At 42.0% G+C, this 137,887-nt stretch overlaps 12 protein-coding genes across 20 annotated transcripts; 4 read left to right on the forward strand and 8 right to left on the reverse strand.

Annotated features, from left to right (window-relative positions):
- Positions 1-1,776: 1,776 nt before the first annotated feature.
- Positions 1,777-31,732, forward strand: slc1a7a (solute carrier family 1 member 7a). Its single transcript, XM_062403491.1, has 11 exons — positions 1,777-2,248; positions 9,771-9,850; positions 19,076-19,291; positions 22,706-22,748; positions 23,042-23,273; positions 23,554-23,653; positions 23,774-24,007; positions 24,844-25,038; positions 29,012-29,146; positions 29,385-29,484; positions 30,324-31,732. The coding sequence occupies exons 1-11, from the start codon at positions 2,108-2,110 to the stop codon at positions 30,588-30,590; spliced, it is 1,743 nt and encodes a 580-aa protein (XP_062259475.1). The 5' UTR covers positions 1,777-2,107; the 3' UTR covers positions 30,591-31,732.
- A 2,663-nt stretch (positions 31,733-34,395) lies between these two features.
- scp2a (sterol carrier protein 2a) lies at positions 34,396-51,754 on the reverse strand. The gene is made up of 16 exons (XM_062404244.1): positions 51,610-51,754; positions 50,408-50,465; positions 50,227-50,298; positions 49,793-49,924; positions 49,503-49,567; positions 48,584-48,710; positions 48,388-48,451; positions 47,829-47,915; positions 47,565-47,715; positions 47,189-47,336; positions 46,340-46,447; positions 41,863-42,016; positions 40,450-40,546; positions 37,967-38,096; positions 35,898-35,977; positions 34,396-35,037 (listed from the first exon to the last, which is right to left on the reverse strand). Exons 1-16 carry the CDS (start codon positions 51,661-51,663, stop codon positions 34,942-34,944), a joined length of 1,623 nt encoding a protein of 540 aa, XP_062260228.1. The 5' UTR covers positions 51,664-51,754; the 3' UTR covers positions 34,396-34,941.
- Positions 51,755-52,656: 902 nt separating this feature from the next.
- Positions 52,657-55,567, reverse strand: czib (CXXC motif containing zinc binding protein). Its single transcript, XM_062405196.1, has 8 exons — positions 55,418-55,567; positions 55,243-55,326; positions 54,760-54,816; positions 54,576-54,657; positions 54,463-54,494; positions 53,617-53,694; positions 53,200-53,265; positions 52,657-52,968 (listed from the first exon to the last, which is right to left on the reverse strand). Exons 1-8 carry the CDS (start codon positions 55,421-55,423, stop codon positions 52,891-52,893), a joined length of 483 nt encoding a protein of 160 aa, XP_062261180.1. The 5' UTR covers positions 55,424-55,567; the 3' UTR covers positions 52,657-52,890.
- A 1,123-nt stretch (positions 55,568-56,690) lies between these two features.
- Positions 56,691-62,318, reverse strand: uck2b (uridine-cytidine kinase 2b). Of its 2 annotated transcripts, none has more exons than XM_062403730.1 (7): positions 62,178-62,318; positions 59,320-59,479; positions 58,350-58,446; positions 58,078-58,220; positions 57,765-57,862; positions 57,429-57,477; positions 56,691-57,189 (listed from the first exon to the last, which is right to left on the reverse strand). In XM_062403730.1, exons 2-7 carry the CDS (start codon positions 59,456-59,458, stop codon positions 57,053-57,055), a joined length of 663 nt encoding a protein of 220 aa, XP_062259714.1. In that variant the 5' UTR covers positions 59,459-59,479; positions 62,178-62,318; the 3' UTR covers positions 56,691-57,052. The 2 variants fall into 2 exon arrangements, with proteins under 2 accessions (XP_062259714.1, XP_062259713.1); XM_062403729.1 differs by lacking the exon at positions 62,178-62,318 and adding an exon at positions 61,556-61,716.
- Positions 62,302-68,834, forward strand: aldh9a1b (aldehyde dehydrogenase 9 family, member A1b). The gene is made up of 11 exons (XM_062403728.1): positions 62,302-62,482; positions 63,709-63,854; positions 64,080-64,209; positions 64,603-64,737; positions 65,472-65,668; positions 65,924-66,064; positions 66,314-66,502; positions 66,583-66,670; positions 66,832-66,973; positions 67,530-67,642; positions 67,980-68,834. Exons 1-11 carry the CDS (start codon positions 62,302-62,304, stop codon positions 68,072-68,074), a joined length of 1,557 nt encoding a protein of 518 aa, XP_062259712.1. The 3' UTR covers positions 68,075-68,834.
- Positions 68,777-71,573, reverse strand: zte38 (zebrafish testis-expressed 38). Its single transcript, XM_062403733.1, has 12 exons — positions 71,523-71,573; positions 71,201-71,345; positions 70,435-70,498; positions 70,264-70,300; positions 70,134-70,154; positions 70,029-70,055; positions 69,877-69,944; positions 69,638-69,786; positions 69,310-69,542; positions 69,152-69,200; positions 69,030-69,070; positions 68,777-68,910 (listed from the first exon to the last, which is right to left on the reverse strand). The coding sequence occupies exons 1-12, from the start codon at positions 71,571-71,573 to the stop codon at positions 68,863-68,865; spliced, it is 933 nt and encodes a 310-aa protein (XP_062259717.1). The 3' UTR covers positions 68,777-68,862.
- Positions 71,574-72,497: 924 nt separating this feature from the next.
- On the reverse strand, positions 72,498-76,082 carry prdx1 (peroxiredoxin 1). Its single transcript, XM_062403731.1, has 6 exons — positions 75,941-76,082; positions 74,403-74,519; positions 74,045-74,198; positions 73,821-73,943; positions 73,510-73,640; positions 72,498-73,001 (listed from the first exon to the last, which is right to left on the reverse strand). The coding sequence occupies exons 2-6, from the start codon at positions 74,506-74,508 to the stop codon at positions 72,916-72,918; spliced, it is 600 nt and encodes a 199-aa protein (XP_062259715.1). The 5' UTR covers positions 74,509-74,519; positions 75,941-76,082; the 3' UTR covers positions 72,498-72,915.
- Positions 76,083-79,567: 3,485 nt separating this feature from the next.
- On the forward strand, positions 79,568-85,647 carry LOC133967983 (histone-binding protein N1/N2-like). The gene is made up of 14 exons (XM_062403734.1): positions 79,568-79,695; positions 79,806-79,916; positions 80,497-80,577; positions 81,450-81,556; positions 81,663-81,986; positions 82,078-82,172; positions 82,270-82,370; positions 82,481-82,554; positions 83,008-83,196; positions 83,989-84,161; positions 84,438-84,509; positions 84,643-84,735; positions 84,835-84,956; positions 85,466-85,647. Exons 2-14 carry the CDS (start codon positions 79,816-79,818, stop codon positions 85,470-85,472), a joined length of 1,539 nt encoding a protein of 512 aa, XP_062259718.1. The 5' UTR covers positions 79,568-79,695; positions 79,806-79,815; the 3' UTR covers positions 85,473-85,647.
- A 1,726-nt stretch (positions 85,648-87,373) lies between these two features.
- Positions 87,374-99,090, reverse strand: gpbp1l1 (GC-rich promoter binding protein 1-like 1). 5 transcript variants are annotated; one of them, XM_062403736.1, is made up of 12 exons: positions 99,008-99,090; positions 95,570-96,925; positions 94,928-95,042; positions 92,922-93,051; positions 91,241-91,569; positions 90,729-90,804; positions 90,430-90,626; positions 89,677-89,820; positions 88,881-89,036; positions 88,336-88,460; positions 88,150-88,252; positions 87,374-88,001 (listed from the first exon to the last, which is right to left on the reverse strand). In XM_062403736.1, exons 3-12 carry the CDS (start codon positions 94,985-94,987, stop codon positions 87,831-87,833), a joined length of 1,491 nt encoding a protein of 496 aa, XP_062259720.1. In that variant the 5' UTR covers positions 94,988-95,042; positions 95,570-96,925; positions 99,008-99,090; the 3' UTR covers positions 87,374-87,830. The 5 variants fall into 5 exon arrangements, with proteins under 5 accessions (XP_062259720.1, XP_062259721.1, XP_062259719.1 ...); XM_062403737.1 differs by lacking the exon at positions 99,008-99,090 and adding an exon at positions 98,801-98,938; XM_062403735.1 differs by lacking the exon at positions 99,008-99,090 and adding an exon at positions 98,763-98,904.
- Positions 98,999-100,603, forward strand: LOC133967985 (transmembrane protein 69-like). Of its 3 annotated transcripts, none has more exons than XM_062403742.1 (3): positions 98,999-99,120; positions 99,675-99,720; positions 99,842-100,603. In XM_062403742.1, exons 2-3 carry the CDS (start codon positions 99,682-99,684, stop codon positions 100,547-100,549), a joined length of 747 nt encoding a protein of 248 aa, XP_062259726.1. In that variant the 5' UTR covers positions 98,999-99,120; positions 99,675-99,681; the 3' UTR covers positions 100,550-100,603. The 3 variants fall into 3 exon arrangements, with proteins under 3 accessions (XP_062259726.1, XP_062259725.1, XP_062259724.1); XM_062403741.1 differs by lacking the exon at positions 98,999-99,120 and adding an exon at positions 99,232-99,443; XM_062403740.1 differs by lacking the exon at positions 98,999-99,120 and adding an exon at positions 99,234-99,587.
- A 1,119-nt stretch (positions 100,604-101,722) lies between these two features.
- On the reverse strand, positions 101,723-106,732 carry ipp (intracisternal A particle-promoted polypeptide). The gene is made up of 10 exons (XM_062403743.1): positions 106,666-106,732; positions 105,818-106,280; positions 105,510-105,721; positions 105,078-105,297; positions 104,788-104,943; positions 104,514-104,681; positions 104,288-104,425; positions 103,384-103,506; positions 102,965-103,185; positions 101,723-102,876 (listed from the first exon to the last, which is right to left on the reverse strand). Exons 2-10 carry the CDS (start codon positions 106,179-106,181, stop codon positions 102,652-102,654), a joined length of 1,827 nt encoding a protein of 608 aa, XP_062259727.1. The 5' UTR covers positions 106,182-106,280; positions 106,666-106,732; the 3' UTR covers positions 101,723-102,651.
- A 6,053-nt stretch (positions 106,733-112,785) lies between these two features.
- Positions 112,786-118,916, reverse strand: LOC133968784 (phosphatidylinositol 3-kinase regulatory subunit gamma-like). 2 transcript variants are annotated; one of them, XM_062404986.1, is made up of 10 exons: positions 118,557-118,916; positions 116,335-116,446; positions 116,109-116,207; positions 115,840-116,020; positions 115,573-115,689; positions 115,313-115,455; positions 115,025-115,201; positions 114,817-114,891; positions 114,532-114,702; positions 112,786-114,436 (listed from the first exon to the last, which is right to left on the reverse strand). In XM_062404986.1, exons 1-10 carry the CDS (start codon positions 118,609-118,611, stop codon positions 114,163-114,165), a joined length of 1,404 nt encoding a protein of 467 aa, XP_062260970.1. In that variant the 5' UTR covers positions 118,612-118,916; the 3' UTR covers positions 112,786-114,162. The 2 variants fall into 2 exon arrangements, with proteins under 2 accessions (XP_062260970.1, XP_062260969.1); XM_062404985.1 differs by having other exon boundaries at positions 115,313-115,476.
- Positions 118,917-137,887: the final 18,971 nt, after the last annotated feature.

Below are 137,887 nucleotides of genomic sequence, written 5' to 3' on the forward strand. Positions count from 1 at the left end.
GGTGGTCGGTCAGAATTAAGCAAGGGTAAAAAAAAGGAAGCTTGGTCATTAACAGGAATCACGGCCTCGCTGACAGAGGAACTGAATTAAGTTGAATGAGCAACAAGGAGGAAACATGACTAATGACACGGGTTAAAAAGACAGGTGAAACTAACAAGGGGCTGGGCAGATCACGAACAAAGGAGGGATAACCAGATAAAGAGAGAGAGAGACACACAAGGACAAGGCTTCAAAGTAAAACATGCAATATTTAATTTTACGATTCAAATGAAAGGAAAAACAAATCCCCCCAAAAAACGCAAGGAAAACCATAAGGTACAAGGTCATAACACAACAAGAAGTCTAACAAAAGAAGCACAAAGAAATCGGTCTGCAAAAGTCCCAGATGTAAAACAGACTTCTAGCCCTAACCCTAGTATCACCGAAATGAATGTACAATCACAATGACTGAACGGTGTTTCTTGCTTAAACCGTATGACCGTATCACCTCAGTACACTGCCCACAATGCCTGTTGCACTACCATCATTAAAGCCACAGAATAGATATTCATAAGCATGAAACATTTGTTCTGCATTTGGAATCTCCTCAGAGAATGGACTAAATTACACGACATTCTGGAGAAACCTCTACCAGACAGAGATGTGTCTTTATTTACCTCTGCTAAGGAGGATCTGTTTTCGTCTGCATTTAGTTTATTAGCTGGATTCTGCAAAACAACTGGACGGATCATCTCGTCATCTTTCAAAATTCTCCTCGATTTCTCGAAGAAGAATTCATTCATCTTAATGAAAAATATCAGGAATGCTTATTGAACTAATATTGATCAGTGCGTGCAATTTGGTGCAGATACAAATAAAAAAATCCAGGTCTAGTGAATCTGAATGTGTTTTTTGTTTGTTTGTTGGTTAGCAAGGTTAAACTAAAATGTCTGAGCCCATTTTGTAGAGGGACGGGACCCAAGGACAAATCCTTCAAATTTAGAGACATTGTGAGACAGGGCAGTTTTTTTGACATTTTTATTGATTTCCCAGAGAATGATTAATGGATCTAGAGGAAGGCACATTTAGGGGACTGATATGATTGTGGGAAATGTGGCGCAATTTGGTTGGATTTAAGTAGACTCAATGGCCTTGGCGATAGTATGCGCTCTACTTTCTAGTTTCAGTAATATTTCCATTCATGCACATTCACGTTTCTTTCTTTCCTCCATATCACAATGAAGTAATGATCCATTTTTAAATCATAGAATCAATTCAGGAAAGGTAGGAGTGATATTATCTGAGATCTACATTGTTAGCAAATTGATTGCATGTTTTTTTGTTCCCCTCTTGTGAACGTGAAATTTAACCTTCAGTTGTGTCTTTATCCTGTGCACTGTTTCTCTGTGAAACACAAAAAAGGCACCAGGACTGCGAGGCCATGTTTTTTGTTTGGTCCTCTTCTTTTGCCTCATGTCACTTTTGTCAGAATTGTCAATTATTTTTGTTTTTTTGGGACTGGAAACAATCCACTGTCCAATTGTTCAGAGAGCTCTCTAATCCAGCCTTAGATCTGAGTCCTGCGGCATGGCCTAATAGGATCTTAGTATTAACCCTGAGGACAATACCACCAGCTGTCGCAGAGCCCCCTGTTGGCCACCAGGAGGAATGTGTGGGGGAGGCAGGGGAGTCAGGGAGGGAGGTGACTGACAGAGACAGAGATCAAGAGAGTGACAGTGTGATTCCTTTAGTCCCGTGGAATAACCAACGAGGCAGGACAGCGGGGGAACAGAGAAACTCCTGAAGTGCTTTCTATCCGGACGACTTCCTCTTTAATTTGACTTTTCACCCCCTCCATTAATCAAATCCCAACTTTTTTATTTCTTCCCTTTTTTCTTTCTTGGTTGTTGCTTCTTTCACATCACTTCGCTGCATCTGTCTATCCTGCTTCGCCTGCTGCATCCACGGTCCTGCCACTTCCTCCTGTGCGGCGGCTGTTGGCTCCGTGGCTGGCTCTACATGGCTGAATAGGTGGTAAAAGGGTTGGTCTTCTCTGTGGGGGGGGGGGGGTTGCGACGTTGCAATCAGGACCAGGACAAGCAGCAGGAGGAGGAGGTATTGGAGGAGGATGGCGGTGGCTCTGGACGAAGTGTGGGGGCGGGTGAAGAATGTCTGCAAGCAGAACGGGCTTCTCATCCTGTCTGTGCTGGCCGTGGTCATTGGCTGCCTGCTGGGCTTCTTCCTCAGAGGCAAACAGCTCTCCGAGCAGGTCAGTTGGTTAAAAAAGACCCATCCCTTCACATATTACCCACCTATCCATACACCTGCCCACCCGCCCACCCACCCACCCATAAGCCTTCTCTCACCCATGCAAGTATCTGAGTGTGACCCCCCCCCCCCCCCACGTCTTCTCCTTAAATGCCTAGATGTATTCAGACACCACAACTCCTAATACAAGAGATTACCCAATTACCTGTTCCCTGCATCTGCATCTGCACCTTTACCTCCACTTCATTTGCTACACACTTCAAACAATTATTCACCACAATCTCTGTAAGAGCATTGTATTGACTCGCATTCAATCCATGGAGACTTAGGTGACCAACCATGTTGGGCTGTTAGTCCCAAGGTGGAATAAAAGTCCCCACAACGAAGTACGCACAAATTCATTTTAAATTAAATTAAAAAAATGATAAACTGCAAAAATACAGGTTTCATGATGAACAGTTGATTTTGCTTCAGATGGATGCAAAAAGGAAAGGAAAGATGTTCAGTTTCCTCTCAGTGAATGATGTGAGGCTCTTTACCTTCACCACTCGCACTTGAACTGCAAGAGAGTTTCAGAAATACAGCGTATATAAGCCTCCAGGGTGCGTCCTCTACAAGGTGCTCACAGTAATTGCACAAGACATCGACAAAAGCAAGGAAATGGCTTGAATTTTGTATTTTCCATGTATTTTGGCCTCTTCATTTAAAAATGTAAAACAGATACTCATCCTTCACTGAGGTTGCCTGTAGCCTCTCAGCTGGACTCAGAGTATCAATGTAAAATGGGCAGCCAGTGGGGAGATTAGTTGACAATCACTCATGGAGTCAACAACATACCATCGGTCCTCACTTATATAATTCACACATGACTGAGAGGGAAGTGGAATTAAATTGTTGGAATTCAGGAAAATGCTGTGAGGGAGCTGATGAATATAGAGATAACAATTCTACAGGCAGCTACATTGTTATAACTGTAACTGATTGGGTTAAGAAAGGTCCAAATTGTAGGAAAATAAATGAATAAAAAAGAGATTGTTGTAATAATTGTTCCACTAATTCAAAATATGCCTTGACTGCTGAGAAAGCGTGTGTCACACTAAATTTGTCATAATCTGGGAGTGCATGTGTGCTTTTGCATGTAAGTGTATGTGTATGGCTATTTCCAGGTAATGTTTGTGCATGTGTTGGCAATTAATTTCTAAAAAGAGTTGAGTGAACAATTTTTTAAAAGGAGTTAATGTCCATGTCCTGTTGACCGACAGCTGCTGATGGTGCTCACAGTGCAGTGTCTGCAATGTGAACAAAAGGCCAAACCACTTTACCCTCCCACATGGTCTGGTGAAGAAAGTTAATATGGCTAATACTTGTTCGGAAGCATATTCTCTGTGGTTATTAGTGCTTGGATAAGTGCTTGAAAATGGATGTTCATTTCCTACATTTTCTTTAATTTCCCTCGATTTGAGGTCACACTGGAGCCACATGGCCTGAGTTCATCCCAAAGACCAAGCAAATTGTCTAACCTCATATTGTCCTGTCCAGCCAAAATCCAATATTAAAGCAGAATGCAAGATATTGAATTATTATTATTATTTTATCGTGATCGACTCTCGAAATGTGTCTCAAACACAGACTTCGTATAAAGATCGACGATGTCCAAATGAAGCCAAATTATCCCATATACGAACGCTGCCAATGTGCGGTGATGACATTTTTTGGAGCCTGATTCTGCTCAGTAGCGATCGGGGAATGGAGCTGTGGTATTGAGGGCGCACTGGTTTAACCAATTGCTGTAAATCTACAAGTTATAATCCACTTTATAGCGTCCAATAAAACCAAGCTTACTGGAAAAATTTGGACTCGGACAAAAGGGAAAAAGGTATTCGACATGTACCTTTTTTAGTTTTCTCTGTCATCTACACTTACATGAAGTTTATGAGCCATACTGCAGCCATACTGCAGCCAGCCACCAGGGGGCGATCAAAAAGCTTTAGCCTCACTTTTGGGGGGCAGTCATGTCGGCCATCTTTAGATGCAGTCTATGGTCTCAAACGATGCCGTGTTGGAATTTAGAATTTTTGGAATCGGGTTTGGAAAGTTCTTAACCGGTGTTTTAATTTGATGTGAAAGTATCTTGCCGCAAAACAAATGCTCTGCCGGCCCAGCCTCCCCCTGCTTATCCTAGCAAGGGTGTTGCTTCAACAGTCTGTGGCTGATGCCCAGCAAACGTGGCCCCTCCACAGACAAGCAGCACAACTGAAGAAAGTTTTCCTGTGTAAACCTATTGTGCTGCTAGCTGCCGTGCACAGGGTTTCATGCAGACCTGATAAATGATCCGTCGCTGTTCCTCTGTCGGTTGTTTCAGTTTGGGAGCCGCTGGGTGAGATGCTTCAGTTGATAAATGTGTCCTTTAAAAAAACTTACTTCAGGGTTGTGCTCACTTCCTGCTGCTGGCATCATAAGTATAGCAAAACTCATCTTGAAGTTACTCATTGACTGTCTCTGAAGGATTTGGATCATACCCTTTGCATAGGAGTGGTCGAGCTTCTTCTGTTGTATTTCAGGATCAACGTACACATTTAACCGTCTAAGGACAGGCTTCTTCTTTACTGAAATATGTTTCCATTCCCATTTGTAACCCACCAGATTCCTTACGTGTTCTCTCCTCTGAGACGTCCATGCTGCGAGCATCACATGATCAGCAACTAGTCCATGTTCAACCCATGCTAAATACATCGTCGCAGAGCAGTAGAGTCTACTCGTCCTGGACAAGTTTACTCAGGTCTACATTTTCCAAGGCCAATAAGAAGAATCTTCAACTTCCACTTGATTTTATTGTATTTTAAACATCACACATTATGTAATACATACAAGTACATACCTTGACAAAGCTAAATAATTAGTCGTTAAGGTGGCGAAACTTTAAGTTGCTCTAGTGTTTTTGTTTTAGCCGGTGACTGAGGTTTGAAATAAGTGAAAACAAATACTAGGATAACGTAGCTTGGGAAGATTGTGTTTTTTTAAGAAAAAAAAAAGCTTTGTTTCTGTGTGCCTGTCACAGACATCAGAAATTAGGGTCCGGCTGAACCAACCTGGTGGAAAGAAAAAAAATCCATTTGCCACTGGACATGCCGCACTCCAGAGCAATCTGACCCTGAGGTGAAACACTCGTGATGAGGGAAAGATGTCAACAACACTGAGTGGCTCTAAGTTGTTGTTTTTGTCATCGATCACAAATAAAGAGGATTTAAAACCTTTGGAAGGAGCAAAAGAATGACATTGTATGTGGAAGCACACTGTTGCTCCATCTTGTCGCGATGGACAAAGGAAATGGATTATATGTAGCATTCATGAAATGTGTTTGTCTTTAGAAACTGCTCCTACAAATTAGAAAAAAAAAAACAATGATACCGTAAAAAAATGTTATTGGTATCATACCAACCACAATGACACGTGCCCACCCACCATACTTGCAACCTTGCATTCCTCTTCTAATTCAGCTTTCGTTTTTATCTTCACGATACGCTTCCGTCCGCTGTGGCCGTGACAAAATCCTTCTGTGATAATTCCTGCTACTCATATGCTCTTTGTGCTTGAATGGAAAGAACGTCATCATCAATGGAGCTCTGATACTGTGATTGACCAGGTCAAAGGGTAAATGAACAGCAGAGCTTCCATTTAATCCAGTGGAGCTGGAAAGATTAATATGTGTCTGGCCCAGTGCCGGCCCTAATGACGTTGGTGGGTTGCAGTCGAAAAAGCAACTAAATTTTGTCTTAAATTTGCAGATGTGAATTTTTGTATTACAAAATCGTATTCATCTTCAATATGATGTGACTATGATCTCACCAATCACAGCCTGACCTATAATTATTCATAGATCTGAGTGTTAACAAAACTTTGTCAATATATGGTAAATGTTTCAATGCAGGGAAATGGTCACAGTAACAGTGTTATAAAGACAGACAGTGGAAACATTTTACTATGAGCTAAGGATGGAGGCAAAGTTTGCAACATCTCACAGTTGGGAAAAATGTATCAAAGGCCCATGACTCACAGAGAGACCTGTTTGTCCTTCGTGCACACACACACAAGCATGCACATCGATGCTATGTTCAAGGAAGGAAATACACAACAAAACATAGAAATGTATTTCCACCTCACACAGACACAGTCAGTCATTTAGCCTAAAAGCACACTCTCTGCAGGAGCAGAAAGCTTTTATTGTTCCATCATCTGACAGATGCGCTGTACTTAGAGTGATTTTTTCCTGTTATTTGTTCCATTGGCTTTTCCCCTATTGTGGCTCACTCGCATTATGATAAAGTAGAAAGTCAGAAAGAAGTGATGTTACCAGACCACTGCAGTCCGTTCCACTTTCTGACAGTTGTCAGGTTGTGGGGGGCTGGGGCTCGGGGGAGAGGAGAGCAGGTCATTCACTAATCAGAGGGTCAAGGATTCGATCCCTGGCTGCTCTGATCAAAATGTCGAAGTGTCCTTTGGCAAGACACTGAACCCACAATGGACCATGACTGCTCTGCCAAGCGTCAGTTGAAGGAGCTATTAAAATACACTGTGTGTGTGTATGTGTTTGTGTGTGTGTGTGTGTATTACACACAACAAAACACATTACAGAAACGCGCTGCAATTACAGCAGACAACAGCGGAAGTGTTCCAGGGGACTAACAAAAGTGATGGACACGTCCAGTTGTTGTTGCTGCAGCAGTTTGGAGTTGTTAAAGTCGGTGTCCGTCTGATATTGGAAAATGAGCTAAACTGTAATGCTTTTGGTTTATTTTAACATTGTGATCGGATGATTCATTGAGCTCTCTGGGCCACCGTATATTGTAGACAATCGCTAAAAAAATGCAGCTTGTTTTGAAGTACATTGTGTGATGTTGCTGCCACGAGAAAGAATGCATGGAATTGTCAATCATTGGTCCCACTGTGTTCATTTAAAGCAGCCATGGCAGTTCTTCTTCTACTCAGTCCATGATCCATCAAATGTATATCGTTCAAATTCCTCCTAAAAATCCACTTGCAGAGTCTGGAAATTTCATCTGGATGGAACATTGTTGAGCAAATGAGTCATTTCAGCGGGGATGTGACATACCACACAGCTGTGAACTGTATGAGTACACGTCACCAACAAGCCTTTGTTATGGAGAATTACAGTATAATAAAATGCAGCTGTGCATGTAAGCGTGCGACTGATTTTCTGAGGAATTATGTAAATGTAATGATGCATTTTCGGCTAAGTGCTCATATGGTTAACCACTGTTGACAATGTGATTAAGTGGTACAGTTGTTAAACAATATTTTACATTATGTTTACTTCTATAGCCCACATAGGTGCCCTAGTAACGGACGTAACAACACGTTCATCTCTGTCATTGATTAGATATTTTTGCCGTCTACCACTGTTCAGTACTCATGCACTTATGCTGTGCATTTAAAGGGGACATATTATGCCCATTTCACCACAGTTGATATGGTTCCTTGGGGTCTTAATGAAATGTCTGTAACATTTTTTGGTAAAAATACCCCAAGGATCATTTAAAACAGGACCTTTTTACTCTATCTAAAACAGACCTCCTCAGATCAAGCTGTTTTGAGGGCCCCGCCCCCCTCTCAACCCGCCCCCATCTTACCCCACCCCCTTTCACCCCTCTCATCCCTCCCCCTTCTCACCCCTCCCCCCTCTCATGGAGGTGTAGGACATTCGTTTGAATGTGTTCTCACTACAGAATGCATTCAACATCTATAGGGCAGTTTATGGGCCTTTATGTCCAAGAGGAATAGAGCAGTAAGTTTTGTTTTTTTTATGCATGAGATATCAGTCATTTCTGCAATAAAATTATGACTGAGGAATAAAATACATAAATTACTCTTCTCTGTGTATTACTTTGCTAACTGCTCATCTTACACGTGTCAATTGTTGACATGTTACATATCAAACATTAAAAGCACACAACTGCTTCTATAAACTTTTATTGTCAGAAAGATTACCACAGAGCTTTTTAAACATACCAAGTATAATGAAAACATTGATTACAAAAATACAATTTGTGCCATCAGAAGCCATACTGTAAAAAAAGGAACACTTTATATTTGTGTGTCACCTTTTATTCTCTAAATACAATGTAAACTTTGCTCAGCCGTTACAGGTATTTGGCGTACAGAAGCTTTGTGAGCTGGTGTTGAGGCCCTCTGGGCCGGAGATTCAGGGTGGTCCTGCCCTCCTGCGTTGTGCTCCAGATACGCAGAGTGTTCCCTGATGCTCAGGGAAGTTATGCAGGGTTCAGACCTGCCCTTGATTGAAACTCGACACATAGCTGGCTATAACTTCCTGCTTGTCAGGTTTCTCCACACAAAATGTCTAAAAGAAGCAAATACCAGAATTATTTAAAAAAAATACTTACATTTCCCTCGTCTTCAGTATTGCGATGGAAAGATGGCACCGACCCCTCTTTCAATAACAACCTTTTCGAGAATCCGTTGTTATATTGGCCCAGGTTGAATAAACAGTCCGATTCAAAGTGGTGGCAGGAACGTTGCCATCATATATGAACTCTATCCATCTCAATCTTGTGTCTTCTGAAGCTGGAGTCACATGAAGACATGTTTGCAGCCGACCACCGATTCATGCTGCTGTTAGCTTATCCAAGTGTTTCCAAGGCTTGCAAGAATGAAATGACCGAGCTTCTATAAAGTGGGAGGGTCCATCTAGGGGTGGGTCGAGTGGTAGTGGGGGAGTGCATAGAGCTATGGGGGAATGTACTAAATGGGTATTTTTCGACTATGACGTCTATTTCGGTCGAAATTCCATTGGACGCACTTTAGCACATAGTTTCTGAAATAGAGGAACCACAACAAATCGCGGGAGTGATTTTTTTCCAGAGTTTTTGGGACGGTAGACATGCCAGATACCCAAAGTAATGTGTAGAAGCACTACAAAAGTGGAATTTTCATAATATTTCCCCTTTAAATTATTTTACAGTGTAGCACACACATTATATCCACCTCCAAACGAACACACAAAAATGATAACTTGAACGTGGTGATAGGCTACCTGGATCAAAACCATCAAGTAGTTTGCCAGCTAGCCTGAAGGCACTATTTGAATAAATTGAGGACTTTTCTTTTCAGTCTGTGAAAAGGAGAGAGAACTCCTCTTCCTGTCCTCTGGGAGAGGCAAAGCAGCAAAGAACCACTAGATTAATCACTACAGCAGCAGACAGTCAGTGACAGACTGAGGGGTTCTGGTGGATTTATAGCTTTTCTAATGTTTATTCAGTTTCTTATGTGAAGAAAAAAAATGTAAGAGTAATTTTATACTGAAAAGCCCTTTTACAATAGGTTCTCTGTTTCCTTTTCCTATTATAATTTTTTAGAGCTGCAACAGTCACAGATTTCGCCATTTTGCAATTAGGAAGACCTTTCATTACACTGCCTTAACATCCTGTAATTACCTTGTAAAGTGTATTTGTGTGCTCTAATGTGTGTTTTCCTCTTTTCCCTCGCAGGAGGTGAAGTACTTTCAGTTTCCCGGAGAGCTGCTGATGAGGATGTTGAAAATGTTGATTTTGCCCCTTGTGGTTTCCAGGTAAGAAACTTAGCATCACACACACACACACACACACACACACACACACACACACACACACCCTCCTCCCCCTCCGCACACACAGAGCTAGTTTTTGCAGCATCATTTTGCTCTGACAGTGGTTAATATTACTTTAGAAAATGTGCCATCTCAGAAATGTTTTCTCTGAGCAGATGAATTCTGAAATTTGACCAGGGGACTATGTGGATGTTCCTCTGAGGAAACAGGGACTGCATCAGAATGAGCTTTTTAAATTTGCTTTGTGCCCTACATCAGAGAGAATTGATTGTCTGTCCTCACACATCAACATTCTGCAATATATCTATATAGGTAGCAATGCGCCTCTCCGATTTTTGTATTATGGCTGCATCTGCATCATGCACCTTTTTCTGAGACGTGGCTTCTCTCTTTTTCTTGTTAAACCCTCTCTGACCTGCCAAACCATCAGCTGCAGCAAACATCAGCCTTGAGTCAAATTGTTCATAGAAATATTATAGTATTCATAGACTGAAAACACAAGTTTGTTTTAAATGTTCAATAAAATGTATATTTGTCTCAGGTTCAGGCTCTTCTTATTGGAGAAGACCTACAAGACATGTAGGAAATGACAGTTTATGTGTACAGTGCCTTTCAACTACAAGAAGGCAATTCAAAAGGTCATATTGTAGAAAAGCATAGAGTCATAGAAAGGCTTTGAAACGAAATAGAGAGAAAAAAAAAGAAAATGGATTTAAGATAGACTGTTTAAATAAGTCTTTCATTTGAATAAAACAAATTTAACAGTACAATAGGGTTAACAGTCCCAAATCTGGTGTCATTAAGTTATTTTAAAGTAGCAAACAGAAAAGGTTTGCATCTTATTCAAAAACAATACAAAAAGAGTATGTTCCCGTAAGAGGTATCGGATTAAGGACTTTCTTTTTAATGGGAAATTTAGTTTTTAAAATCAAATTTATTTTCAGCGCAACGCGGCTTTTCTCGTGCATAACCTTCAGGATCTGTTCCTCTGGCTCTGCATGGTGATTACTGTAGATTAAAAGTCAGACCTAGATGAGACTGCACCCAATTACCCTGTCTTTTTTTTAACATAAAGGATTAAAGAGTAATGTTTATATGGAAGTAAACTCATTGCCCTTTTATAGCTTTGGATGTTTACGCTCTGATGCGCACACACACGATGCCAGATTCTCCTCCAGTTGGACTATTTTAGGCCCAAAGCTCTCAATGGCCCGCACGAGGTCAACCATGTCCAACGCACAAAAGAACTCCCAAAACAAATCATGCAAACGCACCGGTTCCATGCAGGCTGCTTTGTGCAATAAGCTACTTACAATCTATGCAACAGCAAAGACTGGATGAGAAGTTAATCCTCCCTGCCGCTCTCTGCCTCTGTCTGCCTCCCTCTCTCTCTACATCACTCTATCTGTCAGTGTTTCCTGGGGCTTTCTCTCATGTGTATTCTCCGGTCTTTTTACAACACAGTTTCAGCGCGTCGCAAACGGCAGTAAGATCATGCGTTTGTGTATTTATGACGTACATGCTCCATTCCCCCAGTTCTACAGATTCAGAACTTCAGTCTGCGGCAAACGTGAGGCACGTGAGGAAAACAGACCTTAATAACATCTAATCTGAAACAGTGCATGCAGGTCATGGGAACGTAAAGGCACTCAGGGCAAACAACCAACGCTCTGACCATGGGCTCCTGCGGCTGGGGCTGTTGAGTCTGCAGCACACTCAATCGTCCGGGTGCCTGCCTGTGATTCAGTGAAGGCACAGATAGTACTTTGAAATCAGCAGGTTTGGTCTGTCCAACAAAAGACACAGCTCCAGTCTTGGGTGATGTTCTGCTTTCCTCTTTCTCTGATGACAGCAGAGTGTATCTGGATCAGGATGCAGAGACCGGCTGGTCCATGGCGCATGGTACAGTGGGGCTTATCTAGGGGTGAATATCTGTCCCAGCCCTATAGCTTGCCCGTTTCAATCTTTCCTCCCTCCCAGGGCCATCTGCGCACCGGCCAACGGGCAAACCAGATTATCCCATGAACGCGTCATGCAGAATCAATGGCCGCTCTGCTTACTGCCTCCTTATGTTCCATGTAACTTTTATTTTTGAGATTGTAATTAACATGGAAAAGTAAATAGAGGAAAAAAAATTCATTGAGTTTATTTGCTGAATCTAGTTTAAGACCGCCTGGACAATTTCATAAATCCCTTTGAAGCTCTTTTTAATGATATGCAGCATCTGCAAAAACATATCGTCAATCCAAACCATGTTCAGAATGTTAACGGTCATAGTTTGCTCTGCTAATTTATTGCGAAGGTTGGAAGAAATTACCTCCAGCTGGCATGTGGGTTTTGTTTTGTGGAAATGTGAAGTGACTGTAGGCGTTTGTTTCTCAGAGAGTCACTGTAATGTATCGTGATTAATCTGCAGTGGGTCTCTTCTTTACGGCTATTATTCCCATCTTTATAAACAGGCGGAAATGTTTTTTCTATGGTGCAGGGGACATTTTTCAATTAAAAACAATCACCATTATATTTTAATCTGTTCTCATTGGAGAAGCTAATACAGTATTTCCTATAATTTCATCTTAATGGGTCCCCTTGCTTTGATTTTCTTATCATCCCCTCCGATTTGGGATTTCAGATGTGCTGTATCCCTGCTGGATCCAGCGCTCACACGACAGCAAGGTGATCGATCACGTGGTTTCCTGGTTATTTCTTTGAGACATCACACATGCAGCACACAACAGTATTGTGTTTCAGTATTGCTGAAGTGGGTGTTGTCATGTGTGAGAAGGGTTCAGTTTGCGGCCTGGTCACAGTGAGTTTTAATATACATGAATATGAACATGAATAGAGAATTTGCTTGGAGCAATAAATTAAATCCTGGCAAAGTTCCACTTGGCTGAAGTGGTTCCCTCTACAAAAAGTCAGTGAGATTATTGTTTTATTAAGTTTATGAAACTTACATATCAGAAAGATATTATACCCAAATGAACACCACCTATTTTGTTATTAAATACACTTCCTGGTGTGACCAGCCCGGAGTGTCTATGTTTTTTCGATCTAAAACCGCAACTGTGTGATGCAAGGTCCATGACAGAATTTCTTTTCTAAATTGAATTCATTAAGGTTTAAATCTTTAGCACTCTGCAGTAAGTGTGTTATTTCTACCAACATATGATTCGAAACAGATGCTACAGTCCTCTACTAGCGGTTGAGTTAATAACACAGGGACATATATAACACATGCAGGATTTTGTGTCATGCTGGTGTTTTGTTCTTCATTAAATGACAGCTGGTTTTGTTTCTCTGTAGACTGTACATAGAAACAGTGTGCTTAGTGTTATTGGGTTGCTCGGCAGGTCAGGCAGAGGAGTTTGATCAACGAAAGATTAATAGAGTATTGTTTTTATAATATCCTCATACAAGGAGATCGCTAGATACACAGCGGTGTGAGGACTTTCCTTCCTGACTGAGACTGATGTTAATGAAGAGCAGAAACCTCTTGTCAGAAATCATTGTTCTTTTCAATCCTTAAATTCTTTCTTGAAATGTCATTTTTCCCTGCTTCTCTACAAAACTGTTGGAACAGTTCATAATTAATAAAGTGCATTATATCATCAACCTGCCCAGACCTTAATTTGCACTGGTTGCACTCAAAGTCGTTCTTGTTAGCAGGGTGTCAAGTGTGTCCTTGAGACCTGTGTGTAAATGATGGTGTCCACGGAGCACACACAATTAAATTGATAAGTCAGACAACTTTATATTGATCTGCGATTTCATCACTCCCCCTGACGTGACAGATATAAAGGCATTGAGCAAATATTTATAACCTCCCCTGTCGGAGCTACAGGTGGATGCTGGATTGGTGGAGGGGCTGAATCAGCTGGCAGCAGTAATCCAGCAAGAGAATGGATGGGAAATGTTTGCAGCTGGAATAGACCTTCTTCATGAATTATAGAGGCTTGTGGACAGAGAGGCGTGTCACATGACTAGAGCAGCGCAGCTCCAGTTGGTTTGTCTGAGCTATAGCTATTTGACTCAAACTGACATTTGCCATAGAAAACAAATCCACAGAATGAATGCTAGGTTATTAGCTCAGGTTATTCATAAGATTCACAGACTCAAAGAGGATTGACTGTAGAATATGATGATTTTATTTATCGTCTACTCTATGTTGTGGCTGGTGCATTTTTGGCTTGTACTCTTTGTCAGAGCTGTCGTGAGCTTCTGGGTTGAAACTGTTTTTTGAGTGTTACATTATAGACCACAGACACTCCTGCAACATCCTATTGTGAGAGTGCCATCAACCAGAGCATCGCCGGTGTCTATTCTGATCTGATAAAACAAAAGCCACAGTGGCTTTGTGGATGTCATGGACAACCCTCCTCCAAGGAGCCTTTGCCTTCTCTTTTACATCGTGGGATTACTGTAATGCTCTTGCGTTCCTTGCGAAGGCAAGCACTGAGGACTGTAAGCCCCACATGGCCCAAAACCTTGTGGCAGATCTGCTCTACATGTTATCGAATCCTCACAATTAAAGCAGTGACCCATGGCAGGTGACACTCTAATCCCACCTTGACTCAGACATCAGAGAGCAAAGGGAGGAGATCTCAGTGTGGATACTGGTGTTCAGTTTAGAGTCCAGTCATTCAGTCCGAGGGGTCACAAGGTGTTTAAAGTGACAGAGAAGATGCTACTCGTGACGGCCATGACGTTTAATGAGGGGTCACAAGTATGGCTTTATTGAAAAGCTGCTTAATCTTTATAACATTGGATGACATGATTGAATGTGTTTAAAAGGAGGAAGCCTGCAGTGACGTGCCCTGGAAGTATTATCACTTAAGTCTGCAGTTGCCTCAGATCTCTGGAGCGTTGCAGTGTTTTCAGCTCACTGTTTCTGTTTTCTGGCACATAACTTCAAAGGCAATCCCATCACTCTCTCCAAGGAATTTTTGCCATAGCAGGCTATTGTTTTATGGAAAAGGTCTAAATATTTACAGTTCTCTACCTGACCTCCACCAAACAGCAGGAGGACAAAGGAGCATTAGGCAGCTAGGTTTTTCAGGGTGGGGGAGACCAAAAACAGAGCAAAAATAGAGTAGAAATACATCCAACTGCTGTTACAAAAGTATCTGATCATACATCGTAATCTAAGCAGTTAAAATGTAATGTCAGTGATTTTGTCCGAGTTTAAGGAATGAGCTTCCACTGGTTACATAATAAAATTACGACACTGTGTGAAGGATGCAACTGTTAACAAGGAATTTATGCATAATGAAATACAGAACACAAAACTACCAACAGTGCTTAACAAATGAGAAATATTTACATTTTTAGTAAATGAGTAGGTGGTTTGAATAATAAAGCAAAGGTTTGTCGGTTTAATAAAGTTGTCAATTAAATGTAATAAGTAAGTGGCTCCATATTGTAAAAACTACTTACTATTAAGTAAAATTTTTGTTTTTCATCATTCATCTCTGAAGATTTTTATTTTTGTTAGTTTCCATCAAAAATACAAAATGTGACTGTGATGTTATCATCAGATATTTATGTACAGAGTTGGGAAGAGGAGGAGGTCAAGAGGTAAATCCCTGACATAGCAGATTATAATTGTTTCCTCTCTTTGATCTCTTAGCTGCAGTTTGTAGTTTCCAAAACCGCTGCGATAGGGGAAAAAATTATTAATGTGAACTCTGCACCAAACATCTGGACACACAGCGCAGCACAATCCAGTTGAAACCGTTTCCCTGCCATTACCCAGAAGATTGATGTTTTGTTGTTGCGCCGTGAATCCACCTCCGCTTTGATTTCTACTTATAACGTCCTGATTTTCCTGCCGGAGATCATCCATTTATTATTCACACAAGCTGCAAATCTCTCTGTTATTGTAGCTCCGGTCACATCTCTCCATCACTGTCAGTTAATTACCTAAGATTTCTTTGTGATTAGACAGAAAACCACATTGTTGAAGGTATAATTATAACCTTAGCCTATTTACTGCAGTCTGTTATGACTGTGATAAGGTTTGTTGGCATCACATTCTGGCTATAGCAAGCTCATTACATTTTTTCCACCTCTCTATCGTGATCTCATTCATACAAACTAATACCTTTTATCTAAGAGCTTCACATGCCAGAGGTAGCAATTTGTTAATTGCATTCAAAAGGAAAAATGTGTGGTCATTCAGGAGTTTAGTAGAGCACAGTCTGAGTTAAAGCAATTCACCTCAAAACACTTCACTTTCCTTCATTTGTTAAAACTAACAATAATATCATTATAAAGATTGCACATAATCATTTAGAGATTCGTGAATTCAACATGACAGTGAAGCCGAGGGAACAATCCAGCTGCAGCGATATCTGCGGTTATGAAAGAACAGCATCTTCCTTGAAGACTCAAAGAAAACAAAGATCGAGGCCGGTGCTTGAAGGAAGTGAGAAAAGGCAAAACTGGAGTAAGAAGTGATAGGAATCTATGAATAGAGAGATTGCTTGACTTGTTGAAAAGGCAGCATCAGCCAATGCGCATGGAGAGAAAAGAAAGCAGTCGGGAGTGATGACGTTTGTCATGTCCTCTTCCTGAATGTCCTGTTAGTGTAGGGTCAACTGTAAATCATCGTCCCTGCAGCAGAAGATTCAGTTGGTCAGATGCCTGCAAACCTTGAGCTGCACCTCATCTACTATGAATCTGAGAGAGAGGCATGGTCATAGCAGTGACTGCATGTAACAGCTGTGACACAGTGAGGTGGCCTATAGGAAGATAAATGGTGCCACACTGACGCTGGAAAGCTTGTCATCTAAGAGAGTTAGGCAATATAAGTGGGTTATAACACACCACATCTCTAAGTGTCCTCTAACGTGAGACTGTGAAGCGTTTAAAATCCTCCAACCTGCCTCAGTACACTCGAGAGTTTTGATGCTACTGCGTTATTTCGTAGCTTTTGTTGGCTTAAGTGACTGCTGGTGTTTAGCAAAAGAAATTGTCCGTTGATGAGGTTTTGTCAACTTTTAAACTGTAATGCTATGAAAAGAACGCCTCGACCATGATTTCCTCTTGAGAATGTTTCCAAAACGACACTCTGCGCTGTCAGTTGGGAGGTTGGAGAGTTCGTCAGCTTGAAATGGCGCCTCGTGTGGCTGAGCGGGGGGTCTCCAGCTGGTCCAGTGTTGCAGCACTAAGTTCCTAACAATAACTGCCACAACAGCACAGCTTTGATTTTTATTCAACTTAATTTTAAGAAATATCAACAAAAATGATCTTAATTCAATGACTTTTTATTAGTATTATTAATTATCTCAAGAGACACCCAGCAGTTCCCACAATGAGCCAACACTTTGTGAGGAGAGAGAGAAAATTCTCTTCAAGCCCCCTGCCAATGGAGCCGGTCTGGCTTAAACTTCACTTCAAACTCTGCGTTGTGTCTGTTAATGTTGTGGGGACAAAATGAGGACGACTCTTGCCTTGTCAGCTTGGGGCTATTATCGGCTAGAGCTCTCATATCAGTACAGCCACTTCACAAAACCAGGTTTCACACGTACACACCTCTGGTGGCCAAGCTGATGGTGAACCAGTCTGAAGTAGTGTGAATCCGGGTCACGCAACAAGATTAAATTTAACAAACTAAAAGCTCCCCAAACTAATATACACATGACAACAGGAGATTAACAAAATGTTAACAAACAAATGTGGCGACAGCGGAGAGCTAGTTCTGACAGGCAATCTGACATATATGGTGACATATATCATGTGACATACCTCACTCTCCACAACCATCTGTAATACAGCTTATCAGGTAATCTATTTAACCAGAGAGACATTTCCCATCAACCCCTCTTGCTTGCTGCTGCAGTATTGCAACCAGTTGCTTCAGCCCCTCCACCACCCCAGCATCCACCTGTAGCTTCCAATAGGGGGTTACTAGTATTTGCTCATCACTCCCATCATTCCTGTGTAATCATATGGGGGAGTGATTAAGTTGAAGCCAAGACGCCAATCTGTTGTAATAAATACATAACATGATCGAACGTGAGTTGTTTGACTGAAAGGGACTTCATGTGAAATATAAAAACATTAGTATTAGATTACACCGACATCTTTACATTTTTTCTGCCAAATACTTTAACATCATACCTGCTCTTGTTGTCGTAATGTCTCCGGCTCCAGTCGAGCAGCTGCGGTTTTATACTTTGTTACGTATACATTCCCAACACACTTATGTTGTTCTCTCAGGCTACAGTCCAAACCAAGTGGCATTATTTGACTCTGTACCAAGTCATTTTTGTGAAAACATATTATGTACCCGGCAGAAATGGTACTCTGGCCTCCTCCCTCAGCCCAAAGACATTGAGGTTGGGGTAAGGTGTACTGAGACTCCAAATTGGCCGTAGTTGTGAATGTGAGTGTGAATGATTGTTTGTCCCTGTAAGACGCTGGCGACCTGTCCAGGGTGTGTCAGCTGGGACTGGCTCCTGCTCCCCCCCGTGACCCTCAAAGGATAAGTGGTATAGATAATGGATGAATAGACCTTGTCTGCACGTATCTTCAAATTCCTGTTGCTCCTGACACTTTCATACTTCCTCACACTGTCAGATGTGTAGTCACACACAGTGTTATATGGATGGTCTGCTGCCACACACATCAATCACACATTCCCACAAACGCACCCTCAGAATCTTGTGACCCCTCATCTTTTAAAACTGACAGGCTGACACTCTCTCCTCCTCCTCCTCCTCACTCTCCTTCGTGGCCATCTCATCAACATCTTCCCACAAACCACAGCTATGGCATGTTTTTATTTTTCCAATTCTTCTACACAAGCTGCAAACAGTGTGAAGCTTTTCATTTTTTGAAAAGCGATACGTCTCCATCACGGCGCAGTGAAAATGAATGCCTATACAACAGCGCCATTCAAGGTTTTCCCCATTTAAATGCAAATTGCACTCATCGGCTGATAATGTTTATGATTACCCAGGTTTATTCCTCTCCCTCATAGAAAGGGGAAGGTTTGCAAAGCTCTGTGTGGCTCCACAGACGAGAGGAGAGGAGGAGCGTGTAGCAGAGAAAGCCCACTTCAAAAGACATACCAACATTTTGTATTTCCACATTTACAGGGAAAAATTAAGATATCCTGCATAGACTGAAGCAAGGATAATGCTATTTCTAACATGAGCTTTCCTTTCTGTCTGTCCGTCTGTGTCTCAACTTTCTATTGGTCAGTTTGATGTCTGGTCTCGCCGCCCTGGACGCTAAGTGCTCCAGCCGCCTGGGCATCATGACCATCTCCTACTACCTCTGGACCACCTTCGTTGCCGTGGTAGTGGGCATCGTCATGGTGTACATCATCCACCCGGGTGGCGCTGCCCAGAAGGAGGCCTCGGAGGAGAGCAAGAAGCCGATGACCAGCTCTGCTGACGCCCTGCTGGATCTCATTCGGTAAGAGGTCGTCCCCTTTCTCCTCCATCGCTCACTCAGTGTCAGTTCGCTCAGATGAAACTCATCATTATCATGGAAGAGTGAGTGAGAGGTGCATGATCGATGTCACGACACTGCCTTCACACACAGAAGAGACAAAGGGCCAAAGATAGACATGTACATGACATGAATTTATACACAAACATTCCTGAGAATCTATTGTACCGGAATGTTTGTCCAAGACTGACTATTAAATATAACAAGCACCAGACAGCATCACTGGTTTTATGAAAACCCTAGTGGTTTATGTGTTATTCTCTTTAAGAGAACAAGAGGGAAAGACATTGAAAAAGCATTTTCTTCAAAAATATTGGAGAGTTTAACCTCTTCAGCACTATAAGAAGCCATGTGGGAAGGAATCATCACTGTTTGGTTCAAGCTCATCTCATGTGGGTATGTACAACCCAAGATATAAGGTTATGAGAAGGCATTAATTGGCTATAAAGGATCGCAAGTCTTAAAGCTTAGAACAGTGATCTATAGAAATATCCTGTCATAAAGCCGGTGGGAATGGGATCAGGCTCTGTTGTTGTTATGTGATTCTCTATATTATTGTAGATATTTTTACTGAAATCAACCACAGGGAAATTATATATGTTTAAAAAAAAAAAAAGAACAAAACCAAAATGAAACCAAAAAGATAATAGAAAGATGAAAGATAATATTTTATTTGTGTTTGAGGTGAATTTGCAAAGGAAATCTCCAATATTGACTGCAGTACTCGTGGCAGCAGACTAAGTGGGGAAACTCTTTACAAGCACTGAGACTAAATATAATTTTCTGCTTCACACCTTGGTAACGACTGAGAGAGAGAGAGACGTGCAAACTTTGTGAGGATTACAATTGATTGCGTGCACGACACCTTGTCATCACACCTGCCTATTAATACCTGCGATTGTTCATTTCTAGCTCTGCGTGCGCTCTCATGTGCTCGAGGTCAGAGCGTAAAGCCTGGAGCCTCGTGTACCAGTGGGTTATCGTGCTAAGCTAATTAGCGCTGCTGAGATACCTGGCTGCGTTCGAGGCATAGATTAGAGGTGAGTCTAGGACAGAGGCAAGGTGGGAAACATGACAATGAGGTAGAGAGCCACTGTGTCAGTGTGACAGTCGGTCAGTGGGCTATAGGCAGCAGAGAGCTACTGAGGCATCCACATCCACGCACTGTAAACTACAGAAAACTCAAAACTGTGTGTTTTTCATCAAAAAATATTTCAGACTTTCACATTTAAAAGCAATATTTTGATAAAGTATCTTTTCGAATCTGGTTTCAATTGTTAACATTTCAGTGTTTCAATAACAGAATCCAAACATGGTGGATTTTTTTTTTTTTTTCTAATGACTCACTTTTAATCAAAATGTACAAAAAAGGATAATAAAACTTTCTCAGTCCATGAAATGGCACTACGTCCTTATCACGTGGCAATGGTGAAGTGTCTTCGTATGTGTCTGTGTGTATGTGTGTGTGTGTTTGTGTGTGTGTCACAGAGCACAGCTGTGCTTTGGATTTAGCTCGCAAAGCTTCTTTACAGCCTTCATCTATCATGCATACTATGTTGGTCCTCTCACAAACGGGCCGGGCTGCCTGCGGCCGTGTGTTTACGTGTGCAAGTGTGTGATAAGTATGTATAATGAGCCCAGTGTGTATGAATATGTGCATACATGGATTTATTAGGCCCAAAGGGTTCAGAGTGGTTCATTAGCCTGCTTTGCCGTCTTAGACCCAGGACAGGCTGCTGAATGGCTAAGTGGTCAAATCCGTGCAGAATACTCACCGCGACCCTGTGACCGGCACCATAATGTGGTCCCACACTCTCTCTGACTCGTGTATGTCATAATGTTTAATGCATGAGCTGAAAAATGCAGTATGTCCTTTAATCCTTCTGCATCTGTAATGTGCTGTCTGAATTGCGGAATGACACACAATTATTCAGCAGCCTGCAGTTCGGCTATAGGGCTGGACGATATGGCCAAAGGTTATGTTGAGATCAAATGTTCAACATAATTGGAAAATTAGTCAATAAAGCTTGAAGTCCTCAAAAGGCACTTCTTGCAAGAAGTTATTATCAATCAGTCATATTTTGTACCACAAAGGGAGGGGGCTGCATTGCCCTCCTGTTTATTTGTATTATTTAATCAATCCATTGAAAGTATTGATTACACATTCAAATATATATTTAAAATTGATAATAAAACAATAAATAGATTCCTCAATTTCCCTCAACTGATTTAATGGGATTGTGTTGATTAAATGTCTTCAAGGGAGAGTCAAAAATAATCAGGTTCCACTGTCTAAAGTAGTTTGTTTTCAATATTTCATTACATTGATTTATGAATTAATTATTACTGGTACACAATTTTTTAATTATCATAAAAAGCTTTAAAATATGTGTCTTGGGATTCAAGGACACTTCAGCATGTGGACGTGAGCCACATAGTCCTATTCATAGAATTCTATGAATAATAATTATAGAATCTATGAAAGGATAATTCATTAATGTGAACTTGTATTTCATATCGCTGACCTTCTCCACCACCATCTCCACAGTCAATACGTAGCTGTGCTGTAGTCCTCAGACTTCATTTGAAAAATCACTGAACTGTGGGAGATTTTAATAACAGAGATTCCAGTATAAATCTCCATCTACCAACTCATCTGATCAAATAATGTCCATAGTGTACAGGGATGCAGGGCTATGGAACCATGTCCCAGCTCAGACTGGGTAAAGAGCAGAGAACAATCAGTTAATCAGTCATATTCACAACGACATATGAGCACTTAAGTACAGAGGGAACTGTGCATGTCATTGGAATATGGGAAAATCAATTCAATTACACATATTAAATGAATGCATGTGACAAACCTGTTTTAAAAAAGGGAACTTAACTTTCAGGGGTAGAGGCAGGAGGTAGATTTGTTGAAGTTGCTGATATCTTGCAGATTGACTCTTTCTGAGGATGAACACATCGCATTTGGTGCATGGCTTCACACTGATTTGTTTCAAAGCCACTTTAAAACCAAGGGACACAGGAAAGAATCCTTATTGACAATGAATGATGCTTTCCAAAAAAGACATGTTGTGTTGTCCTCTCATTCATTATTGTGAACCTGCACTAAGCATTTTTCTATCCTGTCTTGTGTGATTAATTTTCCTTTTCTTTTTGTCCCTAATAATAAATGCAAAGTGTCCCTGGGTCTCTTGAAAGTCACTTTATAAATTGATGTTACAATTATTATTATTATAAGTATTTGCACTACATCTCTTTCTGTGGTTGAAGGAAACATTTGTGCTTTACTTTGAAATAACACGTTACTTTTGTGGTGACTGATGCCATACACTGAAGGACTTACATGTTTCCTACACTTCTCCTCCACAGCAACATGTTTCCAGCCAATCTCGTTCAAGCTACATTTCAACAGGTAAGCTGAAGTGATGAAGGCAAAGACACTCACTTTTTAAGGGGGGGGGGGGGGTACCAATGGTGTTGAGGCAGCAATATTTCTGACTTTCTCCTCTACTCTGCAACTCTTCGTGTTCGATGAATATCAAAGTGCAATCAAATAGGAAGGTAAAAATGTGCCCACCTTTACCAGTAAATACCATTCTGACAGCATGTGGATGTTGGTAGTATAAAGGGACACACTGAGGGAATCTGCTGCTTTGCACATCTAGGTTCCGTGTCATGTTCATTCTGACGTTTTTGTTTTTAAAGTATCGAACACAGAGAGTCCCAGAACTCATCCCCAAACCAACGTTGGCTCAGCTCCTGGATGAGACCACCACGCGCAGGATCTACATCTACGGCATCCAGGATGACAACGGCACCGACATTCAGAACTTCTCCCTGGACCTCACACCGCCACCTGACGTCATCATGAAAACCTCCCCCGGTACCAGTGAAGGCATGAATGTGCTGGGGATAGTTATTTTCTCTGCAACCATGGGTAGGTAGCTGGCACGGGGCTCACATGCACACACACACCTTCACACACATAACATACTACTACTTACTTGCATGATTGAAGTCTCTGCACACACACACCTTTGCATAATTAATAGAGAACTATTTTATATTTATTCCCCTGAGGGAGGCAGAGAAAAAAGATATTACACAATTCGCATTTGCTTACATTTGCTAAATGCGATATTGTTGATACATAATTGAATATATGAATAAATTAATATAACATTGTGTACTACATTGTGTTTTTTTTTTTTATCCAGGAATAATGTTGGGGAGAATGGGACCTAATGGAAGCGCTCTGGTCAACTTCTGCCAGAGTTTAAATGAGGCAGTTTTGAAGATTGTTGCCATAGTCATCTGGTAAGAGTTGTTATCATGAGAGTGAACAGCACCAAAATAAAGTAACAATTATTTACAATTAATAACTGTAGTGATGATCAATTAGCTCTTCTCTCCTCTCCTCTCTTCTTTCCTTCCCAGGTATTTCCCATTCGGTATTGTGTTCCTGGTTGCCGGAAAGATCTTGGAGATGGACGACCCTTCAGCCATGGGGAAGAAGCTGGGCTTTTACGCCATTACCGTGGTAATGGGCTTGGTGCTGCATGGGCTCTTCATCCTCCCAGCCATGTACTTCTTCATCACTAAAAAGAGCCCCATTGTTTACATCAGAGGCATCCTACAGGCTCTGCTTATCTCCTTAGCAACCTCATCCAGGTAAAAGACGACACTGGATTTATCTTTATATTCATTTAAAAATTCAGGGGGAAGGAATCTGATTTGCTTTATTTATTCATGAACCAACAAGTAATGGAGAATAAACCCACTTAATCAAGTTCCCATCATATTTAATATGTATAAGATAATTATGAGATTAATAATTTACCACTAAGTATCTAGACAGTGGCAGCCCTTATTCGAATTTGTCTGACCACAGTTTCATAGGGAACCAAAACCTTTTTCAACACTCCCATTTGGCCTGTGTACTCGTCACTCAGAGTCAGATGCCAGGAGACTGACATTCGTCCATGTGCATCCACCCTGCCACTATAGTTTAAAAACATCTGCTCCACAATGTACTGGTCCTCCACACAATAACTTTTGTGGAGGTTGTTTGTGTTGTCTGTTTTCCACCTCAATGTGGTATTTTATGCTTGGATTGGAGATTTGTAGAATAGTATTTTCAACAACAGAGCACATTGTAGCCATTCAAAGGGATGAGCAGCATTACTCATAGTTAGTCCACATCGTCTTCATATATTTTCAAATACTAGCAATTGTCCTCCATCAAAATGACATGAATCTACTGAACTCATACATTGAGAAAAAGCATTTACACCAAGCAGATGCAGATTTAAAGCATTCGGATATGGCACTGCTTTGTCACATTGGCTCAAACAAGAGCTACTTGTAACAAATGGGTTTTGTGACTGTGTTGCATGATTGACATCCTTTCATATAAAGTTGATAAACGCAGCTCCTTACAGGAGGTATTTCCTAGATTGCTCTGATTGTCTGAGAGGAGCTGTCTTCATTATCTTTTCCCCTCGCAGCTCTGCAACTCTGCCTATCACCTTCAAGTGCCTCCTGGAGAACAACCACATCGACAGGCGCATCATCCGCTTCGTGCTGCCCGTCGGTGCCACCATCAACATGGACGGCACTGCTCTCTACGAGGCCGTGGCAGCCATCTTCATCGCCCAAGTGAATAATTATGAGCTTGACTTTGGGCAGATCATCACAATCAGGTAAGAGCAGCTAATTTTAGCCTGAGGCAGGCACCAACAAAATTGTGACTTATTACCTGTTTAAATGTCAGCAGCTCAGGGAGGTTGAACAATATGAAGGATATTCTCTGAGCTCTTGAGTCAAATGAAAAGCTGTTTCTACCACTTTATGGATTTTATTGGATGTCTTAATTAAAGGAAATCAAATAAAAGCGCACAATTAAGGGGAATGCAACTAATATTACAGATATTAAAAGAGATATACCATGTAGGAAAAAGATTCATCTGGCTTTTCCCTTGGGAGATTTCCAAGCCTGTGTCTAGAGTGGTTTGACCTTCAATAGAAACTATATGTCAGCGTATAAGGCATCTAAGACTCCCCTGTACAGGTTCTGAGCATCTTTTATTCAACTGTCTCTTGTCAATGCCTCCTCCTTCATTCAAGGTTTCCATAAGATGAATTCAACCACAGTAATATATATAACACTAAAATTGGTAGATAAGCTTAAAATAAAAAATATCATCAGCCCTTTGATTTCCTTTGCCCCTATGAACCATAAAGTCACTCCAAGAGAGCAGACCCCTTGAATTCAACCAATCTGCCTCAAATTACACACACATGGATATTAGTTCCCCTAATGTGCCAGATTCTTTTCATCAAGACCCATGAATTCCAATGGGAAACTGGGAAATTATTGAAAAACGCTGTCTTGCAACGTTAAAGAAAATATATTTTTTTAAACTGGATCCTGCACTAAATATGAATGGATGCTTCCCTGACCTAAGCTACATATTTCCCCCAAGTTCGTCGAAAAGTTCAGTATTTTTGGTGCAATCTTTTTTACAGACCATCAAAGAAACCCAAATATTTGGGCAGGGGTTAAACCATAACCTCCTTGGCGAAGGTAATAATGGACAGACGTTGCAACAAGGCAATTTATAGCACCACAGTTATTCAGCAAATTAGCTCAGATAAATATAATTTGTATGATTCAGCAAACCCTGGAGATAGTTGGGATTTCTGGCAGCTTTTATTTTTTAGGGGTCTGAGTTATTTTGGCATTTTGGAAAACATACTTACTCATGACCTGTATAGAGATATTTGATAACCTTAACTTCACTTAAAAATGTCAATTTAAAAAATGTTTGGGGTATTTGCTGGAATAACTTCCATTACTTCCATCTACTCTGGTTGCCAGGCAACTGAACCTTTTATTAGCAAGTTTCAGACATACTGATGGGTGGATTTACATTTTGAGTGATTTGAGTGCAACATATGAATTATCCAACGTCACTCATTTGGTTTAATTCTGATTAATAAAAAAAATATGAAGAGATTTACTCGATACACATATATGTAAATGTCACACAGATTACGACTCATATGAGCTTCTTAGTCTGATCTGATTTCTGCTAAATCAGTCTGGAAGCCCCAGGGAGACAGACAGACTCATAGACCAACACAAAAACAAACAGACCCCCTCCGGCCAGTACCACCACCCTATGACTTTCAGCACCAGGTGAACAAGTCCAACCAGAAAAAAATTCCTGTTCCTCCTCTAATTTGATGACATTTCCTACTGTGATAACATTAAGCAGACCTCTCCCCATGGCTGCGGTCTGTGCCCATTCCCTCATAATCCCTTGGCTGTAAGACCCATATGACCTGTATTACTCATCTCCCTTGTCACGCCAGAATTATAATAATTTTTCCCTCTCTGGATCCTGTTCCCGTGCTGTTTGGCTGCTGACCAGGAAGCTGTTCCATCTGCATGCTCAAACCAAGCCCAACTTCCCTCCTCATCTGTCATTCCTACAAGCTAGAGGTGCACAGCCTTAGCACCCTTAAGACTGAGGACTTTCATGAGGCCTCCAAAATATTTGTTGCATGGCCACAAGGACACTGTACTTTGGCAACAATAATAATGATCTAACTTTCATCGGTGGGGGGAATGTGTTGGGCAAGTTGGCTTTATTCCCTGGCAGTTGGCAGCTCAGGCTTATTTGTTCCTCCAATGCTAGGTCATTCAGAAATGACATCCAGAGTAAAAAAAAACTATGCCTAACAAATGTGCAGATGGTGATCTTCCCCTCATGGGAGCAGCCGACACCAACAACATTGTTTATATCAAGATATTTTTTCTGCCATTGTCCCCTCACCAACCCCATCCCCATCCCCGAACAGTCTGTCAAAGCTAGTGTCACTAGTCACAGAAGGCCTGGCAAGCTTTGGACTTTTCCTCATGCAGAAATAGTGTCTATGGGGCTGTCTGTTATGTTTGTGATAGGCTGGACCCAAATGCAGATTTAGGTAGGAATGAAACAAGGCGGGCAACATCTTGGAAGGACGCTGGTAGCTGAATAAATCCCAACTCCAAAAAAGGCAAAAACAAAAACTGGGAGAAAATGCAGAACTAAAGATATGTACATGAACAGAACTGGAGACATCACAAGAATCGGAACAGACAAAGTGACAAAGGGAAAACCCGACACTACAAAATGGCGAACTCACTGTAAAGTGGATTGTATTGAGGGATTACAATAAAGGGAGGCAGAGATAGTTGAACACACACTGTGACACAGGTCAAAACAGGAAGGGAAGTGACCGTCAAAATAATATATGAACCAAGAAAACATACACATGGCATCGTTTCCAGATACACGATAATTTATTTATTGTATTCTGAGCAAACTGATGGTGGGTGTTGCAGTAAAACCCCTGCAGCTGTAAGTTTCACTCGCTGAGTTGTTCTGCCTCAAATTCCATCTCCGCTTAACCCAGCCTCTTTCTCTCATTTGCTTCATCAACAGCATCCTTCCAGGGTACTGTTATTTTTTCAAAGTAGAAGACACGCAGGGTTTAACAGAGTACCAGGTCCGGTTTCAGGGTCGTGGTGACATTGTGTGATGGGACTATAATGGTAAGCCTTTAAGATTCTCTGGCTTGCTCCAATGGGCCCCTCCTGCCTGGTCAGTGGAGTAGGCCCTCTCAGTCCCAGCACTCTCTCGGACAAAAGGCTGGAAACTGCTCGATGTTTTGAAGGGCAAGACATTGGTAGCAGTTCTCTTTGTTACAAAAAATACCACTTTTTCAAAGGTTCTAACTTTAAAATTAGTCAGAGAGAGAGAGAGAGCTTTCAGCCAATGTGCCTATGCTATCTACAGCAGACAGTTTCGGCTATAGCAACAGTTTTTATTCCTCTGGCTAGAAATGTGGAGTGTGGTTTACTTCCCTTCTCTGTGGATTCAAAGATCTGTGTGACGTGTGCAGTTGTAGAAAGCTTGACAGGCTGTTAGAGGAGCCTATTAGAGAAAGGTCAATGACCACCTATATGCAGCAGATTACTTCAACACTTCCTGTCATTCTGATTTTGAACTCAAGTAATCACCACTATTGATTTGTTAATCAAACAAATTAACAAATCAACCAAACTACAGACAGACAGGGGCAGAAGAAGAACCTCTTCGGTGGAGATAATTTATAATACAATAACAGCTAGTGGCCGGAGGTCTTATCTTTTTGGTTTTCCTTTTCTGTTCATGGACCCCATGTGCGTATGTCTTGTAAACATATTTCAGAGCCTCAGGGGAATTTCTGGGACTTTCAGGGAATTCTTTCAAATTTGGCACAAGCTTTCAATTAGACTCAAAGATGAATTATAGAACTTGGTTGACAAAGCTCAAGATCACTGTGGCCTGACGAAACTTGTTTTTGGTCTCTATATATGACCCATTATATATTTGCCATTGGTAATTTCTTCAAATTATGACCAGTGGTCACATGTAAGTCTGGATAATAATGTATGTAGGAATTGCACTGGTCTGCAAAAATCACAGGGCTGTAATCTAAGTTGACCTATTTCAGTCATTTAATTCTACCCCTCACAAACTAGTCTGTACTTTCCCTCACAACTTCTGTGAGAACCGAAAAGAAAGACTTTTCCTGAAGATTACAAAACGAAAAAAAACTCTGCTCTTCTGTCTGTTCTCCCAGCATCACTGCCACTGCAGCCAGTATCGGTGCAGCAGGAATCCCACAGGCAGGACTCGTAACCATGGTGATCGTGCTGACCTCCGTGGGTCTGCCCACTGATGACATCACTCTCATCATTGCTGTTGACTGGGCCTTGTAAGTAAGGGTTTGTCTTTTTCACAGAGAAAAGCATACAATCAAAATCACCATGTTTGGGAAATGACATGCTGCGTGTCCTGATGTTTATGCTACTCAGTAGAAGGCAACACTTGAATTATTGAAAATACACACAATTAGACCAGGCACATTACTTCATGCATCTGGAATACTATACTGTGAGCTTCTATGCTGCATAAACCTTCACTGACAACATGGTTTTGGTTTTATCATATAGGGATCGATTCAGGACCATGGTCAACGTGATGGGTGACGCCCTGGCCACCGGCATCATGGCTCATATCTGCAGAAAAGATTTTGTCAAAGAGGGGGAGCAGGTGAGAGCATCATGGTCAAATTAATGGACACTGCAGGAGTCTGCACTTTGCACATCATTTTATAACTCACAATTTCATCATTGACGATCCAGGTTGTCTCGACCTTTGCATAGAACAAGCTGTACTATTTACTCTTTGAAAAGGAGAGGGAGAAGTGGTGTGTGGGGCTAATATAGAGTTTATTTAAGATATATAGTTAAATATTTTGCATGTGTGTAGAAGGTCAATTGGGTTTTAGGTGGTGGAGGAGGTTTGGCATTTCAGAAAATACCTTTAATTCCTTTTTTGCCAAGAGTTAGTATGAATAGTGGACAAAAAAATGTGTAAACAACAAAAGTTACTAAATTACAAATTTCATTAATTTGGAACGACTACTACACGCTGACGTCAGACAAGTCTTTAGCGTGCTCCGTCAATTGAAATATGAAACAAAAAGTAACTTTATGAAATGTTACAAAGACATGAACCATGGTTTGAACTTGCTAGTGTGAAAAACGACCTTAACAAGAATGACACTCAGTGGAGCACATACCACAGCCTATACCCAACAGTCCCTTTAAGTTCAATCTATCTGCACCAAATTGAACACACTCATAGAAATCAGTCTCCTAAACATGATTGATTGTTTTCATAAAGATCCGTAAATGATTCTCTGGGAAATGAAGGAAATCTCACAATGTTAATGAAAGTGTGGGGGAGGGCGGGGGAGTCCTTCCACCAAGTTTTTGTGGAAATCAGTTTTGTTGTTTTTGTGTAATCTTGCAAACAATCAAGCAAAAAAACATAAGCTCCTTTGTATTTAAGAGCATCCTCTTCCTCTTCCTCATCCCATCCACCAGGTGCCTCTGATCTGCGAGACCAAACCCATGATCAGCATCCAGCAGATGATGACCTACCAGAACCAGAAGAACGGCTGCTACCAGCCGGCCCCGCCGGGCAGCAGGCAGGACCACTTTGCCCCGGACGTGGCCCGCCTGATGCAGCTGGAGGAGGGCGTTCGGCCGGCAGAGAAGAAGAAGCAAGGCCACTCCTCCCTTCGCAAGAGAGAGCACAGGGACAAGGAACACTGTTCAATTGATATGAACGGCCTGGAGACTAATGTATAAAAAGAAGCCGCCCTCCCGACAGCCACTGGCACATCCGCAGCTGCAGGACCAGCAGGAGAGGAAGAACAGATCCAGGAACTGAGTGACTGAAGTTCACACACTTCTCTCTTCTGAGGACGGACAGCGGCCAAGAAACTACTTTTTTTTTCTACATAACCTAAATGATGACCCACATTTGACTGTGTATGTTTGTGAGTGTACATATTTATCAGATGTATTATTATACAGCGGCAGTGAGAGCGTGCTGTGGCTGACAAACCGTTTCACTTCCAGATCTGTGAGTCTCCCTTGCAGGGAAGTGAAAACGGACTCAATAACACAATAACTCATGACAGATCAAATTAAAGGAGTCTGTCTCTCCTTTAGCATTTCATTGGGTTTTTATTGTATTTTCTGAAAATCGAAATGCTTGGTGTGTGTTTTTCCAGTTGATTCACTAACTCAAGAAAGCGCACAACAGAAAGACAAAATGGGACTATGGAAGATGATTGAACTGTAACAAGAACCCATTCATTTGAACGCAAATATGCAATAGTTTCACATTTAAGAAACATATTTCTCAGATTTATGGGGAAGAAAAAAAATTGAATTTTCTCGGCGACACCTTTCCTAACACTTGTCTTCTCTGCCTTGTTGCCCTGAGTCTGAGTGGGCACTCGGCCTCATACCTGCAGTACTGTACGACAATCGCCACACAGCGGGGCGGAAGCAAGGACCGAGATCACAATGAAAATGAAGACGAGTGTTTGTCCTCGTGTTGAAGTCCTGTCAAGTTGTCTTTGCACCCACGTTGTATTCCCTCTTTGCCTTAAACGACCAAAGGAGAAGCACGTGGGACCAGGGCGTCCACTCCGACACGCGCCAGGGATAGGTGAGACAAACGCGATACGGCAATAACAGCTCGCACTCTGAACTCTGTCCATATGTATGTGATATAATGCTATACATGTGTGTATTTCAAAAGTTGACAAAAAAAAGGTGTACTGTAGATCTTACTACCATGTCAGTATGTTTCAAAAGCTGCCATTCTGTATTTGTATAAAGAAACGTTTCACTGTAGTCAAACATTTATAAAAGAGTTCCAGCTCTGTAAAGAAGAAAACATTGAGAGATTGAAAAATATATCAAAAATATACAAGTAGTATTCTGTTTGGAGTATTCTTTTTAAAATGGTACTGCGATTTGGGTGAAATGCAATGCAATTTTGGGCAGTAAAATAAATAACTCCATTGGCAAAGGCCCAACAGTTATTTGGATCAGCACCAAATTGCAAACTGTCATAAACATCAGTCCCCTCAACATTTCAGATTTTTTTTTATCAAGATTCATTAGTTATTATCACGAATTTTGGCAAAATCTCCGCTCTCACAATGTAAAAGAAATCCGTCCCCTGACCAGATCCGCAGCATAAGCTCTGATTTATTGTATCTACTCACTTAACTTGAAGGTCAACACTACATACATGTCGTATTCAATAATGGACACATGGTACCCTCTGTCCTTCTATAAAGGCCATAAAGGGAAAAATATTGACAAGATAGGATTTTAAATCACCAAGTGAAAAGTGTTTGGCAGAGGAGTAGGATCCACGTGTACTCTTTTTATGCAGTTCGATTCAGTTTTATTTGTATCTCGTCAAATCACATCTTCTATAACCTTGAGGCCCTATGCAGAGGAAGGCAGAGACCTTACGTCGTTACAGAGAAAATCCTAACAGCTGCAACAATACACGGGCTCTCAATGACGGAGAAAGAGGGAAAAGGATTCTCGAGCCGAACCGGACAAAGGTGGTCCTAGAGGTTGTGCTGTCACCTCTGACCTTTGGGTTATTCAAACACTACAGAGCAAACAAAACAAACACAATATTCGGTCTTCTCAAAAATGTTTCCCTCGCCGAAAGTGTCACTTGAAAAAAACTCTTGCCATGGGAAAAAGAATAACCTCGCTTAATCATTCTGCACCTCAACAACAAGTTTCATGGATTTCAGTTGAGTGGTTTCAACCTTGGTGGAGTTAATTAACGTAACTAGAAGATCTTTTACATTTTTGCCGACATGTAGAACAATGAAGCTCGTTTCCACTTCAGCCTGAAGTCCTTCTTCATGGAGCGGCAATAATAAATGTATGGGGGACAAAATGACGAGGTTAAATTCCTACAGCCTGTGTGTTTACTGAGCTCCAACCACCAGAGGCATTTAGTCAGACACAAAACACACACACACACGTGAATAATTAAGTTGTGAAAAGGTAACTTGCTGTCTCAAGTCTATGGTGTCAAGGTCAAAGACAGAATGTGTCAATGTATCGCAATTTAAATTCACTTTCACGTCTCCCGTGGGTTCAGCTGTTAGAATCCAGCTCTGTACACTTGTTTACTGAATTGATGTCTGTATGAAAGACGCCAGACTTCAGAGCTGCCGCCACTTCTAACTTCCAGAGGATGAATTTTAACTCATGCATGGAAATGATTCCCTGAGCGTTAGAGATGGGCCTGTGCAGAACTGAAGGGGCCCATTCAAACAGAGTTTCTAATATTTAAATATAAACTTCTGTGACTTTGAGCCAAGGCTTCTTATTCGAGCGCCGGCTGAGCGTCTTAAGTTGACTCCAGGCGAATGAAGCCTGAAAATACTCAGCTAACGCCACCACTCCACTTCCCCTCATCCCACCCTACGCACTGCGCCTGCTACTGTGTATCCCCTAAAGTCCCATTAGCCCACTGCAAATGGTCAGTGAGAAGGGGCAGGCGGCCGTGAGCCCCTGTGCAGCCGCTGGATCCTTTTCCATTTGGCTAGGCCCGTCCACCTGGCAGAGGGACAGGAAGGGAAAGGTGGGGGTGGAGGGGGATGAACGAGATGCAATTAGTGACGCAGGCTGGTTCTTGTAAAAGGTAGGAAGTTAGTGTGTGGGTGGGGGGGCTAAAGTGAGGTAGGTCCAGGGATCCAGTCGAAAAATAAAAGGGACAAATGGAGGGGAAATTGGAGGAGGAGGGAAGTGGGACACAGAGGGAGAAATAATGGAAAACTGAAATCCCTTTCTCTGACCAGGGGAGACTGAGCTGGAGCTACAGGCCGGCTACTGAATACAGATGACTAACACTTTTAAAACATTTGTATGACGCTTGTATGTGCAGCCAAGCTTTAGCTGAAATTCATTGAAAATAAACTACGATTTGCTTTAATACAAACCAATTTAAACTGTTTGAGTCTCTAAAATGTTCAGTCAGCAGGATAATAATGCTGGGTCTTTTAGGTTAGTTGTGGGCGGCTATAGATCAGTAGCTGGAGTCAGGCCCACCAATAACCAGCAGGTCTTGGGTTTGAAAACATCCCTGTTACAGTGAAAAGCAACCTGACACGCAAATGGAAAGGATTTATTATCGAGTCATCGACATTCAGCATCACGGCTCTGACCTCCTCATTCTCCACGAGGAAATAATCCATGAATAAATCAGACAGCAGGGAGCGAGGATAATAACTGACCCACTGTGTGATTGTTGTTTTGTTGCAGTGTTGCTGCTCTTTGCTCAGACACAACAGCTGTAACAAATTATAGTGGTGACATGTTGCCCCCATCGCAAGCTGCCTCATCTCATCCAGTTCTAATTTTTATTAGACTACTAAAACCATTTATACCAACAAAAAGTCCATCCCAGTGATATAGATTATTGGCTTAACCATTTTATTATGACACTAAAATGAGAAAAATCTGAATAACACACCATTACAAACATTTGTAAAGCTTAAAGTCTTTAGTTATCTAGACAAGTGATCTGCAATATGTCAATAATGAATGAACACAAAGATAGTGAAAATGTATTTAATTATTTATATTATTGACAAGGCCGACTTTGAAAGGGACAAACATACCAGAAGAAGTTATTTTCAAGGAATTGTAAGTATATATACACACACACATATTTCATTGATTTATATGCTCTATAGAAAATCTATGAAAATGTCAAAAATCAAGTAAAAAATGCCTTTAAACCACAGGTTAGATTTTATACACAGAAGTCAGAGGCACATGCAGTCAAACAGTGAAGCTAAACTCATTTTTCATATAAAGAAGCAGCTCCTGCAGACTCAATATGTCGTCATTCACATCAGATTTAAAGGTGATGGGCCTAGATGCAACAATGATTATAGTAGCTATTCATTCATTCATTAATTCATTCTCAACGCACTATGCAAGGATGTCAAATTAGAAGCTGGAGTTGGAACTTAAATAACATAATGAGTTATGTTATATTATGGGAGGTTGTTTAGCAGCTAAATTACAGTTTCAGAAGGAGAAATCAATAATTAATTTTTCATTGGAGCTTTTAAGGATAACAAGCTGACTCTGGGTCTCACAGTTTGGCCTGGCCTGGTTTAATCTGCAGGCTCTGCAGCTTCAGAGCCATCCCCATGTTTCCAGTGATCTTCAGCTTCCCTTCAAAGAAAGCCTGAGGAAACAGGAAGGAAAAAGGTTTCAAACAAGACTCAACATGGGAAATACTTAAATATCGTCACAAATAAACAGGCCTGGTTGGGATTGTTAGGTTAAGTTCACCCGGATATCGGAAAGATATCCTGGGAATGTTGAACTCGCTTTATAGTACAGGCCACAGACCTCTGGTCGAGAGATTTACTTGCAAAGGGAAGCAAACAAACCAATCACAGGATTTAATTTGAGAAATGCAAGATGATTTGCAGAAATTGAAAACAAAAATCTTCCTAATCGTGAATTGTTATAAAGCAGCCCCAACGAACTGCAGTTTGTGTTTTCAGTGTAGATTATATTTATACAAGATCATAACCCTAACCCAAATTACAGGTGTGAAAGTGACCTGAACTGTAATTAATCTAAAGTCATAGAAATAGATTATTATTTTTCATAATAAATTTAAGACATTTTATACATTTAACATTACTACAGCCGTGGCTGCTCGAAACCTACGTGTTTGGAATGATTTGCTTGGCCTGCGGTAATCTTGGTTGCAGTTTTTTTTCTCATACTGTGAAAGTGCCCTATGGTAATTGAGCCGCAGCGAGTAACAAAGGACTGAAAGACTCAGTCCACAGAACCCTGAAGCTGCATCCACACTGCTGCTCAAAGAGCTGTTCACCTGTGTATTCAAAGTGAATTAATACTGAACCTAACATTGTATATCCTTGGGTCCTTAACAATACACATGTTGGAAGCTTATGAGATGAACAGTTCCGGAGACATTCGTTCCACATACAGACATTTCTGGAAGTCGTAGATAGAAATCATGGATTTAAAAAAACATATGTATAGTTTCTTAATTATACTGATACATACACTTTGTGGGTTCAGCTTTCCTGTCATCAAATCCGGAAGATCCTTGTCACACATGGACAAGGAGCAGTCTGCCTTTTTATCTAAGACAAAAAAAAGAAGCATGAACTTATTTGTTTTCCGGAAAATTAACACAATATATCAGAACCCAAAGGAGACAAAACCATGTAGAAAGTACTTGAGAGTACACATGGCCTTTGGATGACGCTGTCCATTAGTGCGAAACATGTTTTATATTGTAAGCCAAATGCAGTCTTTGAGAGGGAAACATTCAGAAAGCTTTATGACTAATGTTTTCATGTATTCTAGTCTAAATGTCAGCTGCTGTTAATGTCACTTGGAGGGGCCCTAAATGTAGTCCATTAACCACATATTCAAGCTTTTGAACATGAATAAAGCTTAAGATATAGTGAGGTAACCAAAAGCGTCACAACAGGGGGATCGAAGCAGGCCATGACAACAGCTGATAATGTTATAAATCAGCAATGAACATTTTTAAAGAACCCCCTTAAATTCTATGACCGGTTATATACAGTAGACTGCAATGACATCGAGGCAGGAAACCCCCTAACAAAGACGGAAGCCACTAGCTTTTTGACAAAAACGTAATTTTAGGCTACATCAGTATTACCAGGTTTTCATTTGAAAATGTAGCAACTCTGCTACGGATACATCAGGCATCCACACTCTGTGGAGTTTTAGAGCAGCTAAAATGGAGAAGTTTAGAAACCCTGCTGATCAAATGTTAGCTTGAAGCTGAGATGTTTGAAAACGATGGAGGTAGAAACTCCCAACCGCTGACCGGGTGTTTTGGGACACACCATGGCCTTCACTGGCCTAGGTGTGTTAGAATGAATGGGGATTTAAATTTACATGGAAAATTGTTTAGTTCTGTTTCAAACTAAAACATAGTAGCATGGACGTAGCCTCAGATGTTTGGCTGAATATGAGAATAAGGGGTTGAGTTTGGTCTGATCCTGTGTCACATCTTGTGTCAATGATGTTATAGAAAGAAAAAAACATTTCCCCATCATCATAAAAAGATGCATGATGTCAGCCTCAGGCCTTAAACAAATACAATTACAATTACATTAATTATTGGTACTGTTCTGATTATTATTGATCTTACACGTACCATGTTTGCTGTAAATTAATCTAGTATATCAGCACAAATGAAAAGAAGAAGAATTTTTTTGCCAATTTGCTTCTTAGCTCGATTCAATAGGTCCAAACAAGGCTTGTTGCACTGTGCTCATGCTACCGTCCATAAGGTTTTACAGACCATGCAGACAGTCGAGCTTCATAGCTGGAGTTGTACAGAGCAGTTGCATTTAATGCAGTTCCCTCTCTCTCATGGGAGAACTTGTCTTTCACTCTTTAGTCCATCACTCGGAATCTGTTTCATGTGAGACTGACATTTGTGCACGTGCATCCCCCCCCGATATAACGTTGTCCTTCCTGACACATACCACATCTGTCCACCAGGTTTCATGGTAATCTGTCCAGTAGTTTTTATGTAATCCTGCTAACTAACAGACAGACAAACAAATGAAAACGGAGGTAAATATGTGGTGCTAGGAACTGTCAGTGTTTGTGTGTGTGTTGTGAATTGAGTTTAATTTAGTGAGTTCTATATTTTGATGTGTTAATCAGCAATTTCATCAAATCCATCAAATAAGCCATTTAAAGTTCTTGTTAAAACTTCATGTTTGAAATACCCTTAGTTTACTGGAACTGCAGCGGTCTTATACAAAACCAGAAAAGCAAATCTCTAGCATCGGAATCCATAACAATTAAATCCGATCCTTTGATTGTTCATCCTGCTGCTGAGAGGCAACGGGCTGAGCGAGTCTCACTTCTTTCCTCGGTCGTACTGACATTGATTTCACAGCATGTATTAAAAGCTGCATCACTGAGGAATCCCACTGCTCTTCAGTGAAGTGACAGAACACAATGCATGCATCACCCCAGAGACAGAAAAGTGGGGGAATGAGGACAAAGAAACACATTTTTATAAGCCACAACAATCAACAATCAAATCTGAAATCACACATCTCCATACAGACACGTACCTGGGTCATTGGTGACCGAACCTTTCCCGCTTTTCACATCGACGACCCAAGTCGCCTCCTTCCCGTCAGGTCCATCCCTCACTTTGAATGCAAACACACCCCCGATCTTCTTGACAAGCTGCTCTCCCTCCTGCAGGAATAGAGACGTTCCATTAAATCGTTATTGTGACATTATTGGTGGATGTAGTCAAGGCATCCATTGTCATGTGAGGCCTTAAGTCTCTGGAAATAATCTTCTCTGTGAAATGTTCTCTGCTGCTAATATACAGGGTAAACTACAACAAAATGAAAGCGCTGCTGTGACTGAAACAGGGGAAGTTTAAACATCATACAAAGCAAACACGGTTCACAACGCCTGAGCCACAAAGAAAGGAGTCTCTTCATTATTCAGGCTGTTTGACAGAACGTGTGACGTCTCATCCAAGGACATTTTGATTGCATCTTGTGTTTCCTTCATTGTGAAGACTGCGAGCTTCAGCATTGGAAAGTTTATATGGACTGGCTAACCATGCAGTAAATAGATTTTTGTCCACCCACATTATCACCTCCATGCAAAAGTTAATGGAGCCTCAACATTGCTGACCCTATGGTATCTATCCATTATCTACACCGCTTATCCTTTGAGGGTGGGGGGGACTGGAGCGGCCCAGCTGCCATTGGGTAAGAGGCGGGGAACAACCCGGACAGGTCGGCAAAACATCACAGGGTCAATTTTCAGTTCTAATTGAGCTGAACTGCATGTCCTTGGACTGTGGGAGGAGGCCGAGTACACAGAGAAAACCCACGCAGACACAGCGAGAACATGCAGCCTCCTCACAGAAAGGTTGGTCGTGAACCCAGAACCTTTTCAATGAGAGGCTTCAGCGCTCACCTGGTGACATCTCAACACTGTGTTCTTATTGCATTGTGGTATGTTTGTGCAGAGGACGTGCAGGGAAACACACTCAGAAGAACTTCATATATCTTTACGGCATAGAATAAATGCCATATTGTAGAAAATAAAAAACAATTTGAGAATTATGTCACAATATTACAAGAACAAAGTTGAAATTGTGAAGAAAGTTTAAGAACTACTCAGCCAGAGTTCCACTTCTTCAGGCTCCGAAGTCTGAATTTCTTGAATAACTACGAAAGCTCTTTGACTATCAGATGTAACCGATGATGACCTCACAATCGACCACTACCAAACATTTCCTCCTCCACAGAAGAGGCAACTTCCTCCAAGTCTGCGTGGTTCTCTCTTCAGAAATGGGTCCTGATACGAATGATTATGTGCTGCTTTTATGTAAAGTATTTTCTTCTTTGTGAAACATAAACAAAAGTACAATTTATAAAGACGCTGCACGTTCCTCATTTCAATGCAGACGACAGACTGATCCTCTGATATCCCACCTCTAACATGACACGTACTGTTTGATTGACATATTACTCTTGTAAAACATTTGTAATATAACAGCTTTATTCTTACAAAAACATGTATTTTCTAATCCTTTTTTTTTTTTTTGTTAAAGCTCATTTCAGGGGTCAAACTCAGAAAAGAACGTCTCAAAAAAGCAGAGCCACACACCTATACAGTATCTGTTCTGGAGAAATGTGACCAACAGGGGAGAGTGAACCCTCATGTGCAGCAGTGAAATCCATCGCCCTACGGCAACTGACATCACAACTAGCCATTCCCACGCATCATCAAGGTGTCCTCAGCTGCTCATCTCTGCAGCCCGAGGGTTTGGAACAAGATGAGGAGTGAACGCCCAAGGCAACCGTATCCGACAATGCCGTCAGAGGCTCAACCATAAATAAATGTGTTTACCTGGGAGAAAATCTGTTCCTTACATGTAAAAGAGAACAGCCTCAATACTTGTTAAATTATATATTTTGGATGTCTATGTATAAATGCAAATAATGTTTTATTCACCAATAGTGACATAGGCTCTAAGAACAATATCCACTTATAAACAGCTAACATGTGTTTGTCTTGCCTTTCAATTTTAGAGCTGTCACTCCTTCCTGTACCGCCAAAATAAAATGTAAATGATATTGTGTTATATTTGTTGAGAGGTGCTTCACAAATGAAATCTAAATTACTGTTTTATTGTTTAGCTGTATATGTTAATATGTATATTTATAAAATAATGGACAATGCTCACAACAGTGGGATCTTGCTAGCTATGAATTTCACTGTACATTTAATGGCATAAAGATTGCACAGTTCAGTCGGTGTGACGCTGTCTGTTGCTTTAGTGGATCAAAGCAACTGACGACCATAAACTGCACACTGCACAGGTTCATTTATGATTTGTAGCCTATACTTTTCTTTGATGGTCATGGTCCCATTTGCCAAGTACATTGAAAGCAAGAAACTGGAACCAAAACAACTCTTAGATATGGCAGCATTTAATTAGAATGCACTTTATATGAGATCAAATAGAGTAGCTACATGTAAGAGTGAGGGTAATGTGTATTTCTGAGAGAAGCTGTAATACCTCAAGTAAATGTTTCTCAATCTCTTTGAAGATAGGGTAGGATTTAAAACCCTCCAGACCGCTGCTTGCGCTGGTGGCCATCGCACCAACGTGGGTCCTGTGGGGAAGAAAAGAAAGACACAAACTGTCAACAAAATAACCTCCAGCTCACTGAGGTTTCATAAAGATTCAATTAAACGTGAGGCTGTGCAGTATTTCAGAAAAAACAGAAAGGAAACAGAGGGGATGAAGAGGTGTGCATTGTCAGTACAACACAAGGTCAAATAATGAGAAGAGCTGGAAACTGTAATACTTGAAGAAAACTGTGCAACTGTGGGTTAATACAGGACACACAACAAAACAGGTTGTATTAAAACACACATATGTTTCTCAAGGCCTTTGCACATCAACGGCAAATAAAAGGAACCACATTCCAATTCAATCAGAGGCGAATTTTGACGGCTCACTGCGTCAATTTCTAAGAGAATATATTTGCATTACATCGCAATACATGCTGTGCTACCTCATAATAGTTTTGCAAACATTAAGTGTGAGGTGATGTAGTTACAAGGATTACAAAAAAAATATCAAGTTCGAATCAACATCAAGTGATGATGATCTGGTGCTTCTTTAACTTTATTAAAAAAAGTTAAAGATGCTGACTGGTGTCCAGTAGCTGTTTGCAGCATTGAGCCAGTTCACACTTAAAATGAACTAGTTCAAGTTCAGAGGGTTAGTTAAAGTTATTTTTTATTGGGATGATTTAGGTGTCAGTAGTCCTGTCTGTGAGCGCCACGTCTGGTGTTGTACTGAGCACAAGGAGACAGCAGAGAGGATGAGGAAACAGAAACTCCAGCTCTGTACAAACCACCTGCAGCTTCTGCTCTGCCCATGAAGCAGCTGATCTCTGAGCAGCTGTGACCAGAGAAACTCTGTGTTTTCACTGTTTCCACTGTTCTACAAAGTCACTGATCGTCGCTTCACGGTGACGAGCTCAGGACTTTCCTTAACTAACCCTCTGAACTTGAACTAGTTCATTTTAAGTGTGAACTGGCTCAACGCTGCAAACAGCTACCGGACACCAGTCAGCATTGAGAGGCAGAAGTAGTAGGGCTGGATCATTCTTGCATGAGACTGCAGTTAGGCCCGCCTTTCTCATTAGTATAAGGACACTGAAATCATAAAATAAATAAATCAGGGGGAAAAAAAATTGCAAATATGTTTAAGACGTTTATTTAGACATTTCTGTTGTTATTTCTGTATTTATTTATTTATTTCTGTGTTAATTAATTTATTTCCTTTTTTATGTATTTATTTATTTATACATTTATTTATTTATACTGAAGTCATGTATGGTCCTCCATAACGAACAGTTGATCGCTCAATAAATACAATGCTACACAAACTGAACGAAGAAACAAGCGTCCTGCTCACCCGGCCTCCTGTGGGAATCCCATCCTGTAGAGAGCAACGACGACAGCTCCTCCTAAGCCAATGTTGTGCTGCAGGGCCACTTTGGCCCCGGGGACCTGCCTCTTGTCAGCCTGCCCTCGGAGCTGCCAGCAGAGCTCGGCGCACTGGGCCAGACCTGAGAGAGCGGGGGGGTGGACAGAAGGACAGAGGGTGAGGGTTAGAGTGCCATTGTGTCATCATGATGGATGTGGTAATTAAATCAGATTAAAATAGTATAATGTAATGCTGATGAAGATGCAAACTGCCTGATCACTGCCACATGCGATTCACTGAAGTACATTAAAGTGCCTCTACAATCTGTACAGCATTTGACGAATCTCATTGTATCCTGAAAAGGATTCTTTTCTATTCTCTTCATTGACCACTGCTGTTTTGAGATCCCCGTAAATTATGTGAATTGATTGGGACTTTGAAATAGAGTTCCAGGAAAGAAAACCTATAATTTAAAAAGGGTAAACTACTGCAGAGGGTTCTTGTGTAAAAGTAGGTAAGATGCATGGGTAAGGGTTGTATTTTAAAAGGGACGCTCATTGTGGTTCCATTCCTGGTTTTGAGAGCTTTTCAGCACACAGCTCATTTGCTCCCACAGCACATCCCGAGCCACATCAGCATTCATGTGGAGTTTCGGGTCTGACAGCCTAATAAATGTAAGTCCAATCCTCACTATTCTTCTTATCCTGTTGTGAGATCCCTGGAGACTATTTGTCTTTTTAGCTGCTGCAGGTTCCACAATGTTCTTGTAAGCTTGTTGCTTGGAACGGGACAGGAGACGTTTCTGTGGGATAAAGTCAAAAGCTCCAGAAAAAGCTTGTAAGGAAATTTGCAATATTTTAATCACAGAGCTGAGTTTTCAAGAATTTGAACCCAGCAGTCAAAGGTTAGGGTAACGCACCATGTAAAAATAAAACAACAGAAAAAAAGGATACCACAGTGATCAGTAACACAAACCAGATACTACTGATGAATGAATGTATTTTTGTTATTTATTACCTCGATCAAGAAGGTTATGTCTTTTAGTTTGTTTGTTGGTCAAATGGATGTAACGCAAAAATAATTTTCAGAAGACTTGCTGGAAGAATGGGGGCTTGGGCCAAGAAAGAAGCCATCAAATTCTGGTGAGGCTCCACACAAAAGGGATGAATCCAGGAATTTCCGTATATTGCAAGTTCAAGCAATTATTTTATTCTTTTGAACATTTTCACTAATCTTATGGGGGATTAAAAATCGTATACCTTATAATATAAGTTGCACTGACGCATCCATTAATAAAGAGCCTCTATTTATAGCACTTCTCTACTCCAACATACCATCATTACCATTCTTGGAGGAGTCAGTGATCAAACCCCCAACCAGCTAATTAGCAGACGACCTACTTTACGTCCTGAGTCACAGCCTCCGGTGTCCTCTATGACATCGTGTTCAATCTTAGAGTAATGAGCACAAGTGCAATGAGGGAGCCCTACGTGGCTGTGATTGAAACATGTATATGCAAGTCAATTACACTGTTGACCCTGAAAAAGGGGGATGTGTTGTGAAAACAAACTGGTCTCTCTTATTAGTCAGGGGGCCTTGATACAAAAAGGTTTCTTATGGTTTGACCTTCACTAACAAACCTTTTATGAACATTCATTGTTTTTCCTGAGGACACTGATTTCCTGTTTACTGTGGTGGGAAGCGTAAACAGAAAAAGTGCTCAAGTAAAACTATTGTTGCTTTAAATATATTACAATAACACAAGTAGAAGTAAAAGCTTCATCAGAACGCATTGCATTCAAACAGGATATTAAGAGGTAATAACAATGTAAAGTGCACATTGAGTGTACTTAATAAAGTGACATATTCAAAACTAGGCAATTATCAAAATACATTATGTTGTGTTAAGCACTGTTTGCTTTTATACATTAACTCGCAGATTTAAAATGGTCAACTGATTAACAAGACAGGAAGATGCGGACAATTTAATGGACTAGAAGTATTTTTTTTCCATCATAAATGTTACTAGTTAGGAGTAAGAATTATTTCGCAAAACATCAACTCTCAGAAGTAAAATTTACTGGCAAAACTACTCAAGTACATGTAATGCGTCTCTACCTCTTCCTTCCTGGACAAAAGGTTTATTTGAAAAATATCTACAAAGAGGCTGTTGAAAACAAACACAGACTTCTGGCCCACAGGTTTGAGTGGCAGGTAAAACATCTTCTGTCAAATAAAACTGAGATGATCTTTAGAAAAATATGTCAATGCTGAGTACGGTTTTAATCCCTTAATATGTCCGACTGACCAGGTTAAGCAAGGCAGCATTCAGCAAGTGTAAAACACAATACCCTCCAGGGTGACAAGTTGACTCCTAATCTGACAACTCACTCCCTAATCTCACCAGGGTCAGCTGCTGCGTTAGTGTTATAGCCAAGCGTTTCTTCCCATCTGCTTAATGAGCTTTTGCATTCCTCCATTATCCCAATAAGCTAAAGGACTTAACAGGAAATAACTCATCATGGAGGGTCTATCACATTGTGCGACCCCCATCCTAATTTTCTTCACGGGGACTTTGTTTGTGTACGAGGAGTTTAGTCTAAATGCCAACAGAAAGGTTTACTGTCCAGTTCACCAGGCAATTAATCAAAAGTCAAAAAGAGCCTCTCGAAACCACCTCAGACATAATTTATACGCACAATAAAAAAGAACACACGCCTTTCAGTAAAAGGCCTCTGGTAAATTCCTCTACAGAGAACCCATTGCCTATTCTCTTTCATGGTGACAGGGGATGATCACAAGGGTAAGCCATGTTGTAATTCACCAAATAGGGCAAGCTGCCCATCAGTGGTGCCTCAAGGTCCCTGCATATCATGTCAAGACATAAATATCCAATCAGCCTGACAGTGCTCACGCAACCCACCGGTGAGATCCCTGCAAGGGTCAGTCAACTAGGTGTCGATAGCGCTGCTCATGGCCTTCCCGAGGGAAGAGGGGGCAGCTTTACGAGCAACACCAAGGATCAGACGGAGCTTAGCTGACTGGGGCACTTGCACACCCGCAGTGTGACCCAGGAGACAGAGGGAGTATTGATGATGCGCTCTGGCAAAAGTAATGAGGAAGAGGGATAGATGGTTCGAGATTTTTAGGCCTGATTGAAGAACGGCAAAGAAGAGGAGAGAGAGAAAAAAACCACAATGAATAAATTGAACAAATCTGTATCAAAATGAAGCAAAAAGAGGTGTTTGCCATTCATCACGGTATCACTGTCAAGAGGTGTGTGTGCGAGGGAGATGACGGACATTATTACAGAGGCAGGGTAAGCATGCTCCTCTGTTTTCTCAGTCTCCCCATACCATGGTTTAATATGTTGAGAGATTACAGGGGAGGCCGGCCAAAGCCACAGCCGGCTGCCTTCTCACATGCAGGCTCAGGGTCGCCCTTATCCAGTTACAACCCAGCCGGCCATCTCTAGGAGACACATGCCACCTGGTGGTCGCTGTGGCAAACACCTCTCACAATGACTTTTGACTTTTTTGTAGCTTTCAACAAATTCAATTATAATGAATGAAATTTAAGAGCTATGTCAAGTACGACAGATGTAAAGGAAGATCCGAGTCCCAGGATTACTTGAACTCCCCCATAACTGAAGATAAGGGGAAGAAGCCGAGTAGAGAATAACTCTCGATACGCCGTTTTTTACTCACAAAACCTCAGACAGCGACAGGAAGTAGCATTACGAGTTATCAAGACATATTCAAAAATAAATATTTTTTTAAACGTATTTATTTTTGAATTTTAAAGACCTTGTGGAAACCCTGATAAAAAAACTTTGGCTGAGTCTGAAATCGCTCACCACTCATTATATAGTCACCATTTTGAAAGGCTGTCGGAATGTTTAGTGAAAATATTTATAGGCTGTGGTGGACTCTTTGTATCCCACAATGCATTGTGAAAAGTAGTGTACAACTGACCAAGCAATATCTACCATTGTGGATTGTGGCCACACTGCATGAAAGAAAAGGGGCCAACAGATTAGAACAGAGAGAACTTGTGTCATGTCTGAATAAAAATAAATAAAAAACTAAACAGAAGTGACATAATAGAAGGGCAGCAGCAAACAGAAAAGCCTTGATTGAAAAGAACTGAAAGTTGTAACAGACACTAAGTATTTTCTATTTATTAATGTGAGAAAATAGGCCCTAACGATGACATACTTACCGATGCATAGAAAATGACCAGAGTAGTGTCAGAAAGCGTAAAGTCATCTACATTGAGCACCCAATACAATGAGTAGGGAGGAGTGAGTGAGGAATCTCAACCTCTATCTAATGTACTGTGCTGTAACCCTGTGTGTAGCTCCAAACCAGTTACAAATTAGCACCGGACTGGACTATGCCTTCTGTCCCATAGTATTCAACAAGTGGCTTTCATTAAGAGTCAGAAAGTCAGAGGCTCAACATACCTGTGGCCCCCAGAGGATGTCCTTTAGAGATGAGTCCCCCACTGGGGTTGACCACAACCTTGCCACCGTACGTGTTGTCCCCTCTGTCAATCATCTCTCCGGCTTTTCCTGGAGAGAATTTGAAACACAAAAGAGCACAACTTGACAATTCAGAGTGATGGATAATCACTAGTTTGACATTACGATGAAGTTAAATGAGCAGTTCAAAAACACTGATGTTACTTTATTTATCCCAGATGTGTCGGGGACGTTAGAGTTCTATCAACTTGTAGAAGCCCACTTTCCGTTTGCCTCCAGCTCTCTCTGTCAGCAATAATATACACTGGTCATAAAGATGATCAGACAATGTCACTGCTGGGAATGAAGGCTTCTACTGCCCGTTGTAGGGATCAGGCTCGATTCAGATACTTGGTGAATCATTTTTGAAAAGATATTTTAAGGGCTCTCACATGTACAACTGTCCTCATAGTGTCTGGATGGTTTTAGAAAAAACTTTGGGATTACTGGGTCACGTCCATCAGTGTGACACCAGGCACTAGGTCTGGTTGATTGGTTTATCAACACACCATTGTCCAGACATTTGCCTGAACATTTAGACCGAGTCTGCTCTAAACCAACTGACACTGTCACAGAAGGTATTGTGATAGTTATATTTTGTTAAAAACGGATGACCAATAAGTCAAGTGCAAATTACTTTTCAATTTTTTGTATTTCTCTTTGTACCTTTTGCGTCTGTCGCATGTTATAAGCATATTAGGGGGCCAGGCGGAGAAAGTCTCACTGGGAGATGTGCTTCACACGTACAGGTTAAGAAGAAACTGCAGAGGATTTAAAAAGCTGTAGTCGTACCTTCTGCACACAGACCCAGGGCTTCGTATGTGATGAGCTCATTGGCTGAGAAGCAGTCGTGAAGCTCGACCACATCGACGTCACTGGGCTTCAGACCTGTGGCCTTGTAACATCTTTCAGCTGCTATCCGAGACATGTCGTACCCCACCTGCATGGGAAAAAACAAAACAAATGCTTGTGTTCAGGAACTCATTTAAGGAAACAAGTCCATCATAATAACGCTACCCGCTATGACCCATGAATGTGCAGGATATTATTTAAATTTAAAGAACATAAACGTTTTCTATTGTTAAACTTACCTTTTACTGGGAGGAGTATTACAAATAAAGGAATGTGTGCTATGAATTCTGAGTGAACCCCTTCCCCGTTTTCATACCATCTTGATGCAGCTGTTTTCGTCAAACGTGGAGGAGAGGTCAGTCGTCATCTCTTGGGCCAAGATCTCCACTGCCTGCTTCTCCAGATGATGTTCCCTGACAAAGGCCTCGCTGGCTAAAACTGCTGCTCCGGCGCCATCTGAAGTCGGGCTGACAAGAGCAAGAGGTCGATGTAGGAAAAGAGACAAATATACACATTACACACACTTGATTCAGAGTTCAGACATTTTCTTTATTTAACACAAACTCTGTGGGACTCTTACCAACACTGAAGCAGGGTGAGGTAGTCAAACACCTTCCTGGAGTTTATCACCTGCTCTAAACTGTATTCCTCCTGGAACTGGGAATACCTGCAGGAATAATGCACACACATAGACATCCTATTTATGCAGTATTTATCATTTATCCAATTGCTTCCTTCTGAAACTTGTAATGTTAACAATACAGCGAACCAGATGATTAGTAGAAATACTCACAGTGTCAACTTCTACATTGTTGATGTCATTGGTTTTTCTAATGTACTGCATATTCTCCTACTTTCTTTTCACATGTTATTCTACAGTACAGTTAAGATCATCAACCACTAGAATTGAATCAGTACAGATATAGAGTAATTACATATAGAACTAAATATAAAATGTAAGTATTTTGTACCATTCTTTCAATTACTTCTTCTTTCTTTCTATGCAAGTGTACTAATAGCAATGTAAAACTTTGAAGATTCCTCACATCTGTGCACATACTTGGCCAACAAAGCAGATTCTGATTCTGAAATAGAAATGTATCAGTATTATGTTTTTCCAAATTCGTAAAGTTTCTTACGGGTTCCTGGTGGAATGCTCGTGGTTCTTCCAGGCAACTTTAGCAAAGTGTTCTGGTTTGGTGCCTTTAAAACAGTGAGAGAATTATTGACATATTGAACACACTACAACTGTAAAACAATGCAAGACACAACCACAACTTTCATAGTTTGGCTCATTAAATCAATATTGATGTTGAACCCAAACATAGTTTGTACCATATTTCTCCATGTGCTCCCTGCCAGCGTTGCCAAACATCTGTGGGGCTACTGGCGCTGCCACCATCCCGTATCGGTTTAGCATTACCTCCAGGTGCTTGTCAACAGGGTTGGTCCGGTCCATAAACTGGAAACAGGAATTTCTACTTACATACCTTTTCACTCTTCTATATTTGTATCTTTTTGTTTACAGGGAAATATAAGGGAAAGACATCCATGTTGACAGAGGGTCCTAACACTCTTCCACTGTATCCCTTCGTTTGACAGGAGCAGAGGATAAGTATGGAACCAAACACTATCTTTCTTTTCAGCCAGAGCAGCCATGCTACAACCAAACAACAGGCGGTGAAACCATAACAACTTCTATTTGGTTAATTGCAAGATAACGTGAAGTTTTGTCTACCTTTCTTCACTGTTGAGGAATTTTTGACCATCCTCCCACATTACTGTAATTGCCACTATATATTATGTATATTGTGTATTATATATTATATCTGTACAGGAGAATAGTGCCTGTCTAATTCCACCCCCCTCTCTCTCCAAGCAGTATCAAATGTCAGGTTATAGATAAAGGACCAATCAACAGAACATTGTAGTGTCTACGATCAGGGACTTTCATATCTAACTCAGATGCTCCAGACGGAGAGGCACCAACTTCAACTCTCTTGCGTATTACACCAGGTATAAGACGTAAGGACACAATGTGATTTAGGAATGCATACTTTAGGCTTAACTATCCAATAGGATGCAAATACTACATGATGCATAGAGATTGACAGCAATTCTAGCTATTCATGGATGTGCTGTAAGAATGGGTGACGCAAGTAGAGGAAGATATATGGGGATGCTGTGGGAGACATGTTCAGACTTGGGGATCACAGTTGCTCATGTTACTCTGTTAGCGTTTGTATATTGTTACCTTTGAGGACAAAGAGCCTCTTTCCATCTTCTCAAACCCCAGAGCCAGCACACAGTCAGCGAGACCTGCAAAAGAAGAAGGAAGAGCGGGTTTTACCACATCTGTTACAGAACAGGTGATACACTATGCTATAAAAGAAGTCTCTATGGAAATTCGAATACTTCTGTCTACGGTGAAAACCAGTTGAAACCACTGTGAATCCAGTGACAAATCTGTTATGGAGCAACTTATCGTCTTTTGGTAAACCTCCTTTTTATTATGGATTTAAGAATTCTTCCTTCTTCACTCACCTCCCTGGATCACCTGCCGTGCTGAGAAGATGGCCGTGGAGCCTGTGGAGCAGTTATTGTTGACGTTGAGGATGGGGATCCCCGTCAGGCCCAGGCTGTGATAAATGGCCCTCTGCCCACAAGTTGAGTCCCCTGACGGAGTAGGATACACGATGACATGTTACACCCTCCAGACTTTAAACTGCTTTATTATCACATGGTTCTTTATGCACTGGCAATCATTGGCTAGTCCATAACTGCAATCAGCTTTAGAGACGCAGCCTTTTCGCCTCATTGGCAAAAACACTTGGTTTCTTACTTTAGAAAATGTACTGTTTACATTGTGTAGTATGTAGGAAGCTACATGGAAATATCAAGTTGGAAATATTGTAAACTGTAAATAATTGTATACAAAACAATTCCATTTTATTGGAGACTTCACAACAAGGTCTTACCGTAGACGTATCCCACATAGGCTTGCTCAATGGCAGAATACGGGATTCCTGCATCCGCTAAGGCCATTTGACCTAAATGTGAATTTATAAAACATGTTAGAGAACAAGATCCACTTGAGATGATCAGATATGGTATCTTTTGAAGGACTGAACAAGGTCCACATTCAGTGAAGATAAGCACCTGCTTCCTTGGCCATGTCTGGGTAGTCAAAGTTGTCTCGGGCTCCAGGCTTGTCAAACTGAGGCAACATTAAAGAAAAGTCAGATCCATTAGTGCCATGCTATTTGTAAACATCTTCCCTCATGTTAATATGTTACAACTTTTAAATGAGCAAACATTAAACTCCTCTGTAAATCAAATGCAATGAAATCTTCAGGTGGAATCCCTCTCCAAGGAAAGACCCTGGAGCGTTTAACTTGACCAATGCACTGGTGCAAGGATCAATACGTTTGAACACTGTTTGCTTGTTGCAAAACAAAACTCATACTAAGAACAGATATTATACGATAATAACTTCATTTAACGTTTGATGCTAGGGCGAATTCCCTGTCACCAGATTTAGAAAACAATATCAACATTAGATGTGCATGTGTCGAACTGGAGGTAGCACAAACTCCTCCGACATTAGTTTGATGGGAGTTTCAGACTTGTCCAGGGATCAATGACACTTGGTGTGGAACAAGCCTGCAGATGCCTCATTGGGTAACACACCCGAATTGAAACAATACAGTTCAGGATAAAGTGTGAAATACGAGCTTTAAAATAAATAAAATGGGATTAGAATATAAAACTATATATTAATAATGTGTACACACAAGGGTTAGAAATAGAGACAGTGTGAGCAGCAGTAAAATAAAGGGACAAATCCAGACAGTTACACATCTGTACCGAGGGGACACTGCACAGAGCAAGTTGTTGCACATGAATCACGACGAAATGCACTGAACTGATATAAACTCAGATGGTCAACAAGGTAAATAAATAAATGCCAAAGAGAAACGTTAGAAAACAGCAGCCTGATGGAGACATGACCCTTAGCCCAGTTTGTGCTGTGGCTCTATGGCCGTGAACCATGGACTGACTGGGGGGGAGAGCCAAGGGTGACGAGCTGCATAACTTGATCATTTCAAAGCTAAAGACCCAGTCACCATTAGTGTTACTTAATGTGAGCTATGCTAACAATGCTAACAACAACAACATTAACATGATTAAACATGACTAAACGATCTGCACACACACACACACACCTCGGGATGTGCAGCAACTTCTACCTTCTTTGCGCAAGGCTATGTGAAGTTAGCATGCTAAGCGAGCTTCAAGTCTAAGAATATATATCTGTCGAATAGTGTACATTTGTAAAGTTGTGTGTATTCGTACTTTACCTTTGTCAGACCCACACCGATGACAAACACCCTGTTCTTCATTCTAGTTGCCATATTAATTTCTGTTGTGTTCAGCTGCAGATCCACACACACACTGACAGGTACAGGCAGCGTGGTGAACAACAGTCCTTAAACGCACCACACGGCAAAGATCGTCTATGTGTCACACGATGCCTGACTCGGTGAGGAAAGTGTATCAGTCAATGTACACATACAGGGTAAACACAACACGTTCTTCTTAAAACCTGTTGATCCAATTCACTAAAAAGTACGCGTGTGTGAATGAATTACACGAATTAAAGTATATTATTGGATTTATGCATGATATATATAAACATATACATGGCATAACACAAAAGTCAAAACAATGGACAGTAAGATTCCCTTGTACGGGTATTACTCATTAGCTGACAGAAGATGAGCTCAGATTTTAACTGCACCTCTCCATTGATGTTACACAGACTTTTATTATGAATGAGTTTAATATGGACAGACATCCCTCTCGTGTTGCTCTCTCTGAGATAAGATTAAAGATGTAACTCAGTTAAAAGGCCTTTTTCTTCAGAGGATGTCTGAATTATTTTCATTATATGAGGCAATTGTGATCTAGAATATAGGCTATACAAATATGGAACATGTCGTACCCGGTTGTTCTTACACACATTTTGTGCAATTTTTTGTATTTACAATGAGAAGGAGTCTGTATTTCTCTTTTCAACTGATGTTTAGTTATGATTTTGTGTGAGTTGAAAGGAAATCCAGACAGTGAGAGCTCTTTGCTGTCTAACTCTTAACCTAAGGTGGCACAAATGCAGCTCATTTAATATTGATCAAGTAGCATGAGGAAAATCTGTGCTCAGTCCAACATAAATAACCCTTTTCGGGATTCGTTTTCTGACTTGCTGACGGAAATTTTCAAATAATAATGTTTCATGTGGCCTCAAGTTGACTCCTCTACTGTAGGTCGAGTCAACAGTTAGGCCTCCTATACGCCTTCGGTACTTATTATTAAATGTTAAGGGAATGAAAGCAAAGCAAAACCTCACACAATTTTCACACTTCAATTTTATTGAGGCATTGAAAAAAATAAAATATAAGAAACTTGTCCTTGGGGCAGGTTCATCAATCCAGAATGTGTGTATATTTCAACCTGAGTTGTTATTACTCTTCTCTCAATGTTCATCATCAACCAACCCAAGTCACCGAAGCATCTTCAGCATCCATGTTGCCAGGAAACCAGGCCTGCATGTGATTGGCCGCGGTGTTCATTCGGCCATGACATCAGCACTTGATGACCTTATGGGTGACTTCATATATTCCCACCGACTCGTTGACTTTCTCATCGTAGTCTGTCCAGTCCTGAAAAGTTCCCAACATTGATTTAATGAAAATCACTTTCAGAGAGTTCAGAAAATCGATGTCTAAAGCAAAGTGCACAGATGAATGAAACAGCTTTAGCCCCAGTCAACAGTGCAGCAGAAATGAGTGAAATTCAGTTTCAAGTCAAACATTCCCTGAAATGTTAACACTTTTGCAATAAACAAAAACTACACAGAAACTGTTGACGTCTGACTGACAAGTTGCTCTTACCTTTTCTAGTAGGTTAACTTCAGGAAACGGAGTCCCGGACTCTGCTCCTTGTGCAGCAAACCCAGCCTAGAAGAATTGCATCACACATCCAAGTTAATGCATACAGAAGCAGGAACACATTCCCTGGTATTTGATAAAAGATAAACCCGAATCTGAGAGAACTGTCAAAAACATCTGCCTTGCTTCTTATGGAGTAGCACTCATAAGTAAGGGATGTTTGGACGTGATGGTTGATTGACATATTAGCGAATGAATTGTTATGTTGTTTGTTTGTGCAAACTGTTCATCGATGATAGACTCACATTTCCTAAACTAAAATATATTTAAGTATACCTGAGTTCAGCACTCGTAACTGTCTACTACTAAACTCACAACACACACAAACAGTAAAAACCTAATTCAAACAAAGCTTCTCACTTGTGGATAGAAGTCGACGGGCTCCAGACCTCGACACTCAAACTGCACCATTGTTTTGAAGCTTTCACTGTCATCAGCCTGCAACTCAGCAAATAAACATCTTTAGACAAACAAACATCTCTTGACACACAAAGCTATTTACTGGAAAACTAGGATGTTACACTCAACATATTATCAGTAGGTAACATCATTTCTCACATTTGCTTTAAATGTTTAAAGGGTTTTCCAAAAGGGGTCTGGAAGCACTTCATTCCTAATATTGCTGCTCTTTATTAAAACGATCTAAAACTCAGCATCTGACCATTGGATTATGGATGTTGTTTGTATGATTTGCTTAAAAGGTTGTCAGGGGGTTTGTTACAATATATATTAGATTATAAGACATTAAAATATGTCTTTGTCACATAAGTCTAAAGTGAAAAGTAGAATATTTACTCTCCTCACCATCTGTGATGCCTTGACTAGCAGCTTCTGACAGCATGCTGAGTAGTTGGGTGCAGAAAAGTTGCACTGAAGATTAACAAATAATTCTTAAATCTGTGGGCATCTCGTTTGACAAAACTTGGAAAAAGGCCCATCCCATACCTACCTTATATTACTTGCTAAGTTTCACACACTTTCTGAATGTCCGTGTGATCATTTATCAGTCTGATTAATTGAGGAAAATAGAAAATAAATGTCTAAAAACCACTCTTTAATCAAATCACACATATTTGATTCTACACGATCTCCTTTTAATAACTGATATGATATTTTTCACTCCCATTCCCTGAGCCTCCAGTGAAACTGTCTAGAGCCGCACTTTGAAAATCTCATGAAGTACAGATGTACAGGACTTTGGCTTACATTATATGGCGTGATTGTGTCGCCCAGGATATCTGCGAGGAAACAGTTGACATATGAGTTTTGAACTGAGATAAGGCCGAGCATGCAACTCAAATGAGCTAGTCGGTTCGTACCGATTGAATTTTCCCTCGAGCAAAGTTTACACTTCTGCACCATGCTGGCACTGCCTCTTCCTCCTTTCAGCGGCACACTCTCCTAGGGAAACATTCAAGAGAAAACACACACACACATATTGTTGCATTGTGCACGAGGGGGATTATTATATAGGGTTATGGACACAAAGGTCTTTATTCTTACCGCGAGGGTTATATACTGCCATTTGTCTGGGATCTCTCCACAGTTCCCACACTTCAGCTGAGGAAAGGGGAGAAAGATAGGAAAACAAATAGTTTGTGACCGCGAGACAGAGAAGAAGAGGCAGGAAAATAATACAACATATAGTTACTTCCTGATTACAGTAGACACTCCAAGAGATGGAGGCTTAGTGGACTCCCAAATACATTTGTAAATGACCAGGTTGATCAGATCTTGTTCAAATAGAACAAAACTATTTCTTAATAATCTAGATTTTAAGGAGAACAAGTTAATTCTTTAGCATTAGTCGGTGAAGTGATGTAGATTGAAGTGTTTCAGTATAATTACAACATTAGCATTAGCAACAGAAGCATTAGCACAGTGTACGTAAGCTTATTCAAACACGGGTGATGACAGTTGTTTCTCCAAACAAACCAGCGTGTGTAGAAGTGCATTAGCAGGCTAGCTTGACAGCAGCTATCCCACCTTCAGAAACCAGCGGAAGTCGTCGCCCAGCGGCCGAACATTGGTTACATTCTCCAGAGTGGCTTTAAACTGGAGCCCGAACTTCTGTCGTGTTAGAATGAGAGGTTAGTGCTCACCCAAAGTCTCCACCAGTGCAGAGTTTACAGCAAAAACACGTTAGCATGTCGGTACGCACCACCATCTTGAAGCTCCCCCCGCTGCGTTCACGCACTCCCCGTATATTCTAACTTCTCGGCTGCTGTTGGACTCGTACTGCTTCAGTTAGGGCGCTAACGACATATTTAAACAGGGTTGGTCATAGAAGCGTGTTGTTTTATGTTTGGTGGATGACAAAGGTTTGTTTTCTCGCTTATGCTTTCCTATTATAGCCGCACAATTTATGTAAATTGTAAAAAATCCGTCAGCATTTGAACTGCGCAGATGCAGCAGTCAGTCGCGCCCTCTAGCGCCCACAGGGGAAACTGTCTGACCTACATTTCTGAGAAGCTCTTTGTTTTGCACACACTCACACGTGCACATTTCCCCCTCAGGAATCAAACCTCATGACAGATACTATGGGCTGTATCACTTTATTGACCATTAAGCAATTTGACGGAAATCCTGTAAATCATCGAAATACTCCTTCCGGCCAACTCACCAGCCGTACAGTACAAATCTCATGAGTACAAATCATTAATTCATATACACTTTACACAACAAATACAGCAAGTAGAATACAAAATGGATTCGACAGCTTTTATTGAAACCTTGTGTTATAATGGAAACTGGTTGCTAATGGCTATAGCTTAGCGAAACCTGAGGCAACTTTGCAGAGGCATTGCGGTGGGTCCTGGTTATAAACGGCCACACACCTGGAATAGCTGATATTGCTGTGGCATTGAACACCTTTGTCACACCCTTTTAATTCTGACGTCTCAAACCGTTATGGTGTAATCAACCTGAGAGTATACATCATAATTAATTTTATTCAACAGGGCTGATTCTGTCTTTTGAAACTGTTCTAAATGTAAGATATTTAAATACCTTTATAAAGACAGGTGTATTTTTTTGTATTGATAGGGACAGTCAATACACAATAGGCTAAGTGTCCCGAAACTGTATCTAACCACAACACTGGACTCAAGCGTTTGAACCTTCTAGCCGCTCACTTGTCGGCCTCATTCTGCATTAGTACAGAGAATCATGTGGCGTGTTTCTGCTGCTGCAGACTTCACACAGCATCAACATGGTGGACACTTTGTGTAGTAAACAGACTTCGAGTGTGACACATTACACCGAGAAATAAAAAGGTAGGAAACAGCACCAAGATTGTCAGTACAAATACAGAGTGCAATCCTGGTTTGCTTAACTCATCTATTCCATATACTTCTCGTTTGGGACTCAACCAAACGTTAATCCAACTCCCCCAGGCATTAGGGGTTCAAGTGTTATCAGACATTACAAAATAAAAAAGGTTTCCCCCTTTTTTATTCATTATCGGCATGAATTTCCATGGAGCAGCAGGGGATACATAAAAAAAAACATAATGCAATATGGGAGAAAAATGAAAGGGTCAATGTAAAACCCATGGTCTCATATCGAGAAGAGCTTCTCTTTTACCCTCCTGACAAAAATCTGCATCCTACGTCCAACAATTACGGCAAAAAGGAACTAAGAACGAGAGTAGTCATCGTATAATAAAAGGCATTTCAATTCTTTACATTGTTTTTTTTTCCTTCCCACTTTTCTTAAATACAGTGATTTCAACAGGCATTATTTACAGCACAACCCCCCACACCCCTCTCAGCACTGTGAGAGGGGTGTGGCGAGGTCAATGAGGCCGGCTGCTGGACTCGGAGGTCCTCCGCTGACGTGGGGTACTGTGGCCGTTCAGGCAGCCATTGTGACGCTTGTTCAGCCCGCCGTTCAGAATGTCCTGGATGTGCTGTACTATCAAGTTGATCGCCACTGCAGGAAGAGAACAGAACGAGATGGTTATTCAGAGGAGTGAAGAGTACAGAGCCGATTTAGCTTTACATGTCTAACACTATCAGACTCGTAGTGGGCATTTAAAAAGTATAAAGCAGATGTCCTCTTTACTGCATCCAATTCATTCTTCCTGGTCAAAACCAGAGACTGAATATAATTTTATACACGCACGACAGTAGCATAGGTAATAAGCAATGCCCCCTCCACGTGGATCTTACCAAGGTTATCTGCTCCACGTGGAATAATCACATCTGCATACTTCTTTGTCTGAAAGGGAAAAGAGACAGGGGGGTCAGATGTGTACTGCACAATATAGCCAGATTATTTAAAACAAATAATCAGATAAGTGTGATAAATTGCCTAAATAGTAAAACATTTTATTATGAATCAATTAAATGATTGTGATTCAGAGTACTAGGTGGGACACATTTCTTAAATATCAAAGGACACTAACATTGTACTAATCTAAAGCTAGCTGCTCATGTTGGTCATTACGGCCAACCGATCAGACTGTGCAAAACCACAGATGTGACGCAAGTTCGAAAATCACTTACTGGTAAACAGAACTCCTCAAAGGCCGGTTTCACAAAAGTAATGTACTGAGCTAGCACTTGCTCCAGCTCTCGTCCACGCTCACTGATGTCTCTCAAAACTGAAAGACAAAAAAGACAATATAAATAGCATTCAACAAACTATAGAAATAACCAAACCACATCAAATCCCAAACTAGAATTCAATGCAAGAGTTAGGTGGAGAACTGGGAGAGCCTCGGCAAAGGAATCTACTTTCGTCTTTAAATTAGTAATTATGTTTATTAGTACAAATGTTAGGAGGTGCCCTGCTCTACAGTTGTCACTCAGTACATACCTCTGCGGGAGAGGCGTGTGTCTGGATCTGTGTCAACAAACAGCTTCATCTGGAACAGATCTCTAATCTCCTGCGAGTAGAACATGAGGATCCCCTCGAACAGGACCACATCCGCCGGATACACCGTGATAAACTCCTCTTTCCTAGAACAACACAAAGAAATGTACCCCGCCTGTCAGTGACTGGGTTCAGACATCTTTCTAGAGAAAGTGTGTCAACCTGCAGGGACACTGGCCATGGTCACTGAGTAGGAAACAAAGAAGGGTGCTTACCTGGAATGAGTAACAAAGTCATATAGAGGGATCTGGACAGTCTTGCCCTGCAGGATGTCCTTGAGTGTCTGCATGATTAGCTCATTGTCAAAGGCATCTAGGACAAGAAAAGGCAAAGCTGTGTTATTAAATCGGATGAGGCATCACTTAACATCAGCTGAGTGTGCAGTGGTTGCCCTGAACACCAGTTTGTGGCTTGGAAATACAGTAAGAATTATGCATTAGTGTGTAAGTCAGATTGACATCAGCAGTACTGGAGAGAACAGAGTTCAGGAGAAGTCCGACGACTGTTGTTAGTTTTCAGGTGGTTCGCCGGTTACACATGACTTTTTGGGAAGTAATCTTTGCACATTTGGAATATATTCCAGGCCATTGACAACTTGCAAGTGTAGTTTTAACTTGATGCATAAATGATAATGGATTACTGTGCTTATTTCATGAGCAGTTAAGAGTGTATGTGGGAATTAATATTATTCAAATACTGATTTGGATGTCGATTACCATGGCAACCACTGGAGGTTCAAACGATTTTGGCTCTGCCTTAGTGTGCAGACAGGGACACGTGGGACCCTCACACTGCACCTTTGGTAATACAGGAATCCCATTCGTGTAGCACGTGTTGGGTTCAGTGTGAGTCCCAGAGCAGCTGCCGCTGAGAAAAGCCTGCTGACGGTGGGCTTTTAAAATGAGCCGAGAAAGGAAGCAACCATAAGAGGGGGTGGTCTATGCTACTGCCAAGAACATTTGGGGAAAAATCTCCACATGGTACCAACGCACAGGGCAAAACACAAGGCAGCTGCTTTAAGCCTAGCGTTTAATCATATCTGCAATTGAAATAACCCCTCCCCTCCCGTACTATTTTTAATATGTGTGGCACGAAAGTTATTAATACCATTAATCCCACAAATGGTCTACAAGTAGTTTACTGCCATACCCAGCAGTGTGACAGCAATAACAAGAGGTTTCATACCTGGATGATCAAAGTTGAACTGTCCCTTTGAAGCCTTGGCCTTCTGCTCTGGGGTCAGCACCTTGTAGAAGCTGTCCTGGCTGAGGATCGCCACCTGCCTCTGGTGGTGGTCTATCTTGTCCTGCCCCAGCAGCTCCATGATTTTCTCACATACCGACGACTGCATTAGTAGAAAAGAAAGAAGAGATGGCAGTTGGAGAGGGTGGCCCGATAGAAAAGGGGTTGGTAGATAAACGGAGGCTAAACATATTCAGGGCCACACCCGGTTACATCTGCAGGAACACCAGTGGCAGAATGAGTGAGTAGGATAACTGCTTTAAATGCAGTCCATTTAAAACTGAATTTACAGTTTAACCAACATTCATGTACATCTAGGAGTTATGACGTGTGGACGAGAGGTCACCTAATGTCACCAACTCAGTGCCCTGTGTCCCACCACATTTGTACTAAATGACCCCCCACACTAAGTGATACCCGGTGCTGACTGGGCATTCCTCAGCCCTGCGAGGCTGTGCCACCTTTGTGTTCATGAAACTGGGCTACAGATGAATTTGGACGCCCCCAACCGGGAGCTGCGTGGTTGTGCCGACACATTCAAATGCAACAATTTGAGCTGCGTGGGCCTGACTCACCGCCAATCAAACCACAATGGCATTCAGTGGTGCAGTCCGGGGCATCAGCCAGCAAATCACAACTACTTTTTTAATAAAGAAAATTAATCAAATCATATATTCTCATGATTATTTTGCTGTCTCTTCTTGTTAGTCATTGTAAAATGATTGCTTATGGGGCGCATTGTAATTGACACAATGTGGGTAATTTAGCTTTGGGCACTTGACGGCTTTAAAATATACATTTATATGCAAATAGCTGATGAAAATATTTGTCAGCAACCTTCTTGATGATGACTATTTTGTGATGATCAAGTTGATGACTTAAAAAAATGGTCCATCATCGTGAAGCATCAGAGGCATGGCTTAAGGAATTTGAAGCCATGTGCGCTGCAGACTCGCGGAGCTGGATCCCAGGACATACGTCACCAACCTCCCAAGTCTGAACTAGTCTGGCGTCACAACGCCACAGACAAGCCTCCTCCAGCCCCCAGTGACGAGATTACAGGAAGCAAAACACTGACAGTGGGTGGGATCGGTTCGCGGAACAGCAGTTGGGATGAAACTAAAAAAGGTTAGGGAGTCGTCACCCTTCTATGAGGATCACACGAGGCCACAAGTGAAACGGAGAAAACAAGCAGCCGGTGGAAACTAACACGGATCAGTGCTCTCTCTCCCCCCCCCCCTCAGGTGTGTCCGGTTTGAAAGAAGCAAACAAAGAAATACAGTGACGTCTTCCACGTGCGTGTCCACGTCTGTGGATCGAGAAGAGGGTCAGGGCCGGTGCGATGCAGTCCGCCCACGCCACCGCCAAATCAAATGTATTAAAACACCATCTGTTCGCTTTAATATAGCCCCGGTTGATATCACACTACGCGGATTCACCTCGATTGTGTGTTAATCTACTTATAAACAGAACCATGGGACGCGGGCGCGACTACAGAACCCAACGGAGCTGCTGGTTCTTTTTTTTTATTATTTTCCCGCTGGCGCCAGAGTCTGTTACATTCATCACAGCAGCATCTGTGATAGTGCACGTCAGCGGTCACACCGGGTCACTGGGACTAAAGGGTATCACATTATCGCCAAACAACGAGGCCAATTTAACGATACATACCGCATCATCGTGAGGAAACTGGAGACAGGACAAAAAAAGAGGTCGGCAGTGTTTACAAACACGGTGAAGCTCCCCTCGGGGGGTGAAGCTAGCACCAGCCATTGTCTAGCGCAGGCGGCGGCGATGCTAAGCTAGCATGTGATGGAATCTCACGCTAGGCGGCTAGCTGAGCTAAGACCACCCCAGATTTCCACGTAGTACAAAAGGGTAGACCGGCGCAGAGAATGACTGCCATCTTGTACAAAGGGGTGATTTTTTTTTGGGGGGGGGGGTAAACCGGGTGAACAAACGGGTCAGACTAACGAGGTGGTGTGGAAGCGGGTCAAATCAATGCGGGGCTGGGTGGGCAGCCGGCTGCTCAAACAGATGACGGAGCTGTCAATCACCCGGTCGGAGCCACGCGGTCACCTAGCGCCCGGGTACCGGCCAAGCCGCCGCCGTCGTTCAGCTCGATATCTAAGCGTGACAGGTCGCGAGAACGGTCGAGGCGGCTGGGTGCGGGTCCCACCTTGCCGCTGGCGGTGCCCCCGGAGACGCCGATGAGGAAAGGCTGTCGAACCACGCTGGTGTTGTCGCCGCGGTCCTTCAAATGCGTCTCGCTGTCTCCGGCCATACTTGCTGAGTGGCACTCCGAGCGGCCGGCCCGTAATATGAGCGCGGCGAGGCCCCTCCCACAACGCAAACGTCACTTTTTACGTTCAAGCTGTTTTATTTTATTTTCACTTATATTTCCACACTTGCCGCATTTAATTCACATCGGGTCAAAATCAATGAAATTATTGGTTTGATAATAACATATTCATTTAATTTTTTTTTGGTGCGCATGATTGACGGTGAAGCCACCCAATCATCTGACACTCTTTTGCAGCTGCCGGATGTCAACCACCTAGCGTCGCACTTCGCCCCGCCCCCCTGTTTGGAGCCTCAGCTAAATAAAGTAAGTTGACGAAGCGTTTAATGAACCGTTACTTTTCTGTTCTTTATCATTTAAACTACATGTAATGTAAATATTAATATTTACATTACATTAATTAATAGGTACGTTTACTGCAAAGACTTAAATACATCATGGAGCCGTCACAAACTTCTGACGAGTGGAGGAATAGTAGATAGCGTGAACACATGCTCACCTTGTTGACGTGTTGTAGGTTTTATGGTTTTATGGTTTTTAGGTAATGAGGTTCTACTTGACATTAACACCCGGTGTATTTAACAGCTTTCAGCTAATCGTCCAGCTCCAGGGCCGGTGTGAGGATGCTGCTGCTCCGGTGGGGGACCTTGTATCTGCGGCGGTCCGCTGCCGTCTCTCTTGCGGCTGCTCGGTGTGCCTCCTCGGGCTCAGTGGGAGTCACAGTCCCGCTGAACTTCTGGGACGGGGAGAGGAGGGCAAGTCAGGGGAAATACACCAAGGACAGTGTTTACGAGCCTGCAACAGGTAACAAATACACAATGATACAACTCTGAAACAAAACGCTCCGTCCTTCCACATTACTGACACTGTTTCCTAACTGGACTTTGGACGCTGCTGTGCAAATAAGCCTGTCTGGTGATGTCAGGCCTAAGAGAGAACTTCAGGTCAAAAACTATTGCAAACCTTCAAGTTGTTTTCCTGCATAATCCATGTATTTATGTTTTACACTTTGTAATTCATGCATGTGCTTTTCTGCAATACCACAATAACAATAAATATTGGGGAAATCATTTTCATCAATAGCAATATTACAAAGTTCAATATTATATCGATATATTGCTTATGCCTTTTGCAAAAATGGTGAGGAGCTTTTTTGTTCTACTTCAGATTAGTAAAGTGTTTTTCTGTTAAGGAAGCATCAATCATTATCTTCCCATAATAAAGAGCACAACACTTAAATTATTTCATGACATGATGGACATTTTGTGCTTAGCTACAGAATAGCAAAAAAGAAATGCCATAAAAAAATTTAATGAGCTGAGGGAAACTTTTGATTTTGGCATTTTACTTTGCATATTGGCTCATAACTCCTGAACCATAATCAATATTTTAAGAAGCACAAACTTGAAAACGTTTTTTTTAGTCCTAAAATAAATAATGACTTGACATTTATCGTCATAATTATGACTTTCAAGACTAATAACATTTTATTCTTGGTAAAGTTTTCAGAAATGTTGTACTACTTATAAGTATATCCGATATCCTGTCTATCCGTTCAGTTACACCCCACCTGATCCATATGCAATCATTTTTATGGTCCCTGAGCTTCAATGAATTAGAACAAAGACTCTTGACCACACCTTTTGTTAATACAGCCTGCTTAGCTCCCTGTCTATTCCATTTTCAGTCTCATCCTTCATCTCGGATCTCTGTGGCCAGGTTCCTTACTTTCATTCAGACACATTAACCCCATTTAAACTAACACACAGCCTGCATTCAACCCACTGTTCGGTCACAACCATGCTCCTTATCTTATCAATAGGATAAGGATGTAAATGTCCCCCTACGTTCAGTGTGTCAAAGGATTTAGCCTAGATTTTATTCCCACTCACATCACTTTAAATCAGAACAAATTCAATGACCAAGGGAAGTGATATGACCTTGTCAAATAGAAACCTTGTAGCCTGTTGTTTTTCTTTATCTAACACATGCACGTTGCTGTTGTAATAATTCAATATTTCACACTGAAGGGCGAGTCCTGTGCCATTTGGAGCTGTGTGGTGCTGAGGATGTCGATCAGGCTGTGAAATCTGCCAAGTTGGCTTTTGGCCATTGGAGCAAAATGTCTGGGATGGACAGGGCGAGGATCATGATAGAAGCAGCCCATATAATTGAGGTGTGTATTCTGTGTACTTTTTAATTTTTTTTTTATACCTGTCTAATACCTAAACTGGTTAGCAGGATGTTGTTGTTGATATGATTACTATAAATTGTATAATGAACCTCAGTCGGGGATAATAGATTCTAGCAAGTTCATGACTAGTTTGCTGAATGTTTTGTACATCCAGTGATGTGTCTATACAAACATTATTATTACATTTGTCTTGACCTTTATGCACAGAGCAGGAGAGAGGAGCTGGCTGAAATGGAGGTGGTCAACAATGGGAAGTCCATCACAGAGGCCCGTCTGGATGTGGACTCTGCCAGACTGTGTATAGAGTACTACGCAGGGCTGGCCAGCACTCTGGCAGGTTAGTACATGCCTCTCTTCTTAGGTATGTGTGTTACCAAACACTGATGGCAAATAAATAACAGATAAGGTCATGGCAGCCATTTAACCTAACAAAGTGAATCCATCATTTTTATTAATAACAGGATCAGGCGGGGAAGCCCATCATATAATGAAGCTGTTGAGCCATTTTAAAATAATAAATGTGTGAGAATCCAATTTGATGGACCTTGTTGTTTTGATCAAAGCAGTTGACGTTATAAATTGTGTAGGTATTGGTAGGGGTACTACTGTCATATCTTTTTGTTTGTGTTGTTGTATTTTGTGCTCTGGTTTTTCAGATTTCCGTTGTCAATAATAAGTCAAATGTAAACCTTTCTTTTTAATGTCCATGCTTCTGTTTTCTCTCAACAAGGTCAACATGTGCAGTTGGATGGAGGATCCTTTGCCTACACCCGCAGGGAGCCTTTAGGAGTCTGTGCTGGCATTGGTGCTTGGAATTATCCTTTTCAAATAGCTGCCTGGAAATCAGCTCCAGCCCTGGCCTGTGGTATGGGATGCAGAGACCTATTAATACATCCATTATTGCTGTTTTTACACCTTAATCATTTCATATCAGGATGGTAATGCTTTGCCTGGCTGTGTTTGTTATTCTGCAGAATATTCCAAAAACTACTATAAATAATACTATAAAATGTCTAAAGGTTTTATGAGTCGAGGACAAATTGAGTTTTGGGTTTTGATAACCCACAATGCAACAGTTAACAAAGCACTCAACCATTTCGATTTTTGGTTTCATAATTACTGAACATTAGTAGAAAATTCAAGAAGAAACTCTTCCCCTCTTCAATTTTTATGACATACAAGATGTTGAAGAACCAGAAATCAGATTTTTTTTCTTATGCTATACTGTTATTGTTACTTGAATTGATTTAGAGTGTTCTCTTTTACATCAACTGCTACAATTCGTTAACACATCGAGAAGTGGCAGAAATTAAAATGATGGGTGCACATTGACACTGAGCAATCCTTAAAAACATAACGGCTCTTCACCAGTAGATGGCAATACAGCAGCATGATTAATTGTATTATTCCACTAGGCTTCCCTATTTCTTTATGTAACAAGCCCCAACATTCACGATTAAAGCATTGTACCTAAATCGCAACAGCCATGCGTATTTAATAGAAAATTGTATTTAATTTAGAGAATCATGCAGACCTCTGTGCTTTCTAGTTGGTTAGATCATATATTTGATATATGTTTGATTCTGTTCTGTAAAACAGGTAACTCCATGGTGTTCAAGCCCTCGCCGGTGACCCCTGTGACAGCCGTCATGCTGGCAGAGGTCTACGCTAAGGCTGGAGCTCCAGAGGGACTGTTCAACGTGGTGCAGGGCGGCCAGGAGACCGGCAGCTTCCTATGCCTCCACCCTGATGTGGCGAAGGTGTCCTTTACTGGGAGTGTGCCCACAGGCAAGAAGGTCAGTGTGACTCATGCGGCAGAACTAAAACCTCTGCCAACCCTGTCAACTTTTCTTTGTTTTATTGGTTTGAGACATTAAATAATTAAAATGATATCACTGTAAATCCTCTCATGATAGGGAATTTTGTTTGCGGAAGATTTGAGATTTATGGATGTGGTGTTAGGGTTTTTGAGGCCTGTCTTTTTTTTTTTGTCCTAATATGTAGTGAGATCAGACTAATAATTTATTGATGTATTCTTCTATGTGACACAGATCATGGAGCTGGCTTCTAAGGGAGTGAAACCAGTGACTCTGGAGCTTGGGGGGAAATCTCCTCTGCTCATATTCCCGGATAGTGATCTGGAGAACGCTGTGAGGGGAGCTCTCATGGCCAACTTCCTGTCTCAAGGCCAGGTAGTGTGCAATGATTTGGATGTTTGATGGTTTGTATTAATACACGGTCACAATTTAGCATCTGCATTTGTTGAAAAATTACAAATGTGTGTCCCATCTACATATGGAAGCATATTGTTCTGGTGTTTTCAGGCATGAGCTGTCCAAGCCCAATATTTTAGAAATTTTCTCAGAGGTTTCCTTAAACATATAAAGATACCTGGGGTTCATTTCCTCTCTGAAAGCTAATTTTTCCCAAATGTCTCACAGGTCTGCAGCAACGGTACAAGGGTGTTTGTTCACAAGGATATCCTGCCTGAGTTTGTGGAGGAGGTGGTGAAGAGGACCAAGGCGATCGAGATAGGGGACCCACTGTTGGAGACCACCCGAATGGGAGCACTGGTCAGCCGGCAACATCTAGAAAAAGTCCTATCCTTTGTGGATCAGGCGAAGAAAGAGGTAAAACAGATTTTTCTTTGTCACAGATTGGTGTAGAGCAGCAAAAACTTAGTCTTGTGTGTGAATTGTACTGTTTCCAGGGAGCAACTCTGTTGTGCGGAGGTGAAGTTTTTGTCCCATCAGACCCCAAACTCAAAGGTGGATACTACATGACTCCTTGTGTGTTGGGTAAGAATTCAAAACAATCATCTGTGAATACAGCAAGTACAGAAAATATAAAGGCCCGTCTTTACTCCTTCAGAAACCTGCAATGGCACAATGATCCGAATTAGTGGGATTCAGTGTCAGGATTTCCATATACTTACCCTGTCTTTGTTTCCCACTCACAGGTGACTGCACAGATGAGATGACCTGTGTGAAGGAGGAGATTTTTGGTCCTGTCATGTCCGTGTTGTCTTTTGAAACAGAAGAGGAAGTGCTACAGAGAGCCAACAACACAGACTTGGGTCTGGCTGCAGGAGTTTTCACCAGGTTGGTATATGAGGAGACATCTAAGGCAAATTCAATGGTCAATAAATGTTTGGCCTCATGGTTGTTTGCTAGACTTAAATGTGTCCTGGGCCACATATGAAGGACCACCTCCTCAGCTGACGTCTTCTGACCTACTACGGTTTCACCATAGTAATCAAACGTATTTTCACTTTTCTCAGTGACCAAACATTTATTTGTTTGTGGCCACTGACTTTGGACACATCTCTAAACTCAGACCGGGTGAACACAACATCTTGTGTCCCTGGGGAGTACACATGACATAGCACCTATTTGCATATAGAGCAGGGAAGTGACGTCCGATCATGAAAGGTCACAGGAGACACATTGAGGAAGCACTTTAATGTCAGACAATACCAGGTTTAAACAGGGCTGTATTGTACAGATATCTCCGACTCCATATGAATTACAATCCTACAACTCTAAAGGTTCAAGTCAACACTGTGGTGTTGTGTAAACCTCTTTTAATTAAAACCAAGGCTTGGCAATTAAATGCATTATCCATTATTTTTTAAAACCTTTTCTTTCACCTCTGTAGGGATGTGATGCGAGCCCATCGTGTTGTCGAACACCTCAAAGCTGGTTCCTGTTTCATCAACAACTACAACATCACTCCTGTCCAGGTGCCCTTCGGAGGCTTCAAAATGTCAGGTACAGCCTGGTTGTTTGCTCATAGACCAGGAGCCAAAGTCATACTTTTATTTACATTATTTCAGTCTGCATGCAGCACTACTGGACCCATTGGAGATTGCACCCATTACGTTGTCCTGGCAACAGACTTCACCAATTTGAAAGAATAGATGTTACAAGTAATATGAATAATTGTATGCCTTAAAGTAAAACTTTGTGCCATCTTGTAAAGGATAACACATTATCATTAGCTAAAATGACCTCTGTGGAAAATGCTTCCTCATTCAAAAACCCTGTTTGACTTCAACCCAGTTACAGTAATTGGAAGTTTAACGTTTTAAGTTGTTACATTCACCAGGCATAGGGCGGGAGAATGGCCAGGTGACAATAGAGTTCTACTCCCAACTAAAGTCGGTGTACGTGGAAATGGGCGACGTGGACAGTCTCTTCTAGTTCACACACACACAGAAGAGGATGAAGAACTGGATCCGTTGGTCGGGACCAGGAAATCTCATCCATTACTCAGGGAAAAGAAACATCAGTGATCACAAGTGATTAGAAGCTTGTTTGGATCCATGGGGCTCCAGTTGACCGCCCTGCATGTTGAGCCATGTTTGTCAGTATTTTGTGAGTTGAAGGAAAACACAGCTCAAGGTGATCTGAGACAAAAAACTGGGGTTACTAAGTAGAATAGTATGAATGTGACACGAGCTGGAAAATGTAAGAATTGAAAAGGAACATTACTGTCTGTGCCAAATTAATCTAATTAGAGACAGTTTTATACTTAATGAACACTCATTTCTTTTAGCTACTTCAGCATTTATAAGCTGACTTTTGTGTTATATAAATTGCACTGCAGCAGAGGTTCGCTCGTTATTTTTTTACATATGTACACTCTAATTTTAAAGACAGTTTTTCACACAAACCGAAGTTTACAACCAAGTTTTATTTCTTGAACAACGACATCAATATATCTTTATACACACTAAAAGAATGAAGCACTTTCTAACATTGTGTTGATATAAATCATAGAGATTGTAATTTTCTTGCAGAATTGTTATGCTACAGTCTTGTTTGGATCAGAACTGTGAAAGGAACATTTTGCTTTTGAGGACAAACAACAGAAAGGTCCTGTTTAACTCATATCAAATCAAAATTGCGACGTGAACTCCGTCTGTAAATAACAATATAATAAAGACATTTTCCATACATATGTTGGACTTTCTCTCTTGTCTTCTTGACTAAGTTCTTCTTTTCTTCCTCGCCGGATTTTTGGCAGCTGCTTGTCTCTGCGATAGAGAACAAAATCTTATTACCTCTTTGCTTCACACTTACCACTGATACAATTGAAGAGAATTTTTCTATAACCTGCATATTCTACTATGATCAGGCCTTTGTGCATGTTTACCTTGGCCACAGGTCTGGTGGGTTTCTTGAACTGTGCAGACTCTGTTTACAGAAAACTCAACAGTGAATCACCTCAGATATTTTCTGATATTCTTATATATTAGCACCATCATGTTTACTTACCGTCTTCAGAGGGTAGATCGTCTTCATTGTATACTTTCGTTGGTGGAACCTGCAATGAGGTGTTAATAATGATATGATGAAACCATGAAGCAATGTGTGCTGAACTGAAAACCTCAGTTGTGAGACCACACAGGTCTTAGTCGTCTTCCTGAACCCACCTTGATCATTCCCCTCTTTGAGGGATTTCTCTGGGGAACCTTCTTGGTCTCCCTCAGCTGATTCACTTCCTGAAGCTTCTCCATGCGGCCTTGTTCGGCCGACACGCGGACTCTCAAGCTGTGGAAGGCCGTCTGCACCTCGCCCACCTTGAATTGCACAGCCATGCCTTCAAACCACAGACTGTCACATTCACCCTCCTTGAAGCCCGGTGGCTGGTATTCAGCAGGAGTGACTTAGAATGAAGAGCAGAAAGAAAAAAAAATTCACTACACAATCCACACGTTTTTAATCTATTCTCTGAGGTAATAGTTAAATACTGCATCTTACTATCGTCATAGTAGTAGAGCTTCATGGTGAGGTAGACGTTACTGGGAAGGGCGTCCAGGTTCTGCATGAGCAGGAACAGCTTCCTGATGAGCAGAACTGATGCTCTCTTGGTGTCCTCCAGCGTCACCTGAATTTTCACGTCATTGTTCCTGCAGTTTTAGGAAGATTACATCACCAGCGGCCCACATGAGGAGGCAGCATCATTGTGACCAACGCAATCATAGTATGTCCACACCTACCTGAGTATGTCCATCTCTGGTCCCTTCTCAGTGTATTTGAATTTAAACTGGTAAGATTCAATAATGCACTGCAAAACAAGACGAATAAATCTTAGTGTCGATCAAACTTGTGTTATTTTATTGACTACTCAGTATTTTAACAGAGAACTTACATTGGGTTCATCTGGATTGGTGTACACCTAGATGGTAAAACACACAGTTATCATTTGTCTCCATGTATGCAAAGTGTTAAAGAGAAGTGCTGCTGACTTACGTACCCCAATGAACACAATCTGGAGCTGTTAACAGGATAACAGTGCACGTTAGTAGAAATAGTTGAAGTACTGATCCAAAATAAAGGACCAGATAAAACATAAAGTAAAAGTATTCATAGATGCATTAACTTACATACTGCTTCTCTATGGCATCAAAGCAGCCCATCATCCTGGAACAAAAATATAATAAGTTATATATTTTTTTTTTTAATGGGTCCGGTCTGGTTTCTCGTGTTGAGTCAGCTGCTGTGGCCAGCAGGCTGAAATACTGTTTGGAGTTTTATGGCATCAATATTATAATTACCATTTCACAACTTTGCTGGCACCAGGCCTGCTGCAGTCTTCACGTAGAACCTTGACACACAGATCTGGTCGATTGGAAAACAACAAAAGACAAAACAAAGAGCTTTTATCATAAAGCAACACTCATTCATGATTTATGATGTTATAATTAACCTATTCTACAAGTCTGTGCGTTGTCAGTAAGTTTTCTGGAGCCATTTAAAGTGTTTTCAAGGTCAAGAATATATTTTCTTACCCCTCTTTTAATAAAAAACTGTTTTTTCTAAAACAGCAATGATTACTGTCTAGAACAGAGGTTTTCAAAGTGTGAGGCGAGCATCTCCAGAGGCTCCAAACTGTTTCAGGAGAAGCTCAGAGAATGGAACTGAAGACATCACATATACAGTAGTGACCGGAATGTGTATGATCGGGTTAAAGAGATAGAGATTGAGTAGTTTGAGGGACACTTACTATTTTTCCCACTTTCCCACAGACAGAAATTAATAAATGCCTTCGAACAGATCTTTATTATCTACTTGATGTAGTATGGAGTAATGTCAAACTGCAATATTAACCTTTCTTTGCTCAGTTGATGAGGGTAACTGCATAATCACAGTGCCAGAGGTATCCAGGAATAGATCAGAGCTAAAGGTTTTGTCTGAGGGGAGGCCCACAGACTATGAAACCCCTCTGTTCAGTAGGGGCAGTAGTAAATGCATTTAAAAACGAGATGGGTGACTGGAACTAAATCCTGTGTTAGCACAATGTTCATCCTCTTGTGTGTTCACCTTCCAGATATCTGGATCTGTAGGCGTCCTCGGGGAAGATCCCTCTGAGGTAAGTGATGGAGGAGACGGCCACGGCCATCATCCTCTTGACAAACACCAGGGACTCCTGCCTGGTCTTCAGGTCGTTCAGGAACAACCCTGTCCACTTTGATACAACAAAAACCACAATGTTCTTTAAGAGGAGTTAACGTGTAAGCTAGCATTACAGTAGGATTGACTCTGAACTTCATGAATGGCTTTGTTCACTATATTAAAAATCTTAATCAATACATATGTAAAGTTGGAGTAAATAACCATGTGATCAATGTTATCTTCATCAAACCTCTGCCGTTTCCTCCTTGGTCTTCCTGGCGCACATCTTCCCTGCTGCCATTTTCCTCTCTCCTGTTGCAGAGTGTTAGCTAACCTGCTAGGTGCCGCTAATGCTAATGAACGAGCTAGCTAATATTTAGTATTTCACCTCCGTTGATTCCAGAAAACCGAAAATAGTATTAATGTCACTTTCTCATGAAGGTTACTGTTATGAATCTTTCTCGAGAAGCCTGACAAGAGAGCCTGTTTAGATCCAGATCAGTTAAAGTAAAGTAACTAAAACTTGGCTCAAGAAAAGATGAGGTCATCATCGGTGTCTCCCGCCCCCGAATATGGACTAAATAAATCCATAGAAAACGGATCTTAGAAGTTATTAGAAGAGCATTGGTCCAATTTTAGTAAGATTTAAAAAGAAATATAGGAAGGACCAAAATAAGTTTAAATAAATGCAAAAACAAATGATTATATTCGCAGATAAATAAAAACTCATAGTTGAATAATTTCCCATGATGACTCTATTTCTGTATTTCTGAATTAATTGATCTACTCATTGATGTTTTTCGTTTACCAGAGTAGAAGTGATGATCCAAGTCAAATAAACTAGGAGGAATGTTACGTTCCTGATCATTTGATTGCAATTACAGTTGGAACACTGTTAATCAGTGGATTTATTTATTGTTTCCTTTGTCAAAGGGAACTTAATGATTATAATGTTAATTGTTAAATATCAATCAATTGGTAAGAATGGTTAATTATGGTCCGAAAACTATTATAATGAAAAAATAATAGTGCGGAGAATGAAAAACAAGTCGAAACAAAACTATTAGGAGAGACCTGAGACCTGATACTTTTTCATTGAATCCTTTTGTCTGACATTCGATGGTTCAATTCCAAAGATTTTACACCGTTGTTTGATTTCATTTTATGGGTGAAATCTAGTGGAACACCCCATTTCACCTGTTTTAAGAAAACATTATTCTTGAGGAAAGGTTTATACACTGTTTTCTTTATTTTGATTAAAGAGCATTTGTTATTCAACTTACAAATTGGTTCAACATTATTAAAAGAGGTGTTTGTGGCTTCTTTTCAGTAAAAAGGTTTGTATGGTCCTTTGTAACTCACACAACAGTAAGGACAGATATGAAAGAACAAACATTGAGCACAGTCAGGCAGAGACAAAAGCACACATTGGCACAGTATTACAACAAAATTATATACTTTGGTCATAAGTGCACTACCAGTATTTGCTCTACACACAGTGGAACCCACACATCATCACAATGACAAAAAACAACAACCTGCCTCCTCTTCACAGGCACAACAGTTTGCTTAAATATTGTTCTGGGGAAATGTAATCTCTAAATGAAACCTCCTACAGCAGACAGCAGACTCTGGCTTTGGGCTCATTTCTGCTTGGAGAAGAAGTCTTTGCTCTTCTGGACGTCAGGTTTGATGGTGTCATTTCCTGGTTTCCAGCCGGCTGGGCAGACTGAAAAAGATAAGCCTGTAATGAGTCCTGGCCCGGCAGATCAAACTAAAGATGGGACTTTATGACACATTTACAGAACATGACCATCGCTGCTTTAGCTTTATGGAAGGGAAATTTATCATAAGTAAATGTGCCAGACATTACACAATCTATTGTCCACAATAATATTTCAATACTCATTGTAAACCTAGGCACATTGGATAACCAAACTTTGAATTGAAATAAGGCCTTATAGTCGTTTGCCCTTTCTTCTTCATATGACGCAACTTCTTCCTGGTCAGCCAGTAGCAGGTCAATGTTATGTAATTGTCGTTGTGAGAACAGCGGTTCAAGTATAAACAAGAGCGTATTTGTGTCATGGAGAAAGTTTGAATCACTTGCAGTCTAGTACAGTTCAGGCACACTTGAAATCATTCAGAAGCAAATGCTACAATTGTCCAATAAATAAGTGTTGTGTGCAATAAGAAGGTCAAATGGACAACACTACACAAGTGTAGCGGTAACTTACCCTCTCCATGCTTGTCGGTGAACTGAAAGGCTTGGACCAGACGCAAGGTCTCATCTACCGATCGTCCCACCGGGAGGTCGTTGATGGTGATCTGTCTCAGGACGCCCTTGTCGTCAATGATGAACAGACCCCTTGAAAAGATAAGAGATAAAACACAGCTCATGATGACCTGAAGCTGGATCTATAATCTGTTCAGACTCCATGTCAGATGGTAGAATAGGAATGTGTCGAGCGTTTCTGGAACTGTTCAAAAACCAACCATCAGACATTTACATCCACTTCAGATATACCAGCTGTGCTGTAAAACGTACCTGAAGGCGATGCCCTCATCTTCCTTCAGGACGCCGTAATCTGTGGAGATGGTGCGCCGTGTGTCAGCTACCAGGGGAATCTTCATGGAACCCAGACCGCCCTGCTTACGTGGTGTGTTGGTCCTTTGTCAATATAAAGGGAGAAATAAAAAAAAAAGTCAGGTATTTACAAGTGAACGCACGCCTCCATCCTGTGAGTTTAAAATATAAAGCCTAATAAATACCATGCAAAATGGGAGAAGTGTGAGTCCACAGAGGCAGCGATGATCTCACAGTCGATTTTCTTGAACTGTTCAGCAGCATCACTGAAAGCGATGATTTCGGTGGGACATACAAAGGTGAAGTCCAGTGGGTAGAAGAAGAAGACAACGTACTTCCCTACAACAAAGGAAAGAATAAATAAACCCATTGAGGTTGTCATCTGATGACGCTCCTATGGTAACGGTCTAATTAATTCAGGTCTTTAGTAGTGGAAATGAATGTCTGTTCAAAACATTGCTGGGATTTCAAAACGGTGAAAGGAGAGTGGCATCAAAGCACGTCCTGTGACCAACAGGAGATGAGACACAGGTTTGGTCGTACCTCTGTAGCTGGACAGTGTCAGATCCTTGAACGTTCCATCTGGCATCACCGCTTTGGCCGTGAAGTCTGGGGCCAGCTTTCCAATTCGGGCATTGCCTGCTGCCATCTTCAGATTGACTAGACCAAACAAGAAGGAACAGGTTTATGTATTACACAGTCTTGACTCGTGAAATGCATGTGAAATCATGGCTAAACCATATGATTCCATCATTTACAGGACCAGGAAATGATGTCTGTTATATTCAATATTAACCCAATTGATCCGTTTCTAATGAAAGAACTAGAGCAGTAATTAGTAATCATTTTCATCATCTGTAATCTGATGATGAATATCTTGATGAATCAGGGTATTACACAGGTATGCAGTGATTTTTGTATATGTTTTTAAGACTGGAATTGATTAGAAACATAAATGACAGACTATGATTGGGACAACTGTCGTGACCATATATTAATTAATAAAGTAACTACACCAGCATCAAGTTAATGTCCTTCTTTCTAAGTGGTTTTCAGACTAATCAAAACACTGGTGCACTTTAAAAACGCTTGGTCAATGTTATTTTCATATAAATCGAATTTAAAAATCATCACGATTTATCTATTCCATCTACAGAAGATTTGGTTTAAACTTGTGTACTATACCAATTTACTGTGCTTACACAAAGCATAACCAATATATCAATATCATATTGGACTTTGATATCTTATATATTTTGATAATAATCTATATTGCTTCAATACTTAGCCCTAATTTAACTCTCAACGTATAACTGGTATTTTCACTATTATCGGACATTTTAAAGACACGTTGTCAAAACATTGCAATAATGTTTTGTCATTACACATTGATTTTGAGTCACTGCCATTCTTACAGCACTGCACAACGACTGGGGGAATATCAATGTGTGATGTATATGAAAATGTGAGAGATAACTGTATTAAAACATTTATTAATGTTTTATCATTCTAAACTGGAATACCAGAGACCAGTGTGTGATGTGAGCTACATTACATCCAATATTGACTCAAAGCTCCTTCTGAACCCAAACCGCAGCTCACACAGCCATTACTGATGCACCCACCATTCTCACCGAAACCTATGGACCATTCACTTCTTCTTTCAGTTCAAACTCACAAGGTGGTTCCACACAATAACATCCAACCCTATTTTAAAGTTTTAACTGGTGCGTGTTCAGGAAATAATCTCATTATTATGACGTTTGGTTTGAATTTTGACATTAACACTTAAGGAAGCTGCAAAACATCGACTATATACTGATTTGAGAGACACCTGTTTGTGTTTTCTATCGGTGGAAATATGTCCGACAACCACTAACAAATTCCCCTTTTTTCTAAAAGCCATGTTGGTTTTTTAAAAGAAAGTGAAAAGCCACTTGTTGAATTCAGCTTCTGCGACACCAGTGGAAACCGCTCAAGGAACAGAACACACACATGGAGAAAACATGACTAACTTCAAAAGTAAAAAATACTTGTTTAGTTGTGTTAGGTTGTGTTAAGTTGTGTTGAGTTGAACGTACCTCAGGTTGGACCACACGAACTCGGGCAGGAGGAGGAGAGTGGAGTGCGCGACCTCGCGTTTCCACCCGGGACTTTATAGCCCCGCTCGTCTCTCGCGATAACTCGTGATAACGGAGCAGATTTGAGGTGCAGAAACCTCCACACACAGCATGACTCTGCACATTTCCTCCTGGCTCGTAAGGAACTACACGTAAGGAATGAGGATGACGAGGATAATAGAAAAACCACCCTCCAGGAAGCTTTCTGTGATATGTCATCATCCCTCAGAGAAATCTGTGGCCACTACAGTTTATTCACCACAGTCTGACTTGTTCATGTGAGACTGGAGAGCTTCCTTGAGTGGTGCACCCCCCCCCCCCAATCCAGGCTCACATCCATGCAGGGGTCACAGAATCATGAGGTCTCATCATATGACCAGCATGTGTGGAGCAGGTCTGGAGGAAATCTGTTGTCAGGAGCAGACATTAAACTTCACAGAGCTGCTGCCTCTTATCAGCCAGTGATTTACTTATTAACCGTGCCGCTCTGGCAGCCAGCGCCCCGTTCAGTTCAACCTAAATGTTCTCACTGGTCTTTGGCTGAATCTGCTTTGTGTAATAACCATGTTTCAACCCAGGACCAAGCACCACATTCAATAGCTTTGGTGAAGACAAAACCTAAGTCAAACTTGGGCTCATGGTCCTTGAAACAGATAAAAACTTGTTTATCATTTCTTGGAACATCATGATACTCAGGCCTTTTAGTTTGGAGTTAAGATGTTCTCCCTGTGTCATCGTGAGACTTCTCCTTTTCCTGGTTGACTCGTAATTGCATGTAGATGTGAGTGTTTTATTAACCTCTATGACACGCTTGCATTTGCAATTTCCTCCTTGTTTCCTGTATTGTCACCAGCTGCTAAGCTGTTCAGCATTTCCAGCGGGACGAGTCGCTCTGTTGCGTCATCTTGTAATTTTCCTGTGGGCTGCCGAAGACATTTCTTTATTCTCGTTTCCTCCTCACCCCCTGTTAACACAATGACTCAGCTGAGGAACAGCCACCATTCTCTTTGCATGTTCACAAGTAGTTTGTTGTAATCGACAAATTAGAATAACTGGCTCTCTCAACAGGGATTACAAATTTCCAGTTAAGCTATTATTTCATTAGTCTATAGAAACTGTTGCCTGAGGGGAAATGAATAGAGAAATGTTCTTGTTCCTTAGCTTAGTCATTGTGCAAATAAAACAGGGGTGAGAAGGAAATTAGGTTATACAAACGTTCTTTAAGAAAGTATTCTTCAGCCCGAACGATATAAGTGCAAGATGCTATACTTTACTATACTGATATGATATATGCAGTGGTTTGCTGGACCTGGGAGGTAGTAAACTGTTGATGAAGTCATGTTAACTCCTAAATGAATGAATACTTAATGCAGTTGTCCTCCTGAGAGGGAGGTGTGTTCTACAGGGAAATGTTGTGATGTGCATTCTTTATCCGATCTATCATCTCATCCACCAGAGGAAACCGAATACTGCATTGATGACAAGAACCCATGTGTGTGACAAGGGGGAGTAATGATGGTTTCACAGAGTCACATCCTGTTTGTCTCAGTGAATCTCAAATCACATTGTTTGTCTCTGTATGTTGTTGGAGCAGCTGAAGCTGTCCTTTTAATTTTAGTGACGCAAAAGTATAACAATTTGGACTCCAAATCTTATTCTATAATAAAAATAATAATAATAATTAATATCTGTTATCCAGCAAAGATCCACATATTTTCAGTCCACTGCTTGAAGAGAAAGCCTGCAGCGTTTTTCATCTAGATTATTCTTTCACCTGAGTGTTGGTGGCTGTTATCTGCTCAGTCTGCCCCCCCCCCCCCCCCCGCCCCTCTCTCCCACTGTCACAGAGCGACGTCTTTGCACGCTGTTGCCATGGGCGCAGCTTCAAGGGCCAGATAAGAGGGGGCACACACAATGACATCCTGTTAGTAAGACTGCGGTGGGCGAGTGATCAAACGATGTGCCTTGTTTTCATCTCCCGTGTCTCAATGTGACAATAATTAGTGCAGCTGCTCCACTGGCGATTCCGTAACAAATGGAGGTTCGAGGGGCCCTCGTGTGTCCGTCACAATGGTCTCCATCAGCCCCTGCAAAATATGAAGATGCTGTGTTAAAAGGCTGAGCGAGTACATAAAGTGATCACTGTCTATTTACTTGGTTATTGTTGTTTTATCCACCAAAATAGTGACTTTACCTATGATAAACCCCCTCAAAGTATTTCCACTCTGTGAGATAACAGTGGAGTGTGTGATTGAATGAGCCGTGTTGTGGTGTTTGGTGTGTTGAACAGAGAAATTAGAGCTGTTAAAGGGATCTCTGCAGTGATGGCAGTGTGAGTGGGACCATCTCAGTGTGAGGTTGATTGGCTGCCAGGTCCAGACTCGTCTTGACGAGGCAGCGACGCAGCGAAATCAGCAGGAGGAGCTCAGGAGGGAGCTGGACAATCCCTGTGTCTCACAGCAGGACGTGACAGCAGCCTGTAGCTGCACTTATACAGCACACACATACTGAGTGACACTAACACAAACACACACACACACAAACACACACACACACACTTATACCACCACTACCTAATTTCTCTGCTCAATTATGTTATTATCTTATCGTATAGTCAACAGCTTAAAACACTGGCCTGCAGTCGTAGTGGAAATCCAAAATATCCTCAATATTAAACATATAAATTAATAAATAGGAGACAAAAAGGAATATTATTATTCACAAAGATAAACACATAACATAGTATGACAAAGAAATGGGATTTAACCTGTCTTCTTTTCAAAGTAACAGAGATAACTGCAGATCGTTTTTAATTCAAATCATCAGCCAAACACTTTAATGGCTAGTATAGCGGCTGTAGTAGTAGTATGTATATTAGTATGTGAAGTAGAAGTGGTATATAGTATGTGTCCCATTTGGATTGACATAAACAGTAGTATTGTGATGAGAGTGATACTAATGGTAATTCAATAGTATTTGCAGTGGTTGTAGTTGTGGTCATGTTAGAATTAGAAAGCTTTATTTTCATTGCACAAATTTGTTGCGCAGCACCTAGAAAAACAATACATATATCAAATACTAGTAATAGTACGCAGGCTATTTTTGCTACTACTAGTAACACGAATAGAATTTGGACTTTAGACTAGGAAATTTGTTTTCTGTCGCATTCAGCGGGGCTATTGAAGTGACTGTGACGTCGCAGCAGAGCAAAGATTGCGCGGATCTGACCCCAGGGCAAATAGCAAATGTAATAGTAGCAGTAAAAGTAGCAGTAGTATTAACAGACACGACTATCAGTGACCAAGTCCACACTTCATTCAGACTCTCTTCAGATATAAAATGTGCACTTGAAGTGTTATGATTTTCTTTTTTCTAAAATTTCCAAATAAACTTTTTATTCAGTCATTCATTGTAGTTTTTCTAGTAGTAGTAGTAGTAGTAGTAGAAGTATTGCTATAGTAGTAACACTAGCACTAGTAGTACTACAGTAGCAGGCATCGAGTAAATGGTTATCATCTTGTGGTGCTCCCTCTGTGCCTTTAAGAATTCTCCCGCGCTGGTTGACGAACACGGAAGTCGACCGGAAAAGGCAGGAATATTTCGCGCCAAATTGAAACAGAAGAGTTGACAGTGCGAGCAGCGCGAGAGACGAGCCGACACTCAAACCTCCGGACATCACCTCAAGTTTTACCGTCTGTTGTCCCTGTCAGTACAAGGTCTGTATTCACTGTGCCACACACCAGATGAACCGGAAGACCGAGACACTGAACCACAGCAGCTGTTTTTCCACCAGAGATTTATCTGAAAAGTGTATTTCTCTGTCCAGTGTCGCTAACATGGAGGAGGCCAACAAGCTGGTCGGCACCGGGAAGAAGCACCTGGTGATGGGGAAGGTGGTGGAGGCGGTGAGCGCCCTGCAGGAGGCCTGTGGCATGCTGTGAGTCCAAATCCTCAAACCGAAGCAGCTTCACACAGAATGCAAAGTCTGTACATGTCACACACTTCTGGAGTCAATCCAACAAGTCCGACATGCGTCTACAGATTGTATTCTATAGGAAGTTACTTTGAAAGTCTCTTTCTCGTTTTTATTGTCTCCTATTTTTTTTGTGGAAATGTGATTGTCTGCCACATAATGTAAAAAGGTTTGCATTAACTAAGAATGAACAATGATAATAAGGGTTCTGCAGCTCACTCATTTTCCTTTACGATCAAATTTGACAACTATTTGTGTTATCAACTGTCAGTACCAAACAATATCCAGATTATTGTCATGTAGGTAAAAGTAAAGCAGAACATTCTCACTTTTGAGGAGTTTGAACCATCAAATATTTAGTTAGGGCCCGAGCACCGAACCGATGGCAGGCCCTATTGAAACTGTAGCCATTATTTTTATTGAAATATTAATACAAAAATGTATAGAGTATCAAAATGTTTTTATTTTGTTGTGCGACAAATAAATTATTTCAATAATCGTTGCCAATTGCATAAATGTTTTAAAGAGTTTTTTTCCGTTTTAGGGCAAAAAAGTATGGCGACACAGCGGATGAGTGTGGAGAGGCGTTCTTCTGGTGCGGTAAAGCGCTCCTGGACCTTGCACGGTAAGATCAGAGAGCGTTCAAACATGCACTAACCTCCAGAGTTTTCCACAGGGGCTGTATGGGAGAACCCCAAGTGTCTGAGTCATTTGTTCTAGATATTTTACTAGATTGAGTTTTTCCTGCCAGCCCCCTGGTAAAGGTCTGCGTGAACGCAGGTCACAATAAAGAAAATGTCCAGAAAATTCCCAGTGTACGAGTGGGTGTGTTGAAGAAGTTTGTAACATGCTGAACTGAAAAGAAAAAATTCAAATACACGTAGAATATGACAATGAAGATGTCAAGTTGGAATGTGGCCTGTTTCGATGTGCTGCAAACAATTCAGTTCAACTTTATCTCAGACACAAAGATCCACATATAATAAAAAAACATAATTAGGATCATAGCAGCTGACAAATCAGAATATTTAGATCATTGCTAAGACAACTACAGGCATTTGTTGAAGTGTTTCCAGAAACCAGAAGAAAAATAGCTTTTGTCATTAATCAACACATAATTCTTTACCTAAAGTTCCTATAGACCGCATGGAGGATAGGGGCATTACAGGCCACAGAGATTCCACTGACTCCATCTTGGAAGCTTAAGAAAGATTCTAAATGCTTCGTTAAATGTCACCTGAAGCGTTTTCACTTTAGCTCTACTGTTACAAAAATTGTTCTTATGTGAAACACAAACTCCAGAAAACGTCCGAACCCAATTTTTCAGACCTTTCCCAGTGTTTGTCTGAAAACGGCTTGAGTTTCTCATTTGCTCGGATTCATTTTTTTTCACAAAATTCATGATCTGTAGTTTAATCCCCTCCATCCTGGACTTATCCTCAAACAGTTGTGTAGTAGTAGTGATACTATGCAGACTAAACAACTGTATTGTTGCAGGATGGAGAACTCAGTCCTTGGTAACGCTCTGGAAGGAGTTCCTGAGGAAGAGGAGGAAGAAGAGAAACCCAAAGACTCCAACGTTGAGAGCACAGAAAACATTGATGGTGAGGAAAAGGAGTTGGTGGAGCATCATGGTCGTTTTTGTGCAGTCACTTTTCAAAGATGACTGTTCATGCGCCTCATCCTAACTCTGCTCTCTATTCCCAACAGAGAAGACCAGGGACGAGATGAGGGTTCAGGTGTACGACGCCATGGCCGAGAAGAAAAACCAAGGTGCCCAAGAGGCTGAAGGGAAGCAGAGCGAAAAGGCAGAGAGGAAAAACGAAGATGCCCAAAAGGCTGAAGGGAAGCAGAGCGAAAAGGCAGAGAAGAAAGGTGGCGTGGTAAAGGCCCCCGCTGGTGATGCACAACAGAAAGCAGCCAAAAAGGGAGAGGAGGAAAAGAAGAGCAAGGTTGATGAAGACAAATCTGCTGAGAATGAAGACGAGAAGGAAAATGAGAAACAAGGCGAGGAATCAGGAGAGGAAGCAGAAGGTGTCTGTCCATTACAGTCCTTCATTTTAACTGGCTCCATGATGGTTGTTATGACATGTTGCTAAGTTCATCTACACACTTACGATTCCAGACGGTGAAGAAGAGGGGGAGGAGGAGGAGGGCGACGATGCCGAAATGGAGGGTGACGCACCAGAGCAAGGCGAAGGAGACGGCACCGCTGAGAAGGTACTTGAGCAATCAGCTCCAGCACAAATCAAAATGACTCGGCCGAGCGTGATTGTCAGAGTGGGAGTTTAAATCTTGCGTTGACGTGTCTTCTCAGGACAGTGAGGAGGAGGAGGAGGAGGAGGAGGAGGAGGAGGAGGTGGGGAACCTGCAGCTCGCCTGGGAGATGCTGGAAGTGGCCAAGGTCATTTACAAGAGGTAACCGGAGCTCCAGATGGGTTTGAAGCCCTGATGGTCAGGATAAGAACCTTCTAGTCACTGAGCAACGGTCTCCATAGTGATGTCTGTTTTCATTTTCTTTTAATAAGGAAAGAGTCTAAGGATGATCAGCTGATGGCAGCGCAGACCCACCTGAGACTGGGTGAGGTTTCTGCTGAATCAGGTACGAACAAATGGACCCGCTCATCTTCTAGTTTTACCATGACCCCTACAAACTGTCTGAGGGAGGTGGCCAAATAATTTACAATAATTATGATAAAGTCACATCAACATTTTTTGTAACAGCAACATAAAACAAAAACAACCTCAACATACATGAACACACACAAATAGGCAGTTGTACTGAATGCTGAAGTCTTATCCTTATCCATTCAAAAATAAGATGCTTTCATCGAGGTGTGGGGGGGGCTCCCAGGGTTTTACTTCCCTGCACCGCAGAAATTAAAATGCTGTTTTGTCACAGGAATAATTTACAGGCACCACAAATTAAATCAAACTAAAACCAACCCCTTGAGATGATACTGTTACTTAGTAAGAAATCAGTGGCATCAATTCCACCTTAACCCCTGGTATTACCTTGGACAGTGTGTTGAGTTCCTTTTTATCTTCTCCTCAGGAAATTACTCCCAGGCGTTGGAGGATTTCCAGGAGTGTCTGAAGCTGCAGGTGAAACACCTGGACTCAGACAGCCGCCTGCTCGCTGAGACTCACTACCAGCTGGGCCTGACCTACAGCCTGAACCTCCAGTACCGCCAGGCTGTCGCCCAGCTGAACAGCTCCATCTCCGTCATAAAGAGCAGGCTGGGTAAGCAGGGGACGGTTTTTCTTTCTCAAAGGGTACGACTAAAAGGGCAGAATTAATAATGAAAATATTAAATAAAACGAAAGAGCGAAAAACAAATACTTTGTAATAAGAAAAATAAAATGGCATAATAGCCAAAACAATGAATTGCAATAACTTTATCACGTTCGCTGGTTGAGAAACAATTTCTTAGGAGAGCTCTAGACACACACACACACACACACACACACGTAGTGTGTACTACTCATGCAGTAGGTGGGATTTGCTGCTGGTGATCATGAGGTTAAACTTAAGTAGGCCTCAATTGTTTGTGTGATATTGTATGATTATCATTTGTGACATATTCTGCATTATTTTGTCATCTTCCCTATTCACTTGTAGCCCCAGTTTATGTTGATTGTTATTGATCACCGTTACTTAAACGTTCTCAACATGTCAGCTACATGTCTGTACATTTAAGTCATGAATGTTATATATTGAACTACATATGGTTCTGAGATGCAGTACAACTACAAACTGCATTTTAATTTTGTTTTCAATTATTAAGCACTGAAAATCAACCGTTTATTTTGTTTTTTTACACATTTTTGTGGATTTGTTTGAGGTTTTTAAATGAAACCAACATGGAAAACCCAATGTTAAAGTTTCCTATGCACTTGCACGCACACACACACGCGTAGGCACACACGCGTTGGCAAATCAGTGGGCCTCTAATTACTTTCTACTCAGAATGGTGGTCACTGGGACAAAACCAGTTTAAAACCCCAGATCTAACACGTCCAACTTGTCCTTAAGACAAGCTGCAGCAGCTGCTGGACAAGGCCGAGGGCCCGGAGGCTCTGCCCAGCGAGAGGAAGGAGATGGAGGAGCTGAAGGCTCTGCTCCCAGAGATCAAGGAGAAGGTGGAGGACGCCACAGAGGGACTGAAAATGACGAGTGCTGCTTCTGAGTCTGTGAAGGATGCACTGGTGAGTCAGTGGCGTCATCGTCCTCTTCAAACTCTTCCCGTTACATGATGGACCCAGAATCACATATTCAGAATCACACATTCATAGTGACGGGACGAGGCTTATTGAATTTAAAATGTGTAAAAACATTTTCATGATCTGTTTGAAACCTGTTGTCTGTCCGGCTGTTGGCAGTGATGTTCCTGTATCTGATTATGAGCCTTTTAAAAAAGGTGTGATTTATAAAAGTTAACATATAAACATTATTTTAACTCTATGAATAAATGTTGTTGTCAGGGGGGAGGCTCTACTTCCTCTGCATTCCCAGAGTCTGCTCTACAGAACGGTGACGCTGCCTCCAGTTCAAAAGTAAGTGTAACATACCAAATCCAAATAAGTAGGCATGGTTATTTTTTTAAGCTGTAGTCTGCTTAGATATTAACCACATAACTGGGCAAATTTCTTGAGAAACGATTGTATAATTTTGTTTTTTTCCGTCCAGGTGAACGGCACATCAACCAAAAGAGTCAGTTCCACCAACGGACACGCGTCCTCCGCTGCGGTATCTGACATCTCCCACCTGGTCAGGAAGAAGGTGAGTGTGGAGCTGGATATTCAGTAAAAACTAAAATATTGCAACCTAAGGATGAATGGCCCAGATCTCCTGTGAATGAACGTGTTTTGTGTATTTCAGAGGAAACCCGAGGAGAGTCCAGTGAAGGAGGTGAAGAAGGTGAAGCACGAGCCTCCCGCTGACAAAGTCGAAAAAGCCGGCAGCAAAACTAAAGGAAAAACGAACAGTATGGAAGTCGACAGGTGAGACTTCAGTGTTAAACACAGGAGTTCAGTTCCCCTGACAAAATAGACCCAACGGTTCCTTAAGTTAATAATAGTTTTAAGGAAACATGTCTGAACCCCTCGTAGCTTTGCTCACTTGTGGCTGTCGGTGTCATAAGTGGCCATATCAGAGGGGGAAAGTGATCCTCCTCAACAGATCTTGCTCGGTCGGGACAGTGCCCCCTTCTGGCTCTGCTGCTGTAAGGAGAACAAGCGCATCCCTTTTTAAAAACCTGGTGCAAGCTCATTGTGGAGAAAACATGAGCCAGAGGGAACTTTAGAAGGAAGTGTTCCAACTTCTTTTAAACCAGGTTTTCCCCTCATGTAATGCTCATTGCTTTCTTCATGCATGCTACAAGGCTTCCCCTGTATCATTACATTTCTGATGTGGTCTATAGAGGTGTGTTAATATGTGTATGACAAAGACGCTCAACATTTTTGCAATATTTTTTGCTGTGTATCTAATTGAAGTTTTCTCAATCTCTCAGTAAGTGAACCTGGTTTCCCTCCTGACCTTCCTCTGCGCCCAAGAGATTCACCGTCCTGCCAAGCCCTTGTTGCACTCGTTTGCTGTTGTAAATATGTGCATATATAACTAAGCCTGTTGTTATGTTCCTGTCGGTTCACATGTGTATCTGTAAAGTTGAATAAAGAATCTAATTTGATAAAACGTTGGTGTTCAAAACTTCTTCATTGCTAATAACTTGACGTGGCATTATAATTTAGATTTTTTAATAAGGAATAAGTCACAATGTAGCTTGGCTGATTTTAATGTTTTTTTTCGTTAGCAGCCGTAAACACTGATTATTGTGGCAGATGCCTTTTTTTCCTTAGTTGAGACATTCAACACACAGACATTACAGAGCCTTTATATGGAGGGTGAGGGGTCGTGGACCCATTATACGATGCATCTCTACCTGCAGGTGCTGCACTTAAATATAGTCAAAACTAGATTATAACTTGGGCGGGGGGGTGGTACCTCACCTAACAGTCCCCTTAAACTCGCCCTCAAACTACACACCCGTAAATTTCACTCCATCTGAACATGCGCGATTACTTTCATTGAGATTAATGAACTATTCCCTTACTCGTACCACATCCTTAACCAAGTTCCATGATAATCTATCCTGTACTTAGTGGGGTTGGGCGGTGTTAGTCTTTACTCACAAATAAATGCATATGAAACATGATCTCCTTGGTGGCAGTTATTCTCCCATTATTTTCACCTGCTTAATGCTGCTACTGACTGAGCACACAATCTCATAGGAATATAACCGCATTTCCCCGTACCTCATGCTCTTTCATCCAGAATTCCATATTTTGCCTCATTTACAAAGACAAATTGTCTTGTAGATAAACATTTCTTAGAGTTGATTTTAAAGAAATGTCTTGTTGAACTTTGTCGTTAAAAGAAGAGACAACAAGTGGAGATTAGTCACGTGATGATTTTATCTGTAATATTGTGGCTCTATCGGTTTGTCTAACACAAACGGGAAATTAACTGTCAATGTATTTATGAGACCTCTAAGAACGGTGGCTGTGTTCAGACCAGGCCTGTCTGACAACTTCCACTTGTGACTATTTTAACTGTACAATTGCAAACTGCAGGAAAAGCAGAAGTGTGTAGAAACGGACGACCAGGTGTCAGGAAGCTCACATGTAGAGCGAGCGGCTCCAGTCCTCTGCAGCTTCCCTTCTGATTTGCAGAACTTTGCTCCGTGTCCTCCCCTCTCTCACTTTACACTCAGTCTTATCAATAAAGGAGATAAAATGACCAAGAAGATGTCTACAACAAAATGGCTGCGTTCAGTTTCAGGGTGCAGATATTGGGTATGCTGATCCCTGTTGTGACGTATTGAGCCATTGTCTTATGCTACAAGGTGATAAGGCTGATGGTCATGGCCGAGGTTTGCCTTTCGAGTTTTAATGCCACTTAATCAAAGTAGAATTTCTTTACAGCTTTTTCTGACGGTCTCCGTTTAAATGTCTGAAATATAAGCAATTGCTAGAGCGACTAGATTTGGACAACGTAGGACTCTTTAGGGTTTGTTTGTTTGTGTACCGAACTCAAAAAAATGTTGTCTTTTAAGCTCCCACCCTTCTCCTAAGAGTAAATTCAAATAGGTTTTATTATTATATCCCCAACAAATGGAGCATGTTTTCAGTGGGGAAAGCTGCTCCAGCTGCTCTTGGCACAGGAGTGTTTTTTCTTCACCCTGGCACACAGTAGCTGCTCTACAGCGAGCTGCACAGTCACAACCTGGATCGATCCAACACTGCAGCGTTTTATTGCAACTTAATTTTTGCGTCACTCTGGCTGATAAGAATCGAGGATTCGCTGTGAGGCACGAGTCAAACTCACCTACGTGTGGACCCAAAACATCACAGGAGCCAGATTCATATTGAAACATATCAGCTTGTCAGGAACCAATTTTTATTAATATCATTAATAATGTGTCATCAGCATCATCAATGAAATGAGTTAGTCTGTTTGAAGCAGAATCAAGTGTGCATTCATTGCCCTTCTTTTTCTTGATGAACACTTCAGTTCCACAAAGCGAGGAAGAAAAAGGAAGAAGGGGGGGTGGGGGGGGTCAAAGAGGGCAGGGACTGCAGTGAAGGAGGAAACGCAGGGAAAATGACGTCTGGCGAAGCAGGAATCTCCTCCTTCACTGGGATATGATTGGTTTTTCCCTTGTGCAAGAACAACAACAAAAAAAAAATCAAAACGAAAGAAATTCAAAATGGTGCTCTAAAAACAAAGATGAGACAGGAAGAGGGGGAACTGCTTGCTGGGATGTGTTGTTGGCTGTTGTGTTTGTTGTTTTTCTTTTTTTGTTCCATAAAGCCACGTTAGGATTTGATGCAGTCGTCGTCGTCAGAGGTCTGGCTGCTGCTACTGGTTTCGGACTCCGAGCCCTCCTCGACGTGCTCCTCCGCCACACTCCTCCAGGGGGTGAAGTGGAGTGTCACACCCCGCGGCCTTGGGAGAAGCCCGTTCCTCTGCATGCCGTTCCTCTTCAGCTGGTCAAAGGACACAATCGGAGTGTGAGAGGCCACTTCAGTTTAGAGAGTGAAAAATATAACACTTAAATACAAAAAGATTAAATCAAAGTACTGGGAGATACTGAGTGAAGTATATTTGATTAAGAGTTTCCCTCTGAAGTCTCACCTGTTCGGTTTTAGTCTGGAACTCTCTCAGCTCGTCCTCTGTCAGAGGCAGGAAGTTGTCATCGTTTTCTGGGTACTCCTGCCAGCCCATGGCTTTCAGCAACCTATATGGGCATAGTGATTTTCTGCTTAGTTGACTGTGTGAGTGTGTGCAAGTGTGTGTGCGTGGCTGTTGGCAATGCTCTACCTGTGCTCTGCCTCCAGGGAGCTGGACAGGTGTTCGGTGTCTGAGTCGCTGAGGGAGTAGGACAGACCGTTCTCATGACAGACTTCTTCGCTGTAGGCTTTTGGCTCTGGCGTGTTGCTTTCGCCCTGAAAAAATATTCACAAAGCGAGAGAACAGGCTTCAAAAATCGTATCCCACGGAGGCCTAATGTTCTGGCCAGGAGCTTTGTACCATTTAGTATCTCTTTCTCCCCATTTATGGTCTAATAAATAAAGAATATAAAAAAATAAAGCAATCACAGTTCAGTCAAAACTGATGTTAAAAGACTACAAGCACTTTTTGGGACGTTGAGGGTTTGGACTTTGATTTTATGGCCTTTGTGTAGAGAAAAACGAAAGCTGTGACTCTACTGTGGGACCTCTACCTCTACTCTCTGTTCGAGAGTGTATGAGGTGTTAATTCTCTGCATGGGAATTAACATGAACAGTTAACACCTCATACAGAACAGAGAATTTGTTTTATCTCTGTTACAACCTGTATCAGCTAAAAGCCAAACTGCAGCCTACCTCTCCTGATGTGCCCGGGCTGCTGCTTGTCGTCACCTCTCCAGTGCCCTCGTCCTTCAGAGCTCGCAGGAACTCGCTCTTACGGTCGGGAACGCGCCGCATCAGCTTCAGCCTCGACGGGGCGATGTCTATGGGAGGAGTCGTGCTGGAAGGGTGCTGCAGGTGTGACGGGAGAAAGAGGCCGGGGGAGAAGACACGCAGAGGAGAAACAGTGGTTTAATAAATAAATAAATTAAACAGTTAATACACTTTTTGACATAAATGAGTCAGCTATCAGATCCAATTGGACAGCAAAAATCCAGGTCAACCACGAATACTCATTTGTCTGAGTATCTTTCTAAAAAAATTCTAGAAGATTGTCAAATGTTAACTGTAATGACTAAATAGGACCAGCGAATTTACAGCAGTTGCACATGTGATAACTGACATTTTCTGGTGAATATTAGAGTTTGAATCGCCTGGAGAGAAGACAGGGCACAAACACTGCTGCAGAAAACTTAAAAGTGTGAGAGAGTCAGCATCTCAGTCAGCAACCACACCAACACATAATAACTATGTTTAAATAAACCCCGTCATTTGCGTACACTGGGGCCAGCTACACATATCACATACGTAGTTACAGAACAAGAATAAAGAATAAAGATTTCAACACACTAAGCTACACTGGAATGTTCCACCTGAAGTTCAGCATGCTACTTAGGAGTCTGTGTAAATGACATCATAAGTAAAAAAAAAATCTCGTTGTGACAAGACAAACCCTGAATGTCTGCTACGCTCTATGTTTTGTGACCCCCACCTCTTTTGGGGCGTTGTGCAGTGGTGCACTGACTGGGGTGATGGGTTTGGCTCCAGAGACAGGGCTGGTGAAGACTGAATCTCGACCTGGCATGTGGAGGCCAGACTTGGTGATCTCTCTACCACTGGTTTTCCACTGGGTGCTCTGGAAGAGAAGACGCATAATGAGTCTCTAGCTGCTCTCAGACATGCACTGAAGACATTTCCCTGAAATGTTCCAGTGGGGCTATATGTGAGAACACAAATCTCAGAGTTGGTTGCTCCAGACGTTTTCCAGAACTTTTCTTGCCAGACCCTAGGGGTGGACGCTACACTGGTGTCATAGTCATCACCTGTGTTATAGTTTACCACATCATGGTTTGTGCAATAACTTCCATCACTGTGATAATAGACCAAGTTTACCAAATAAAGCATTGTAGTGACATCAAATGCTCATGCTGGTCTGAAAATGTGTCCTTAAACAGTATCTCCTGTAGCAAGTTAAAAAGAAAGACATAATCGCAAAAGCTGGTGCCGTCATGGTGGTTAAAATGGAGCAGCCAAACTGATCCATTAAAGCTTGGTGAGGTTCCCTCGAAAGTAGCCACGCATTTTCCAGAGTTAATTTCTAGCCAGCCAATCACACAGACGACTGCAGTATGCATAGCATGATTTGTATTCATCATAAATGTGTGTGATTAGCTTTTAAAACGGCATCTCTGCAAAATGAAACAAAGAAAGAAACTATTTAACACAATGAGACAAAGAGTCTTACTTTGGTGGGGGCCACAGCAGGTTTTGGAACAAGGTTCTTGTAGACACTGGAGCCTGCAATGGGAGCTTTGTTGCCGTTGGTTGACAGGACGCCGGCTGTGGCAAACCCCGCAGAGAAGGCTGTGCTGGAGTCCTCCTTGGAAGCTTTCTTGATAACCAGCATTTTGGAAACCATCTGTTTGCCACTTGGGGGGTTTTCTGAAACGTAAACACGCGAGGATGAGAAACAGATCTGAAGCTATTCAGAGTTTCCTGTTTATCTAGGTATTTAAAATCTAAACTGGCACAGGGTGCTCTTACCCCACACTCCAGCATGGGGAGCCACCGCTCGCATCTGCGTCCCAGGCTTTCCAGTTGTTTCAGGGTTGAGGGAAGGCTAAAAGACAAACATCGAGTGTCAACATTAAAACCTTGGCATTCAAATTGTGTATTTAGAGCTTTGTTGACCTACTACAATCAAAACATGTTGTTGCTAACACAATAAGTCTTCTGGGTCAGTCCAGGGGAACTCTCGTGACGAAGAACACAATGACATTTACTATTTTTATTATTGTTCAGAAAATATAACATGAAAATATATCTGATCTGAGTTTTGATCATCTTGGATCAGGTGCTGTGACTACTTTTCTAAAAATAAAGAGTATATTTATAACTGAGAGCACTCTTTATTTAACAGCTAAAATAGCTTTGCCGTTGACTCAAGGCATCTTATCTTTAAAAATAGCTTCATCATTGAAGAACTATGTCAAGGACAGTCACAGGCTTAAAGAAAAGGAAAAAAAATTAAGAATGTGGAAAAGTCGTTGACTCACAAAGTCCTCTTCCACGAACTTCAGCTTGTCGTCCTTGCCGTCTTTGCGTTCCTCGTTGGGAAACTTGTCCGGGTATGAGGGGCCCTTGCGGGGATGGAAGTTGCCATTGCGCTGCCGGTGCCCCACCTGCCTGTCCCTGTCGCCTGCTCCCCGTTTGGGGTGGCGTCCCTGGTGGTGGTGGCCGTCCTGAGCACCCCGTGGGGCTCCATGCCAGCTGGGTGTTTCCTTCCAACATGATCCCCCTGCCAGCCCACCATGTCCTCCTTTGGCCACCCCCGAGTCCACCGAGTCATGCCTCAGAAGCAGAGAGGGCTGCTGCCATCCGTCACCTACAAAGAGAACAAAAACAAATAGGATTTTTTTAAATAGGCTCATTCTGTCCCAAATTATCACATCAACACAGATATTAATGAATATTTCTTTATGTTGATTTGGTCACATGAGAAACCTATGAAACCAAATTTCATGAGTCTCAGATCCTGTTTATGGGAGATGTGGGATGATGACGTCTGAACTTTTGTTAACCTTATTATATGTTAAGCTTAAAATATCATGCTTCCACACGTTCCTTTGAGCACACTATCCAGTGGCCATGGAGTCCATTGAAATAGTTGTGCCTCAAGTATTTTGTAATGATATTAACACGGAGCGAACCCATAGTAAAACGGATGATAAGGTTGACTCCAATAATTTGAAGATCTAAGAACTTACCACTGTACTTTCTGAAAATATGCTATTTTACATAATTTATTTTACCATTAGAAAGGTTGAGGATCTCAAAGTACAATCAGACATTAGTAATAACAAAAGTGAAACAAATGAGGAAGTGAGCGCTGTGTTCTAAAGTCCTTCACATTTGTGCCAACACTGCCTCCTGAAAAAATTCTAGTAGAGGAAACCTCGAGTGATCCACTATAAAAGAATTTCTCTCACGATCTCTATTCAAAGAGAGTATCTGTTATAATGAAGGAACATTATATTTTCCTAAATATAAGACAGACCCCACTTTTCAGGTTGTAGAAGAAAACACATTGATTTATATAAGGGCCAATACAGGATCCTGTTTCTGCAGAGCAGAAGAGAACGATCAGGGTAGTTTTCATTTCCATTCTTTCAGTTGAAGCACTGCATGTCGAGCAAAAGCTTTGTACTTGGTATTACTGATAAACATAATGTCTAAAACCCAACCAACATTTTACTAAACCTGAAATCTCAATAAAAAGGGCCCTTTTGAAGTCAAGAGCAATTTTTAGCGAAATGAAATCAAGACATACTGTACTAAATCAATACTATCGTGTTAATTTCATTGTTTCTGCTGAAGTTCTTACGGTGGCTTTCCTTTTCACAATTTACCAGGTTAACACTGATGACTTCCTCACACTACACGATTTTTAACCTGGTTTTCTACTCGCCAACAAAAGATCGAAGTCAAATTGAATTTGATCGGCATTTGAGAATTAAATTCAACTAAAAAATCTAACTAAATTTCTGGCAGGCTGCATATCTAGACGAATCAGCAACAATTTAAGCCAATCCTAGCAGACACCAGTCAGTCATGTAGTTAAACTCCCGACTGCAAAACTCACCAAGTCATGTCGTGTGACCTGTATAGTGATGCGGCAACTTTGAACATTTTGTAGTCTGAACATGGCATATGAAGGCAGGTGGTGTACACTGTTACCTGCTGGAGGACGCAGGGAGCCGTTGTTGAAGAAACCATCAGAAGAGTTGTGGCGGCGGCGGCTCACAGAAGCTCTGCCGTCTCTGTGGTGGTGGGGCTCACCTTGTTTGTCAAGGTTGGCAGCAGGGGACTTCAGGAAGACAGAGAGGGGACAATGTGAGCATTTTAAACATGCATCTTATCAGAGAAAATGACAAGAAAGAAATGGCAGTCACCCTGACACTACTTATCATGACATTTGCATTTCCCCTGCTTCATCTTTGTCCTGATGTAGAAACTTAAATCAGTATAAATCATCTCTAATCAGAAATTTTATAACTAATAATAATAATAACACTGTGTACATAATCCTGAAAATGTTCAATCCTGAAGTGACAGCACTGACAATGTTTACTTTTAAATAATGAGTTCTACCGTAGTCATTTGCTTGTCATCTACAGAGGTTCAAAGATCAAATTAGATTGTCTCGTTCAGCCTATCCCCACCAGTTTAATCTCAAGGAATTTTCATAGCGGTCCACAGACAATACACGGCAAGATAAAGTAGGAAAGGTCAGTAAGATAAGGCACTGCAGCTTCAACCTGCTGAGAGAATGCAGACTAATCCCTGAAGACAATAGAAATTCAGTTTAAGCCTGGAGTCAGCCAGTTGGATTTTACAGAAAAACTAATGAGAAAACTCTAACTGAAAAAAAAGAAAAAAAAGAAAGTTTAATACACTGTACACTAATACAAACGAAAGAAAAGAAAAAAATACTCAGTGATCTTTTGACGTCCACCCCGAATTTCCCACAAGAGGCAATACTTTGAATGGATCCTCATTGGTGTTTTTATAAGATATTGGATATAAACTTAGTTCCAGACCCCTTTCTTTCAGCTACATCCAAAATTATTTACATTAAATGAAAGAAATCTGGGTGAGGACATCGCCGAGCTGTGATGTCAGACAGACTAAAAACACAGGTTATCAGCTCAGAGTCCAAAGTTTAATCGAAGCACATGCTGTTTAAACTGCATGTAACTACAGAATCACAACAAATGACACAAAAGCTACAATGAGCCTTCAATAAATCTTAAATGGCTTAAATATTTAAACAATCAAGCACAACCTCGCCTTGTTTTTAGTTAGCTAGTATCCATGTTTAAGGTGATGATACAACTCTGACATGTTCAAAGATGTGAATTCAATGTAAGTAGTAGAGGACACTCTTATTCACTGCTGCCTGTGTGATATTTCCCTATATCACACTTGAAATCTTAAAAAAGCTGTGTCATTATATGGTTCATTATATTAGAAAAAAAAAAGTCGGCCAGCCTGAGGTTATAGTTAGCTTGGCAATCTGCCAGACCTATAACATTATAGAGGAAACCCTGAGGACATCTCATCATACATCATGTAATGCAATACCTAATACTGATTTTTATTTTACATAAAATCACTGAACTTTCAAACTGTTCAACAGCTAATACAGCTTCAGTGTTAACCTCAATTAGTGAGTGCGAGAGGATTTATTACTGCACAAAACAAACGGCCACTTGGTCTGAACTTCAGGATGATGTAAACATAAGAAAATACTAATATGGATATGATGGCAGAGCCGGTTAATGATTTGTGACTCTTCATTGAATGAAAGCAACTTCAACCAATGCTTGTTTTTCAGAAATAGCCTGCAATTGTGTCTGATTTCCACCAGAACATTTGTTTTCAGGGCCTTGTAAAAAGCACTTCCAGTTTTTAGAAATGCAGAGATTCAATACAATCTATGAAAAGTTTGTTTAAAGCCTCCATCAGGACCTTGAGCCATCAATTGTTATTTTAAACTGTTCCCTTTCTTCTGTCTTTTTCATAACAGAACACAATGTTTAGGTGACCCTCTGCTGAACCATGTACTGACTGCACTGTCTGTCCCTGAGGGTGACACACACACAGATGTGACTGTCACATTTAAATTTAAAAGCTTTGGGTAGCTGCTCATCTCCTTTAACCTAGGACACACACACACACACCTTGGCAGGCTGGGGCGTGGAGAAGTTAAGCCAGGCAGGGACAAAGTCATGCTGCGCCATTTAGGTCCAGTGTTTCCGGTCAGTGGATCGAGGCATCAAACCTCATGGCCAGGATCTAATGACAGGAAAAAACATTTTCAATGATCAGTGTTGAAAATTTAAAGTGCAGTAACATGAATCTCCTACCGCGAATAAAGTTCCCTTAAAATGCCCATCTTTCTTTAATGTGAATGTACTTTCTGTCAAAGTGTCAGTTATTTAGAAATTGTATGTGTGTTGCGTTCTCTACACAATGACCCAAAAAGATTCCTATTCTTAGCAGAAAACAAAACTTGACTTGGTGCAGCTGTGCAAATGATAACTGCGTGACAGCCTGGTAGGAAAATATAGTGTGCATAAAAAGTATTATTATGTGTGCAGCATGTGATAAAATAGTATAACTCAAGATGGATTTAATTTAACTATATATTGTGTGTGTGTGTGTGTGTGTGTGTGTTTGGAGGGAAATTAAAACCTGCTACCCAGAAAATGTTGACAAATGACTTGTAATGTCGCACAATACAGCCATCAATTCCCTTCCCATTGAGTACACTCATGCATGTTTGTCCCAGCCAGGTCAGTGAGGTGAAGCATTATCATTACCCCAGAGTCTGTTGCTCTGAAGTCCTCTGCCTCCTCTCTCAGTCCGATTGGGCTTGGTTCCTCAGGCCTGTTGGCACTGATCACAGTGTGTGTGCACTGACAGATGGGGAGCAGCACATCAACAACGCCCTCTCCACCTTCGCCAGGACAGCACAGCCCCTTTACCCAGAGGCAGATCCCTTCGTCCAGGGTGAAACACTGGGTAAATGGGTCGAAAAGTTGCAGGAATGATCTGGAATGGTGACCCAGAGAACTGGCCAAGCAGGAAGTAGATGTTTGAGTGGAAGTGCAGAGGCCTTTGAGCGACCGATTCTCCTTTTTGAAGATTCTCCGGCAGCTCCTGTTGCAGGTCTGATGAATTTTGAGCGTTACTTTTCAGTCCAGGTAACTTCTTATCCACAGGCTGACAGAATTATTCATGGATTCGTCAGTCAGGAGCAAAACTTAAATCCTTATTGGACTCAATGCTGATTGGCAAAATGAATTGACCTGATGTGTGATCTGTCCCAATGGTGAGGAAAAGTCAGACGGTCTTATTCTTAATGTAGGGAAGCGGTCTGTGAGGGTTGGCTGCCCTGAAACTTGGACAACAGTCTGTGTAGCAGTTCGACTTGGACACCAGAAGGGGGGGAAAGAGATGGCCGTTGTCCTGCCACACTGTGTGCCAGTATGTTGCCGCCTCACCTTCTACCGAATCATTTTAATGTCTACTCAAACTCATGCAGAAAAGAAAAGAGTGTTCAGAGACAGTCTTATAAGCAATGGGCGTCACTGAAAACCACCGCTCACCTCATTAAACTGGTGAAGAGACTGTCTGAGTGTGATGAAAATAGTGCTCAAAAGGTTCAAAGTCACATGACAATGAAGAAAGCAAAACCCTATGTTACATTGCCGTCATTTTCAGTTTGGGTTAGTGAAACAGAGGTGCTGCTGAATGACGCATTATAATGCCGTTTTTATCTTTATATAGTTTAATATCACATTTGTAAGATGCCCATTTATAGTGCTGCAATTTGTTGACTGACGCAAGTATAGGGTGTTGCTTAGTTTTCATAGATGTGCAAGCGCATGAGAAAGCGAAATAAAAAGCATCCACAAGCCAAAACGTCCTGGTGTCATGTGATGAAAGCAGTCCAAAACAACAATTAATCTTGTCCAAAAAATGAAGAAGGAAAAAAAGTCAGATCCAGTCAATCAACTTGTTTTTCTCTAGGAGGAAAAATGAAGAGTGAAAAATCGCGTGTGTCAGGTGGGTCTTTCCTTTTCTTCTTGAATTCCCTCACAAAGGATGGTTCAGTGCAGTTTGTAGTTTCCCGGTTTGTGGATCATGGGTATCTGCACAGGAACAGACTGGACCTGCAGTAAACATAGATAGTGTTAGTCTGAATTCAGAAAGAAAAACATTTCAAACCTGTATTACACCTAGTTTGACTGAAATGTATTCAGTGCAATAAGCTACTTTTCTGAAAACTGTTGATGAGGGGATAATTCAACTTTATAGTCTGTGGTAGTTTTGCATCGTTACAATTAACTAATACTTCTACCCTCAATGATGTAAACAGATTGGACAAAATGCTACCTATAATATTAAGAGACGCAGCAGTATGAGGCAATATAATGGAGCAGCAAAGTAAAGCTCCCAAAATAATGATAAAGCTGAATAAGCAGTATATAAGAAGATTCATAGCAGGTCTATAGTATTTATAATATCTAACAATATCGAAAAAACTCAACTGATGTATCAACTGAATACAGGGATTCCACACAGAGAAATTAAGCTAATAATGCTGTAACGCAGCCACCGTGCATAGCACATACATACTCAAGGACTGTTCATTCCCTTTGCACAGGTTCCTGTTTGTAGCCTCACCTCCCAGCTACCAACTGTAGTGCCCATAATAAGAACCAAAAGACATGACATTATTTATATTCCTCTTGTTCTAAAATTGCTTTATGAAGAAATGGATTGTTTTTTGGTGCCTGTAGTATGTTCTCTGTCTTGGTCTATGATTTGAATAAGCAAATTATGAGGAGCTCTGTTGGTTTGAACCAGTTGGGGAGTCACAGCGATTAAAGTGTATGCAATTGTATTTTTCTTGTCAGGTTAAATGTTAGTTCATAAATAAACCTTATACCTAAACAAATATTTCCCTTCATGCTGTCACACCTATGCAACTGTAAACAGCTGCATGTGTCCTAACGTTACGAAACTCCAGCATAACAGAAGTAGCTTCCAACTTTAGAGACAATCTGTCTTCATTGCTGCTTTTCTAAACTTCCAATACATTTATAGAGAAAAAGCATTAATTGTGGATCTCAGCACAGCTCACGCCGAAAGCCCCCCCTTCATAAAATTGTGTCGGCTTTGGTAAATGAAATTTATGGCAGTTTTAAAAAATAACGTGGAAACTTTCTACCTCGGTGCTTCTCCTCAGATTGCTGCGCATCTAAACGGGCCTGTGTGTATGTGACGCTGGAGGAAAATACGCTTTACTATCCGAGTCTCCAGTCACACACCCAGTCCAGACACGCGTTATGATGCAGCCTGACAACAAAACAAAAATAAAAGCCCGTGCGCACAAACTGGGATCGCGTGGAGTCGCTAGCGTATTCCGCGCTGAACCATTACATAACAAGCCAGCATCAATGAGTTAAGCGCGGACGCGGCCACCGACAGTCACACAGTGCCCACATGGAGGACGGCAACACACACAATGCTGAGTCCGGAAAGCACACTGTTTGACGTTATCACACATCTTGGGAAACACACACACACACGCACGTCCACAAACACCGCAGCGCACCGATTCCACACACAGCAACGTAACATGCACGCTACTCCAAGCTAGCTAGCTGAGCAACGGTGTGGGTTAAAGTCCATTAAAAAGCGTTTAAAACACAAATGCACCAACCTGTTAACACTGGTAGCTAACTAATAACATTATCTGCTCCGTCAGGACTGAGCTGCTGCCTAACTCTGCAAAGTTAATTGATGTTAACGCTCGCGTAGCAACTGTTAGCTAAAGCTGACGTTACCTAGCCTGCTAAGTAGCCCGCGAAGCCTGCTAGGCAGTTAAGACTACTTAGCACAGCTAGGGGGCTTAATTGAGTAAAAATGCATTAAATGTACTCGCGGTGGGTCAGGCGACGTATTTAAGCAGCTGTCACAAACGTACAATAGAGGTAAACAGACCTGGCTTCGTTGGAACAACACGGTTTCAAAATGGCTACCTCAACAGCAGCAGCACACATTCATCAGTTTGCTAGCTAGCGGGCTAACTTGCTGTGTCTCATGGCGGTGCCGCGCACAGTCTCCTGGCTGCCGGTGAGCTGCGGTGCAGATACACGTGAGAGCTCCGGAACACTAACGAGAGGGAACTTTCCTCGCAGCAATAAACCCTCGGCTGTTGGCGTTTGTTTGGGTTTCGGAGCGCTTACCACTGGCGCTGCCACTGAGGGGTTTCGAACAGGCTCGACTGTGCTGCGTTCAACACCCGCCGTGATTATGCAACTCCTCGATGTTCCACCGTGTTGTTTTGGGTGAACCAGAGGTGAAATACTTTTCCTGTCATATAAAACAACACGTCGGTTATTTGAATTAAACCGCCGGATACTCAGTAAATAACAGTGCAGCGCGGTGTTCGCGGCGGCTTTAATGGATAGTTGACGTCTTGAATGTAACTTAACGTCTCCACCGCCGCCGTCAGCCAAACCAATCGATGTCAGATCGCGTCTCATGGGTTTTCAGAGTAGCTGGAGACAGACGGTTAATCGAGCCCCGATAGAATGGCAGCCAGCAAACGACCTCTAGTTTAGCGACTTTACATTAACTTAGCGACTATTAGCTCAGTCTCATTACACTGCTGTTGCATTGGTGAGCTGCTGGATGTCAGATTAAACATAAGGTTTAGCTAAATGCAACATCTGTTTGTGTTTGCATGTTGTTACAGTATTTAGCTTCGTGTTGCATCAGGTTTAGCAAGTGCCTGTGAGCTAGCTGTGGAAATAATTAGCCTTGGTGAGGGGTTGTATCATAGCTAAACATCCTAAATTACATGTGCTATTGGGAGAATGTTATTAATAAGTGATTACTTGTCTCTTTTAGATTAAAGATGTTGAGGTTAGCATCTGGAAGACGCATATTTTCTGAGGTAAGACCTAAATGTGAACAACTTCTTTATTAGTCAATATAGAGGCACTGTAGCCCACGTTCAAGCAGTATCAAACAATAACAAGATGTGTGTTGCACCTCTGTGTTTATTGTTTTCGCAGGTTGCAGTGTGGAGATGTGTCCAGCAGATAAACACTCCGGCAAACTACTCAACCAGAGCTGAGCTGCTGTTTCCCTGCCGGACCTCCACAGGGTTTGTCCCATCCACAGCTTCCACCACCAGGCTGCTGAGCATCAGGCCTGTGAGCTGGCAGCTCTCCCGTCTCTGCCAAGGGGATTCACAACAGGGCTCCTCAAAGGCAGGGAGCCCCAAGGAGGGCCAAAGCTTAGGGGCCCTTGTTCAGGCTCCCAAACCAGCCCTGTACCTCGGTATCTCCGGGCTCATCCCCTTCCTGTCTGCCCCTCTCGTGATGGCTGCCTCCCAGTGCTTCTACCCTGAAGTGGCGTACGCTCAAGTCGTCTACGGAGCCTGTATTGTTTCCTTCCTCGGGGGCGCCCGCTGGGGGTTTGCCATCCCTGCCGGTAGTCCTGCTCAGCCAGACTGGATGAACTTGGGTAACAGCGTGGTGCCTTCGCTCCTGGCCTGGCTGGCGCTGCTCTGCAGGGACAATATTACGGAGGGAGCCCTGATAGTCATCATGGGACTGGGTCTGTCACTGCATTACGATCTGACCCTGCTTCCGGGCTACCCCCCCTGGTTCAAAGCCATGCGAACCGTTCTAACTCTGGTCGCAACGTTCTCGCTGGTGGCTACACTGACAATAAAAAAATTCTGTACAGAGAAGAAGTTGAAAGAGATTAAGGATTGATTTAAGAGACAATTTTGTACTTCAAGCAATTTTCACTGAATAAAAATGAAATGGAGAAAATCTGGTTTGGTCTTGCTCTATAATAGCAATTATCTTGATAGTCATGTTTCCTAAGTTGCAAAATGGGGAGAGACATTTCTGACTAAAGGGCAGACTTTGAGGTAAAGGCAATATTTACCGTTTATCAGAAAACATGCAGAAATTCATTCTTTTCTTTGGAAAAAGGACAAACTAAAAGCTCCATACTATTCAAATATATGCAAATCTGAGACTGGGAGTCAGCATTTTGGACTATTTGCATACTTCTCTATTGTTGTCCAACGCCAGACAGACAGAAGTTAAACATCAGCCATAGAAGTGCATTGAATTAATGAGATCTTGTCTTAAGTTTGTAAAAGATATTGATAATGTTGTGTGTTATTAATGCTAATACATATATTCCAACCAATCCCTCTCTCCAGTCAGTGAGGATCAATAAATGAGTTAATCAAGTAGTTTTTGCATATTTATGACAGTGGATCAAGATGCCAAAACCAGACAGAAGGATTTGGAATCTTCTAAATTTAAATATTCAAAAAAATCATACATTTGGATCAACTTGGTTTCATTGGAGAATGACATTAAATGTAAATATTCAATTTAAACAAAGGAATGCAGAGCTGGAGGAAATTGATCATACATTCTCCATTGTCTTGGAAGTTCTCCCCATCAATACTAAACCATGATGCTTTACAGTAGCAAACCTCAGCCAAACAGATGCATGCAGATCCTAATAACAAGGGCACTACAGTTTTGATGACAACAGGGCTGACTGTGCTGAGGGGTTTTACTTTTCCATGTGCAGCCAGATGTCAAATTTAATCCTCCCACACAAGTCTTGCTGCTGTGTAATAAGTCTGTTTGCACAGTGCAGAAAATCACCCCAGCAAATCAGAACAGTGAACTCAGAACTTGTTTGCTCTTAATGTACAAAATCAAAGTCTGGAATTTTCATATCAGATCTCCATACCTCACTCCAAGATATCAGAAAAAAATAATGAGATTTGATTTGATCCCATGCATTGGTGTGTGAACTGTCTTCAACAAGCTCTAAAACTTTAATAATCTTGGATAAATAATAGTGGTGCAGGTTCATTTTGATCCTATCAAAAACATAGTTCCTATGACATTAAATACGAAAAGCAAACAAAATAGTTTAATTTCTATTCTGTAACATGTTATGTTGTTTCTTGCAAAGGGATAACGGAACACAATAGGCAATACTTTCTTTTGTGTATCACTTCATGTGATATGTGCTGATGTGACAAAATCCAATGAAGACACAAGGTATACACACTTCTTGTCATGTTTCTCTTCATGTGAGGGATGAAATAGTGCTTAAAGTGTCATATGTACAAAAATAATTCAGTGAAAAATGTGTGAGTACTGCACTGGTGTGACAACAGTGCTGTCATTCAAGTTTAACATTATTCACAGAAATCACTGACTGCATTACTTAAAAACACCCCTAAGTTTCATTTGGTTCCATTATCAAACAGGCTTGTAGAGGTTTCATACATTTTCAAAGTAGCAATGCACAAACATCTCAAACTTTCCTTTGAGGCAAGATAACAATACAACCAACTAAAGAACAGTGCTCTCACACCTTGGTCTACAGCAGTGTTCTCAGTCCCCAAAAGACGCTGACAACTATGAAGAGATACTCTCTGTCTGGTCAATCAAAAATAGACCTGCTGCACTGGAATAGTATCCTGATAATAACGAGAAAAGCCTTGTAGTCCAACACACAATAGAAGAAAATGTGTTCCTACTTTAAAATTCCTTTGAATCCAGAAACCGATGAGCCGTGTGCCAGTGTTAATAGAAGCAGATTCATTTGTTTTCCAGTTGAAGATTTGCTACAATATTTGAATAAAAAAGGAACCACACGATCCATTTATAAATAACATGTCATTGAAGATGAAATGATGAAATGAAATCCAACGCAAGAAAAAAACACACACTTTTGTGTTCTCAAGGTGCAGCTTCTCTTCAGTTAATGCAGTTTCGGGAGGGTCCAGGGGCGGACATAAATGTTTCATAGTCTCATACATTCCTGTATATCAGAGCACAGCCAGCCCTCCATCACAGCGGCTCGTGATCATGTTGCCGACTTCAGTCCAGGTGTCCAGGTGAGGGTCGTAGATTTCCACAGAGTCCACTGTCACCGGGGCAGAGAAGTCTCCGCTGGCCGCCCTGCCCCCAACTGCATACAGCAGCCCGTTCACTGCTGACACGGAAACTCCGGCACGTGCCGTAGACATCGGGGCCACCTCCAGCCATTTTTCCTGAAAGACAAGCAAAGAGGTGAGGAGGATGTTACAATCAAAGAACAACTATCGTCTCACACACTTGAGATATGAGGTGACACCTAACCTCCTCTGGGCAGTACTTCTCCACCGTCTCCAGTGCGCCCAGTGCCTCATTCCAGCCGCCCACTGCGTAGATGCAGTTATTGAGGCAGGCGACGCCCACATAGGCTCGACGTGTGACCATGACGGGCAGGGCACTCCATCGATGGGAGATGGGGTCGTACACCTCGGCTGATCGCAGCTCCATCCCTTCATCACTTATCCCTCCGATCACGTAAATGAACCCTGGAAAGAAACCGCAGCATTTGGTTCAGAGCTGAAGATTCCAACTGATGATGTAGTAAGAGAAATAAAGGTACAGAGGGATTTACAATTATATTTCTAACAGAATCCATAGCTACAGGACATTCTCTCTGCCACGGGAGGATTCGGTCGTTTCCTACGAGTAGAACCTGATGACATTACTAAAAGTGAAACACACACCTTGCAGCTCGCAGCATCCAAAGTAGTACCGAGGAACCGCCATGCTGCCGATGACCTCCCACTTGTTCTCCTCCGGATCGTATCGTTCCATTGTCTTACCGATCTCAGAGCCGATCCAACCACCTACAGCACAGTCAGGACAGTGCAATCAGTGGTTTCCCCCCCCGGGACGATGGTTAGAAAGAATCGATTTAATCTCACATGATGAGTTGTTTGTTCAAACTTCACAAAACGATTATGTAGAACTTTCTAACCTTGCCATTTTCAGCTTGCTGCTATATTATTTAACGTCTGTCAACCATTCTAGCCTCGTCATTTGTTAGAATCCTGATCTAACTTGTAACTGTCTTTTTGATTTATTTTTTCAACAAGCACTACCTGCATCTTATAGACAGATTAATTTAGCATAATCACTGCCTGTCTTAAAACACTTTCCTATAATACTCTTGCTGTGTTCAAGTTAGTAATAAGAAAATGTTTTCAGTGTTTTACATCATCACTTTTTTATCACATATTTAATAGTATTGCTTGAATGTTGTTTCCCTGCACTCAAGCAATTTAATACTGCACTGACATAGAAAATGGGGGATTGACGAGAAGCAGATAAAAAATAAAATAAAAAAAATGTTCCAAATCAAAGCAGCAGACTCAATGGCATCTTTCACTAGACCTTCCCTGACTGGTGTGTGTGAGCATGTCTTTAAGATTTGATGTCCCCAGTCAAGTCAGACTTTACAAAGCTCCTCCTGAGCAACATAGAATACCTGAGGCCAAGCAGTTCTATCAATGGAGTGTAAACTGATCTTCATATGTGAAATCGATGGAGCCTCACAAAAAAAAAACTTCCATCATTTGCTGTGTGTGTTGTGGTTGAAGGAGGCAGCCGTATTAGTGGGATATTTACCGAGTGCATACAGAGCTCCGTGACAGGGGCAGACACCAACTCCACATCGAGGAAAGTTGAGAGACGCAACAGCAGCCCAATGCTTGGTCACTGGGTCATATCTCTCTGTGCAGTCGAAAATCATTGAATCTTTCTCCCCTGGTAAAAGAAACTGCGTTAGCCTGATCATCAGGCACGATGTGTGAATTCTTTGTACACAAACAATGCAAAGTCTCAGCTCGCTCACCTCCCACCACATAGATCATACCCTCCAGGACTGCAACCCCGAGACCACTGCGGGCCTGATGCAGAGATGACACAGTGGTCCAGTACTGGTTGAAGGTGTCGAAGCGCTCCACACAGCTCAACGCCCGGCTGTCACTCCAGCGGCCGCCTTGCAACCGAGTGTAGCCTCCTAAAAACACAAGGTCGGAGATTACATTTCTGACATTTGTAATTGTAAAACCTCTAAGGAATTTGAGGGTCCATGTTTATGATGCTGAAACGATTCAATACGGAACCTATGGCATAGAGGTATTTCCTGGCCTTCCTTCTGGGTCTCATCTTGGCTGGTTGAAGCTGACTGTACATCTTATTCTCTTTGGGAGACTTTGTGACTTCAGTGTATTCCTTCAACAGAGTCTGCAGTGCCACCCTCAGGCTAAAGTCAGTAATACCTATGGGGAGAGACAAAAGGGCAAACAGGGTTCACTGTGAGGGAGTGGTTTCAATATATCATTTATGTTGTTTTCAATTTCAACAAATTATATTGAACTTGAAAACAGTAATGTCAATTTCACTCTTTTCTTACCCTCTATGTATTTGAACAGTCTCTGTGGGGAGAGCAGAGGGAAGCGGACTGGCTCCAGAACCTCCACTACATGTTTTTTCCTCTTTGCCACATCTTGCAGAACCCAGTCCATGGCTGCGGTGAACACCTGGTACTCATCCTCAATCCTCAGCTCCTCACTTCGCAGCAGCCTGACCAACTGATCCTTCGTCAGGCCCCTGAACTCTTCAGTAACACAGACCTACAGGGAACAAAGCAGTCTGTAAGCATTAACCTAAAAAAATACATTGTGAGTTGAAGTGCATTTACCAACCTACATGGTGCAAATACAATTCTGATAAGATACTAATGTTGTTTTACTTTGAAATAAGACCAGAAAATAACTAACTAACTATAATTTACTGGTAAATCTCTTGGAAAGTTAAAAATAAAGTGACTCTTCTGCATCCATACCTCCAGGAAGTGAACATGAATGTAGTTCTCAGTAAACTCCAGCATGTCCATGCAGGCTATCTGCTCCAAGAACTGGAAGATGCCCACACAGTTGGACGGGTCCATGTGACCCTTGAGAAACTCTCCACAGACAGACACCACCTCATTCAGCTGCAACATGTCTGCTGCCACCATGAGCTCCTGAACGTTCTCCACAGTCACGCTGATCACACCTGACAAACAGAGTAAACATTTCCACTGAGAAAATGGTACAAGACTAATACGGATTGTGTTGAACACAGTGTTGAGATGTCAGGACCGATGCAGACCTGTGTATATGAAGTCCAGCAAAACCTCAAAGACTACAGTCTCCACACCGAGGATCTGCACCTCCTCTTTATCCGCCTCTCTCATCCCCCCGGAGAACAAGGCAGAGAAGTATGGGCTGCTGGCGGCGAGCACCAGCCGGTGGACCCTGAAGACCCGACTGCCGACCTTCAGCCCCACGTCGCAGAAGTCGGTGCGGAGCCGCATTTTGTTCATCTGGGCCAGGATGAGTCTGGCGTAGCGGTTTGAGGCCAGCAGGGCCTGCTCCAATCCCTGGGTTGCCATGGCAGCTGCAGCATCCCCAATACCACCACCACCACCACCACCACCACCACCAGGGGATGTTGACAAAGCGATGTAGGACATAGCAGCTGGGGCCGGGACTGTGTTACCATGGAGACCAGGATCCCAAAACCCTCCTCTCTAGAGGTCCTCAGGCCACAGCAGCCCTGAAAGACACATGATCTGACCGCACAAACACAACGACACACACACAGAGTCAAGAACAACTGTTGTGTAACAGCAAAACATCTCTGAAAGCAGTGCGCCATACAGCTTCACACGGGGTTTGACTCCACTGCCTCATGTTAAAAAACACGGGCGCATTTAAATCAAACTTACTGTTCTTCATATTGTTACTGTGTTATCTTTTAAAAACACCCCCCCAGTAGCCATTAGCCGGGCATGCTAGCAAACAGAGGGGTTTGCATATTCAACAACAAACACGGTAAAACGACAACAGACAACTCGACAGCTCATTCAACCCTCACTCACACTCCCACCTCACTGATGACCACAAACACGTGTGCACAGTAACACATCATTTTACATTGTTTTAGCTGCAACTTACCCATAAGTTTGCCGATGAGGATGGAGGCAACTTCCGCTGCCCTGCAGAGTGTCAATCCTCTTCTCTGACTCGACTACTCAGGCCTGGCAGCTTTTACCTCCAGTCACAACTAATCAATACCAGTGAACATAACATATTGTGTGAACTCCTATGATTAAATATCTGGTTGTCTGTTTTTGAGATACGCGTTGTTATTGAATCATACTTGATGAGTTTTACGTTTGTTATTTTATGTTATTATAATCTTTTTTGGTGGGAATGCACGCTGAGCTTTGACACCAGGTGGCAGTCTTGGCACGAACAAGCAGCCAAACAGATGTACGTCCCGGACAAGAAAGCCCAGAAAGCTCCCATGTGAATGATCATAGTATTTTTTACCATGTCAGCCCCCAACACAAAGGTAATTTTAGACGGAGCTATCCTCCAGCGTGCTGGCTGCAGAGACTTCCACCGGAGGCCTTGACCGAGCCAACCAGACCAGAATATATACTCTTAGACAGTGGGTTGTGCAGGTTTCGTTTAATCAGTAGCTTTGTATCAAATTAGTTTAAATATTATGTTGGAAGCCTGTGATTATGTTTCAGAGCTGGAGCACAGACCAGGGCTCATTAAACCAGTCTGTTCCTCTCGTACCGAGGTGAAGTAAAAAGAGGCCGGCCTCTGACCGGCACTCTAACATATCTGGGTTAATAACTGTAACGTCCACCAAGATCATCTGTCACACACTTGAAATTCAAGTCCTGGAACATCTGTCACAAGACTTGCTTTTGCTGCCATTTCGATGTGTCACACAACGTGCTGTCGTGCTAATGTTGGAGATGATCGTGGGGATAACCTGGCCACCATCTGAGATACACAATTTGCTTGAGTCTCCCTCTCGTTGGTCTGTATTATTGTATCGTTTATGTGTGTCTTATTTCCCTAAAGGGCATTTAGCATGGCCATTATCTCAGCTGGACAATTAGCTTATTGGACACAACTTAAATAGCCTCTTATTACGCCAATGTGAGGCAGCGATGACCCTCTGGACTCAGTTTTAAAAAGGCTCCTTATCACAGTAATGTTTCCCCTCTTTGCAGCAAATATCAAATATTAACTTAAAACAATAAACTTCATCTCAGTACTTTTCATAACAATGGTACAATGTGCTTAACAGAAGAAGGAAACCCAACAAAACTAAAACACAGATAAAGCAGTTGACTGAAAGAACATTGGCCACACATGAGATAAAGCAGTCGAATGAATACAACACAAATAAAACGAAATGTTTCGTATTTCCATTATTTTGCGATTGATTTTCAGAGCACATCGTCTTGAACCCTGCTAACGATACTTAAACATACATGCTTTTGCCACTTATAATTATATCATTTTGAATCAAATATCTACACTTTTATAAGAAAAGGTTTTCGTCCTCAAATGCCTTTTTCTCAAACAATTACTTTCCACACCAAGCTGAGATGTGTGTTTGTCACATTATGTATTTTTAGCAGTCGTGAGCTGTTCAGGGCTCCTTTGCAATCCAAGAGCATCATTGGCATTTCATTGAAGTGTGACAACAACCTCTATTCAATGACTGGATGACACACGCTGCTGAGGAACATACATGTTCTCTGTGATTTCAGCTTGGTCATATATGTTCATCAGACGGTTGTTAAAAAAAACAGATGACAACTTTTAATCAGAAGTCTTTATTTTTAATTTAATTTATTAATTTATCAAATGTTTAATTATTAGCGACATCTGCTTAATTCATAACATTAGTTACCAGCTTCCTATGTGTTATTTCTAGTGTAAGATCTTAATATATTCGATTTGCAATATGAAAGTGTGTCTTTTTCTTTGTCTTTTGTTCCTGATGCTGCTGCCCGGACAGGTGCCACTTGTAAAACAGGTTTTAATAAGTAGGTGAGGTTTCTAAATGAACTTGAATGCAGTGACACAGACTTCATTTGGTGAAAATGGCTCTGCTGCAGTGTGATTATGCTTTTTTTTATTGCTGTCATGCACATCTGTGGTCTCTCATTTTTCTCTCTCTATGTTTTTGCTTGTCAAGAACACGATAATTATTTCTCACTGATCATCAAATCTCTCCTTTCCGGTGATGGCAAGCAGGGTGTTTTCCTTGCCTGCAGACTCTCTCCATGTAGTGGGAGAAAAAGTAAATAGTGCGAGGGTCATCCTATGGAAAGTGGTCGCCGCCGTAATTACCATTCTGTTTTAAGTGCAGGGTAGAGTCAGACTTTTTTTCATCTGGGCTCTTTCCTCTGGCCAGACATCGCTTTCACCAGGAAAGAAAAACATCATGAGACAGAACTGACAGCTTGAGGGTTCCTGTGGGAGTTGGTGGAGTTCAGAGTTTGCTGGCGCTTTAATTTGCTTTAAATCATACAAGATAATGCAAAACAAATAATTCAAACACTCTGTGAGACTAGATTTTACCATTATTTCCATTGCATTGCACTGTAGAACTCTGAGGGGTATTTTATTTTGTCTTAATAACACATTTTCCTTCTTTTTGCACATTGTAGTGTAATTGTTGACGTCTTTTCTGGTGTAACCAGATGAGGCCCTAGTCCTAACCTGACAGGACTTGTAACCTGTGCTTACCTTGGCTGAGTGCCCCCCCCTGCAGTGTACATACAGTGTAATGCTTTCAGACTGAGCTGGTTTCTGATTTGAACTCTGAAGCTTCCTTGCCATCTGCCCTGCAGCCAGTATCTGTCAGTCCTGGGCCACATGGTTTTGCTGGCCATATGCCATCTATTTGGGAGTTGAACTTCTGCAACGAGACTGAGTGCTCGAGAGCCGCAGAGGTCCTTCATTCGCTAAAGTAGTAATAGAAGCACGACATATTATGGTTTGTCTTTGGTTCTCTTAAGAGGAAATCATGCACACTGTTGGGCGTTTATCCAAAGTGGCCCTGTTCTACCGCTCTACCTGTTGGAATAATTTTTCATTCGTGCCTATAAACTGGGGTCTGCAAGTCTGATTTGTCAAGGCTCTGGCCTGACAATGTCTCCTGAATGGTTTGTCATTAAATAGTAGTAAGTCATCATCTTATACAAGAGCTGGCTCAGTGTCACCTCAGCCGGGCTATAGGACCGGTTCTGTGTGGAGTTTGTATGTTCTCTCTGTGTTTACTTTGTCTTCCTCCAAGACCAGCAACCCACAAGGGTAAGATAAACCGTACAGATAATGGATGGATGGATTTTAGTCAATTTAAAAACACAACTTGCCAGATGCAATTTGAATAATGACTGCACCTTATCATAATTCACAAACGAAAGAATCCTCAGGCATGTATCGATTCAGCCACCAAGGGACATATGACCTAACATCCCCCAGGGACTTAAGTATTATCCTAAAAAAAATTTTTCTTTGTGTACAATATTCACAGCAGCAACATAGCAAAGAAAAAGGAGATCATGTAAAACTTTGTCAACATCATTCTCTCTCTGAAACTTGTTCGATGAGGGGCTCTTTCCCCCCAGGCTTGGAAAAGCAGGATACTTTTGTAGCTTTTAAATACCTTCAAGGGATACGCTTTGAGATAAATAGATAAATTCACGTATTTATAAAAATACACGGAACACACAGACACGTGCTTTGTTTGGTTTTTTAATTTCTGGTCAAGTGAGAGAGAGGCTTCTCCTGCAAAACTCTGGGAGACGTGTTTAATGGCCCAGTCCGGAGGAGAGATGCTGCTTGGCAGGAAACACAGTCTTGCCCTCAGCCTATAAAGCAGCTATAATGTGAGCCACCAGTAAAAGAGCCAGGGAGAGAAAAAATGTCTCCCTTATCGATTCTGCCTCCGACATAGCAACTGGCCGCGGATTGGCTGGAGCTCGGCACGTTCCCGGGAGCCCATTGGCTGAGCGCGTAGCGTGGAGACGGCTGTAGCGGACGGAGACAGAGGGGAAGAAGAGACGTGATTGGCTGCGGCGGAAACTGGAAGCGAAAACCTGTGCGTGTGTGTGAGACAATTTGTGGAGTAATTGTGTGTTTGTCTACGTGTGTGCAGGACAGTTCACGGACTTTGTGTGTGTGTGCGGGGCAGTTCATGGAATATGCGTGTGTGTGTGTGAGAGACAGTTCCTGGAGTGTGTGCGTGCGTGTGTGTTAGACAATTCATGGAGTGAGTGTGTGTTTTAGGCGTGACTCTAAAAGTAATTCGTCCTGCCCCTGCCTCCTCCTCCTCCTCCTCCTCCTCCTCCCAGCAGCAGCAGCAGCAGCCAGGACTTATTTAAATGGAGAATCATAAAGCTAAATTACTATGAATTTAAACGAGCAGGCTCCACGAATGAGGCCTGTTGGCAGGGAGAGAGAAGGAGGGGAGGAAAGAAAGAGTAAGAAAAAGAGAGAGGGGAGGGGGGGTGCTTGGGGCGGTTACATAGATTAAAAGGCAATACTCGAGGAGTTGGAGGGAAAATAAGAGTTAGAATTGTTGGCTAAAGCGCTGTACTAGCAAATAGCTGTGGGGCTTTAGCCAGGTGGAGGAGTGTGGAGGAAATGTCGGAAAAGGCCCAGGTTGACCTTCTCCAGCCTGCGTTTGCTTTTATATCCTGTGCAAGAGTTGGCGTTCATTCACTTCTCTTTCCTCTCCCTCCTCTTTTCCTGTCTATGTGTCTGCCCCATACACACACTTTCTCTTTGCCTTTTTTTTTATTTTATTCTTTTGCAGAGCTGAGGGGTGACTTAGCGCCGGTACAGCCTGTCCTGTGTGTCTCTATCTCCCCCTGCATCTGGTCCGTCCTGAGCAGGAGCGCACGCATGTTGCCCTGTCCTGTCCTGTCCTGTCCACCAGCTTCCTGTGCTGACACAGGTAAGAGGGAGTAATCCTCGGCCTGGAACTGAGACTCTCCCCCAGTACATCCCTGCCCTCTGCACCTCATTAATCCCCTACCTAAAGCAGTTATCTGATGGTTGGAAGAGGCCACCTGTCGCTGTGGTCACGGATGGGCCGATGGTGGTGTTACCCTGGGTCATCTTCATTATCATCCTGATCAGTGCCCACTGAGTGCCAAACGCTTGTAGATGGAGCTGAAACACATTCATTCTATTACCGAGAGCCGTGTTGAATGTGCGATAAAAGTTCTGGAGGCAAAACTCAAGTTGCCCCGGAGCTGGCTGATATCAAATGTTTACAGTTGGGCTGCATTCCTTTCACAGGAGCGTGGAAAAAATATTGCGTGTTCCCAGCGAAGCAGGTTTCACACTGCCAACGGCGTGCCAGGCCGAGCAGGGGAAAGGGCCTGCACATATCCTGCTATTGTCCTTTTCGCTTCCTTTCTCTTCCATCTGTCCTCACTGTGTCCTCCAGTACCCTCGCTGCCTCCTCTCTTACCCTGAGAATAAGCTCATCAGAGAACAATGTTTTTTGTAGAGGTGATGCATTTTTCGGAAAACTACTTTGACTTTCCGTGCCTTGTATTTGGTTAATTTCCCCATGCATGTAATAAACATGGAAATCACTAGAATGGCACTAAGTAGAGAGCGTACCTTCGCCAAGACCCAACTGTCTCCTTAAATTCAGTCAAGCTGCACCAGATTGAGCACTCTCATAGAAAACAGTTCCCAAAATGTGCCAGATTTTTTTCCTGTCAAGATGCATGAATCATTCCCAAGGAAAACTGTGGAAATGTCGAATTTCTGTTAGTAAAATCCTGGATTCTGGATCAGCTCCAAATTCTCAAAAAGTCCTGAGAATCAGCCCAGTTGTTTAAGTGTAATACTGGAACTAACAAATTAGGGTTATCCCTAATAAAACTACATATAAATTCACTAGGTCCAGTTTTTAATTTGGATTTGCACCAAAGTAGCTTTATTCTGTGTGTTAGCTAAATCATAAATTATTGTCAACGACAATACTGAAAACAACTCTATCTGAAGAATAAGAGTAAAAAAGAATCATGGATTCGCACTTTATTTTTCATGCCGTCTTGCAGTCTTCGCGTATTGCTGCCAACTACAGACAGACCAACAAACAAACGCAGATGAAATCATACATCCTTGGTGGAGGTAAAAGTAACTGAACCCTTGACAGGGCCACCGTTAATGATTAGAAAATGCCACTTTGGTTTAAGCACCTGACTGTGAAATAAAACCCAACAGATGATGTAAGTTGACAAAACCCTCATCAGTTTATTGTCTTTCAGCAAGAAAAAAAGGTCAGGATCTCACATTGCTTAGCTTCACCCGAGGAGTTTCCTCAATTCCCCAGTGGAGTTATATTTTCATAAAGAGGCTTAATCACCCTCCTTCCATAAACCAGCCTCAGAAATACATTTTACAGTTTCTCTGTACAGAGTATCTATTGTCCTCAAACTTGAAAAATGTGCCAAGTTCAACATGGATTCCTTTCCTCTTAAGCTATGTAGGCTGCATGTCATGTAAAAACATTCATAGCTTGAGCAATGCCACAGTTCAAGTAATGGAGGCAGGAAACGTCCGGACCTCTGGCAGTTCACACAAACATCGGAGGCCACATCACACTGACACCACCAAAGAGAGTGCATTTTTTTGTGTGGCAAATGTCAACCTCTCATAACAGCATTACCTTCACCACCATCATCATCGTCATACATTGCAACAATAGAAATACTGTTGGATTGCACTTTCTTCAAGCTTTCATCTTGTGGCATATTTATAGAAAAAATATATATAGAATACAAAAAGCTTATACTTCTTTGAGTAACAGAATATATCATACAGTACTTCAGATTATGTTTTTGATCAGCACATCAGCAGGTGTACATAAATTGCCCTCCCCTCGCCCAAAGCGATTTTACCGGACTAAAACAGGGATGTAGATTTGCTCACTATTAAGTGCTTTGGTCAATGGATATAACATTGAGTATGCTCTTACAATGGTATTCTACACGATGTTAATGCTACATAATTATCCACTGTATATGAATGTCTATTAAGAAAGGGGCCAATTGTCAAGGTGTCCCATGACGTTTCACATATTCACATCTGGCATTTCTCCAAGAACTTTCGGTCCACCACGACGGAATCAGCCTGTTTACATCCCCATCTACTCCTCTCACAAAAAGTAGTCGTAACCTAATATATATCCAACGGACTGGTCGGATTTTCACAACTCAATTCATTTGAACTATGCAAAAGCACATCTCTTGCAACATCAACTCGAGCTGTAAAAAAGTTGAAGTCAAACAAAGGTGCAGCACCTGACGCTAGTGAGCAATTTTCTGGTCGTCAAACAGCCCCACTAAACGTGTCCACTAAACAAACGGCACTAAATGAAGTACAAATTCATTTTTTTTCTTGAACGCTTTAACGGTCTCTTTGAAAACCAAAGAGAAAGAAAAGTTCAAGCTGACATTCAAGTTCCGGTCCCACTTCAATCTGTGACATCTCGTTCACAGAAAACCGATGGAATCACTGTAGTGCAAAATTGTACACAATGCACCTCGATGCAGTCGTTCTCGCAGGATACAGTAAACATGTCCTTTTGTCTCTCCCTCCGTTGGATTACATTTCTGGAGCGGCAGGTGGGAGCCCCGATGTGTGTTTTGGAGTTTGTAAGAGTTTGCGTTCCTCTATATGTGGAGAAGGCGTGGCCGCGGCTTTGGCGTGCACTGGATGTGACAGCCGAACGTCCAGGGCGTCATTGTGTTGCGCTAAAGAGTGCAGGCGATAGTGCAGGACTAGGTCTTTCAGTGAGCAGTGGACGTCGTAGGGCTCAGCAAAGCCGTATCCGTGCGGTGTGCTGTAGATCATGCAATGCTTCACTTCTTTATTCACGCTGAGAAAAAAAAAGGGAAAACAGAGAAATCCTGTCAATGAGTTGTCACTCCACCTTTAATATTCATCCTTTCTTTATTCCATTAGGATACTCACACAACAGAGCAGGCGTAGCATCCCTGTTTGCTGCTCTCGCGGATCAGGAACGTTCCGCAAGCTTTGCTTTGAAGCATCTCCTCTGCCTGCGTCCGACTCATTTCACCGACGAACCAACTTGTCTCCTCCTGATGTGGCAGGTTCTTCTCATCTCCCTTCAACACGTAGGTGCTGGAACAACAACAAGCACACGTTAATACCCCTGCTACAATTCTGCATTTCAGGTAGAGGTTATTCGTCTCGTTCTTCAATGTGGGTTCTAGATTCAAAATGCTTGGCACTTACTCGTCGAGGCTGTCGCTCTGTATCCCCAGCCAGTCGTTTATGCGTTTCTGCCGTACGCCTTTGTGATTAAGCCAGCTGCGATGCAAAGAGTAGGAGAAGAATGCTTAATTCTAACATGAAATGATTACAGCTACCGTACATTTCTTCCCTTAATTTGCTTGAGGTGATATACCACGGAGACGACAAACAATACTGTGCCGATGCTTACTTGAGGTACTGGTCTCTGATGTTGCGTAGCTGGATTAGGTCAGGTCGCAAGCTGTTCATCTTCCGGTCTGTCTCTCTGTAGTCCTCCACCTGCGTTCTCAAGTCATCCTCCAAGTGGATTTTGCTGTCGTAGATCTCCCCGAGACGGCACTTGAGCTTCTCATAATTGATCAGAAAGCTAGAGGAGGGAAAGTGAAGGTCAAGATGGGCAGAGTTCAAGGTTTACATTACATTCTACATTGAACTCCATATGGAGACATATTTGTTGGACCATGACGTAGTGACGTACCTCTCCAGATCTGTGTCAGCTCCGTCGGACGGATTGTTCCTTTCAAACTCCTCTCCGTAACGCTCCTGCTCCCGACACTGCTCCTCGAAGATCAGCATTGTCTCGTTAAAGGCCTCAATTGCGGTGCGCTTCATCTGGATTTCCTGCATTACAGTGAATACATCCTTTGAGAAAAAACAAGGGAAACCGATAACTAACTATAATTCTGCTTGGTATACAAATGTGAGATTAGCAAAGTGAATTTGAAGGTGAGCTTTTACCTGTGAGGTCTTGGTGAAGGCCTCGTAAAGACAATCAAACTCCCTTGTCTTCTCTTGATACTGACAGTGAACCTCCTTCAGCTTTCTCCCAGCAACGTCGACATTGTCTTCTTTCACCTAGTGTAAAAAAAGACAAAAAACTTTAATAAATAGGTAAAATTCATAATCTACTGGATAAAATACCTCTTGTCTTCAGATATCAAACCAGTTTGCAGACTGACCAACGTTATTAATGAAAAAAGATGAATAATAATGGCAGGAACTAACCTGCTGGAAACGGGACACGGGATGGGTGAGCATCAGATCCAGTGTGGCGTTGTATTCCACCAGTGGATGGTGCTGATAGTGCCAGATGAGCTCCACCACGGAAGTGAACGTGAGGGGGTCCGAGAAGCCGTATTTCCCATCACTGTGGTAGATTTTGATCAGCTTGTTGTGCCCGTCTTTCCTGTGAAACAGCACATCCCAGAATTAGATCATTGGCTTAAATTCAAAAATTTTATTCCATTTGCGACAGCTCTTTTCCTTCTGCTCACCGTAACGTCAGCGTGAAGTCTCCCTGCAGCTTTGTGGATGCGTCACGCACCATGAAGGAGCCGTCAGGCGTGTCTCTGAGTTTCTCGTTTACCTCATCCCTGAGGGAGAATCAGTTAACAGTTTTACGGATATGAACTTACCAGTGTGTTTAACATCCCAACAGCATGTACTTATTCGATTTTGTAATAACGACAGCATGTTTGATAAAGTGCTTCGGTGGGTTACCTGGCTATGTCTCCCCAGTACCATTCAGCGTCCTGTAGCAAATACGCAGGTGGGGAAAGGCAGTTGTTGTTCATGGTGGAAGACACTGGCTTTGTTGACCTGGGAGGCAGAGCTGCAGGCGAGAACCAAATACAAAGGATCAGGACGATAGCTTCTTATCAAGTTTAGCGCTGTAAACATGACTCATTCAGTTTTATAACTGCTCTGAGATAAAAAACTAGTGTTCTGGGTTTGCCCCCCCCCCCCCATCCCCACCACAACAGATGCACACACTCTCTCTGTCACACCTCGGCTGTAAGGAGCCTATCAAGATCTGAGGACAAGCCCAGACATGTTACCATGAGGTGTCACGTGCCATATCATTACCGGGATCTTAAATGTGGTCAGCACTGAAAAAGGAAATGTTACTCCTCATTAATGAGCACAATCAGTCAGCAACTGGGAAACATGTGTTCTTGTTTTTAATTTTTTTTTCCAAATAACCTCATTATGAGGCATTCAATCACCTGGGGCAAAGTTGTTTTAAGACCAGTTCCTAACCTTTGGCACTGTCCCGATTCGCACGTGAAGCCTTAAATAAACCATAAACTGTATTTTGAGCCTCATGGACCACCCCTCCCATCCTGTGATCATCGCACGCTTACAGATCCTCATAAGTTTTCCATCAGCCTCCATGGAGAAAAAATAATAATCTCACGTCTGGCCCGAACTACTAAGCGTTTTCCCTAAAAATGAAAAAGGAGGGCAAACCGCATCAAGAGGAGGTGAAGGGCGATATATTTCACTGCAGGACAAAAGTGCCTTTCATGAGGCAGTTGGGGAAAATACAAGAGCACCCTCAGAGAGGAGAAAATGTGGGTTTCTCCCACCATCCGCTCTCCCCTTTTTCTGACCTTAAAATAAACAAAAGACAGGTGCAGCAGCACAGTGGCAGGCACAAAAACGAAAAGCTGCGGTTCCTGAGCTCAGCAAAATTAAATCTGCACACCTTCCCCTTTCTGTCTGCTGCCAAGAAAACTCCACTGGCTTCCAAAAGCCACATGCCATGCACACACCAGTATAGACAAGAGCCACGTAATTAAAGTGAGAAATCATAATAATTACATTTATAGGCTATATTTCCCCCCGATCCCATATATTAATTGTGCAAGATGACTACAGTTGACCAAATACAATAGAAAATGAACTTAAAATGGATACTGAGCCTGTGCAGGTTTATGGTATAGTAATGTTTAGAGTTGATCCTCGAATTTGGTTGTAAAAATTTAACCTTATTTGTTACACATTTCAAACTACATAGTAATCCATTACATAATACATATTTATAATCAGTTACATAAGTTATCAGTTATAATGCAGTTTGTGTGTATATATATATATATTTATACATATATCATAATATTGTTATTATGGGTCAGTAGTATTCATTCAAGTTCATGTATTGGTATGGTATTTAACAAATATCTTTAATAATACAATGAATGTATAGGAGTGAAAGTTGTGGTGTGAATATTAACAGTCAAATAAATGTATCCAGACAGTTGCTCGGACCAAGACATGACAGGCCCGTCTCACAAAGTGTAATACACAGTAAGAACAATGTAATAAGGCCCAGGTCAAATGACAGATGTAGACCTATAAACGCGTCGGTGAGTGAAGTCATGAGACGAGCTGTCTGTCTGTGTGTGTCTGTCTGTGTGTCCGCTCGCCTGTAGCCTACTTTCTGAGCTAGCAGCACAAATTAAGCACGGCTGGCTGCAGAGGAGAACAAAGCGCTCGTTTCATGCGGCGCTCATTAACGCAGCCCCGGCTCTATCCGCTCCTTAACGCCGCCATTCTCCTCCCGTGGACCCGCCGCCGTCCCGCGAGGAGCCGCGGAGCCGCCGTGTGTCCCCCCTGTGGAAGTTTGGCCCTAAGCGCCGGGACAAAAGAAACGGAGCCGCTGCGCCTGGTCCACAGAAAGGTATTACGTAATTGCAAAGTGAATTGCGCTATGCATGCCTGGGCAATGCCAGCGGGGGAGCGCAGCGCCTCTCTCCATTAGAGCGTCTCCACCAGCGCCGACACGACATTTGTCAGGTGTCGACTTTGCCACAGGACACCGCAGGACAAGACAGCAGCGGGGGGAAAAAGGCAAATAGCGTCATGAAGACAGAGGAGAATGAGACAGTTTCCCGACCCCCCGCAGTTCAGACAATGGCTGCTTTTAACCCTAAACTTACCTGGTGGCGCTTGATCCATTTCGATGTAGAATAAACCTTCGGGAGGATAAACCATTCCTGTTTCACGCGAGTAGTCCAGGGTGCTGCAGTTGTCCTCGAGCACAAAAGAGATCTGAGCAGCAACAAACGATGCACGTTGTGTTAAGGGACCGATTCGGGCTACTTCAGTGCATTCGCAGGCACCGCGTCCGACATAGATGTGGACAGAGAGAGAACTCCTTCGATCGCAAGTCCATTAAAAAATCCCGGCGTCCAAGTGTGTTCCTCAACATAGTCGGTCTAGGAGAGGATTCTGTTAAATCTTCGGAGGCGCAGATTGTCCATGCCTTCTTATCCCGTGTCTGTGCGCTGCAGCTCCACTTTACCTCATCTCGGAAATGGTGCGACTTTAAAGGGCTGTAAGTAACATCATCTAGGCCCAGTCCATTCTGCTGCCACGGGAGGGGGGGGTTCTTTTCTTCGCAGAATTCTGTATCACGTTCAGAAAACACAGCCACGTTTCTGTTACACGGTTAAAGAACAGAAAAAACCTCAGTGAGTATAATCCTCCAACGAATAGTTTATTTGGGGAACTTCATTTGCACATGTGTTGCTTGGCACACATCAGCAACCCCCTGGATTTGAATGGTACATCCCAGACCGTTTCATTCAGCTCTCCTCCGACTGCACTGTAACAGCTGAAAAATTCCTTGCAGGGCATGAATGGAAAGGAAAAATCTACTTTATTAATTTGAATCATAAAAAATAATTATGACCTAACTTGTACCTTTATACGTTTTTTCAGATTTTAAACAAATGGGCAACACAACATGTTTCTGACCCCCCCCCCCCCCCCCCCCACACACACTGTGCTCTAATTTACTGGTGAGAGAACAGGTTGGAATAGATGACATCATGCTTCATGTTTTATGATAATGAATCCGTGTTCAGGTGTCTGGCACCCAGACAGCACCCGGCTCAGACCCTTTTGTGCAAGAGGCGACAGAGTAGCCTGCCGGGTTGGCAAGTGTGCATTATATTCCCGTCGAGCTTGTCAAACATGTTCGGCAACAAAAATGGCATCTTGACTGTCACTGCTAATTATTGCTGCTGTGAGATCATTCTGCCGAAGACACAATAGGTTAGAGCAGGTGTGCGTACACCTGCACACACCACTGGCTTGAAAATGAATGTAGCGCAAACAGAGAAATGATTATTGAATGATGACATAATTTGCCGTTTCAGTCTCATTGCCCTGGAGGTGACCCGAGCTTTAGCATCACCATTACCTTATGTGCTTACGTTGGATGAATATGTGCATTGTTGCTCGTTAATGACACAGAATGACATTGTGCTGTAAATTTAAACAACCAGAGGCTCTTCCACCAGCTGACATCCATGGCTGCAAGGAGAGTGAAACAAGGCCTGCATGGTCAGAGGTCTGGGTCTGTTGGTGTCCAGGCGTTTATGGCTGGTCCCCTTTTGACCCAAGGACAGGGAGTCAGGGGAGGTAATTGCCTCCAGCATTCCTTTTTCCCATCAGTAAGATGATTCTTTCCTGTGTCCAGTCAGTGCCTATGAAAAGCCCTTAAACTAACTGCCATGATGGAGCATATGACGGCAAAACGGCAGCCAACTGTTGCCTCATAGACACACACATGTGCGTTGGTAACTCAAGGCAACAGTAAATGCATTTATTAGCCTTTTTAGAAAAGGAAATCAACATTGGCAAGTATCTTATAGACACTAGATCGGCAATTGGACAGGTATGTAATTGCTTGGGTGTGTGCACACATGGCCGGTTGTGCACTCACGTGTGTCTGTGCGCGTTTGTGGGTGCAGTGCATGAGCATTTGCTTGTGTGCTGTCCATGCTTTCCTACTTTGAGAAGGCCTTGAGGCCTGTCACGGCATGTCACTTGGCTGCTACCCAACCCACCCCTCCCCCCTCCTCCCCTCGGTGTCAGAAGAGCACAGAATTTAACCCCGCTTTACTTTCTGGGCCTGACCTCTGTGACACGTTTCACCACCACCAAACTCTTGAAACTCAACAGCACCGTATCTGGAGCCCTGATACGTTAGTGGAGGTGTGTGTGTGTGTGTGTGGGGGGGTCTTTTGGCTTTGTGTCTGGGATATTTTGTCTCTGTCATCGGTATTAGGAAAAGCCGAAATATTGTATTCATATATTATTCATGTGTGTGTGTGTATGTGTGTTCCCCATTTGTGCTGGGTGCGTGTAGTGGCCAAAGTGAGGCAGGCCGACTTTCCGGATAAGCCTTTAGGCTATGCACCCCAGATCCAGGCAGTCCTGATGGGATCAGTGAAGGCTAATCGTAAGATTAACAGGATAGGCTGATACTGCAAGCCTGCCAGCTGCCTGCTGGCTGATGTGACTCATCTTGATATCGACCACCAAATTATGCCGCTGGACTGTGGGAGTGCTGGGAAACTGTTCACAAGTTTGAAAATAATCACCAGATGTCCCTCTGTGCTAAATGCAGATATCAGTTAAACTTAAATTTTGATACATTCACATTTTTTAAACTGATTTGCCAAGCAACTGAGCATATAGTATTTAAGGCAACACATGTTAAGCAGGGTAGGTGTCAGGGACATAGAGTTTAGTGTTTTTTCGGGGTCTGGAGAGCAGAGAAATAAAAATACTTGATATAATAAATGGCTAAAAGGATGTTTTTGAGTCCTGGAGATTAGCAGGTCAGTGTGGCTCAGTGTTGTACACCGACTCATTGGTGAAATCATGGAAAGAGCGTTAATCCACATATTTAAGAGTGTTAAATGTGGACATTATAGGCCTCCTGCTGTCATTCACTTAGCCACAATATTAACATTTGTAGAATCTGTCAAATAATCTCCTGGCTTTCTAGAGCAATGTTTGTTTAGACTTAAATGAATAACTGTGTCAAGGAATATTATTCATTGACTGTTTTCATGTTTCCTGTGTGGCGCGATGTAGGACACACTTTATCAGGATTTGTTTTATTTGTTGTCAGTCAAGAAAAGACCCATAGACACAACACAGAGAAACCATGTCAGGGATTAGTTCAGTTCACCGATGTGGGTATCTGTGTCACGGTCTTTGCACATCTCTCAAATCTTCAGTACTGTAGTGTGCTGCTATTCACGGCCATTGAAGGAATGCATAATGGTCTTGGCCGGGCATTCGACATTCACCATGGAGAGACTGTGGGGTTTCCCTGATCGCTCGCCAGAACCAGCACACAAAGCACGCACTAGTCCTGCCAGAGGCAACTCAACTGTGGGCAGAGTGTAGGGCGGCTATGGTCTGGCCCCCAGGACCCTGCCATTGTGGAAATGTAAGTGGGGACAGTGTCTGAACGGCTTGAGTTGGAGCAGAAAACTTTGGATGACCAAAACTATGAGCTTCAAATAGCTGGGCCCTGGGAAACATAGCTTGTTCTTTTAAGGAGGTCAAAGAGAAGCCAAAAAGCAGGAAAAAAATACAGAAAACCAATGTTTGGTGGAGGGAATGTCAAATTGGAGGCTACTGTTACTATAGACATCAGCAAAACTGACTTACCGTTTTTTCCATGCGCTGCAGTGTCTGTCTGTCTGCCCCTGTGTCCCTCTCTTTATGTGTCCTCTGCATTAGCACCCGGTGGTCATACCCTGCTCTCATCATCTGTCACTCCACTCTGCCAGAGCCTAATCTGACTAACAGAGGTGACAACTGAGGTACTTGTGGCATGCCACCACATAACGTCTACCAGCTGAGTGTCTGAGTTAGGACGGGGATGATGATCCTGTGGTATCAGTGGCCCGTGTCTCTCCAGAGGCCCTCCCGACCTCCCAACTTAAGTGGAGAACCAAAATAAAGGCCTGACCATGCAGAGTTTTAGCAGGATATATCCACAAGATTCTGCAGGATTTTCAGTGTGGATCAGAGTTGGATGTAAAGATCAATCAATGATTATTATACATTGTTTAATAATCTGTTTATGTTTCTGAAGCACTTATTATCTAACGCCACATCCATAGTCCAGCTTTCCAACTAACACAATTTCTGTCCACACAAGCGCCCGTATTTCTTATCAGTTCTAATCCCAAACTTACACTCCATGAAAACGCGTATCAGGTGACCACTCATGTACACTGGGCAAGTGCCTTTCGGTGCGAACAGGAAGGTGTGGTATATTCTGCTACCTTTAACCTGGGTATGAACCAGAATCACATGTTTAAGCATGCGGCCCCCATCTTCAGATGCTCAGTAATTGTTCTATGCATTTCTCGTTAGTTCATTCCCCTAGGGAATGATCTCTGACCTGTTAATGGATAAGTATAGAACTTGGGTATTTGTCTATTAAGCACGAGGCATGTCCTTATGAATTCATTGTGTCATTTACATGTTATGCGCTCAGACACATGTAATCATGCACCTCTCAACCATGGGATGTGGGACGTTGTCATGGGCGTAGGCAACCTCTATATAATGTGGCCTCAACTCCTGCAAAGCAGGCTTCATTATTGGCGTGTGAATGTCTCCGGATTTCTAGAGTCCGTCCTGACCTGTAAAGACTTCTGTGTAATAAACTTTAAACTATACAAGCAAGTTCTGGGTCTGCGGAGAATTCTTCCTTCAGCATCAACTTCACCATCATCGACCTCTCGGCTGCCCAAAATATATGATAAAGGCATGCGACATGGTAATGGTTGCAGATTGCTTGAATAATAGCTTCATTCGTATGCATGTAAGCTGATATAATGCATTACAAAATGTAGAATTTAACTGCACAGCAGCTGTTAGCAAAGACAACAGGGCAAGCAACGCTTGTAATAGATTATCCATGTTGCATTCTACACTGGTAGCTGAAACTCTTCCTAAAACTCAGGAATAGTGTGGACCCAAGGTGTATCCTTGGCAGACGATGTATCCAGACTGTAATCAAAACCACCACACATTTTATCTGGACTAAATGAAATGATGGGAAGGCCCACTTGTCTGTCACTAACTGACCTGCGCACCCATAGCTAGAAAGGTCATCTTCTAGCAGTTGTCAGGTAAAGCACGTTCATGTGTTTTGGGGGTGTAGCTTTGACAAGTAGGTCAATGATAGTCTGCTCCTTTTAGCTTTTTCAGGATTACCAACCCTAACTTTAATGGTTATGTTAGTAAGAAATAATTAAAAAAAGAATGCATGTCAAAGTTAAGTGGCGTCCTAACAGTTCTTATTTTATTTTCTCTCTCTCTCTCTCTCTCTCTCTCTCTCTCTCTCTCTCTCTCTCTCTCTCTCTCTCTCTCTCTCTCTCTCTCTCTCTCTCTTTCACACACACTCACACGATCCCAGGCTTCATGCAAAGCAAAAGTGAGAAGCCGAGACCTCTTTTAGGTCCTTTGCAGTTGTGCCCTTTATATAAAAGGACACTACTCTCCTCAGCTACACAGCCATCACATCAGCACTATAACTCTATTAGGCACAGCTCCAGGACACACTAAGCAACCCATAGCCCACAATGGCATCATTGTCAGTGGGGATTGCAGCCATTGTCACTCAAGCTACAGGATTCATTCCCCTCCTCCCATATTGTGACCTTCACCTCTGACCCCGGCTGCCATCTCACATGCTCTGGGACTGAGAGCTTTATGCCTTCTAGGTCTTAAGCGATCCCTTACAATGACCCAAGTCTGCTAAGTGGCTTCCTTCCACAGCACCAGTGTTGGGACGAGTCAGGTTAGTGTCAGTGTGGAGCGAGCAGGGGGCAGGGGTGGTGGGGAGATAGAGTATGGAGTTGTGGTTGGACGGATTGACCCTTGGAAAAGGTCAGCTGGAAGGCATGAGAGGAGGGGAGCTGACTAAATGGCTCTTTTCTCTCCCTTTTTCTCCTCCTGGCCAGGGCAGAAACTCAGTATGGTTATTTATGAGCGTGTGGGAGAGCAAGTGGGGCTGTAGTGAAATCCATCAGCCCTCTTTTTGTTGCGAGGGCTGGGCTAAGGTGCCTGTCATTGGTTTGGTTCTGTCATATATACACATGCACACACGCACGCACACGCAGGCACTCACTTACTATTAAGAACCCCTCCCAGAGCCGCAAGGACAGAGGAGAGGACTCTGTTGCGAGGCAGATTTTGAAAATGAGGTGTGCTTCACACAATAGCTGTCAGCAGTTTGATAGATGCGTCTCAGCCTGTACTCCTGTACTCAAAGATTTGTTTTTGAAAAGCTTTGTTCTATAAAAGCATCAATAAATATTATTACATTGTCTGTAATGAGATAGCAGTTCTCAAAACATGATTTTATATTTTGAAGTGATTGTCATGAGTCAAATATTCCTTATGAGTTTGATATTCAATAGAATAAATTACCTGGGCCTTCTCAGAACAGCATGAGGTTATTGTTCCCAACACTGCAGTGCTCTGCCAGTGTAAAACACACCACTTTTTTTTCTTCCTGACAAAGCTAAATTGAGCTTGCATTTCACGCTAAAGTCAAATGGTCATGATGTCATGGTTTGAGGACAGAATGACTCGGTTTGTCTGTTGACTGTGAAGGCCTATTCTTGCATTTTTGGGTGGGAGCATAGCATATAATTGCAGAGCGGGATAGCATGAGGGGATGGGGGAGGGAGAGAGTTAGCACGCAACATGAGTTTTGGCCCAAAGTTACCGGTGAGGGTGCCAAACTTGTCCAGAGGGCTGCTGTGTATATATCCATGCACGAGGCTAGTGCTTCTCTGCTTTAGAGGCTCGCACTGTTCCAAGACACATCTTTCATTTGCACACGCTGAATAGCTTAGGTAAGCCCAAGGCAGTTTGGACAGGGGACAGAACTGGCTTTTTGGACTTTTGGATGTGGAGTGGTTGCCTGGCTCTGGGTATGTGTGAATGTGAGTGTGCGTGCTTGTATGTGCGCGCATAACAGAGTCTGGATATTTTCTGGATGTTCAATATTCTTCAGAGTGTCCCTTTTCAGCCCGAGCCATTGCCGTTGTTTAGTTGTCAAGTCAGTTGTTAGGGAGCAACCAAACCGCTGTACACGTGTTGCAGCCATTTGAGGATTACACTGATCCAAAAATCTGACAGTAAAAAGAAGAGAATGGAAAGCTTTGTCTGCCTTTTCATATCCTCTCAGTGGGAGGCAGGACCTCCAGACCTGGACTAGCACTGGTGGGTGTTAATGGGGGTGGGTGGGGGGGTGAGAGGGTGAGCTCTCAACTGCCAACCAGATGGACAACCAAGCCCTGTGTATTTAGGGAGATCATATGGGATAACCTTGCAAAGACAGATTGACATTCTGCTGACAAAACAAACCACCCCTGTCTTGCAAGCAAAAAGACCCCCCCCCCCCCCACACACACACACACAAACACACATGCATGTACAAATAAAATTAAAGTGGTATTTACTTACATAGGTCTTAAGGAAGTTATTTCACCATGTGTTAAGCACTCGGTGAGGAGCCATAACAATAAGAGGAGAGGACGAAAGCATCTAGGATTACACAACTACTGAACAAACAATAGTGGCATCGATGACCTGTGTAAATGAGACAACCTTGAGCCAGGAGATCAAGTTAACTCATTTTCTGCGTCATACTTTGGGATTTAGCTTGGTGCTTAAGGTCAGAGGTGGGAGCGTACAGAAAGGTTTAGGAGGCCGTAATCTGTTTGACTTTAATTAGCAATCTAATTTGACTGGATATAGAATCAAACTACCTCTGAATATTATATATCTGCATGTGAAATAGTTGACTCAGATTTGGGAAGAAAGTGTCACAAGAACAGAACATCTTCTGACATGAATGAGCAGAATAAGTAAAACCATCAAGAGTCACTGTGTTCTCTGGAATCTCTAAGCTTCTCTCTGGTGATTTGTGGCGCATAACCCTCCTACACACATACATTATTAAAACAACTTAAAGCAAGCCGTGTTCCAAAATACTGATTGCATTGGTTGTCATAACATTGAACTTATATTACTGTCATCTTTCCACTTCACATTTGCACTCTGTGGCCTTTTCACTGTCAATTCTGCGTGAGAGACGACTGAGCTGTACAAAAAACTGCTGACTGCAACGTCTGAAACTGTCATGGTGACCTGAGGAAATGCCACAGGCGCTGCTTATCTTATCTGATTCTTGTGACCCAGTGGTTATTTATTTTTGCTGTTTTGTCCTTTTTTTTTTGTAGGTATAGACAGTATGACTAAAGCTGGTTGTTCAAGGTTCATGACATAGTTTAATAATTATTAAAAATAATTCATATTGATTTGGTGTATCTTTATTTATATATATATATATATGCTATTCAACTATATAAATACCATGCAACACTATAGACAACTACATTAATTCATTAGTATACTATAATAAAATAATGACCCACTGAAACATGAAACAAAAAAAAAGAAGCTGAATCTCTGTTTTATTGCAGCCTGAGACATTTTAACGAAGAAATTAGAGGATGTCGGTTAAGAAACTCCAATTTTCTCACCCATTTTAACAGGCTACTTTGTGTTTTTATGTCTCACCACATTGGTGCATGGTACATGTGTGGGACACCATAGAGCTGTGGAGACATCTGTGTGTGTGTCTGTGCAAACTCAGCTTTCTGAACACATGTTTTCCCCTGTGGAGGGTTTATTTGAATAGACTTTAGTCATTCCCAAGAGGAGCTCCAGCAATTTACTTCCAAAAAGTTCCTTAAAGTTTAAGGAGCAACAGGCTAGAGATGAAATTAAACTTGGAGTTCATTGTTTTTTTTGCTTTATTCCAAAATCATCATGGTACTAATAATGCTAACATGTGGGTGTAAAGAAGATGGAACACTTACAATACTTAATCACCCACTCCATTTATTGCATAAGCATAAACCAAAGTATTGGGGAATAAATGACGATAGTGATGGTTTGAAAAAGTCAAAATAATATTATAATCCATCCTGAGGGAACATGAATGTCTGTAAGACACCTGAATTCAAATGGAATAGTTTTTGCAAATGTCTCTTTGCATTTCACATATGAAGACCGTAGCCGGTGATCGTCTTGGTCAGTTAACAACAACAGGAAAATCTTCAGATGAAAGGTGGTGCCTGGCTGGAGCATGCTTGAGAAACTTCTTCCAATTTGACGTCCTTGTTGGTGTCTTCTACATGTATGACTCCTCTTTGTCACATACTGAGCTATTTGTATACCATTTGCCTTTCTCAGTTGTGTGTCTCATTTTGAAAACGTCATCAACGCGCCAACTCGACATTTTCCTACTCTATTCTCACATTCTCATTCCTGTCCTCTGCACAGTTTACTAGGAGGCTGGCAGGACAAGCATGTCTGAGCACAGCTTAAATGTTACTATTCATAAATGTGAGCACACTGAACTAAGTGAAACCTTGCTCCTGTTAAACATTGGCATATTGACGCGCTGCTGGGCTTAAGTACAGTGTCACATGTTTGTTGTTATAACTTGAACTCAGTATTGTCAGCACCAACACTTTCAAGTATGTTGATGGAAAAACACCTGCAGATGAATTTGAAGACCTTTGTTGGCACAAAGGATCAAGTAAAAAGTATCACAGAGGAAATTCACTGGCATATTAAGCAGCTCTGACAGACCTGGTTCTAGTTGCCCCACTCTTCCTGTTAAGCCCACTGCAGTCAAGACAAAGATGAGCTTAGAGACTGGATTCAATCCTGTTTGGTCATCTAACAAGGATAGAGCATGCTGCCTGAAGGTCAAAGGCCTCTTAAGCTTGTATGACCACCTTTGTTTGACAATTACACCTGTCACAGGGGGTTAGCTTTTATCAACACAGGAAATGTCAAAAGCTAAACAGGTCACTGACAGCCTGTGCCCAGGTTTTAACTGCAGAGACGTAGTAGTGTAATGGGATGTTCTGTGAGACGCAGAGACGGCCGGATAAACAAACAGTGTGGCAGACAGGGAGGCAAACACACAGTTGTGACAAAGGAATCCTCAACATCACATGGTCATGGAGATAGTTTATGCTGCACGTCTAACCCCTCACAGTTTGATTACACTCATCATGCTCAAATTTATGTTACCCACAGAGATTCTTGCCTGTGCTATTTTGGTAAAGGCCGTTGCTTGGGCTTGTCCTGGACGATCCAGCTCCCTCCAGCTCTGTCTCGCTCTCTCTCCATCGCTCATACGCACTTAAACACACACCCATACTTCTGTCTTTGTGGGGACGCTGACTGGCATGATGCATTCACAAGCCCCTCACCCAAATGCAAACCCTCACAACTGAATGTTTAACCTCAAACCTTTTTTACCCTGAGCCTTAAAAACATGTGTGACCCTGAAGCGGCCCTTTGAAAGGTCAAAATGTCCTTACTCTGTCAAGTCTATAACTCAAATTGGTCCTTACAAAGACGGAAGTACAAGTATACACACCCAAACACCTCTCTCCATTTCTCTGTCTTTCCCTCCCCACAACTCTAGCCACATTGCCACACTTAGTTTTCCATGGCCTCTCATTCCCAAGTGCTCTGCGAACTAAGTAAATGAACGACACAATCCGGAAATAGTGTTCCAGCCCGAGATGGTGGGAAGGAAAATCCCTTGACTAGAGCTGGCAGGAGGGTGGGAGAGAGAGCGAGAGAGAGGGAAATAGCACTGCAGCCATTCACACTTCAGACAAAGCTTGTTCCTTTCATAAGTCTCATAAGTCTGGGCTCTTTCACTGTTTAACTAAACTGTTTAGCAGGGACAAACATATTTTTACTTTGACTCTCTCGAGGCCCAGATACTGCACATGTTCTCTAGCAAAAAAATGCTAGGAGAGAACGTGTTTGTAGCTCCAGGACACATCTTATCTTTAGCCCGAGAGGTCGAAGATCAGTATTAAAACAGGACTGGTGTTGAAGAGTAGTGCACAACAAGCTGGGTAAACTTTGTCCCGATTGGCCTGGAGTTCGGCAGTGGGGTCGAGGGGGTGAAGAGAGGAGTTGTGCCAGCAGGTTAAGAGAAGGGTCAGGTCAGACAGACAGGCTGTTATAGTATCTGGATACTTCCATCTCCGCAGCTGCCAGTTCTGCAGCGGGACTGGTGACCTGTCACTTGCAGCTTTGAGCAAGGATTTAGATGGAGGTTCAGCCGCTGCTGTAATACTACATGCTCAGGGAATGTTCCGGTTCGGTTGAAAACCTTGTGCAGTGGCCTCTCGGTCAGGGTGGTAAAATGTTCCCCCTGCATTTGTCGGAGGATGTGGTTAAATCTCAACCGAGAAGCCTGGGGCCGCATTTGTGAAGTAACAGTGTAACACCACCGGTCAATCTAAACTAGTATAATCAAGCTCCGATATTATTTTAAAAACACGAATGAGCCTCTGCAGAATAAAGAAAACAAAGTCTCCCGTCACGGATCTTTAATTGTGTTTTACTTGGTGCCGGCTTGGTGCCTGTTAAATGGCCAACAAATGCTTCTGCTCACTTTTTACAAGGGGAGGATGGCCTGCGTGAGTGCGTCTCACTATAACAGTCAGTAACATGAGATGGGGAACCACACAACCGCTAAATCAGTAAAATGGGAACCCAGAGTCACTGTAATTTGGGAGAGAGCTGGTTAACCACTCCTCATAATGGATGGTGTTTCTGTTTAGCCTAAGGCGTTGTAGCTGAGGTCATATGCAAACAAGGCAGATCCTGGGCCTCGGATATTTTACGGTGCAAAATGTTTTTGCTCCGTGTATAATCAGGTTCGCGAAATCAGTGAGACTCAAATTTTGATCATTCGTCGTACGTTCACTAAACAAGGAGCTCGTAAAATGTGTTTTTAACTGGCAACATGAGGCTCTGTAATTGAAGCCTATTAAGATTTGTAATATTTGACCCATTATAACTGTTGCACCACACCCTTAATCTATTTCATGTGTAGCACACATGCCAGTTGGCAGCCGCAGACTGCCTCTTTATTTAACTATTTGATAAGCTGAATCGTACAGTATAATATAGATTTCTCTAAACACTCTTGTATGTTATCTGGTGTGCACTGAACCGAGCATATATTATTTAACATTTCTGATAAAAATATATTCAAATAATTGAACATGTTCTGCCGCGTGTTTCCTTGTTAATGTTGTGTAAAAAAAGGGACAAAGATTGTAAATACATTTTTGAGATTCATGTCTGCATTCTTACATATAGGACATTTTCTAGGAATAATCTCATTGAAAACTGGTTTGTACGTCACATGGTGTTGCTCTAATGTTTTGAAAACTCGTTTCAGATGAGGCCATAGCTCCCAAAACCTGAGAGCAGTTAGCAGAAGGGGTGCATCGGTTCCAAGAAAGAATCTGAGCTTGACTTCAAAATACCTAGTAAGTCCTGTAAAGTTAGATACATTTTTTCTGTTAGTATTCAATGTCCTGTCAGTTTCCCCCTGAAGTCTTCTGTTTATTGACTGGTGGATGACTCAGTACATATGATTCATGCATCCAGCTATGTCTAACAGCTGTGAGCCACTGAATCTATAAGATTGAATGACACGTTAACATCCATAACTTCACGGCTATCATTTTCAGGCCATTAGGATTTTTAATAATGGTGCAGCGTGGCCCGTTGCCCGTAATTTGCCCAAATCCCCGTCACATTCCCACGTGCATCCACAGATTTACTGTGTTACAGCCGCAGACACATAAAAACACTACTGATTATAGAGCTGAAACAATGGCTTGACTCTTTAAGAGAAAATTAATCGGCAACTGTAGATACTCAAGTAATTGTTTTTTTTTAGTGACAACATTTTTTATTGATTCAATGATTCAACAACATTTGCTATTTCACTACAGTCAGATTTAGAAAGACACACAAAAACAAAACAACAAGATCTCTGCACCCGCACGCCAGTTAAAATCAAGTGTCAAGGGTTAGGGTTGGGGGCGCTGCCATCACCATCACTTCCATTGGTGTAAAAATCTGCAAATACAAACACACAAAATATATGCAAATGTTATGCAAAGAAAATTGCACAGTCAAGTGATTGTTGAAGGCAGTGTGTCAAGCAAAACATGTGCATGTCATTGTAAATGTAATGTCTGTACGGTTTGATCTGCAAACCAAGCAACGTGAAGAAGCTTCTCTTGGCCTCTGGTGAATACAAATGGACACGTTTGACTACATTCAGATTGTTTCACTTGCAGCCCTACACTGTCATCGACACGTACACATCTCTGTGCTCATCTCAGCTCCACTGCAGCTTTGTATCTATTGTTGCCATGTGTTTTTTTTTTTTTTTTTTTTGTCAATGTCCCTTTAAAAGATTACATCATCCTCCTTGCTCCTTTTTTTCCTTCGCCACATTTCTCAGTGTTCAGCCTTTTCTGCCCAGAGACAATTGGTCTATTCAGTGGCGGCGTATAACACTGCCACCTCCTGCTCCACAGTTAGAGGCCGCCGACACACCTTCCCTGGCACAGCGAGTTGCTCACCGCCGTCCGTCACACCTGCACACACACAAACTGCAACACTGGAGCGTTCACTGTCACATGACATTTTCATCAGTAGCAGGGAAATGTAGAAGGGACTCAAGAGCTTTATGTTCATCTTTGACTGACTGTGACTGGAAGATGCTGCTCATGTGTGCGATGGAAGTATTTTTGTGCCATCTAGTGGCATAAAGAGAGAACATCTTCCCCCATCAGTGCAGTAGAAGGGGTCTTCTCAGTCTAAATGTACACATTCAAGCTTCAGACCAGTGTGAACCTCCAGCTTTTTGCTGCCGTTGATTACTGGTGTATCTTTTGGATCAGTCTTAGGTAAGAGCACGGTATTTCAGTAGTTCTTTGTTTTGTGGCTCAGCTGACACCCACAAGTCAGGACACTGGGAACACTTTATGTCTCTTTGTTACCAGCTCCATAAAAACATGTGCTCGAGGGAAAGAGTGTTCAGCATAGAGACGGATTTTGTTCGGGCCAAACTTTTTTTCTTCTTCAAGGAAAGCTAAATTTATCTGTGTCATTTTTCCTCACTTTATCTTTTTGCCGTCTTTGTAACATTTGTCCGGAGCCTCTTGCATAATTGCTGGAACTCAAATTACTCTCCTTTTTACAATCGCCCCATTCACAGGAGCTTGATGTCTATTTTCATCCATGCCAAGTTAGTACAAATAAAGAATTATAAAAGGAAGGAGCGATGTACTGATATTAACTTTTCTTGATAAAACCGGAGGAGGATGAAACAAGCGAGGGATTCATGGGAGAAAGCAGACTCCCATCGTCTGCATCTACCCTCCAGGGGAAAGTGTTCTGGGGTCTTACAAACAGCAGCCAGTAACAATGGCTGCATTCTGCACCATGTTGGGTCTGTGTGAGGGCGTAGAAGATGGCATTTGAACCGTTTCATAACCCTGAGAGAACTCTTGCACTAACCCTAATTCTTTAATTATTAAGCACGATGGCATCAATTCAGTTTGTGTATAGTAAAGCTAACTTGACTAGTATTCAGGGTTTGAGAAAATATCTGCGGTGTTGCCTGTGATGGGGACAACCCAGCCCAGCTATACTACAGCTTTAAGTGCAAATACACCTGTTACTATAGATTTATATTCTGTTTTTATACAACTTTACATTTTAATTGTATTTCTTTTGGTAAAAATCCATTCATCATCTATACCACTTATCCGTTTAGGGTCCCGGGAGAAGCTGGAGCCTATCCCAGCTGACATTGTGCGACTGTGGGAGTACCAAGAGAAAACCCACACAGGTAGAACATGCAAACTCCATGGGATTCTAATCAGGCACCTTTTTTTCCCCCCTTTACAAAATGATAAGCCTCTTGCCTTTTTTACAATTGGATTCAAGTTGCTGAGTAATTAATTAGCATCTGTCGAAGCTGACCAAGCCTCCCGTCCTCTGGAGGCAAAGCTCCAGGCAGGACACTGAGCGGTAGCAAGGTTACACCAGCTCACCACGGCCGACAGCACCAACATGACCTGCGCTGATGCCGTCACTCTGCCAGCCCATGAAGAGTCCTGTTGCCAGGCAGACATTATAATCTGTGATGTTTGTGATGCAAGGTATAGTGTATTAACATTTGTGGTCAACTCGTCCTCCAGGTATATTCAACATTGTTTACACACAGATTTAGCCCGTAGTTGTGGCTTTAGCTTCTATTAGCAGGACTGCTCTGGTCTGTTTCTAAAGATTACAAATGATTCTCAGAAAGGGGCGACCTGATGCTGGGACTGGTTAGTGCACATACCATGAGGGTGCATACGCTCCGAGCACTCCGGCTCGATTCCCAGGTGGCTGGACCACTATTTCATGTTGTTCCCCTACTCTGTCACTCAGTTTATTTTTATTTTCGTATTTGCTTGACAGGGACTGTGCTCATTAATCAACCGACAAAAATACTGTAAATGGTGGCCGACGTTGTATCTGTTGTCTAACAAGTCCACCAGAAGTAAAATAAAATGACCTATTCTATATATTTACAAATATCTTTCGATAATTCATCTAATTTCTGCATACCATACATAATAACTGTACACCAAACCCATGATGGAAATACTACACCTGGTAATATCAAAACCAACCATGAGGAAAACACTGTATGCAGTAGAATGCAGCAGTCATCTACAATACAAAGCCGCAATATGTATGTAAATTAAATACATAAAAAAAGTGAAACGATTACATGTGATCATAAATTTAGTTTGCAACTTAGTTAGATAATTACTTTTGTGTAATAAGTCAACACGTCAACTTATCCCAAAGTTGTATGGCTTCGACTGAAAAAACACAGTTTCCATCTGAACTACCCAACAAAGTTGCCTCTGGTGATTTGTTCTTGATTTAGCTGATTATGATATTGATATTCTTACCTGAATTAAGTGAAATAAATTTAAAATATTATTAATTATTGTTTATTAAATTCTAATAATTGAACTTGTCAATCGACTCCCATTTTATCCGTAGAAACATTGTAAAGGCTGTTTTAAGACAAAAGCTATAAAAGTATGTTAATTATTATTATTAGTAGTAATACTACTACTAATAATAATAATAAAATAATGATGAGGAGGAAGATAACTTGGTATGATTATTCTGGAATAAAAAAGAGAGGCCTTCAGTAGTGTCCTTCAGTAGGTGGCGGTATTGAGCTGCACACAGTCGGAGAGGATTTACAGTGCCTAGTAATCCTGTCACTGTCTCCTGCAGGTACAGTCCTCAGAAAGGGACATTTAGTCATGCCATCGTGTTCTGTCATATTGAATTGAATCTGTTTATGTATATCATACAACTTGTTACATGTCTGGAGATGTATCAATTTGGTCTAATCTACCTATTAGGGATCACTATTTTCTTTCTTTCACTTAAAGTGCTTTTCTCAGTTTCATTATCTATTGAGATGTTTTTTCTTTTTTATTATTTGTGTATATACCCCTGTGTGCCTGATTCACAGTGTCCAATAGTAACAGTAACATCGGGCTCGCTGCTCTTTCTCCTTGCGCTCTCCTCTGTCCACTCCTCCCTTGCTAATCCCGGCTTCTGTGACCTCTGACCCCTGCCTGGCTGGCACCTTATGTAAGGAGCTGGTTGAGGAGAAGCACACGGGAGCAGCTCGTGGAGCGTTGTGCCAGGTTAGGTAAGCTTATTAACGGCTACTACCAGGATACTCAAGGTGACAACAGCAGCTACAAATAACCCTCAGTCGTGAGAGGAGAGAACTGAACAAGTGATGAGACTCGATGACGGTGTCTGCCTCTGTTTCCTGGTTCCAGTATTTACTGCTTTGAAAACTTTTCTTGGTTACTGCATCTTTAACATACAGTATGAGAGAGAGAGAGAGAGAGAGAGAGAGAGAGAGAGAGAGAGAGAGAGAGATAAAGAGATAGATGGTAAGATTGACATACATAGAGAGATAGGTGGGCTGTTAGATGGAGAGATAGAAAGAAGGAATGAGAAAGGTGGAAAGATAGACTTAGAGCTAGATAGAGAGATGAATGAATAGATAAATAGAATTCAGAGATTGAGATGGACAGAGAAATAAAAACACTGATAGAGCTATAAAGAGATACAGAGAAAGAGAAAGATTGAGAGAGAGATAGCAAGATGTAAAGAGAAGATATACAAATATGTAAATTCAAAAGGTATTATAGTCTTATGTACAGTGTGTGGGTCTGCATCAGATCACAATCTCTGACATCTGACTCTCCTCACTGACACAATCATCTCTTAGCATGGGAGCAGAGGATGAGATGATACACCACTAACATGACCTCCACAGTAGAAACGTCTCTCTCCATACACACACCCACACAAACACAGACACACACAGGAGCGCGCGCCAAAACACTATCCTCTAACTGCCCATTCCCCATCTGTCCTTTCTCTCTCAGAGAGGGTGAGTCACTCAGCTCCAATGGCCCAAAACGCAGCCGCTATCAAAGCAGCTGAATAATCACACCACAGCTCTCATTGAAGCGTGTGTGTGCGGTCGTAACTCGGCTTCCTGCTGAAGTGTAACACGCTCCTTCATCGTCGCTGGAATAGTTTGTCCTTTGCCTCTCTTCCTTCCAGGCCACAATGGGAGGCCTCCTCCTCCTTCCCCCAGCGTTGCTTGTGTGATGATTACAGCTGACAGCGTGCACTCTGCGCTGGAAAGACACACTGTTGTCCTCCAGTGTGACACAGTTTTAACAATAGAAACAACCTTGCAGGCTGAGGTCGTGTGGAGTCAATTTATTCCTCTTTTCCAGAAAAAGTAGTTTTTGCCTAACTGCTTCTAGGGAAAAACAAAACAATCCTGTCAGCCTTCAGAGTTTTTCCACAGAGCAAAATCCATCTAATTTAAATTGGACAAATGATCTCCTCTCGGCCTCCTCTTGTTCGAAACTTCTTACTGCAGCCTCAGACGACATTGTTTCAATGCGTGGGCTCAAGCCCCAGCGTCTCTTCGGTTGTGCTTTGGACGTGGTTATTTATCCCATGCAAAGCTTTCATGCAGGTTCCTGTGGGACGTCTCAGTCATCTTCATCTTCCATATCCTGCGGGCTGCCCCGAGGCTTGACTGTCGCTCCAGTCTTCTCCTCCATCAGTGTGCCCCATTTATCCTTATCATTCACAAAACTCCATTATTACATTATTGACACTTAATGTATCCTCTCCTTGAAGGAGATTGTCTTTCTGTATCAACACCATCTGAAATATGTATTAAAGCATTGTGCACAACATTAAAATGGGTCTTTAAATTCTAGGGAACACTTTTCAGGACATGAAATATCGGGCGGCTCAACACTTTCTTCTTTTCCAATAAATAAATCAGAATTCATTTCACTCCACCAAACTCAACACTTTACGGTAAATGTTACTCCACACAAACATGTTGAAGACTTTCCCCTCCTCATCATTGCACAGCCTGCATCATCAAACTGCTTCTTCCCTTCTTTCGATGAAACATATTTTACACTTAACTACCACCTAGTGAGAAACCCTGGCAGGAGTGTGTATAGCAGCACCTGTAATTTTTTTCAATTGCTAATGAGTAAACAAGACCAGCATCATAGGGCTACTAGCAACACATTGTCCCTCTTCCTTTGAAATGTATACAATAAATGTGTAGTTATTTGATTTTGCACCAAATGAGGATTTTTTTCAGGATTCTTTTTTGTCTCAGAGAAACTTTTCCAAATCAACCAATTCAATAACTTTTACATTCAACCTCGACAACAAAAAAATAACATTATTAAAATATCTAGAATGGTACTCAGTCGTGAGCATACCTCCACCAGGACCCACATGTAAGTTCACTAGATCTTGAATTTAGTTTGAATTGCCACAAAATTTCCATCACACTCGTAAATATAAGTCCTCTAAACATGATTTTCAAACAACTAACAAGTAACAAGTTCCTGCCATGTTATTCCCTTGCCTGGCTGTTCCCCATAGTAGTAGAGTAATTGGATTAAAGAACCTCCAGATTACTTTTGAAGTAATTTCCCTAAGAAACCTGAGGCCTTTTTTATCAGGGCTTTTATCTGTCCCACATTCAAGGCATGTGGTTCAGTTGCTTCATGGAATCCTCTCTCCTCTGTTAGAATTTATTTTGAAGCTTATTTTAGATTTCAGCGAAGGACTTAACACACCTTATTGGCTTTAAACTGCCTGACCGCCTATTTTTACACTGTTTGTCTGCATGTGTGTGGGTGAATGTTGAGTGCATTAATGTCATTATCCTTGTAAAGCTCCAACATATAAATAAAACTAACAAAATTGCTCAATGACAGACACAAACAAGGAGGATTCTGCACATTCATTTGTTAATTTGCATCAAAGTGAATGTTTAGATGCACTCTGATTAAAATGTAAGAGATCATTTGGCCAATGAATGTCCAGTATCATGTGAGACCTTGTGTAATAT

This window comes from Platichthys flesus, chromosome 14 (assembly GCF_949316205.1).
Source record: "Platichthys flesus chromosome 14, fPlaFle2.1, whole genome shotgun sequence".
In the NCBI taxonomy this organism is placed as follows: Eukaryota; Metazoa; Chordata; class Actinopteri; order Pleuronectiformes; family Pleuronectidae; genus Platichthys; species Platichthys flesus.

Coding starts and splice junctions, on each gene's coding strand:
- aldh9a1b (XM_062403728.1), top strand. CDS start 62,302: ATGCTGCTGCTCCGGTGGGGGACCTTGTATCTGCGGCGGTCCGCTGCC. Junction 64,738..65,471: donor AGCTCCAGCCCTGGCCTGTG/GTATGGGATGCA, acceptor TCTGTAAAACAG/GTAACTCCATGGTGTTCAAG. Junction 66,065..66,313: donor ACTTCCTGTCTCAAGGCCAG/GTAGTGTGCAAT, acceptor AATGTCTCACAG/GTCTGCAGCAACGGTACAAG.
- LOC133967985 (XM_062403742.1), top strand. CDS start 99,682: ATGTTGAGGTTAGCATCTGGAAGACGCATATTTTCTGAG. Junction 99,721..99,841: donor GAAGACGCATATTTTCTGAG/GTAAGACCTAAA, acceptor TTGTTTTCGCAG/GTTGCAGTGTGGAGATGTGT.
- zte38 (XM_062403733.1), bottom strand. CDS start 71,573: ATGGCAGCAGGGAAGATGTGCGCCAGGAAGACCAAGGAGGAAACGGCA. Junction 69,071..69,151: donor CGATCTACCCTCTGAAGACG/GTAAGTAAACAT, acceptor TTCTGTAAACAG/AGTCTGCACAGTTCAAGAAA. Junction 68,911..69,029: donor CCACCAGACCTGTGGCCAAG/GTAAACATGCAC, acceptor TCTCTATCGCAG/AGACAAGCAGCTGCCAAAAA.
- scp2a (XM_062404244.1), bottom strand. CDS start 51,663: ATGGCAACTAGAATGAAGAACAGGGTGTTTGTCATCGGTGTGGGTCTG. Junction 48,452..48,583: donor GGAGCACATGGAGAAATATG/GTACAAACTATG, acceptor ACTGTTTTAAAG/GCACCAAACCAGAACACTTT. Junction 47,337..47,564: donor AAAACAGCTGCATCAAGATG/GTATGAAAACGG, acceptor TTTCCCATGCAG/GTGGGGTACGACATGTCTCG.
- LOC133967983 (XM_062403734.1), top strand. CDS start 79,816: ATGGAGGAGGCCAACAAGCTGGTCGGCACCGGGAAGAAGCACCTGGTG. Junction 79,917..80,496: donor CAGGAGGCCTGTGGCATGCT/GTGAGTCCAAAT, acceptor TTTCCGTTTTAG/GGCAAAAAAGTATGGCGACA. Junction 81,557..81,662: donor GAGCACAGAAAACATTGATG/GTGAGGAAAAGG, acceptor TATTCCCAACAG/AGAAGACCAGGGACGAGATG.
- ipp (XM_062403743.1), bottom strand. CDS start 106,181: ATGTCCTACATCGCTTTGTCAACATCCCCTGGTGGTGGTGGTGGTGGT. Junction 104,682..104,787: donor GAAATACCTCTATGCCATAG/GTTCCGTATTGA, acceptor TTGTGTTTTTAG/GAGGCTACACTCGGTTGCAA. Junction 102,877..102,964: donor AGAAGTACTGCCCAGAGGAG/GTTAGGTGTCAC, acceptor CTTGTCTTTCAG/GAAAAATGGCTGGAGGTGGC.
- czib (XM_062405196.1), bottom strand. Junction 54,495..54,575: donor CTCGAGGGAAAATTCAATCG/GTACGAACCGAC, acceptor GTTTCCTCGCAG/ATATCCTGGGCGACACAATC. Junction 53,695..54,462: donor ACACAATCACGCCATATAAT/GTAAGCCAAAGT, acceptor GCTGAGTTGCAG/GCTGATGACAGTGAAAGCTT.
- prdx1 (XM_062403731.1), bottom strand. CDS start 74,508: ATGGCAGCAGGCAATGCCCGAATTGGAAAGCTGGCCCCAGACTTCACG. Junction 73,944..74,044: donor CACTTCTCCCATTTTGCATG/GTATTTATTAGG, acceptor ATATTGACAAAG/GACCAACACACCACGTAAGC. Junction 73,641..73,820: donor GATGAGGGCATCGCCTTCAG/GTACGTTTTACA, acceptor TATCTTTTCAAG/GGGTCTGTTCATCATTGACG.
- slc1a7a (XM_062403491.1), top strand. CDS start 2,108: ATGGCGGTGGCTCTGGACGAAGTGTGGGGGCGGGTGAAGAATGTCTGC. Junction 9,851..19,075: donor TTGCCCCTTGTGGTTTCCAG/GTAAGAAACTTA, acceptor TCTATTGGTCAG/TTTGATGTCTGGTCTCGCCG. Junction 29,485..30,323: donor TTGTCAAAGAGGGGGAGCAG/GTGAGAGCATCA, acceptor CCCATCCACCAG/GTGCCTCTGATCTGCGAGAC.
- uck2b (XM_062403729.1), bottom strand. CDS start 61,660: ATGGCCGGAGACAGCGAGACGCATTTGAAGGACCGCGGCGACAACACC. Junction 57,863..58,077: donor CACACGCCTCTCCCGCAGAG/GTATGTACTGAG, acceptor TTTGTCTTTCAG/TTTTGAGAGACATCAGTGAG. Junction 57,478..57,764: donor TTGAGGAGTTCTGTTTACCA/GTAAGTGATTTT, acceptor TTTCCCTTTCAG/ACAAAGAAGTATGCAGATGT.
- gpbp1l1 (XM_062403736.1), bottom strand. CDS start 94,987: ATGGCGCAGCATGACTTTGTCCCTGCCTGGCTTAACTTCTCCACGCCC. Junction 89,821..90,429: donor CTGCTGTGGCCCCCACCAAA/GTAAGACTCTTT, acceptor CTTCTCTTCCAG/AGCACCCAGTGGAAAACCAG. Junction 88,253..88,335: donor TCCCTGGAGGCAGAGCACAG/GTAGAGCATTGC, acceptor ATGCCCATATAG/GTTGCTGAAAGCCATGGGCT.
- LOC133968784 (XM_062404985.1), bottom strand. CDS start 118,611: ATGGTTTATCCTCCCGAAGGTTTATTCTACATCGAAATGGATCAAGCG. Junction 114,703..114,816: donor CAGAGCGACAGCCTCGACGA/GTAAGTGCCAAG, acceptor TTGTTGTTCCAG/CACCTACGTGTTGAAGGGAG. Junction 114,437..114,531: donor TGCTACGCCTGCTCTGTTGT/GTGAGTATCCTA, acceptor TTTTTTTCTCAG/CGTGAATAAAGAAGTGAAGC.